Source organism: Ochotona curzoniae, unplaced genomic scaffold (assembly GCF_017591425.1).
Source record: "Ochotona curzoniae isolate NIBS_2020 unplaced genomic scaffold, NIBS_Ocur_1.0 contig_2210, whole genome shotgun sequence".
NCBI lineage: Eukaryota > Metazoa > Chordata > Mammalia > Lagomorpha > Ochotonidae > Ochotona > Ochotona curzoniae.
This window is the reverse complement of record NW_024465369.1, coordinates 9,203,774-9,347,952: the sequence shown is the minus strand read 5'-3', so window position 1 is coordinate 9,347,952 and position 144,179 is coordinate 9,203,774. Positions and strand designations below refer to the sequence as shown.

At 36.9% G+C, this 144,179-nt stretch overlaps 1 pseudogene; it reads left to right on the top strand.

Annotated features, from left to right (window-relative positions):
* Nucleotides 1-30,058: 30,058 nt before the first annotated feature.
* Nucleotides 30,059-116,295, top strand: LOC121150805 (annotated as a pseudogene).
* Nucleotides 116,296-144,179: the final 27,884 nt, after the last annotated feature.

Here is a 144,179-nt window from a genome sequence, read left to right as displayed (position 1 = left end):
TTTCCTATGCTACTTACTGTAAAGATTACTAAGTCAAAAGCAATCTTTCAGAATTAAAAAGTCAGAATCAAACTTCATGTCTTTTTTCTACATTGCTAAATTCAGTAACGAATTACTATCCATTTAAAAATCGAATTTATTCTCATTTGTCATTATCGTGCGCAATCACTGAGGTTTTGCATCATAAAACTCCAGTACTTCCATTTCAGTACTTTATTATGGTAATGACACTTCTTTTTTAAATTGTACTTCTTTTTATCTTTATTATTTTATGATTCGGTTCCATAGGCACTGGGGTTTCCCTTATCCCCTCCCCAATTCCCTTCCCCCTCACTGAGTTCGTCTATATCATTACTATAGTATAATTCTTCACACACTGTCATATGTCCATCATGTGGCCATGGACAATGGCAGAGTCCAGCATCCTATTGTCAAGATTTAGTAAGCAGTTTCATTGGGAGTTCATCTTTGTCTGAAAGTAGAGATGCATACTGCATTGTATCCTCACATCTGGATATGATAGTCTCCATATCACAGTTACTATACATCCCCTTAAATGAAAAGCTACAATAAAAAAATCAACAACAGGAAGAGAAAAGGAAGTTTATAATGCCTTGAAGTTAACTAACATGCTGCTAGATATGATAGTCTCTGTTACACAGTTACTATACATCCCCTTAAATTAAAAGTCACAAAACAAAATCAACAACAGGAAGGAAAAAAAGAAATTAATAACATCATGAAGTCAGATAACATGCTACTGAATGACTACTGTGTCATTGAAGAAATGAAAAAGCAAATCAAAAACCTTCTTGAAGAAAATGATGTTACTGTATGATCTATGAATCATTGAAGAATTTAATCAGAAGAAAATGTTTTGAAGAAATGAAACTAATAAAAAAATCAAAATCCATGAGGTATAGTTTCCAGTGATTGTTGGTGAAATGCGTCAGCTGTAAGCAACAAATAAATGAGTTTTGTCATTTAATGCAGTCTATTAATTTATAATGTTTGATTGACGAATTTAAGCCATTTACATTCAGGGTTAATACGAATGGGTGATAATTTGGTCTTTTCATTTTAACAATGGGTTGCTCATTGGTTTAGTCTTCTGTTGTTATTTACTTGGATGTTCTTTACATTTGCCTTTGGTTTCCATAGGCACTATTCCTTTTCTCTGAAAAGAGACCACCTTAATTTAAGCATCATTTGTAGGGCAGGTTTGGATAAGGCATATTCTTTTACATTTTATTTACTGGGGAAGAATTTTAATTCATTTTCAATGACAAAGGAAAGGTTTGCCGGGTACAATTTGAAAGAAGTGCTTCCTAGAGCGCTTCTTTGATGTACTCCTTCCCTATAATGGAAAGTGTGGAACAAGAGTGTGGCAGTTACACAACTTGTGGAATTTCATAAGCTATGAAAAGTGCTTTTGTATCTTACACTACATGGTGATGTTTGTCAAGATATTTAACATGTCTGAGAGTCATACATTTTGTCTTTTAAATAATTAAGTGCAAGTTATGCGTTTTCTGAGGGATTCAAAAGAAACCAGCTGAACCAAGACAAAACTCTGCCAGGTGATTCTGAAGAAGAGTTCTAATTATCAGTGATTGGAATGAAGGTCTTAGGCACTTGGTAGAAGAATAAGCCACATTACTGTGAACATGACACAGGGGATGTGAAAATTTGTTAAATATCAAAGTTTTATGAATCAAAACTTGCTTAGCATTGGACTGGGTGATTCACTGAAATTGTTCAAATATCAAGATCAAAATGTATCAATAGTTCTTTCTTAGCTTGCAGTGAAAATTCAAACTGGAGCAAAGGTAATTGCTATATCAATGTCAATTTAGTCCTTATATGTCCTTTTTTTAACTTTACTCCCATCCTACATACTGAATTGGACTTTTGTTATGCTACATGTTCTTGTGGAATTAATACTGACAACAGAACTTTGTAAATGCTAAAGAATGGTGTTCCAGGAGAAACTAACCCTGTCGCTGAAGTCAGATCACTACTTTGCATGTGATTCAATTTACACTTGTAAAAGTTAAAATGGAAAGACTATTATAAGATCATCTTTTTCACTGACTTGAGCTAGAGCTAAACATTTTCTTAAAATAATAAACATATTGCTTTTATAATTTTAATCTTCAAAGTCTCTCACATTTCCCTCTCAGCTTTATGCCACATAAAATTGCTGTGAAGTCAAGCCAAACAATATGGTCAAATCAATGGAGAATGGAAGAAAATATAAAAGAGGGTAAATAAAGACTGAATTAGCTTTTCTAAGGATTTTTTAAAAAGATTTATTTATTTGATTGGATAGGCATATCTACTGAGAGAAGAGACAGAAAGATCTTTCATCCACTTGTTCATTCCACAAGTGGCTGCAATGACTAGAGGTGAGCCAATCCTAAACCAGGAGCCAGGAGCTCCTTCTGGGTCTCCCAAGTGAGTGCAGAGTCCAAAGGCTTTGTGTCATCCTCCATTGCTTTTCCAGGACACAGCAGAGAGATGAATGGGAAGTGGACCAGTTGAGACACAAACCAGCACACAGATGGGATTCCGGATGAAAGGCAAAGATTAAGCCAATGACTGAAACATTATGCTGGGCACTAAAGGTTTTTTTTCTTTGATTATCATAGTTTTACTTTGGGAAAAAAAAAATGCCCTGAATAACTCCAAAACATCTGGTCACTTTCTTTTAGATATAAGAACAAAAACAAACTATTACAATTTGTATATTTCTAAGCAAAACAAACTAATAAGAGGATTTATATATATTTCTGAGTTAAAAGCTTTTAAAAATAAATAAATTTCACTTAACTGAAAAAAATTGCTCACTATTCTTCTTTCTCTGTCAATAATGAGACATTTTAGCTAAGTATAACTTTGGGAGTGGGGGGAAATTAAAGAATGCTTGAATTTCCCATTAATTAAAACATTAATCAGTGGCTAATTGTAATTATTTAGCCTAAAGAAAAAGCTAAAGTTGAATTAGAATCTGACTACAAGTCAAATAACCTTTATCTTTCTCATTGACTAAAGCATTTTTAAGACATATATTCAATAAGGTTTGTTTAGCAAAATTTTGGTAGAGCTTGACGAATGTGCTGCATGGTAATTGAACTCAGTTACTACATCAAATTCTGACTCTTTTTGTTTTAACTATTAAGCCTTAATATATACAACATATTATGCTTATTTTATTTAGCGTCAGTGCATACTTACAATTTAGTACTTTCAGTAGTTTGAAGGCAACTGTTGTTACTGTAGATTCAAATTTGATATTGAAGTTAGTTGACAATGGTCAAACACAATTGACAATCATGTAAATTCTTTGTGTAGTATTTGTCATCATTGTTGATGTATCATGTTCATTGCTAATTTAAGCTACAGATATGAATCATTGATTCCAACAGTTTCAACTCCATTTTGCACATCTTATAATAGGGAGCACATTCTATTTGAAAGTAGGGGAGAAAATTAAGAAAAAGAACTTTTATTTTTCAACAAAATGTCAAGAGATAAACACACACAATGGAATATTAATCAGCCATATTTTTCCAAAAGAATAAAATACTATAATTTGCAACAGAATGGATGCACCCATAGACAATATGCTTTGTGAAAAAAGTCTGTTACAGACAAAAATCATGTTTTCACTGATTTGTAGAACTTCAAAAGTACCAAAGTCTGTAATACATATGAATGAAACTGATACTTTGAGACTGGATTCTTCAGTTAGTGGCAGATTAAATTTGTAATTATAGAGTAAATTGAATGCAATCTATTATAAAAATCAAAATAAAAATAAGAAAGGGCAGAACATGGAAGGTGGAAATAAGGGAGGGAAAAAGGAAAAGACATAAAGTCTCTTTTAAACCAAGGAGAGTAAAAATAGGCTGGAAAATATAATTCTTCTTAGGCCACATAAAATTTGTCCCATTTATATAAATAAAAGATAAAAAAAGAAAACGCTATTTTAAAATACAAAAATATTAGAAGTAGAGCATGTCGAATGTCTAATTTTGGAAAAGTCCAAAGGTCCTGAGATTTCATCCTTGCCTCAGAAATGGTATACAGAACTGCATTAAAATCCTTCCTTAAGAGAAATTGCTCACCAAAGAAGCAACACCTGAACTTGGCATCCCTTAATTTCCCTTTCATCAGTGTCTAAGTTGTCCATACATTTTCTAAATCCAATACTAACAGACCTCTAGAGCCAAATGCTAAATGTTATTAACCTCCAACAAATTGGATTCCTGATGAAGCCATGTTCTCTTTTGAAACACTGTCAATATTCATCACTATGGCTGAGTGGGAATTCTCTAGCAGAGCTGGAAAGGAGCCCAGTCTATTCTATTATTATTTTTTTTATTTGAATGCCAACTTATGGTTGCTTATAATATATTCATGAACATATACAACATTTTAATTTTATCCATATATTTTTAGTAACCTGTGAAGTTGTTACTATGCCTAGATCTATGTAGGCTATGAAACAAAATAATTGAAACACAGGTGAAATCAGGGCTGTTTCATTTGTTTTGTACATCTGAATATCTGATTTTGCAGAAATGAATCATATATTTTCTACATTCCTCAATATGAGGGCAGTAACATAATTTAATATCCATTTTTATAACTTGAATTAATAATGACACAAGGAAATTTTATACGATTTATTTTATATATTTTTATATTTTTATATTTTTATTTTATATTTTATATATTGATCTTAGCTTATTTCCTGCCTTTTTATCAAAATAAACTTTTAGTTTTTCTTTAAAAGATTGCAAATAGCTTTCAAAATATAATGTTAAAATGCTGTCAGTTCCAACACATAACATTTTCTCTCAATCCACAGTGGTTTGTTTTCAACAACCTAGAAATTTTGGAAGCTAAGTGCCTAAGTTTCAGAATAGGGAATAATAATAAAATAAACCTTGGAAGTCTCTTATGAACCAATAAGGTAGCCAAAAGCAGCCCTAAATAATACGGTCATTTCTGATTTTTGTCTCGCGTAAAGTTTGTTTTTAGGTCATGGCTGTGGCACGGCAGCTAAAGTTATCTTCTGAAATGCTGAGATCCCGTGTTGGCAAGGATTCCTGTCCTTGCTGCTCCACTTCCCAGCCAGCTCCCGGCTGACAGGCCAGAATAATAGTGGAAGATGATCCAACGCTTTGTGTCTCTCCCAGTCTTTGGCACACTGGATGAAGCTCCTGCATAGGCCAAGGCCAAGGTTGTGGCCACTCGAGGAGTCAGCCAGCAGGTGAAAACTCTAACTTTCAAGTAAAAATTTTTTTTTGGTCTGCTTTTGAAAATAATGTTTCTTCTGCTTATCTTTAATCAGGTTCACAGATAAGACTTGTGGAACAAAGGATAAATTAATAAGAAATAGTATATAAATTTATTTAGTATGCTATATATGGTTCCTAACCTTTATAATATAATGAAAACCGAAAGCAACATACACTTTTACACTTAGGTTGGGTGAAGATTGAACAGATATGAAGAACTATGATTGACACATAAAGAGATAACAAAGTAGATTTTTTCACTTTTGGTCTTTGTTTCTGTTTTCTGATGTATTCAGAAATAAGAGTATACTCCTGCATTCCAAACAGGGACCACAGCTGTGGAAGGAGAGATTTACGACCTGCTTCCGGGGAAGGATGACAGGAGGCTGAGGGTGAACATTCTGCTTGCATTGTCTCAAATGCCAAGACGCCGTGGTTTCAGCATGTCTTGAACCCCATTATTCTCTCGATATTTCAGGCCTCTAATGCCTCACTATTTCAAGAGCCTTTTAGTGTTTTTAATGATGACCTTTATACAGTGTCTTGCTTTTTGCTTTCCTAAGCAGGAGGATTGTTTGGACCTGTTCCACCATTAGCAGAATTAAAGTGTACAGGCACCATCAGTGAGAGTTCCTCTCACTGTCTTTCCATGCAGATCTGCTCTCTGTGAACTTTAGGTTGGGAAAAATCACATAATGCTTAGTACTTACACTCTCACATTGTTTATTTGTCACAGCAGTATTGAAATTAATAAAAGACCATTCTTGGGCCTGGCACGATAGCCTAGCAGCTAAAGTCCTAGTCTTGCATGAGCCAGGATCCCATATGGGTGCCGGTTCTAATCCCGGCAGCTTCACTTCCCATCCAGCTCCCTGTATGTGGCTGGGAAAGCAGTAGAGGACAGCCCAAAGAATTAGGACCCTGCATCTGCTTCAGAGACCTGGAAGAATCTCCTGGCTCCTGGCTTTGGATTGGCTCAGCTTCGACTGCTGTAGCCTCTTGGAGAGTGAACTGTTGGAAGGAAGATCTTCTTCTCTGTCTCTCCTCTCTGTATATCTGACTTTCCAATAAAAATAAATAAATAAATCTTTAAAAAAAAGGTCATTCTCTTAGCACATCCTTATCAAAGCTTTCAATTTTCATATTTCATCCATTTCTTATTTCTTTTGTATTATTTTCTACTGTTTTCACCGTTGGCCCCTCACCCTGTGAAATGTCAAAGTGTATGATATTACCAGAGAATACATATTACAATTTTGTTAGCTTCAACATCATTGGTAGCTATAAAGAAAAAAAAATAAGGGTTTTAGAAGAAACTTAAGTTGGACAGGTATGTTATTTTAGAGAACAATTGTAATGTATATTCCTTTTTAAAAGACTTTCAAGATCGGTGCAACCAGGAGGTAATGAAGTAAAATAAGAATTCTGCTCCTAAGGCATTAGAATAAAGGCTATAAATTCAGGAATTGTGGCTATTGAGAAGGTAGCCTGCAACATCTGCTCTGTAAGCACTCTGCATACCAAAGTTTACACAGTGATTCATATTTAAGTGGATCATACAGAAATGTTATTTACATACAACATGTACAGAAGTATGAGAAGATTCAGAATGTTTTGCTGAAAGTGCAAATTGCCACAACCTGGGTGACTTACAACATTAGAAAATTATTCTGTTATGACTCTGGAGACTGAAAATGCCAAATCTCACAGTGTCACCATGGGTTGGTTTACTCTAAAGCCTCATGGGAGGCACCCTTTCTTTCCTCATCCTGGCTCCTGCTGTGTCTGGAAATCCCAGGGTATTCCAGGTCAGAAGCAACATCCCTTCATTCCTACCTCCACCCTAAGATACTTTCTTATTTCACTATCTCTGCATCTCTTGCCCTTTTATAAAGACACTAGTGTTTGAATGTATGATCCAGTCTAATAAGCATAACCTCATTTGAGGAGGACACTAGTCGACCTGCCATAGGCCTAACCCACATGTAAATAGTTCAATGTGACATCATGTGTGTCACACAATCGTTGTTATCATGTTTCATTGTGACTTTCTTTCCAATTTTAACCTTGGTCTTTATTTACATATTTGTTTCATTTCTGGGTTGGGTTCAATTTTAAATTCAGAAAGCATTTAGTTATGCTTTATATGCTTCATATTTTTACTAGCTATTTAAGATAAAATAATGAAAGAATATACAACATAACAAATAATGTGATGATGCAAGTTTATAAATATACACTAATAATAAAAAGTGAGATTTTAATATTAGAAGAGAGAAATTACAAGTGTAGGAAATAGCATGATAGAAAACGACAGCTTTGAGGGGCTGGTATAGCTTTTCAAACTGCTACCTGCAGCACCAGTATCCTCTATGTGCTTTGGTTCACTGGCTGCCCCATTTCAAATACACTTCCCTGGAAAGTGTACTAGAATGTACTTGGGAAAACAGTGAGACATGGCCTAATGTATGAGACATGGCCCAAAGCAGTGAGGCATGGCCCAAGCACTAACATCTACTCTTGTGGGAGATGCAGAAGAAGCTCCTGTTCCCTTACTTCAGACCAGCTCATCTCTGGCCATTGAGGCCATCAAGGGAATGAAAGACTCAGATTCCTCAGTCTCTCCCTCTCTATATATCCCTGCCTTTCAAATAAATGAGTAACTTTTGAAAAAATAGAAAATGATTACTTTAAAACAGCACTGTGAGTTGGGGGAAAAGCAAGGAATTCTATATGACAAGCACACACAGGAGAAATTTGGGAGGAAGGGAAAACTAAGCAAAAATTCCATAGCCAAATAATTATATATTCTCTACAAAAATTCCAGATGACTTGGCATTAATGACCTTGACAGAAAGATCCATTGAAGGGTTCTAAGTTGGGTGAAGAAAAAATGCTGAAATGATCTGATTGGCATTCCAAATTTCATCACTAGTTTCACAATTCTAGATATAGTCTACTTATTTTCTTTAGATTTTCACATACTAATCTAATGTGACAGTTATGCAATTTTTGCATTAGGAGTATTTCTAATCAAAATGATGTGTTTACTGACCATAATCTGTACCTTTGTCCCCACAGTTACTATTTATTTGGGTGAATTGAAGATGCGTTTGTTACATGTGGCTTTGTAAATTGACTTAATTGACAAAAAATGTGCTTTCAACTTTATGTGCTCTATGAATATTCCTAGGTGACAAGAACAACTAGAGAATTATTCTGCTGTTTTAATTCAAGGATGAAGAAGATGTAGCTGCTCCTTATCTCACTCTTACTATTGACACGGGATCACTTTTAAAGTGGAATCAAGAGTTTCTTCTCATCTCATAATATTACATGTACTGACACTAAAATATCATTCACAAACACAAATCTACTTATTTTGTGATGAATGCATTCTGTTTTGCTCTAATATGCATTTTTGAAGGAACTGGTTGGCAAGATCAGAGGAATCTTTCCTTCTGGTAGTGAAAGAGCATATGAAGGTGAAGAACCTAGGTGTTTTCTGCCTTTTGTAATTCCTGCCTTAATGGCTTGGCTGGGGGCTCTGAGAACTCCAGGCCTGATAGTCTACATGACAACCCGCAGGACACCTGGCAGGTCACGTAGTTAGACCACTCCTCAGGAAGGAGGTACCTGGTGTTTGATAAGATTCACCGCCTTATAGCTCATCGATTTGTACTTTTTAAAAGTTGCTTGCTTCAAATCCACCAATAGAGGCCTGCTAAATCATGATTGTATAAGAACCTGAAATGTATAAGAACTGGGGGACTTGGGAACTTGCTCTCTCTCTAGCTTGCGCTCTCCTTTTTGCTCTCCCGCGGATCCTGCTGCAGCTGCCCCTCCCCCGCCCGGATATGCTGGTCTGGGGAAGGTGGCTGGGAGACCTAGGCTAACCTGAATAAACTGCCTTTATGCTTTAACACCGACTCAGACTTGATGTTTATCTGGGGATTTCAAAATCCGGCACAAAAAAGGTAGCCATCCAGGGGTCATTGTCAACAGATGCCAAGCAGGATGCTTTAATAGCTGCAAGACACCAGTTTTGTGCAAGACACACAGAGTTTTGTGTATGAATACTCAGAAACAGCAACATGTACAAGGAATGTTTGGATGTGTTAGATTATATAAGCTCACAGATGGATGACATCAGATAATTGCATTTGTGAGAATATTATATAACGATATTTCCAAAATGCAGGGAAATGAAATTAACAGTATAGGTACTCTTTGCTGAAGAATTTTTAGTAAAATTCTTTTTTTTTTCACTAAAGAAAGAAAGACATGCCTGTGTAAATTAGTAGTGCTGAAAATACTGTTTTGTAAAATTTTATTTTATATCTTTGTCAAATTAATGGTTAAGAATGCTATACTGCTATGATTTAGGGCTCTGTGATTGCTTTAAAATTTATTGTATACAGATGAAATAGTCATTTTTCCATTACATCATCAATTATACCCTTGGCCTATATTTCTGCCAAGCTAGGGTCTTTTTTTGACTTGATGAACACTATTTACTAGAGCATTATGTCCTTAACTGAATTGTAATTTAAAGCTAAGTTATCTCAAGAGTGAGGTGAAGAAGCAGAAATGGCGAGAGGAAAGGAAGGAACAGAGCAAGGAGAAATAAGTAACAGTATATTCTCAGAATTCTGTCTGCAAACTGTATTGAAACTGTTGAAAACTAAAAGTTTTTAAAAGTTTCAATTTTTTTCATAATATATTTAAAACCCATATGGTGACAAAATTAGTCATGTTTTTCCAAATTTCTTTGAGTTAAAATATACCCTGACTTTTAATTTCACTTTTCCCAAATTTTAATTTCTCAAATATTTTTTTTAAATCTCCCAAATCCTGCAGAAATATTTATGAGAACAATCCCACTAGCCAGAAATGTAGACATTTGTACTGACACCTTATGACTAGTAATGTTACAAACTTCCTAAAACAGGCAGGAAGTTATAAAAGCAATACTAACTTCAATATGGAAAACACACACACACACACACACACACACACACACACACAGCAGAATGTCCGTAAATTGAAGAACATTTTATCTACAGATGACAGAAGTTTTCTAAGGAACCATAGTCTTTGGCAAACCAACTGTAAACACATGTTCCTAAGAAAGTGATTAGATTGAGGCATTGCCTGCAGGACAGTCATTTTAAAGCCTAAGTCATTTAGAGGAGTCAGAATCGTACTGAATAGAGACTTAAAACGGAGCTAGGCTTTAGAGAAAGGATAACGATGAGGTTCATCACAGTAGTCACAAAATTAGTCTTGGTACAGTAACTTTCTCATCCTCAGCCTTATCTTTTCTCTGCTACAGTAAACTTGCATCCTCTAGCGTGCAGAAGCAAAACCATTTTATGAGAATCGATGCCATAAAATGGGTGATTGGCTATCAAACTGTGAGAATCTATGATTTGGGAATCAGGCACAGGATACAATATTTTCTAAAAATCTTTGAGTTGCTGGAAACTAAAAGATGATTAAGGAAAAACTTTTCTGTGTGATAGCTTAGGCAAGTGAACTTCCAAAGTAGAAACCATTTCCCATCAACAAACAGAAACTGAGCACAGTTCACAGCAATTCTGGTGGCCTATTCATAGGGAATTCGATACCTGTGGTCAGCATCACTTGTTTTTGTTTACAACTATCTACCATTACTCTGATAAGATTCTCAAAGCATCCAATTTCATAGCATTTTATACCAGAAACAAAGTTAAGTATTAAAAAAAAATGTGGTGGTTTTGTCAACTGAATAAAAGTGCCAATTCTGAGGCATTCCCAGTGGCTGAAGTTGGAAAATTATGAGCAATAAAATAAATAATGTATCACTGAATTAAATAAATATCCATGAGACTATGCTGATATGAATAAATGATTGAATAAATAATCAAATTGGGGAAGAATAAACAAAGATTTCATACAGAAATAGACAAAATAATTTATGTAGATACTACATCTTCAAATGGTAGAATATAAGTTCCCAGTATACATGGACAAAGCATGTTAACTTTCTTCTTAAGAATATAGGTTGAAATTGAAAGGAAGAGAGCAAGTAAACCATAGTGGAGTAATTTAATAGACAGTACCTTTGTCAGCCAGTCGAAGTTAACATTAATAGTCTTAAAATGTGCTGATACTCACAGCCAATAAAATATTGTGATGTAACCAATGAACCAACAATCAATGTGAGTCAGATTGCTTATGATCTACATCAAAGAATTGTAAAACCTAATATACTTTTAAGACCCTGTGCTACTCGGTAATGGGTTGGGAGAGCAGAGAAATCTTCCATCGCCTTAGAATGTGTGACGAAGACGTGAACCTATCAAGAACAAAACACGTAACTTACAGACAACAGACTCGAATCAGCATTAGACAGCAGCAAAACTACAAAGACATTCAGGGGGAATCGAGTGATCCTGACAACCTCTTAACAGGAGGTCATATGCACAGAGCAGAGGGAGGGGGACCCCAGAGTGGTGCCTTCAGTGACGGAAAACTCTGAGGTCATCCATGACCACTTGAATCTCCCATATGGGATGGAAGAAGCCCAAATCCTTCCTCGCAGGAGTCAATGTCATCGGAACAACAGCCAGGAACCCTGAGCAGCCCACAGAAACAGAAGAACAGTAAAAGTCCTTCGGGAATCGGGAGAGGAACTTTCTCTGGTACTTACTTCCAACTTTAGATCCCCATCCTCTCTTGCAATGACCATCAGGGTCTCTCCGGAGGCTCTTCCCGCTTCCCCCTAAAAAAGTTAGATTAGATAGTCAGCTCAGTACCAGACAGGAAACAGCCTGGACTCACATGTACCCAACTAGGTAGGACACAAAGATTAGCTACTCCTCACTAAGGTATTGAAGTTTTCTCTGCAAACTCCTCCTAAAACTGTTTTGCGTCTCAACTCTTGACAAATGCCTTGTTAGAGCTATATGCCAGCCTGGATTATCCCAAAATCTACCAAGTTCTGTAAAAATTGTGCTTCAACACTACAAACTACTAAATACAAAAATGTAAATAGACACAAGACAGCTGAACAGTAATCTATAGCCATTTTAAGGTATATAAAAGCCAGTTGTGTATATGCTAAAATTGAAATGTCAATGAAGTAGTCACAGGATGTGGTTAAGAACTTGCATTTTCTAACCATATTGGTCAGTCAATACCATGTCAATTAACTCCATTAAGTTGCAAACCATTGTTAATGTTATGTTGTGGCTTTTAATGGGTCAGGATGATATTCTGCTAGCTCTGCCTTCAGGCCAGAGATGGTCTCCCCAAGAAACTGTTGAATTTATCTGGACAATAAGATGCTGGACACTATGCAAACTACATGCTTGCAATGAAAGAATTATGATTGGATTTGAACTGTAATACTACAATAGGGTGGAGGAATCCACCATGGGGTGGGGGCAGCATACAGGGAGGGGTTGGGGGAATCCCAGAGCCTATGAAACTGTGTCATAAAATCAAATGTAATAAAACACAACAATACAAAGATGTGCTGATACTATATATCACTGATATAAAGAGTTAAAATGGAATTTTACCACTGTGTGTTCATCCTTAAAATACGTAGTTCCATCTAATCCTGAGAAAAAATGTAAGATAGCTCCCAAGTGAGAGATGTCCACCAAATTCTCCACCAGTACTCTTTAAAACTCCTAACATCATCAAAACTAAGGTGGTAACTGCTTAGCCAAGAATAATTTAAGGCAATATATTTGCTAAGCGAAATATGGTATGTTTATTAAGACTCCTTTTTTATTGGAAAGTCAGATATACAGAGATGAAAGACGGAGAGGAAGATTTTCCATCCACTGATTCACTCCCCAAGTGACCTCAGTGGCTGGAGCTTAGCCAATCTGAGGCCAGCAGAAGGAACTTCTTCTGGGTCTCCCAAGTGGGTGAAGAATCCCAAGGCTTTGGGTGGTCCTTGACTGCTTTCCCAAACCACAAAAAGAGAGTTGGATAGGAAGCAGGGCTGCTAGGTTAAGAGCCGGCACCCATATGGGATCCTGGCTCATGCAAGGCAAAGACTTTAGCCACTAGGTTACTGCCCCAGTAAATCTGGTATCTTGAATGGACTCTTAGATTGAAAAAAAAAAGAGAGAGATGTTAGATATTTGTGAAATGCTATTAATGTGTTAATGCTAGTTAATAACAGTTTGTCAACATCGGTTCATTAATTACAGCACAGAATACTGTGTCAGTTTAGTAATACTTGCTATTGGGTAGAGGTTTATGGAAGTATCTGCAGTTTTTCTGTGAATCTGAAACTGTTCTAAAATAAACTTTTAGAAAATCTGCTTCTCGCTCATTGTGAGATGATGCAGCGTAGATAGCACTGGCTCAATGCCCAGGTTCAGGAGTGGGAATGTGACACCGGCCTGGCTGTTCGGGCGTTGCCTCTTAGACACACTCACACACGTCTATTTCAGGGAAAGATATGTAATCCTAAGTATTCCAAACAGAGTAAATCCTGTAGTTAGTTTTGTTGTTGTTGTTGTTGTTGTGTATGTTTGTTGTTGTTGTTGCTTTTGAGAGGAAAAGAAACAAAAATGCTTGTTCATTTCTAAAGCACTTTGAGCTTTATATGTGTGAGTCCAGACCTACTGGAGAGTATCTTGTTGCCAACAAGGCAGAACTTATTACAGACAGAATGAAATTTAGCTGAGAATTTTTGACATTAATTCTTAGTTACATTTAAATCCTGAATCTAGGTATTTTGGGATTGTCCATGACTCATTCTTTTCCATTCAAGCAAAATATCTTCCTTTTGCCTAAGTTTACTGGGGTTCTGATTCTTGAAGCAATCACTATGATTTGAATTCATTTAATGTATTTGTGATAAAGCGAAGAATTGTAAGGAAACTGCAGCATTTCTAAAATTTCTATTGTACACCTTAAGTAATGTGTATGGTGGTCGAGTGACAATGTGCTATACTAAAAAAAAATGTCCAACTACTTAATTAAAAACCAATTTCAGTATTTATTGTAGAGATTACAAATTTCCCTATGGTTGATAAATTAAGAGAAAATAACATGGTCTAAATGATCATTGATTGTTATTTCTAAAGTTTTTATTTATGCACTTTCATTTTATCTGAAAGGCTGAGAGACAAAGAGACACAAAGAGAAAGATCTTCTACTCACTTATTCATTTTGCCAGATATCCACAACAATTAGGACTATACTGGCTGAAGCCAGGAGCCCTGAACTCAACCCAGGCCTCCCACACAATAAATAGCCAGAGATTCAAGTGCTTGAACCATCACTCTTGCCACTCAAGATGCACCTTAGCAAGAAAATCAATCAGAAGTAAAGAATCAGAAACTTGATCCAGGTCCTCTAACATGGAATAGGGTTTTCAGAAATTGTGATGCAGCCTCTGGGTCAAATGTACACACTGTTATCATTAGTTTTAATGAGTGTTTCTGAAGTGACTAAAATGTGCCAGCACTGTTCTAGAATCAACACAGGAGGACTGTGAAGAGCCCTCAGTTGAGAACAAAACAGATAATATCTTCTATCTCTTGCTAAAAAGAAAGCTTAGCATGGATTGCTAATGACACAACAACACATTAGCAAAGTAAACTAAGCTGTTCTATCTTTCTAGTTATTTTTCAAAGATTCCATCTCAGTAGCTGTACTTTTCTTTCCATTTTTGATTTCAGGTACAAAACTAATGTCATTTTATTTGCTTGAAAAAGAAGAATTCCTTATTGTGTTTAATGTAGATCTCACTTTTTTCTTCTGATTTCAAAAGTCTCTTTTTGTTCCAGAGGAATATGCACAACAGGAACCAACTCTTTGATATGGTGAACAGACAGATGCAGGCCATCACACTTGGTGGGAATCAAGAAGATGAAATGACTTGTAAGAAACATGCCTCTGCTTACTTACACATTCAAATTAATGTTTCCTTCTAAGTAGTCACTATGGACAAGAGCTTTTATTTATTCGAATAACATGTTTATTTGAAAGTTTTTTTCAAACCCTCATGATTTCATTTTAGAACACAAAGCACTCATGCTAGTTATTTACATGGATCAACTTTGTACAGATATGCTACTGTTCCTTTATTGATTTATGAAAGGAAAACATAAACTTTTTGTTTGTTACTGGAAGTAACAGAAGTAACCACCTTCAGAATAATACTTATGTCTAGTCCACGTATTATTGCACACAGTCACTAACAAAATGCTAGGTATATAACTGTAAGTGTTCAAAAACTTTGCTGGATCAATGTAGCTTGTTTTTCCTGATGCAGTTATTGTCCTTTGCTAGGCTGGCAGATACAACTCACAGTGTCGAATACTCTCATACTTCAAGAATAGGCTCAAGTGACCTTACTAAGAAGGAAATATGTAATTTGGAGTGCCATAATTAATCACATTACCTTATACTTTGATGAGATTCTAATGTATTCAATCTATACTATGTATCATTTTTTTTTGTTACTTGTAAAAATATCCATAAAAAATGAATGTTGCTGCTTCTGTGTTTACAAATGATAAGACATGCACTGTCAGCTTAAAACCCTGCCTTACAGGTCATACACTGAAGTAAAAAACCTAAGCACGGAACTTCCCACAGAGTTCAGAAGTATATAAATCTGCCCAAACAGCATAAATTATTTAATGACCTATATTCATCTTTTTGCATCCAAATTAATGTGCCATATCTGCATCTTTATGATTGCAGAGTAGAGGATAAAGAATACTCATGGCAGCTGGCAAGAAGGGCAGGCCAATTCATAAAATGTTTATAAAAATCACAAAAATGTTAGCATTTTCCTGAAATTTCAAAAGTCCTCTATTTTTTGTTTTAATCTTACAATTCCATATATAATTTCTTACAGAACCTATGTTAGGTACCCAGTCATGCCTGACTGGGTTAATTATTTTAAAGATTTTCAAAAAAATATATATTTTATTGTTTTTTGAAATGGAGAAAAGCAGACAGAGAGAGGAATTTCTCACTCATTCCCAGATGCTTACAAAAGCCTTGGTAAGGTTAGGCTGAAGCTAGGAGCCAGAAATTCAGGATAGATCTCCCACATGGGTGGACAAGACCCAAGAACCTGAAGTTATCTGCTGGCCTCCAAATGTGCACATGGACACAAAGCTGAAACAGAGAGTATGGCCCGAACTGAAATCTGAGCACTCTGATTTGGGATGTGGAAATAGCAGGGCTGCACCAGACACCTGTTCCTTAGCAGTTTTCAGTTACAAAAAACAGTGAGTTACTTGACAATAGCAGAAAACGGATTATCCAAATCAGGGGCATTTATGAGCTGTATGGTGAAATGGCTGATTACAGTTGATTTACATCTGTTGTATAACAGTCATTTGCTCTTTACAGCAGGCACACCTTCATGAATCTTTCCACAGATATAATGATCTCATTGAGGAACCTTATTTCTGAGTTATGTGTGTGTGTGTCCCACACATTGACCTCTTCATTCCTGTGGAGAAATGTACAAGGGGCGAGGGGGCATTATCTTTTCAGGTTCAGCCTATCAAAGCAGAGTGGGAAAGGTAACGAAGGAAAGGGCTAGCTGTTGGTGCTCCTTTCAAGAATAATTTTCTACTTTTTTGTTATTCTCTCTATTCCAAACAAAATGACTTAAAAAAAAAAAACAGAAGTGGTATTTGGTCTTGCGTGGGTCCTACAGTGAAGTGCTGGGTTTAATTCCTGGCAACAGCTCCTAATTCCAGCTTCTTGTTAAAATGAATCCTGACGAACAGCAATGCTGGCACAGGTGACTGGACGGTGACTGGACTCTTGCCACCCATATTGGAGACCTGGAATGAGTATTTGGCTTCTGACTTCAGACTTGGCACAACCCCAATTGTTGTGAGCACTCAGGGAGTGAACCAGTGGGCAAGTTCTCAGTCATAAATATGTAAATTGAAACACAAATGAATAGAAAAAGGTCACAGAAAATGAAGGAGTAAAACAGCAGCCAAGAAGAATAAATCCAAAAGCTCTGTCTCTCTCATTCCCTCCTTCCCTGCTTTCCTTCCTTTCTCCAGGAAGTGCGTTGTCCCTGTCCTCCATTCAACATGCTACAATGTTGGAAGACCAGACAATTCATAATGCAATCTGTTTTGGTTCTTAATCATATTCTCCAGGGAGGAGTCTTCACAACTGGATTTGAAATCCCTCTAAGGTCAGGTGGCTTGTGAACTGCTTAATAATTTGTTCTCCAGGATATCTACCTAACATAGTTTTCTGTAGATTTTAACTCATCTGGTTCCCTGATTTTTATCATTATTGACTGGATCATACTATTTACCATCAAATCCTAGTTATAGTAATGTCAAAAGCATTCATCTTTGCACACATGTTTTAACTAGATTCTAAATTAAACAATTCTGTATCTTGTGCAAGCTATAAGTAGATTTTAAATTGTTTGAAAACAAATCACATTTGCTTGAATACTTAAGGAATTCATTTGCTCAATAAAGGATCCTTGCATTCTTCCATAGAGCTTAAAAAAAATAACTACAAGGAAAGACATTACAGCCAAGTCTGAATTCTATCACTTAACCACAAAAGTGCCCTGGTTTAACCAATCGTGAAGAGAATCAATAAGGCTTGCATTGATGGCCAAAAGTAAGTGGCAGTCATTTTTAAGAAGTAACTTTGGATGATTACTAAGTTCTATAAAATAGTTGATACTGCAGAAAACCACAAGTCTTTGTCCAACAATTATCACTCTCCTGTATATAAATGCAACCATTTTGAAAGTATTTCCAATAATTTCACAGATGCCTTGGCTAAAACTGATGCAGACTGCTTTTGTGAAATTATTTTGTCAGATACAAAGGTTGTTATCTGAATGGAGTAGTGATATCCTGTTGTCAAGATGATAAAATCTTGTAATTGTAGATCTTTTTATCAAAGAGGAAAAAAAAAACAAACACTATTACTACATGAGATCACATAAGAGTGCTGTAATTCATATAGAAAAATGACAGAATTACAAAATTGATTTTGTACAAACTGATGATTGAGAGGTAATCATTTAGATGTTCAATTGAGTTTAACTTCCTCCTTAGTATTCAAGAAACTTGTTTAAATATTTTTTTGTGTGTAGCAGCTAATGTATGAGACACAGAAAAGAAATAAAGATGGTTAAAATTAGTCTTTAACCTCAAACATTTCCAATATGTAGAAAGAAAAAACGAAAAAGAAACATCATGCCAATGGTTTTGCTGCAGAGAAGAAATTTCCAGAGTCATACACACATTGGGTGTTATCAGCTTCTGTTTTTGTTTTTACTATAAAGATAATTATTATGCCTGAGTTTCAAAGCTCACTATGAAATAATTTTGAACTCACAGTAATGGCTACTGCTGAGTAAATCTGTTTAGTTTGTGTGAAGAATAAAATATTGCTTAAAATGTACCAGCTTTATGGCATAAGAGGCTAAGACACCACCTCCAAATCTGGCATCCTATAAGGCTGCCTGCTGGTTTAACTCCTAGATACTCCATTTCCTATATGGCTCCCTGCTTTCCAGCGTAGGAAAGCCACACACGTGCTTGGGTCTCTGCATCTGTGTGCAAGACCCGGAAAATGCTCTGGGATCCTGACTTGGGCATGGCACAGCCTGGAGCTTTGTATCCATTTTGGGAGTAAATCAGTGGACAAAAGATCTGTGTCTTTCCCTCTATCCATGTAGCTCAGCTTTTCAAATAAACTGAAAGATAAATAGTTTTATTAATGTGTATTCACTATTCAATGGCATGGAAACTCTATATTAGGTCTTCTAAGCATAGCAAGAGGACAAAGACTTAGGAAAGCATAATTAGCTTGTTGATGATTAAATGAACATGAGACAATCATACATCGTATATGAGAAATTATAATGCATGGTACATAAATTATAATGCGTGCTCATAAATGTAGAATATGAATACATTAATTATATATCTCAAGAATGAAGATATCAGAAAAAATTAGGCAAAAGGAGCTATTAAGTATAAATGAGGGCCTACATATTGTAGATAATTAAATCATGGATAGATAGGTTAGTTACAGTTTTAAAGATATATCCAAAAGGTCAAACTTGAATTACAGTATACACGTGCTGTCAAATGAAATGGATGATATACGAAGCACTTATACTAGTCTACACAACTGAAAGTTAGTAGTTCAATCTGCTCTTACAAACTTATTTTTGTGATGTGATTCAACACATCAAAAGTTTTGGCCTAAATTCCCTGCAATCTTGAGTGTGGAAAAGTGTTTGTAGCTTCTCCCAGTGGTGACTCTGCTGAATTTATATAGCCCTGAAGTAGTTTTACATCTTTCTTGCGTTCACCTTCAGTAGGATTCCAAAGCAGAGTGCTCTCTGAAGTCAGTGGGAATCTGGCTTTAGGGTAACTTTATATGGGTGTTGCAAAAACTAGGGGTTGTTTTCCCTGGTGACTAAGGACCAAGAAAAACAGATGGTAGAGTGAGGAATGCGGAGGTTGTCGGATAACATTCTTGCCAACAAGATCAAGAGCTAACATAATATATTCAGTCAACTGAAGCATCTTGATGCCACCAAATATAGATTTTTAAAAAATGCTTCTAGTCATCCTTATAGTTTATGTGCTGGTTTGAAGAAAACTTGCTTGGGTTCAGTGATATTTGCTTATTATGGAATAGAGGTCTACAAAAAAATCAACTTTTAACAACTTAAAACTTTTCACCGACTTTCTGATCAAACCAAAACATCTATTTTAGGTGTGGATACAAAGTTAGATAGAAGGTTGTATAGCTTATGTACAAAACTAACTTGAACGTTTCATGTTACAACAGGAAAGGAATAATGACAAATTCTCCATTCACAAAGCAAATTCTGTATTTGACTGGAGAGAATGATGTAACATGCAACAATGCACCTTTATAGATAATCACCCTTACAGATAATCCCCATTGCATTCCAGTACAGAGTTGGCAATGGTGCCAATTACGTGTTTTCTTCTCATTTTATCTGCCTCCATCGTAAGATTGCCATACACGTTAGGTAACTTGTCTTCATTTCCTTTACACTTATGACATCCTAGTTAGGATCCATATTTATTCTCCCTTTCTTTATACCTCACGTTGATCTTTGTTATGTCTTACCACACATACACATTCCATCAACACGTTTTATGATTAATATCCTACCTTTATTTTCTTTTTAAATTTTCATCTTATTTGTTTGAAAGGTAGAGCTATGTATCGAGAGAGGAAGTAACACTTTTCAAATGGCTGCAATAGCCAAGGCTGAGCTAAGCTTGAGCAAATGGCAAGATCTCCCTCTCCTACATGGGTGCAGGGGCCAAGGACTTGGGCCATTCTCTGCTGCTTTCTTAGGCACATTAGCAAGAAGCAGGTTTGGAAGTGGAGCAGCCTGGCCTCAAGCTGGTTTTTGTAAGGGATGTCATGCCAGTGTGCTACTAGCATGCTCACTATGCCACACTCTTACAAACATCAGCATATCAACATATGGGACAGTAGAATTAGATATTCTCATTAATTTATTTAGAAAGTAGTCTGCTTTATACAGGGCTAAATAAGAGCCAAGATGTCATGAGGAATAGGAAGACAGGTGTATAAGAGAAAGAGAGGAAAACTACCTTTTTCATGCCTATTTTGTGCAATTATGAGAGAAGAGTTAATTTATTGAAATGGTAATAGTATAGTATTAGGGAGGGGAAAAAAGTTTGGAGCAATACAAATTTGGTTGTTGCAGTAACCTTGCCTGCAATAAAACTGATTTGTTTTTTAATATAGACTTGCCCTATGCAAATCAAAGCTGCTCTTAATCTTTTTCCTCCTTTCCAAAGTGAGGACAGGAGTATCAATTTTTGAGCTTATTGAGGAGCTATACATAATTTACAAAGCTTGCATTGAGGGACTGAAATAACTGAATTTTCCTAAGTATAGTTATTACTGTGAGCAGGTGAGATAATTGGAAGTTATGTGACATTTTGACAAAGGCCACTTAAGTGATGTTTTCCTTTGTTTTCAATATTTACTTTATATACTCTTAGTTGGATACTTTATTCATGTACAGCAAATATGGAAGAAAATGTTTGCCTAGATTCCTTAACTCTCTAGCAGGGTAAAAGCTTAAATACTCTCAATCTTGAAGATCATATGTTTAGTCCTAGATCAAACTGATGGAAAATAAAATTGATGTATCTCCTTCAAAAAAGAATACCTTTGATACATACTTTTTAAAATTTAGAATTGGGGTCAATAAATAGTGTGTTTTAGCGAGTAAAGCACCCCCACTCGTGGCTCTGGTATCCTACATGGACATTGGTTTGAGTCCTGGCTGCTCCACTTATCCAGCACCCTATTAATATGACAGAAAGAAAGGGAAAATGGTCTAGTGCTTAAGTCCCTGCACTGATGCTGGAGACCCAGAAAAAAACTCCAGGGTTTAGACTGGCCTGCTTCCAGCCATTGCAGCCATTTGGGGAACGCATCAGCAGATGGAAGATTGATCTCTTGTCTCTCCCTCCCTCCCTGCCATATCTATCTATCTATCTATCTATCTATCTATCTCTTCCTACTTCTCCGATAAATTTTTAAAAAAATAAATATTTTACAAAAACAGCTGAAAACAACTATTTATATATAGCTATATGTAATATACATAATATATAAATATTTCATATATATTATATATGATATAATTTATATATGTTACAAATATAGCTGACAACAACTATTTATATATATATAGCTGAAACAACTCTTCTTGTTTGTCAAATAAATTTTAAAAAGAATAATAAGTATCTTACAAAAATAGCTGAAAAAATATTGATAAAATATTACATGAGACTATGACTTAGTTGTCAAAACTTGATTGTGACATCAATATGATAGAAAAAATAATGTTTTGCTCATTGTCTTAGGGGGAAATAAAGCTAAACAAAAGTTTGATCTGCGTATCATATCTGAAAACCTGCTTATTTTATCAATATCTTCTCTAACAATGATGTATTACTACCTTATAGTCAGCCATTGTCTTAGCAACCCTTGTTTCTACCTCTTTTCCTTTCTTGCACTGACATTGTTACATTCTTGCTTTTCACAAAAAAATTTACTTTTCAGTGTATCAAACTACATTAGTGATTGTTTGCTAATAGCCCTAATAGAGTTTTCTAGGAGTTGACTTATAAGGAATTGCTCTGTCTTCTTTACATTTTCCATGACTTTTTAAAAAAGATTTATTATACTTTTATTGGAAAGGCATATTTACATAAAGAGGGGAGTCAGAGAGAAAGATCTGCATTTGTGGGCCCGGCGCGGTGGCGCAAGTGGTTAAGGTCCTCACCTTGCATGCCCGGGATCCCATATGGGCGCTGGTTCTATCCCGGCAGCCCCGCTTCCCTTCCAGCTCCCTGCCTGTGGCCCGGGAAAAGCAGTCGAGGATGGCCCAAAGCTTTGGGACCCTGCACCCGCGTGGGAGACCCGGAAGAGACTCCTGGCTTTGGATTGGCATAGTATCGGCCCGTTGCGCTCACTTGGGGAGTGAATCATCGGATGGAAGATCTTCCTCTCTGTCTCTCCTCTCTGTATATCCGCCTTTCCAATAAAAAAAATAATAAAAATAAATCTTTAAAAAAAAAAAAAAAGATCTGCATTTGTTCATTCCCCAAGTAGCTGCAATCGCAAACTGAGCAGATCTGAAGCCAAGAGCCAGGAGCTTATTCCAGGTCTCCTACAGGTGTAGGGTCCCAAGGCTATGGGTCATCCTCTACTGCTTTCCCAGGCCACAAGCAGGGAGCTCGATGGGAGCAGTTAGGACATGACCTGGTGCCCATATGGGATCCCAGTGCTCACAAGGTGAGGATTTGGGCACTGACTCATTGTGTTAGGCCAAAGAAGTGTGTTGTGGTGTGTGTTTAATAATTATGTTGGTTTTATTTGCAAGGCAGAATTACAGAGAGAAAGGGAGACTGAGAAAATGATTGACTTCACAAATTGTAGAAGCCAAGAGATTCTTCTGAGTTTCTCACGTGGGTACAGGTACTCAAGAACTTGGGTCATCCTCTGCTGCTTTCCCAGGCCATAAGCACGGAGGTAGAAGGGAAGTGGAGCTGCCATGACACGAACTGGCACACAGGTGGAATGCCAGTGTTACAGGTAGGGGCTTTAGCCCACCACTTCAAGGCACTGTCCCTGGCATGTGTATTTTATTGCTATTCATCAAAAAACAAAATCTCCTCTAAAAGAGAGAAACCACTATCTGCTTTCCTTGTACTGTTTTTCTCCTTGTATCTTTTTGAACACTGTAAAATACCAAATTTTGCATAGTAATTCTCTACTCTAATTCAATGTTTAATGAAGATTTTTTTTTCCCAGAAAAGCTCTAAACTATCCTGTTTGTGAAAAGCCAAGGTCTGAACATTGACTTTCATAAATATAGTTTCTGATTTTGATTCAAAAAAAGTACCATTTTTGTTTGTTTGTTTGTTTGTTTGCCTTTAGATATTGTATTAGAGACCTTTCAGGTTGTCTACCAAACTCCTCATGGGGGCCACGTGATGCTTCGATGCAACCTCGCTTTCCTGTATACAGCTATTTGCAATTGATTTAAATACCTGGACAGAGGACAAATTTCAAATTGAAATCAGTAATCTTAGTCCAATTTTGGGTTTTTTCTTTTTCTGAACTAAGGCTTGTAGACTAAAGTAGTTAGACAGACATAGTCTCCACACAAAAGGGGGACATGGAAAGATCTCAGGCATTGAGTGGCATTGAAGATAATGGAATGGATTACATATGAAGGATTTGGTGGCCCCGAAGTGTGAGGTAGCAATAAGAACAAGGAGGAGGTGAAATGAATGGGGCTCTCTCTGTCCAGAGGGACTACAGAGGAATTACTGATGACTTTTTAGTTTTAAATGCTTGATAACTGACCTCACTACCTACCCCTGAGTTCCGTGAGCTACAATTTCAGTTTTGCCCCACATTTCCTGTTTTATTAATGCCCACCTGATGGGTTACTGCTATTTTAAAACCGAAGAATCTTTTTTTTTTTTTTATGTTTTTTTTAAGATTTATTTTTATTATTTTTTCATTGGAAAGGCAGATATACAGAGAGGAGGGACAGAGAGGAAGATCTTCTGTCCGATGATTCACTCCCCAAGTGAGCGCAACGGGTCGATACTATGCCGATCCAAAGCCAGGAGCCTCTTCCGGGTCTCCCATGCGGGTGCAGGTTCCCAAAGCTTTGGGCTGTTCTTGACTGCTTTCCCAGGCCACAGGCAGGGAGCTGGAAGGGAAGCGGGGCTGCTGGGATAGAACCGGCGCCCATATGGGATCCCGGGCATGCAAGGTGAGGACCTTTAACCACTTGCGCCACCGTGCTGGGCCCTAAAACCGAAGAATCTTAATGTACATTTTCAGACAGGAATATAAGACGAAAGGAAAATAGAGCACATTTTAAAATAAAAATGAAATAATCTGATGACATTTTTTCATGCTAATGGGGTCGTAATATCTGCTTAATTGTACTTTTCCATCCAAATCACTGAATGAGTATATATAAAATTTTTTTTCTCTTGTACAAGTGGGAAGCAAACATAGAAGTAATTCAGCACTGACTACAGAAACGCTGTTGGGAGTGACACATCTGAACACCAAAGTGCTATACAAGGAGACAGTTCCTAAATTGAAAAGCAGTAGACCTCTTGAAAGTGATCTGAAAGAAAGTGACTTTATTATAGCTAATTGGAGCTATAATAGAATTTAAAAATCTGAATTCCGAGCAACGACAAACCCAGGGTCTGGAAGTTATTTTCAATTAGAGCAAAACCCTGATATAATACATCTACCATTCCAACAGGGAACCTATTTGAGGAATATGGGATATTGAACTAATCAGAAAGATAACCCAGAATGAATCATCCTAGAAAATTTCACTTATTCCCTGGTGGGATGTAATTACATCTGTTCCAGTATTGCACTACACAGAAATATCTGTAGACATCTGCCTATCTGATTCTGACTAAGACTAACCACATGATTGTCATTCTGCAGGAAGAAAATATATGCTTTTTCCCACAGAATTATTTTGTGTTTATACAGGGGTTTCCATCATTTTCATAATGCATCCAGTGCAAATAAGATCTAAGGGATCCAATTCACCGTTTCCCTTTACGCTAGTGACTTTGCAAAGCAGAAAAAAAAAAAATCACTACCCTTGCAGAGTAGCTTTTGCTACACCTTGTTTCTGACTGCTGTCTATTCATACATGCATGAACTTTCCTTGCCCTTGATTTTTTTTAAAGAAATTAAATATCAAAAGGTAAACAGATGCCTTGATAGCCTTAAAATGCATTTTGTCTGTGGGCTCAACTGACTGTTTCTTACAAAAATGCTGTACATAAACTGAAGTGCAAAGCAAGAGTCTTGCAAATGATGAACCTCTTTTGACTTTTAAAATACATTTGCTTACCCATAATCTGATGGCAACAAGTGCTCCTCTTTAGTTGTGGACACTGCTATAACACTGAAGGATATTCATACCTGTTCTCCATGCGCACACACAGGAATACCCTTGAGCCCACACCCAGACACATGACAGCCTGCTTTCCTTGTCTACTCTGAGTTGCTTGGAGCCTCTAACTGTGGTGAAAGGGCTGTTTCAAAACCTCACCTCTGATTTGGTAGTTCATATTACCCCCAATGTTGCTAAGGTAGTGATGAGTAATAGTAAAATTGCTTTTTTCCAACCCCGTAACTATCATGCATTATATGTAACAGGTTGAGAAATTCATTTATTTTATAAGCAAAAGATTTATATTTGCATATGCAATAAACATTAAAAGGTTATTTTAACAATACTTTTGGGAGGTTTTTTAAATAGAAATAGGGACCTAATGAGATGGAAACATAGACATTACTGGTTAAGAAAAGCCAGTGGGTAGAAAGGATGCCACTAATATTTGTCATTTGCATAAAACATGGAATGATATCTAACTCAAAGTTAAGGATGTAGAGTATAATTAGTACTCAGTAAATATTTGAATGGTTTTTCAGTAACTGAAGACTCGAAAAAAGGAATAAATAGATAATGTACTTTTTTGGTGGATTCTGTTAAAAGTCTCTAGGCCTTGAATTTAATCTTAGCTGAATGACAAAACTTTGCCTGGCAATTTAACACAATATGTAAATCAACACCTTTTATCTGCTAATTCATTGGTGTTTTGCTCATCTACATTTTAAAAGCACTGTTTCAATACTGTGAGATTAGGTAAATGAATAAAGTAGTCCTTTATTGGAAGGAAATTTCCATACTAAGGAGATTATATACATATGAAAAATGATATAGAAAAGTAATCAAAGAAGAGAAATCATAGGTTGTCAGAAAGTGAGAAATATATAAATATTGAAAGAGCTAAATTTGTACTATAAAGAGGCTTTTTTTCAAGGTTTAAAATTAGCTTTGAAATATGAGGTTTCCACTACAAAAGTGATGTAAATTTACTGTGGAATGATTTCAAAAAGTAGACAATGGAATGAAGAAAAAGCACACATAACTCACCCAGTGCCTAGATAATAAAATATGATGCACAACTGGAAGGACAGGACCACTGTAATGATATTTAAAATAGCATAGCACTCACAATAGCCTCCAAAATCAGTGATGCTTATGACATGTTTAATTAAATTTTATGTAACGAAACAATACAGTATACAGTAAGCATTGAGAGATATGTTAACACATATTTAATGCCCTAGAAAATGATGACCTATATACAAATACAATTATTAGACTTACAGTTTCATATATTTCTATCTTTATGTTATCATGTATCTATATCTGTATATCATTACTATACTCAACACAGCCTAAAAAATAACTACTGAAAATAACATGACATGATTTCCAACCAAAACAATTCAGAGAATGTATAAAAGAGAAAGATTATTGCTGTTGAGATTTGAACTAGCCATCTGGGAAATCAAGTAGGATATCTTAAAACACAGCCAAAATATAAAGAGATGAAAATCATGAACTGGAAGAACAGAGGCATGGAGAACAGCTTCACATACATAGCGTGTGAATAATAGGAGTTTAAGGAGGATATAAAAGAACAGATGGAGCAGAGACCACAATTAAACAAATAAAGAGAAAAATTTCCCTGGTGTGAAGAAATACTTGAGCCTGCAAATTAAAATCGTTCACTAAATTCCAGGCAGGATTGCTGAAACACAACCTAAGTATATCCTGACAAAATTTCCAAACTCCAAGGATTAAAAAGAAAAAAATTACAAGTGCTCTCATAGAAAATAGAAATTACACACCAAGGAAAAGACTGAGTGATCTTGGTGATTATAAAGGGATATAGATTCAGGAGAAATGGACTTTGATTCAACCATCTTTTAACAAGATAATACAGTTCTTATGATATAGTAGATTATATATAAACTTCCATAAGATACTTTATTTAATAATGGCTCAGTATATTTAAGCAAAATATCAAGAGTTAATAAATTGATCATACCAATGGCTGTAATGAGAAAAAGGAGAAAATACAGAGGTGAGACCTGGGTAACAAGAGGATGATCAATAATGTATAATCACCTATTAGACCAAAGCTCTTTGAGCAGGGTGTACATCAGTACAAAACTAAATTGAAACTGCAACCAGAACTGGAATCCAGATACTGCAATATGGGATGTGGGTGTCCCAGGTAGCTGCTCCTAACACTTTTCCATCTCAAATTTTTCCCAAAATATTTATTAAAATTTTTAAAAATCAAATTCATTATCTTAACAGGAGAAAAATAAAAGATTTCTGAGAAGGAATTTAAATCTGATATGATAAAAGCATAAAACCACACTGATTTAGTTTCTTCTGATAATTATAGATTTAACAAATTTGAGTGACTTCCCACAATTTATTAAAGCTGACCATTATACTGGAAGATGCCTGCATACCTGCATGCCTGTCATGAGGTGCTGGGCCATGCGGGCCACAATGCAACATCCCTGTTTGCTATCTAGCTAGTCCCAATCTGCAGGCTCATCAGAGACTGCCTGCTCCCCCAGTAAGAGGGTCTGGTCAACAAGAAATCGTTCGTCCATATGCTCTCTAGCTGCCTGCAGGATGCAAGCCTGTTCCTCAGAGGTAGGGAGAAAGTAAGAATAACATGAATGTCCTGCCAGGTTAAATCAATAGCCTGAGAAAGGTATCTAAATTCCTTAATATAGATCTCTGGGTTAGCTGAATAATAACCCAAACGTTTGCAATCTGGGAGAGGTCCCGCATAGAAAGAGGAACATGCATCCTCAGTATGTCCTCTGTCCCAGCTACTTCACAACGATGACACAGACATGCCTGCAAAGTGGCCATCTGTGGCAGGCTAGTCTGTGACCCAGTGCCAGCGCGGACTGGTGAGGAAGGAGTACGGTGGGAACAGGAGCAGGAGGGGCAGTGGGAGGAAAGATGGGAACAATGGGAGGAGGAGGGACAAGCAAGTCCACGTGTCTTTGGCGCAGGCAGCAAAGTGAAAGACAGCAGTTGAGCAGGAGGGGTGGCACTGTAGGGAGAGGGGTGGAAAGAAACAAGTTTGAAGATGGCCCCGGTGAGGAATGCAGATATGACTTCCCCCAGCCCCCAGGCGGTACTGTGGATACAAAGGAGGAGGAGTTGGGTCTGAGGATGGCAACCAAGGGTTGGAAACGGAAGCAGGAGTAAAAACTGGTGGCATTTCATTTGACATAAGGAAGGGGAGTAGAGAGTGGTGGTGACAGAGGAGGAGGAGGAAGAGCGGGAGAGAGCCCTAGAGTTCAGGTGGCTCAGAAAATGTGTGTTCAGGCACTGAGTCCGTGGAATCTGCAGAGCTGCGGGAAGGCCTGGCCTTGGTCAGGAGCACTTTAAAGAACAAGAGAAACAAAGGGAGGCACGAAGATGGAGACCCCAGAAGGCCAATACATAACTCATTTCAGACCATTTGCCTTTGTGGAGACAGAAATTTTCCAATTCCATGAGGATATTAAAATCAAACGTGCCCTCTGTTGGCCACGTTGAACTATTCCCTAGTGAATATTGAGGCCATGACACATTCAAGTAAAGAGAAGATGCTATTGGCAGAGGGCTCAGCTTAAGTCCCAAATTTTTGAAGTTGGCTAACAGATATCCCAAGGCAGTCTGGTGATCATCGGCTCGGGACTACAGATTGCCCATCCTGTCCCAAGAGAGTGCCTCGCAGTTAGTTTGGACATGAGGAAGTTGTCCCCGCCTTGAGATGCGAACTAGATGGAGAACCTGGTTCCCCACAGAGGGAGGAGGTCAGCGAATGGACAGCTGTGAGACACTGAGGGCCCTGGCTGCACCCTGGCGGAGGGTCTGACCTTCCTCATGTCTGCCGGTCCTGTGGCAGGCGGAGGTTTCTGGGGGCCAGTGGGAGGGGTAGCCTCAACCCCGCTGATGCGGGGTGGCTTAATGACCCCTCTTACCTGTCAGGGAACCAATACGTAAGGTTCCTCGACCACCAAGGAAAGGAAAACGCCTCGGCCGAGTGTTGACAAAGGCCTTTATTGGGGGGATGTCCATTCTAGGACCTTTTCTTCGTACAAGGGAGAGGCAGAGAGAGAGTCAAAAAAGGCACACACGAAGCCTGCAGAAGGCTTCTAATATCCTTCCTCCTGACACAGAACCCAGAGAGGGCGCTCCTCAGGTTCCTAGGAGGGGAAATGCTGGCGCGAGCATGTCGATGGTCCTCCAGGACTCGGTTGCCCTGGTGACGTGCGGGATCTACACCATCTCATCTGGTCCAGCCCGGGCTCGGGTGACCCGTCGGGTGCGACGCAAACTCCGCCCACCTCCGTAGCTGCAAAAGCCTTCAGAGTTCTGTCCCAATCTCCCACAAGGCTGGCAGGAGTCCTATCACCTGAGTCTTTGCCTACTTCCTGCCTATGCAGTCCCTGGGAGACATTCTGTTGCCCTAAAGACTTGGGTTTACCCCACCCACATACAAGGCATTATTATTATTTTTTTTAATGGTAGAAAAACTTGATTTTCTGAAGTCACTTTCTGTTCCAGAAATAATCACCAATAGTAACAATTATAGTTTCATTGACTCAGAACTTATTTATTTACTCATTTGTAAATCTCCAACATTGGGAAGTGTATCATAATGTACCTTTTTAGAAAATTAATTCCAGATTGCTTAGAGATTTTCAACACTGTACCAAATAATAAGGCATTATTTCAGATTTAGCCAGGTGGTAGTACCCAGTAAGTATATGTTATGTATTCCCACTCTGCAAACAGGAGTAAAATGTCGACCCCAAATCCAGTCTCTGAAGTGGTGGAAGACAGAAGAGGTTACTCACCAGTCTGACTTTTATGTTTATGCAGATAGAATAGCTGTATATCCTTCGGATGTGCTACTTAAATATCAGAGATCCTCTTGCTTTTTAATATAACGTGGCAGAAAAACGTAAAATCGAACCAAATCCTATAGTACTTAAACTTGCATATGATACTAATAGTACATGAGAGAGAAATACAAGTATTGTTAGGTTGGAGGCACTCAGACACAGTTGAGAGAGACAATGGAAGGCAAATTTTACTAGTCAGGGAAGACGCTGTTGCATTACTTCAATAACATGTGGTCCCGTGAGGAAAATGGTTACCTGCACTAGGGATTTTAAATACTGTGCACAAGTGGGTGTGGAAATGAGGCAGAGAGGAAGCTTCTTGATCTGCGGATGCTCCAGATATGCTGGCACCTATGTGTGACGAGCAGCACCGGGTTCCTGTTAAGTTAGGCAGAGGTGGGGACCAGGTGGTGCCTGCCCATCACTGTTAACGTTCCTGTTGAGATGAGGCAGGACTGAACCATCATGGGTTCAATCCACCTGCACCTCAGGCCAGGATTCTACCCTGCCCAGCCTAATATACATCATTGTTTTTTACACCCATAATCCAGAATTTTCATTTTAGTCTTGTAAGTTCTATCACAAACTTAAAATGTTCAAAGCACTCTTACCTGATGAGTACAAGAAACATACTAAATAATTTCAAAATAGCAAGTTATTAACTCTTTTACTTGCAAATTGCACTGCATATTCATACATCATGAATTGATAATGATTCATCAGTTTCCAAATGTCTCCTTTTTAGTGTAAAGTCTATTTGTCAGAAGGGTTGGAAAAAAGCAATGTGATAAAACTAGTTTAAATATTTCTGTAGAATTAAAATGAGCCCAAATTTAACCTTTATGTTTGTATGTATGCAAATCAGTGTTGTTTGAGGATTTTTACAACTTTTTTCTTCTGTTGGAAACACATACTGACTGACACATCAAGATGTATATTTTATAAAATATCTGATTATTCTGTTTGATATCCTGAGAGCTTTAAAGTTTTTGCCTTTTTTTTCTTTAACTTACATCTCTTTCAAGGAAAATCACTGTGATCTTCCTATCTCTGTAGGGAGAGTGTCAATGAAGTGCAAATTTGAACTTCTGAAAACTTTTTTTTTAACTATAGAAACATTATCACAAGTGATTCCTTCCTGGGAGTTCACAAAGGTGACAGAAACCACTGACAGGGTTGTAGATCAGTAAAATATTGCATGTGATCTGTACGTGTGCACAATCTGAAAGCACCCTCTATCAAGACAATCGGAATTACTTCATTCTGCAATAAATCAGCAATGAAGTAATGACTATTCTCTAGGAAGCAGTCTTGAGTAAATAATTTGGACTTAATAGATTTTCTGCCATAAGAGTATCCCTTGCTCCCTGCTTCATATTCCCTGAAGATATATTTTGTGTTTTTTAATAAAGATTTTTAGCATGTCTATAGAGTCAGCAATAGAATGGGTATTCAGTAGTTATTCATAAAAGATATAGTTTATTCATCACATCTGTTTATACTGTATCAAGCATATTTTATTGTACCGTAGTCCATTTTTTAAGTTTTTTTTTTTAAAGATTTATTTTTATTATTTTTTCATTGGAAAGGCAGATATACAGAGAGGAGAGACAGAGAGGAAGATCTTCCATCCGATGATTCACTCCCCAAGTGAGCGCAACGGGCCGATACTATGCCGATCCAAAGCCAGGAGCCTCTTCCAGGTCTCCCACGCGGGTGCAGGTTCCCAAAGCTTTGGGCTGTCCTCGACTGCTTTCCTGGGCCACAGGCAGGGAGCTGGAAGGGAAGCGGGGCTGCCGGGATTAGAACCGGCGCCCATATGGGATCCCGGGCGTGCAAGACGAGGACCTTTAACCACTTGCGCCACCGCGCCGGGCCCCATTTTTTAAGTTTTGTATTATCTGACCACAATTAACGTTTCTTCTGGTTTTACTCGATTCTTTCAAGGTACAAAAACATTCATACTAAAGAGCTATTATTGTATCCCTGATATGGTCCAGGCAGGCAGCTATTTCAGGATCACAGATCCTGAAGCTGTAGCTCCCCTGCCTATGTAATACCTTTTGCCTATTGGTGCATCAGAGAGTGCGTCTTCATCATTATCTGTGACTTTGGAGGTGGGGTGGGGTGGGGCTACCAAAAACCAGAAATTCTACCTGGGGTCTCTCGGGTGAGGTATCTAGCACATCCCAAGCATGTTAGCAGGGGTAAAGCATAGACAGGACACAATACCAGGGACTGTAATGTGGGATGCAAGTGTCCCAGGTGGTAATCTAAATTTTTGCATCAAAAAATTCATCCATGGGCTCGGTGCGGTTGCGTAATAGCTAAAGTCCTCGCCTTGCATAGACCAGGATCCTATATGGGCACCGATTGTAATCCTGGCAACCCTGCTTCCCCTCCAGCTCCCTGCTTGTGGCCTGGGAAAGCAGTTGAGGACGGCCCAAAGCCTTGGGACCCTGCACCCACATGGGAGACCCAGAAAGAATTCCCTGGCTCTTGGCTTTGGATTGGAGCAACACCAACCATTGCGGTCACTTGGGGAGTAAATCATCAGATGGGAGATCTTCCTCTCTGTCTCTTCTCCTCTCTGTATATCTTACTTTCCAATAAAAATAAAATAAATCTTAAAAAATAATTCATCCCTTAGTTTTTGCTTTTTTTTAAACACAGGTTGTTTTTTTTTTTTTGTTTGTTTTACAAATTGTATTAACAGAAAGCTCTAAAATACATTATAAAATGTTAACTCCACAATAAAAATTGTATTCATATCTCTAATTCTTGATGAAGACCATGTTCTTTTATCTGGCTAGACAGAGATCTTTGCAGGCTATAAAATATAACTGCTTACTCTTAGTTATTTAAAACAGTCCGAGTTCTAGTTCTAGTTCATAGGATATTACGATACTTTACGCACAGCTAATGCCCACAACCTGGTTCTTTACCGTGAGCTGAAAACACCAGGCACAAGGAGATATCTTAGGAGGTTTATTCCAGCGGGGCAGGAACAAGGTGAAGATAGTGGAGATCAGGAGAAAAAGGGCAGAAGGAAACACCTGGGGCCTTGCATGCAGGTAGGCCCGAAGGTGTGTGTGTAAGGGGGGGAGGGATTGGGAGGGTTTGCGGGCAGGCCTCAGGGGATTAGTGCCTGCAGGTGAATGCCTGGGGATGATTGGTGAGTAGGCGGGTTTGGGGAAGGGGCTGGGAGATTGGGGGTGGGATTCTCAGGTGGAATGCCAGGTTACATCTGATTGGTGGATGGCTGGACTGGTGTGAATTCCGTGAGCTGTGAGGAAGAAGAAATGGCGCAGGTGCAGGGTATCAGTCTCCATGATGACCTTCAAATCACTCCTCACACTTACTACCTAGCAATCATGTGCATAATTTGAATTAAGACTGTCGCTGTCCCACAGCAATGGACTTGGTGCACTGAGCCGATAATAACACATGTGGACCCTGACTGATGGTCAAAGCCGAAGTTTATTAGGGGCATCAGACTTTATACACTGGGAGTCCGTACTGTTTCCCTCTCTTGATTGGAATTCCTTTTGTTTTGTGTATTACACCAGGTGTTCTCATTTACATGCAGTTTATACCAAAGGTAGCCATTAGGTTGTTTTCATGCAAATACTGTCCAATGAACTGCAAACCTGTGCTTGCTGACTTTCCAGGGTCACAATGTCCTCCTATAAAGACGTTCTCAGGGAAAAACTAGGAACCCAAAGCGTATTTGTTTTTTCTCGTTCAGTGAAAGTGTTTGTTACAATTAAGGTTTGAAGTGACAATTGATAAAAGTAAAACTAAAATCTAGAGAAAAATTCCCTGGTTGCTTATTTAGCTTTGTCTCAGAGTTTGCTTTTTTCCCCATTTGAGCTCAGTAGCTCTGGGCTCTATTTCCCAGTAACAGCAAGCTACCACTTCCTAGGTTAGGTATGGTTTCTTCAACACTTTTGAACTTGAATTAGTCCAATGCAGAGTCACCAATCTTCCATTTCGGAGAATGTTAATAAGTAGTCTTATGACTCCCTTCATGAATGGTAGGTTACAGTCTTGTGTGAGAATAAAGTGATTTTCCGGAACTCAGAACTTCATAAAAGCCAGATAATCCATATTTTCTCAGAAGAAAAAAAAAAAAAAAACCACAGGGAAGGAGGCCTTGATATCTGCTTATAAAACTGGCAAATGCATGATAATGACAATTACCATCAGCAGGCTTCCCTGGATCCTACATTTCAAATTTCTTAGCCTCTATTCCCCAGCTGTCTCTGTGTCTGGCACCCTGGGCTGTGCTTAGTCTATGAAGTCTTTGAGACCTTGCCCTTACCTTTCTAATATTGGCTCCACTCCTTTTTTCATATATATATGTATTAGTACTACAACAGCAGCTCCTTTTCTTATCCCATCTTTATGAATAGACTCAGATTACAAACTTTAAGGAAATCCTCTCTTTTCACCTTACTCTCCCTAAGTTTTCTGTAATCCTCCCATTGCTGTTTTCTAAGGAGTTGTACTAAAATATAGTTTGAAAAGTAATGCAGTTATCATTTGAATTATTAAGGAACTGGTAAGATCTTGGTTTCCAAATAAAGGGCTGTGCACTTGTCATAAACCTTCACATGCATCACAATTTCATCAAGTTATTTCCTTAATTATTCAAAGAAGATAGAATATTTCCTGTGTCAATGATATTTAAAAGGGTGTATTTAGTGTCTGGTGCGGTAACCTAGAGACCAAAGTCCTCGCCTTGTACACACCAGGATCCCATATGGGTTCCTCTTTGTGTCCTGGAGGTCCCGATTCCAATCCAGCTCTCTGCTTGTGGTCTGGGAAGGCAATTGAGGATTGCCCAACAGCTTGGGACCTTGCACCTGCTTGGGAGACCTGAAGAGGCTCCTGGCTTCAGATTGGCTCAATTTTTCAGGAAAGTAATAGTGGCCTGTTTGCTTTTTGAATTTAGTTGGGAAAGTAAAATTACTTACATTGGATACCTCTACTTTTGATTTAAAAAAAATAATGATAGCTTATTTGAATGACAGAATGACACATAGAAAGGGGGAAACAAATTTAGTATCCACTGGTTTAGTCCCACAACAGCCTTGGCTGGGTCATTCCACAGTCAGAAGCTGGGCGGCAGCAATTTCATCAGGGGCTCCAGTGTGCTTATTCAGAGACCTGAATATTCCAGGCTGTCCTCTGCTTCTTTCCCAAGTGCATAAGCAGGAAAATTAATGGAAAGTGCAGTAGCCAGGACTTGAACCTGTACACTGATACAGGATGTTGGCATTGCAAATGGCAACTTAATTGATTGTGCCTGTCCCTGTTTTCAATTTTAATTCAGCTAATTTTACTAATTGATACCGCAAGAATTCCAATATCATGTGTACATGTGTTATCTAAATCTTTTATGTTTCTGTAAATAATATTAACACATTTACTTTAATTAGAAAATGAAGATTTTTTTAGCCTATTTTCTGGTTAGTTTGATAATGAAATTTGCTTTTTGCTAATTAATACATAGAATTCATATTCTATGAATGAATGAAGTTTTGCCATTGTTGCTCTGATATAAATTTACTTTTGAGAAATAATAATAATATGTTTCATACTCTTTAAATGAGAAGATTATTGGAATTCATTAGACAATTTAAACACTTTGGGATATAATTAACTAATGTGATTTTTACAGTAGAAGAAAGGAAGAGGGAAAGAGGAAGAGATGAAGAAAGAAGTTAAATGAAGATGAACAGAGTGAAGGAGGGGAACAAACAGAATTTTTATTTTCCTTCTTTTAAAGATTTATTTTTATTTGAAAGATACGATAACAGAGCAAAGAGACTGAGAGAGACTTGGTTTCCAAGTCTTAAGCAGGGAGCTGGATCAGAGGTGGAGCAGCCAGAACACCAGCACCCATATTGGATGCCAGCACTGCAGGTGGAAGCTTAGTGTACTATGACGTGGGAATAGCTCCAGGTACTTTTAACAGGAATACATTTTACATATTTGCTTGGGCTGGGGAGATCTTCCATTTGCAATTTTGGAGTGATTTACAGTCAAATAATTGCCAAGTGTGGATGTAGTCTTAAGCAGTGCATATAATTCACTTATGTACCCTTTTTAGCCCAAATCTCCTTTTCTTCAAGCTTCAACTAAAAATGTCACAAAACCTATAATTATACAATGTCATTATAAAGATCTGCTACAATAACTAGGACTATAGACATGCTTAATAACTGATATGCCTCCTGTATAAATAGATACATTTTATTGTGGAAACCAGTAAATAGTTAAAAGCAGATCTATATTAATGTAACTTAACCATCAGCTTGTATCACAGGGTTTGGTATGTATGTTAGGAATATTTCAGATTTATTAGGAGGCAACTGTATTATTATAGCACAAATGACACATTTAAGAATAATTTTAGGGAAGGAAGAAATATTATGCCAATGAAATCTATTAAGAATCAAAAATTGTCAAAACATGATCATAAATTGAGATTGTGAAAAGAATAGGCAACTTTAAAAATATGCCCAGATTTCTGAAACATAAAATTGAGACTGTTAATATGTAAATCTAAATACTTTATAAAGTTTTGATGATTTTCCTCTTTCCCACTTGGCCTCTCTTCACAGCACAAGCCACAAAGCAAATTTTTTTTTAAAGATTTATTTTTATTATTTTTTTATTGGAAAGGCGAATATACAGAGAGAAGAGACAGAGAGGAAGATCTTCCTTCTGATGATTCACTCCCCAAGTGAGCACAACGGCCGATGCTATGCCGATCCGAAGCCAGGAGCCTCTTCCGGGTCTCCCACGTGGGTGCAGGGTCCCAAAGCTTTGGGCCGACCTCGACTGCTTTCCCGGGCCACAGGCAGGGAGCTGGAAGGGAAGAGGGGCTGCCGGGATAAAACCAACGCCCATATGGGATCCCAGGCGTGCAAGGCGAGGACCTTAACCACTGCGCCACAGCGCCGGGCCCGCAAATATTTTTGTAAAAATGTATTATCCCAAATTCAACGTTAAAAAGTTACAGCCTCTGATGAGCCAGTCCTGCTCTTAAGACAAAGTCCCAAGTTTCCACATTATGTAGAATTGCATGACTGAGTTCCTGTGGTCCTGTCTTTAAGACTATTTTATGCCATACCCCTTTAAGACTTCTATCCGTGGGCCCAGTACTGTAGCCTAGTTGTTAAAACCTTGCATGCGCTATGATCCCATATGGGTATCTGTATGTATCCCCGCAAATCCACTTCCCATCCAGCTCTTTGATTGTGGCCTGTAAAAGCGGTGGTGGACAGTCCAAAGCCTTGGGATCCTGCACTGTATGGGAGATCTGGGAGAAGCTCCTGGCTTTGGATCACCTGAACCCCGGAAGCTGTAACTGCTTGGGGAGTGACTCAGCGGACTAAAGATCTTCCTCTCTGTATATCTGACTTTCCAATAAAAATAAAATAAATCTTAAAAAAAAATAGTTACATAAAAAAGAAAAAGAACAGAGCTAGGAAAAGATTTCTTAAAAGTACAGGTAGGGGCCCGGCGCTGTGGTGCAGTGGTTAAGGTCCTCGCCTTGAGCACGCCCGGGATCCCATATGGGCACTGGTTCTAATCCTGGCAGCTCCACTTTCCATCCAGCTCCCCACCTGAGGCCTGGGAAGGCAGTCGAGGACAGCCCAAAACTTTGGGACCCTGCACCTGCGTGGGAGACCCGGAAGAGGCTCCTGGCTTCAAATTGGCTCATCTCTGGCTGTTGTGGTCACTTGGGGAGTGAATCATCAGACGGAAGATCTTTCTCTCTGTTTCTCCTTCTCTCTGTATATTTGACTTTGCAATAAAAATAAATAAATCTTTTTTTTTTAAGTACAAGGTAATGATAGTATTATAGAATCTTAGATATACCGAGGAAATTATTTTTCAGAGATCTATTTATATTTATTGGAAAGGCAGATTCATTGATAGAAGTGATATGGTCTAGGCAGGCAGCTGGTTTAGGGTCACATGTTTGGAAGCTGCGCTAACCCCTGCTGTGCAGTGTTTCTTGCCCACCTGTGTGGCAGAACCTGCTCCCCCTCAACACGTGGGGACGCGAGAGGGCGGGGTTGTTTCCTGGCCACGCCCCTCTCTGACCCCGTCAGGGCGGGAGGGGCTCTCTCTCAGGTGTGCCTTATGGGTTGCACTTCAGCTCTCTTCATCTCCTGCTAAGTCCTACTTTCTTGCTTCTTGCTGTTGGACTCCAAGAGCAAAAAGAAATAAATATTTGGCCCTAACTTAGACCACAAGAGAAAGAAAGAGATTTGTCGGCCGCTTCATTCCCCTCATGGCAGCAATGGTGGGAAGCTGCGAGGACCCGGAGCTTCTTCTAGCTCTCCAATATGGGTGCAGGGGTTCAAAATTCAGAACCATCCTCCACTATTTTCCAAGGCCGTAAGCAGTGTTTGGGGAAAAAAAAATGCAAAAATAAATGTTTTTAAAAGTTGCGGGCATTTGGGGAGTAAGCCAACAGATTTCCTCCCCCTCTCTGTGTAACTTTGCCTTTCAAATACATAAATAAACCTTTAAAAACTGTCGGTGTGAACCGCAACACTTGTATTCTTGAGAAAACTTTGCTGTATTTATTTATTTACCATCCCAAGAGCAACAAAGAAAGATGGGAATACAACCGGGAGAGGTAGACATAGCGGAACGGAGGAGCAGTCACGAGTGAACAAGTTAGCCGCAGGAGAATAACCATGATGCTGCTCCTTTAACTCTGACTGGATACGCCTCCCTTCCCAGGATGCGCCCTTCCTCCGCGCCTCACCTGCTGCTACCGCGGGTCAGGATCCGGGCGTCCTGGAACCTACCCGGGTTGCATATTCTTTTGGGGTACAGACTTGTTCTTCAGAAAAAACAGACTTTCGGCCATGAAATGCATCCCGACGTGCTGCTCTATCTGCCACACGCTGGTGTGAGGCGGCCCTCTCCTGCTCTCCGCCCGGGCCTCGCCTGGCCTGCTCTGAGGTACCGCTTTCAATTTTTTCGTTCTGCCTTGCTTCCTGGTGACTCCAGGGCCTACTCGTAATGGGTATTTCTCACACTCACACGTGATATTGTCCCTTTTCCCTTACTGTTACATTTTGTTCCCGTGGGCTCATAGTCCTAGTCACTGAGGCAGAAGGGGAATTCATGCGTTCGTGGCCCACACCAGTGAGCTCATTTGAAGAAGGTTACTATGCGGATATACCCATATCCTCAGGTTTCTTGATAGTACATTATTCAGCTGAAGTTTTTCTATTACTTTGAAATATGCTCTGAGCCCCTGTCATCAGTTTTAGCTGCTTGTGGTTGTCCCTAGGATGACCTTTCCGTTGTGCTTGCTTTGGGAACACGCAATTTCCCTGGAACAGCATCTTTGAAGGCAAGATCTTAAAAGTCAGTCCTGTTCTTCCCCGTGACCTACTTTGAGAAAGCAATGTGACACCTGGGAGACATACATTGATGAATGAGGATCTTTGTTGAGCAGCAGAAAAAAAGAGCTCGAGTCTCCAGATATTAATTATTCTCAGAGAAACAGTTCATTTTCATGATCTTAAGATTGAGAGACAGTTTTAGGCTTTTAACGTGGGAGAACATAGAAACCTTTTAGGCTAGGAGTGAGGTAATGAGCTGGATGAAGAAGCTGGAAAAACAAGAGCTTCTGAGCACATTTGCAAAATCAGTTGAGGATGGCAATACTCAGAGTCCAGAGACAGTTTGGTTTTATCCACGCTGTCTTATTCAAAATCTGAAAGTAAAGACTGTTTCTGCATTCTTGGCTCAGTCTGTTCATAACACTAGGGAAATCTTTAATAAAACAGATCAAAGAAATTTAATAAGCAGATATAGCTTGACCAATGCCAATATAAGTGGTTTGGATTAATACATGTATAAAATAAAAGGCAAATGTATCTTTTCTCTTTTATCTTTGCATGACATTTGCTTATTTAATTTTTATGTGTGAAAAGTATATATAATGTATATAATAAGTCATATTAGTTGTATTGAGTATTGTTAAATATTGTCATGACATCAGGTTAAATAAGTAGGGAAGGCTTTGGAAAATATAAAGCATTATACAAATGAAAATTTTTATTACGGTTATAATCATCTTAAACAGAGTTAATGTTGTGAACATCTTAAAAGACATTTACAACTGGGGTAATCCATCAGTTGAATCTATTTTATGAGCCCACATGTAGAATTCTATGTTATGACAACTTTGGAGTGAGAAAAATGGACCATATATGACCTTATGTGCTTGGGAAGATATCATAATTTATTGCAGCAATGGTAATCATGAATGGGTATGTTGGAAATCATATATAAATGTTATTTAACAGATGTCAAGAATGTAAGTTGTGGCAAGATTAATACAGAGTACCTATATTTGATGAACAAAAATGCAACAAAATAGGTGTAATAAAATGAGCTAAGTGGGAAACTACACATTTGCACAGAGCACATGTAATATACAGGTTGTACAGATGAGCATACTTGGCATTTTGGCAGATCCTAATCAAAAGACTTAGAAAGTTTTCTTTCTCATCCAGGATTATGCCTTCCATCTCACTCTTTTCTCTCTGTTTATTTCTGACTTTCAAATGACCTTCAGTTTCTGAAATAGTTCTTGCTTTACTGTGATGGGACACTCAGTGTAATAGACATGTCATGCATTACATGTGTATTGGAAAGAACAACAGTAACAATTACCAGTGGGACAAATAGAGCCTTGCTTATGCAACTTCTGTGTATTTTTATCTAGTCTCTGCTTGAGATTGTCACAGAAATTTCACAACAGGGGTGGCCTTAAGTCATATTATGATGGTTGAACAAAGTCATTAAATGTAAGAAGGTTGAAAAAAAAATGAAGGAAAAACTACAGAAAGATAGGAGTATGTTCAAATATGTAGTTCATTTTCATAAGGTTTATATTGAAGAATGGTGAAAAATCAGGTTAGACTTTAAGAGTCATAAATAAGAAGAGTATTTTAGAGGATCCTGAGAAGAATCATCATTATTGCAATTTCCCATCTTGGTACCACGGCAACTTTTGTCCCAAGCATTGATACTTTAAGTTCTTGAAATATTTTTACAGACAGTAATAAAAGTAAGAAATCACTAAAAGGTTTTTAGAAAGCTTTTAAAATGTAAATTAAATGGAAGCTGATACAGAGGCATAATAGGCTAATCCTCCACCTGCTGGTACCAGCAGCTCAAATGAGCACCTGTTTATGCCCGAGTTGCTCTACTTCCTAATCCAATTCCTTGCTAATGACATGGGAAGGTAAGAGGACATTAAAAGTCATTGGGCCATTGCACCCATGTTGGAGACCTGGAATAAGCACCTGGTTCCCAGTTTTGAGCTGGCCCAGCTTTGGCCATTGCAGCCATTTGGGAAATGAACAAGCAGATGGAAAGATCTTTCTCTCTCTTTCCCTCCCTTTCTCTGAAACTCAGATGTTCCAAGTAAAATAAATAAGTATGTATTTTTAAAATACATAAATAAATATATAATAAATAAATATAAGTAAACTAGACTTGTTTGTTTTTGAAATACTGAAAAATTTAAAAAGTAGATGAAAATGATCAGTAATTACTTGCACTTTAATGCTATTCTCTTCAGTGGTATATACCATGAAAATATTTTTGTTTGATAAGGTTACATATGCACTGTTAAAATTTTTTGAACTTTGTTTCTTAAAACACCTAATTTGTAAAACTTTAAATCCGATGTTTAACAGTCTGTTACCTCTAGACTGCCAAAATATAAAGGGAATTTTCCCTTTTCCTTCATCCAATGTTTTGGATGTTTGCAAAATTTTACCACTTAAAAAAAACACTGCTTATAAATGAGGCACTAAATGACTCTTTAGATGTGCTTTTCAGTAAAATGGCAAAAACTAACTCATCAAGTCTATAAATTCCCTAGTTATTTGTTATTTTATTTGAGAGTGGCAGAGAAGGAGGGCAAGAGCAAACGAGAGAGCTTCAGTTCCCTACATGCTCTTTAGCCAGGCTAAAGGCAGAAGCCATGAACTCAATCTGGATGGTTTGTGCCAGTGGCTTGTACCATCTTTCACAGTCTCGCAGGAGATGTGTTAACAAGAAACTGAGTCAGAAGTGAAGGAGGCAGGACTTGAACCTGAGTCAGAACTTGATATGGGATACATGTATCCCAAATAATGACCTAACCACCGTTAGATGCTCATCCTCTTCAACTTTTTCAAGGCTTTTGTTAACTATTCATTTTAAGAACTTACTGATGTGAGGGCCTGGCGCACTAGTGCAGTGGTTAAAGTCCTCGTCTTGCACACCTGGGATCCCATATTAGCGCCAGTTCTAATCCTGAAATATCAAAAAATTATTTCTATTTGACATGGAGAATGGAAGCTTAAGGTCAGAGTGCCAGCATGGTTGGGTCTTGGTGAGGGGAATTCCAGCATCCAGACACTTCCTTTCTCTCTGTGTGCTCACGTCGTGTTCCCTCGCGGAGGGCATGAGGAGATAAAGAATTCCATGCCCTCTTATTTATTTGTTTTTTTAATGAAGTCACCAATCCCATCAAAATAGACATTTCACTTATGACCTCTTTTAACCTTAATTAACTCCTAGGAGCTATTTCTACAAATAGTTTAACACAGAATTGCAAAAATATTTCCACTTACATGTAAGGTAAAAGATTATTTAACTCTGAATTAGTTGTGTAACATTCCAGCCTGGATATAGATAGACCACCAGGAAGTGTTGACTTCACCAGTACTGGGAGAAACTGCAACCAATTCCAACAATTATGTCTTTAAAATGTTGTGGAATTTACATCAATACACTTTTACATATTTACACTGAAGGCTTTTACTTGGGTTCTGAGTAAGTTCATTTGCATTTTCAATTGGAACTGTGAAAGCCAAATTGCCAATTATCACTGACCATGTCTAATTTGTAGGACACAGAATAGTGTGAAAGCCAAATCCGTCTTCTAAGTTGATTTCTGAACGATAAAGATCCTGCCAGGTACATGTGGCTGTGCTGGGAGCAGGCAGGGCTTCCCGCCTGCGCTGCCCTTCTCCAAGGCTCAAGCCCTGACAAATAGCCTCACTCTTTGCTCTTTGCCAGGGGAAAGCAGGTACTGCCGGCCAAGCATTTTCTGTCCTTTTCCTCCCCCAAATTCAACTACCAGTTAAATTGCTTTATTTTTATTGAAGAAAGAGAACACGGTAGCAGACAGGAAATTGTGTGTGCTGAGAATTTTTGGCAAGGAAATGTGTAAAGACTTGCTATTTAAAAAAAAAATTTCCTTAGACTTTAAAGATCTCATAATGATTTATTTATTTGAAAAGCAGAGAGGGACGGACACACACACACACACACACACACACACACACACACACACACAGAGCCAGGGAGCAGGAGTCTTCCCAAGTGGCAAGAACATAGCTGGGGCAAAGCCAGGAGTCCAGCTCTCCATCCTGGTCTCCCACAAGAGTGGCAGGGGCCCGAGTACCTGGTCCATCATCTGCCATCTTCTGAGGTACATTAGCAGGAAGTTGGATCAGACACGCAGCAGACAGAACTCATGTTGGCACTTCGATATGGCACATTGGTATTGAAAATGGTGGCTTAACTGGCTGTGGCACCATGTCAGTCCCTGATGTCACAACATTAGTTTTACACTTAGTATTTCGCAGTATTTACAGCTTTTAGTAGTTAATTCAGTTTTGAACATGCGAATGGAATCTGTAGACGACTGAGCTATCGTCTATGGCCATACCACCCTGAACACGCCTGATTTTGGAAGCTAAGCAGGATTGGGCATGGTTAATACTTGGATGGGAGAAGACTGAGCTATCTTCCCAAAAGTTACCAAGGTTGGAATAGAAAGAAATTGTTCCTAAACTCTGCTGCTTTATTTATTGTATCTTCAGTTCTAGAATCATAATAAAATTTGCGAAAAATTTGGGCCTGGCGCGATAGCCTTGCATTTGCTGTGATTCCATATGGGTGCTGGTTCATGTCCCAGTTGCTCCATTTCCCATCCAGCTCCCTGCTTGTGGCCTGGGAAAGCAGTCAAGGACGGCCCAAAGCCTGGGAACTGCACCCATGTGGGAGACCCAGAAGAAGCTTCTGGATCCTGGCTTCGGATTGACTCATCTGCAGCCATTTGAACCACTTGGGGAGTAGACAAACAGAGGGAAGATTTTTCTATCTCTTTATCTCTGTCTATCTTCCTTTACAGTAAATAACAATAAAATAAATCTTTAAATACAAAACAAAAAAATTCCAGAAAATATCACCTTGAAATAAATGGTAGTGCTAATTTAATTTTGAGATTTTAACATGTTATCTCATGTGTTAAAAAACAAGCCTTGAGGGCTGATGTTGTTTACAGTAGGTAAAGCCACTGCCAGCCACCCTGACATCTTACAATGTCAGCTTCTCTGTGTCTGTTGCAGCTCCCTGCTAATGACTTGGGAAAGCAGCAGAAGGTGGCCCAAATGCTTAGGCCCTAGCACTCACGTGGGAGACCCAGAGGAATCCCCTGGCCCCGAGTTTTGGTCTGGCTCATCCCTGGCCGTTGCCTCTGGGGGGAATGAACCATCAAATGGAAGTGACAGAGATCTCTGAGTTTTAAATAAAGTAATTAGTTTTAAAAAGAGAAAGCCATTCATATTTCATATAATTAAAATCTTTTTTATTTTATTTATTTATTTTTTATTCCTATAGCATAATTACACTCATGGATGACTATCATGGCTGTCTCAAAAGTAGATGGAATTCTTGTAGAGCAAGGTAAAGTCTTTTGTAATAAATTTAACATAAAGTTGACACTATAAATAAAGTTTAAAGGAACTCTTGGTTTTCTCACCTTACCTATTGGTAGTATAGAAGACTATTAGAAAATTAATTGATGAACATTGAAATTATGTCCAAAATTATTCCCCTTTTTTAAAAGATTAATTGATTTTTATTTGGAAGGCAGACGTACAGAGTGAAGGAGAAACAGACACAGAGATGTTCTCTTCCTGGTTTATTGCCTGAATAGCCACAATGCTCAGAGTTGAGCCTCAATGAAGCCAGAAGCCAGGAACTTCTTGATCTCCCACATGGGTGAAGAGGCCCAAAGACTTGAGGCCCCCTCTTCTGCTCTCTCAGGCCACAACCAGGGAGCTGGATTAAGTTGGAGCACCTATGACATGAACCTGTGTCCGTATGGGAGATAAACCCTAATTACTCTCTCTTTAGAAGTCTAATTATACCACAGAAGCTATGTTTTATACTTCTTTCTAGTTAGTATTGATTGTTTTTGATTTGTTAGACTATTTTGCTTCTTATGTTACACAAATACATGAGTTTAATAGCAGTATCATTTTATGTATGATAAAGTATATTCATGAATTAAAGCAGGCCATGTATTAGTTGTGTACTATGGTGGAAACCTCCCTGTAAATTTAACTTCAGCAATTTTTTTTAGTCTACTGAAATTTTTGCTTGATTAGGAATTATAGAATTATTCCCACTAACATCTTTTCACAATTGGGCCATGCATCACTAGGACAGAAGCTCTCAAAATCAGGGCTTAGATTTTCACCTCTTGTTACATCAGGAAATCCTTTTTGGCACTTATTTCTTTTTCTTACATACTATAATTGATGCATACTTTAATGATGAAAATTTCTAATACATTTGTTGATAAGTAGTAGATCAAGTTCACTTTCCATCAGATTACTATATTCTATCTTTTCTTCATTAAATTGTCAAAACTGCTATCCTCAATTACAAGGATATCCTGTATGTTCATGTACAACAATGATTGGTGATCGAAGAGTACACTGGAAAGCACTTCAATGTTTGAACTTCCTGGTTTGGTGTTTCAGTTAATCATTACAATTGATGTGCATTTAAGGATGCAGAGGTGGCACTCACGTCCATCTTCCAAATGGCTCATTTACTGCCTGATACGAGACGAGGAATTCAGGATGGTATTGTATCTCCTTCAGTCCAAAGGAACATTACTGGGTGCGTTATGATACAGTTGTTATTATATTCAAGGTTTAGTTCTTTAGGTCATTCATGGCAAATAACATTTGATGCCGCAGTTCTAAAGTCCTCTAAACATCTGTTTGTTTATTTATTTGAAAACCATAGTGCCAGTGTGTGTGTGTGTGTGTGTGTGTGTGTGTGTGTGTGTGTGTGTGTGTGTGTGAAGGGGGGCAGAAATGCACAGACACTTATTCATCTATTCATCCTCCTGTGGATGCCTCAGATGGTCACAATGGTTGTGGCTGGGTTAAGCTAAAGCCAGCACCCGTGTCTTCAACATGGGGGTTATGGCCCAAGTATTTGGACCATCTTCCACTTCTTTCCCAGGTACGTTAGACAGGGAACTGGTTTGAAGTAGAGCTGCCTAAACTCCAACTGGCATTCCTACCTCTTAGGATGTCAGCATCCCAAGCATGGGTTTAACCTGTTGAAACACCTTGCTGAATGCATGGCACTAAATTCCTACTGATTTTTCTGTCTTTGTGTGCCATTGATTAGACTTGTGATATCATAGATATAGAAAGAGAGCTTGTGTTAAGCTAGTCCCATTTCTGAGGACTTCAAGAGGTTAAAGGTTTAGTGATGTAGCTTCTTTGGAGATAAGAGATGTGGGAGGACCTACCATTCTCCTTACTGTGCGATATTAGGCATGGTCTGCAATGATCTGAATTTTATATTTTTCAGATTTTCTCTTCTGGTAAAAACAACTGTAGTGTTTTCTGAAGGAAAGTTGTAGATACAAAGTAATCATTTAATTTATTTTTCCTCAGAGAAACTCACAAAAAGTTCTTAGAATTATTCCTGTTTTGTTATACAATATTTTCTTTATAATCACAGATTAACAATTTTATTTTAAAATTACAATTTTAATCAGATTTAATGTATCATTTCACTTAAAAATATATTTATTTTACTTGAAAACCAGAGTTACAGAGACATCTTCTATCTGCAGGTTCTCTCCCCAAATGGTCTCAACGACCAGAGCGAGGTAGATTTGAAGTGGGCCCCACTGGATATCCCATATGGCTGCTGAGGCCCAAGGACTTGGGCTATCCTCTATTGCTTTCCCATGCCATTAGCAGGTAGTTGGATAAGAAATGGAGCACTCAGAACTAGAACCAAACCAGCATTCATTTGGGATGCTGGTCCTGTAGACAGAGGATTAGCTTGCTGTGCCAGCACAAGACTGGCCCTGAAGACTTAATGGTCCCTAAAACATTGCATGTCCATGTTCCATGAGTAAAAGAAGTGGCAGAAAAGCCTTGAGAAAATCTGAGTTTCAGCCTCACCACATTGAAAGTGAACTGGTGCTTGGGGTGGACATGGTGGCACAGCAAGTTAAGCCACCCTTAGTGAATGTGAAGTGCTAATTTATGAAGTCGTGACTACACTGCTTCTGATCCATCAGTCTGTTAATGGTGCCTGTGAGAGCAGCAGAAAGTGGACCAACACTCAGGCTCTTTGCCTCCTGTGTGGAAAATCCAAAGTGAATTTCTAATTCATATCCAGCTGTTGCAGCCATGTGGAGAATAGAACAGCAGATAGAAGATCTGCATCTCAGTCTGTCTCTGCTTCCCTTCCTTTCAAACAAATAAGTAAACAACAACAACAACAAAAAAAAAAAAACCAGGAAAAACTGGAGCAAGAAGAATTATCTTAGCTTTTGTATTTTCTTGAAGTGTGGTATCTGTAGTTGTTTTTCTTCTTCTTTCCATGTATTTCCATGAATAAGAGTGAATGTGTGTACAGGTTCATCTTCACTGCTCCCTTTGCCTCTGCTCTGTTTAGTCTAGCAAGCACAGACACATGGGAACCTATTACTCTAGTTATTTTTTTCCTACTGAGAATAATATTCATACTATATATGATATTTATGAATTATTTCAGATACCAAAATTCAATAGCTTCAGATGGCTGTTAAATTCCAGGGAGTAGAATGTATTTGAAATTATTAGAAATAGAACATTAAATCTCCAACTGTTCTAAAAATTAAAATACTGTATATTTCAAATGATCATCATTTTGCTTGTTGAAGCACAGGGGAGAAAGTTAAGAGGTAAATTTGAATGTTTTTATAAGCATCAGGCAACAATGACCTGTGGAGTTGTAAAGACAAATAGAAGCGGTTTTAGTGTAAGCATCATTAGCAAGAGTGTGGCACAAGCTAAAATACCAGCATAACTTTCCAAAATAAAAGCAAAGGGGTACTTACTACTTTTAAATAATGTTAAAAGCTTCCAAAAATAATTAGTGTTTTGTAATAATCCTTGTTTCTGGCTCTGAAATCCAAAAATCTCCTTTTTTCTGCTCCAAATTTAAATCCCATATTCTGCCTCCACATCTTTACAAAATATACTTTAATGTCTTCTTCTACTTAATATTTCCAAATTGAATTGTTTGTATCAACATAGAAAAAAAATAAGATTTTCTTTTCTTTTTTTTTTTTTTAAATTTGAGGCTCAGATTTACAGAGTGAGAAGAAGACACAGAGAGAGGCCTTGCATCTCCTGGTTCACTCCCCAAAGTGCTACAGTGGCCAGAGCTGGGCTGCTCCAAAGCCAGGAGCCAGTAGCATCTTCTGGACATGGGTGCAGGATCCCCAGGACATGTGCCATTCTCTGCTGCTTTGCCAGGCACATCAGCAGGGAGATGGATTGGAAATGCATCAGCAGTGGGCATTTAAATATGCATCCTATGGGATGCTGCCCCACAGGAGGAGGCTTAATTCACTAGGTCATAGTGCCTGCCGCTACTCCTCCGAACAATTTTATACATTCATTAAGTGCTTTCTTATATGACATATATGACACATTTAAGATATTCTCACTGAAAACAATTTTCTCTAAAGTTACAGAGTATGTTCTGGTTTATACAAAATGAAAACACTGTCATAGTAAGCATTAAAATTACACGTATCTGTTTCCTTAACAGTAAAAACTTGTCCTTATTAGTCTTTGAGTCCTCACATTATCCCACATATTTCTGAGCACTAATACATTTTCAATGAAGCTGTTGTCGAATACAAACTAAAATGTATTTAGCTTTTGGAATGTGTTCGTCTGAGGTTATTATGCTTAGAAAATGATCAATTTAGAAAAAGTAGAGCAAGATCACCTGGGAAATGAGGCAGAAAATGTACTGAAATGGATATTATGAAGAGGCAAAATATCCTAATTGCAAATTTCTGAGAGATACATTTGCTGGCCAACTGCAGCAGTCATCTCTATTGTATCTATGAGAGTGGTTGATACTACCTAATTTAAAATAATTTATGATATCATTGGTCTTCCAAGTCCAAAAAATGACTATAAATAATTGAACAATGACAACTCCAGTGTTTCCAACGCTTAAAATCTGTTCAAATTGAATCTTACCTTCTGTACAACTCTTACTGGTACAGCATTTTGAAATAATTTTTAATTTTGTAAGCATGTGATTGATCACCACTAATTGCCAAACTCAGATACATTAACGATGGCAAAATCTTCCAGGAATAAATAGATATACACTTGGGTCCGGTGCTAAAGTCCTCGCCTTGAATGCACAGGGATCCCATATGGGGGCCGGTTCTAATTCCAGCAGCCCCACATCCCACTCAGCTCCCTGCTTGTGGCCTGAGAAAGCAATCAATGACAGCCCAAAGGATCCTGTACCCATGTGGGAGACCCAGAAGTAGTTCTGTCTCCTGGCTTCAGATGGGCTCTGCTCCACCTGTTGCTGTCACTTGGGGAGTGAATCATCGGATGAAAGATCTTTGTCTCTCCTCCTCTCTGTATATCTGCCTTTCTAATAAAAATAAAATAAATCTTTAAAAAATAGATATACACTAAATTTGTCTTTCCGTTTGTTTCTATCATCAGTGTGGATAATTTTCAGTATCCTAAACAACTGAATTTTTAGACTGTACTATGTAATTTGGGGTCGTTTCTTTTCTGATTTTGCCCTTTTAAAGATACTTTCATTGAAAGAATTTTAACTTTACATTTAAAAAAATATTCATTTTTACTGGAAAGTCAGATGTACAGAGAGCAAGAAAGACAGGAAGACGTTCCATCTGCTGATTCAATCAGCAAATGGCCACAGTTGGCAGGCTGAGCTGATCCAAAGACAAGCCAGGAGCTGCTTCAGGGTCTCCCTCATGGTTGCAAGGTTCCAAGGCTTCCAGCCAACTTCTACTGCTTTCCCAGGCCACAAGCAGGGAACTGGATGGGAAGTCAAGCAGCTGGGACATGAACCAGTGCCTATATGGGGTCCCAGCATGTGCAAGAGAATGTTGACCATTAGGCTACCAAGCTGGGCCCAACTTTAGAATTAAAAAAATAATAATAATAAGTATTACATGTTCCAGTAAAGAATAATTATCTTAGTGTCTTCTAAAAGGCTTAACAAAACAACAAATGTGAACACTTGAAGAGAAAATGAAGGGAGATTCATTACATCCTAGCAAGCTAAAGGTTGTATCTACATGACTACTATTTTACTACTAAATTGTTTCATCACATAATAGATGTGTTATCAAACATAAGATTTAACTTCTGACTATATATATAAGGTCATTATCTTAAAAAGTAGATCAGAATGTTTTTCTTAAAACCACTGAGTTTATCTTCACTATTTGTGAATATTGTATGCAGTTTCATTCACAGTAGTAAAGCCGCATATATTTTATCGCCAGAGTTATTTTCATCCTCCCTGTGCTCTCATTGATAAATGCAATTATATAATTTTATTTAATTTTTAAAACATTTTAATTATTTTTGTTGTAAATTTATCATTCATCCTATTTTGTAAAGTTACAATGTTTCTTCTGTAAGTGGAATTTGGTGTTACAATATTGTTTTAGTGCATGTTTGATTAATCTCATCTTTATTATGTTTCCTCTCTTTTTGCTGTTTAAGTCAGTTAGCTTACTTTTTTCTCACTTGTTTTGACTGATCCTGAATAATTATTCCTTTATGAAATCTGTCGACTCTAACTTTAGATTCTGCAATGATGAATTCTAATCTATTGAAGTCAAATAGTATTTCAAATTGCATAGTTCTGAAAGACTCTTAGAAATGTGACTGTAAGTACAAAATTAACAAGCAAAAATGTTTTACCTGTCAGTGAGTGAGTGACACAGCAGTGAGGTTGCCACATGGGACAACTCTACCCCATTTCACAGTGTCTGATTCAGGCCCCTGCTTCTCTCCTCTAATTTCATTTATCTGCTAATGTGGATTCTGGGAAGCAGCTGGAAATGGCTCAAGTATTTGGGTCTGTGCACCTATGTAGGACACTTAGACTGAGGTACAGGCTCCTGGCTTCAGCTTGGCCCATTCTGAGCTATTGTAGACACTTGGGGAGTGAACATGGATGGGAGAACTCTGTCAACCAGGTCGTTCTCTGGGTTTCCCTTTCAAAAAAATGAAAGTAAGTACAAAAAATTTAAATCATTTTACCTGACCCTCGTTGTAATATGAAACTTACAACTGGACCTAATTTTTCTTTACAAATGCCTCTAGTGTTTCCATGTATAATGCATATTCTCTTCTCAAAAACTTTCCTTTACTTCTTTTCATTGTGTTTGAAACACTGAGAGATGAATGGAGACAGTTCCTCCATCAGGACGTATTCACTCCACAAATTTCCGCAAGAGGCCATATGTTTTCTTCTGATTGTTTCACAGTGTTAATGCAAATTGAATAAAGTAATCCCATCCTTGAAGATATAGTTAAGATACACTTTTGGTATTTTCAATATTTGAAAATGCTATTTTCTTGTGATTATATACATATAGTAGATGGTGAATTGGTTAAATAAGGAATCTTTTAAAAGGATGTCACATTAACTTAGCTTCTATGGACCATCTTTGGGTCTCACGGGCAAAATTCATATATAACTTCTAAATATAAGTAATTTTTACTCAGTCTTTATGCAAGGAGTAGTGTTTAAAATGCACATCTCTTTCATGTTTGTTGTTCAGTGTCACTATTCCACTAGATGCAGAGAGTGTAGAAGCAAGTTTATGGACATCAAATAAATAAAACTTTAGGTAGCCTATCTGTTTTAGTGCAAGAGACCAGTTTCTTTGCGGACCTGTTCTCAAAACCACGTTCCTTCTGTTGAAGGACTCCAGAGGTTAGCTTTCACAAGCAACTCACGGAGCTCTCTGACATCTGCTGCTTCCTCAGTGTAACATTTCTGCAGGAACTGAAATCATGAGTCACAAAATGTTATTGAAGCAAATAAGGAGTTTTGAACCTGATGAATCCTGCCCACAAAGGATGAGAGTGTATTTAACTGCACTAGAGAACAATTACAGCTGTTCCGTCCCGGCAGGCAGCCACTGCGGCTGGTATCTTTAGGCTCCTACCACTGTGGTTTCTTTTACATCATGTATTTTTAAAATACTAATCACTCCGTTTCAGGCACTTATTTTTTATCGCATTGAATCATTCTTTTAGATCATATCCTCGCCTTCTAGGTAGGATAATTTAATACATTTTAGAGAAAATGGGTTAAAGTAGCTTAGATTGGTTCACTTGTTAATATTACTTATTAATATAAATAATAAACTGTACATGGGAAATTTAAGCATATGTTCACTGTTTTTAAGCATAAGTTATCCTCTTTGAAAATTTGAAAATTCACAATAGAGACTGTTATGTTGCTGTACAGTCCTCTCAAATATAAAGAAAGTTGTTCCTAAATTTCAGCATTTTCCCCCTACATTTGTTCTAATGCAATAGCTAGAAAAATCAGACTTTTAATTATCTGGGCAGTTAATCAAAGATGTCAGAATATAGTTTTGGAGGAATGTGGATCATAGGAGAGATTGAGATGAATGAATAACATTTCTTTTAATAATATAGATAAAGACAATCATTTAGAGGTAAAAAATAAATATATGTCTGAATATTGTGTTCTCATTGTTTTAATTCGTGGCATGTCATTTATAATCTGACATCCGGATGATATCATGAAACAAGTATATTACATGTACTATTAGGTCAACAGAGAAAGCAGGTGAATGGAGCAATTGTCTGGATATCAAATTTGATTAATGCTAAGAGTCAAAGAAAAAAACCTTCTGTGAAGCAGTGCTCCCGTAGCTAAATAGAATGCTGTTCCTCTTTTGTTATATGGATTTGGACAGCATCTAAACCTTTTTAATCAACTGATTGATCAATTCATTTATTGCTTTTGTTATGACCAGGACAGTGGTTCTCAGTAGATGACACATAGCTCATCTGGGGAGTGTCTACACGACTCCATCCCAGATTCTGATTCAGTTATTAACAACAACAACAAAAAGGACAACTCTTGAACAAGTTAATACGGGGCTGTAATGTAGAAACAGAACTCATTAGTGTTGGCCATACAACAAATAATACTTACTTCTAGAGGTAAAACAAAACCCTGCTTTATCTTGAATAAATTCCCTTATGGTTTTTAATCTAGTGAGGAAGATGAAATTTATACACATAATTTAAGACTTTTGTGGGCCAATCAACAAAAAGCAATTGTTCTGTCGTTTCTAACTACCATAATTTTCAAATGGCATATATTCCTAATGACTTTTGTCTTAATATTATTTTTCCTGACTATTCTCAAAATGAGTATAAATTACAGGTAGTTTAAAATCTATCCCTATTAGTAGGATAAAATATCAAGTCTTTTAAAAGTAGTTTAGTTATAAAGAACATTTTTCACAGTTAACAAAATGCCTATTAACTAGTTTGTAGATTTGTGAGGTAGGTATTTATTTTTTTGTGTGTTGTAAAATGATTCTGTCTATTGTGATATTTACTATGAGACCCAGAAATATGTGGTTGACTCAGTCTCAGTTTACTGATTATTTTAATTCCGAGACTAAATCTTCAAAATGCTGTGAAATATTAACCTGCATTTTATAATGATATATATTTAAGTCTGATATTTGGACTCGAGCTGTATGTATTTGTCATGCAAATGAAGCCAAATAGTGTTTACCAAACTAAAAGCTGCTGGAGTATTTTTGAAGTTTGATTGGTATCTTTTGTCAGTAACAAAATGAATGCAAATATCAATGAAAATATCTGAAGGATTTGGTATGGGAAGGTAAACATATGAATAGTAAATCATGGGAGAAATAAACAGGATTAACAGCTACAGTCATTAAATCTTACTGTGTTAATTATAACAAGCTTTGGATGTATGTCATTAAACTTCAGTCACAAATTTAATTTCAAGATGTTAATTTAAAGAGGCTTTGTGTTGAATTTGGTCATAATGTTTAAAATGAGGGCCACTGGTTTGCATCAAAGAGTGGTGGTAAACAATGGCATGTTCTCTTAGTGCCATAGTGATGAATGGCAGACTGGTCTCATTTTAAACCTCATTAATTATCTGAGAGATGGAGTACATAGTGTCCTAATGAAATTGTGACATGAGCTCAGATTGGCAGGTAGTGAGAACGCCACTAAAAATGAGTTCACTGCTTGAAACTATGCTCAGTGGGTAAAATTTTGGCAAGAGAATAGAAACACATTTAACTTTTGAAATGAGATATAGCTGGAAAAATGACTGGAAACTACAATGTCTGCTCAGTCTTTGAAAATGCAATTTAATGATAGGTAAGAATATATCTATTTGATTAGACAATACATATATTCTTAGAACATGTTTACTAAATCACAGCAAACTAGCCCCACGGATATTGTAGCCTTGCATTCAAGAGATTAAAGAATTCAAATTAGATATACAAAATCTACATATGCATTTGAATATCTCCTTGCACATTTCAAATTTAATATTCTAGATATATCTACATCCTCAGACACTGACCTTTCAATTTTCTTGTCAGTATTAAGTTTAGATCAAGTTGTAATGAAGTAGAAGGAAAATAAGAATTACCAAATAACAGCATTGGTGTAACACTTTTAGAAAAAAAAAATGCCTTGCTGGAATCATGTAGAAGAAATGGAAGAAAGTAAAGCAAACAGCAAGACCTGAAATTTAGAATAAATGTCACTTAGAAGGTGGCAGAATAATGGACATAGGAGCATTTACAAAAGAAATTAGTCTGAAAATAAGCTTTACTGCAAAGATTACCATTATAGAACAGAGAAAACACTCGTTTCTAAGTTATGTTATATTACTGTTTTATTACTGTCCTAAAATTATTTCTGCCCTATGGATTTAGGCAGAAATTTAGAGAATTAGGATAATTCCAAAATGCTGCACAATCATTAGTGGAAATAAAATCTACTGAGAACTTCTCTATTAGTCTGTGACCTCTTGTTGCTTTAGGCAGTTTTTACATTTTTAATATTATTTATTTATTTTTATCTACTTTTATTAATTTTTATCTAGCATGGAAATATAGGAGACCAAAAGAGAAGATGAGAAAGAGAGGGAGAGAAGAGAATCTGCTACCCTTTGGTTCATTCCCTAAGTGATCCCAACAGTCAGGGCAGACCCAGGCTGCAGTCAGCATCCAGAACTCCATACTTGTCCATGTTCTCCACAGGGTACTGGCAGCTCAAGTACTTCCAGGAAGTATCAGTAGGAAGCAACAATTGAAGTGGAAATACTGACTTGAGCTAGGCACTTTGATATGGGAACAAGGCACCTCAAGTGGTAACTTAATGCATTCTAGCTCAACATCTACCATCTTTTCTAAGTTTCACTTGGTTTTCTGGAACTTTAAGGGGATTGTGTGTTAAAAGTACATTTATTTGGGATTTGGAACAGCGGTTTATTTTTGGTAGGTAGCAGAAATACAGGCAAGATATCTGAATAGCTTGTCTGGTTGCTGAATTCTATTGTTCACTAGACAGGATTAACATGAACTCTGGTTTAATTATGAGAATGAAGGGATAGAATTAGATTATCCTTTGACTGGAATTCCCTGAGTAAGAGAGGAGTATTTTGTTCATTTTTTTCCTGTAAGACCTAGCAAATATTGCTGGTATTCTAAAATGATATTAAAAAAAAAACATAGTGTAAAGAATCAGAATGGATTTTTCTATGCAAATGTAAGGAAAATGAAATAATTACCAGACATCTAAATACTCTATCATGGCAATGTAATTAAGATATTAAAAACTATTTAGAATTGTGAATTAATGAAGCTTATATCTTCAATGGTATGAAGATTCTCAATAAAATGAAGTACATATGAAGAGTAGTGCATATGTAAGCAGAAATGAAGAGGTGAGATTTTGTTAAAGGTTTTAAAAATTATTATTAAAACTTAACTTTAACATTTTGGACTTAAATTTTTCATATGGAATTTTGACAAATGCCACTTGGAGGCACTCTTATACTGTTGTACTAAACAACTTATGCTCCCAAGTTGTCATAGAATGAAACTTCTAGTTTTTATTTTCCTGTTTTAATTGTAAGCATCACTTGTGGATAGATAATGAACACTAGTTGTGGTACTTGAACTTTGACACTCCTCACACTTATCACCTTGTCGTTTTTATCTGAATAAATGATTCCTTGTTAATCTAATAAAATATTCCATTCCTGCTGATAAGGAATACGAGTTTTAGTAAAAAACCTAGAATTAATTTGAGAAAAAAATGTCTTTGACAAAGTAATATGAATTTTTAAAAAGTCACTTGTGAAAATATTTGCAGTTACTGAGAGCAAAATAATCTGTACAAACTCAGGTATGTTTTTGAAGCGAACCAATCTAACCAGCCAATGTTTAATTTTCAAGAAAAATATAGGAGACTGCCAGGACTATATTAAAATACTTCATGGAATACAGAATAATGGGCAATGGTATAAATTTAAATGATTAGTATAGTGAAAATTAAAGCTTATAGAAATCAGATCCTGATAAGAATTTTTTTTAAATATAGTCATTTTATTTAAGTTTTTTTTTAAAATCTGTAATTGTAATCTATAAGAGAATTCATGAGAAGTGATCATTTCTCTACTTTTGCGGGGGGTAATTGGAGTTTTAATAATGAGTGATATTATTATCACAACTTACAACAACACACAAGTGTCAGTTTCATCCACATTTTGATCAAGTATTCCTTGGTGGATAAGATAATATATTTCCATTATACATGAAATGAACATAGTGACAATTAGGTACAGCTACTGTGAATATTAACAAGCTACATGTTTGGAAAGGTTAATGAGTTTTAGATCTTTAAACTTTTGAACATTCTAAGGCATATTGAAAAGGAAGTGTCACTTGGTTGCTTCAGTGGAAAGGAATTTTTCTTTTTTTTGGCTTGTGGGATTTGTTAGTTGGTTGTGTTCCCGCCTGTGTCTCTGAGCAGTTGTGAACTATCATTCCATCTTGAGATGGTGCTATGTCTCCAGGCTCTTAGCAGCTAAGGCATACATTCTTTCCAACCCTGCCCTATTTCTATACATAATGAAACACTTTCTTTAATTTAGGAATCTGGTTGATATTTAGGCAGGACTTGCGCGCGCACACACACACACACACACACACACACACACACACACACACACACACACACACACACACACAGGCTGAGTATCATATATCCACAATTTTGGATCAAAAGTGATTTGCATTTTCCTTAGATTTTTGAATATTTACATATGCATTATAAGATATTTAGGGGATTGTGTCCAAACCTAGCATGAAGTCCATTTGTGTTTCACATATGACTATTACATACAAGCAGAAAAAATTTTGCACAATACCTTTAGTGTACTTGGGTTTGGATTAAAACACTTCACAAAACATCAGACAGAATGCTATGCTTGTGGTGTGTTGTTGGATTTTGAAAATTTTCAGATTAGAGATGTTCAGTCTCTGCAGGTTTGTGAATGTGTTGAGTGCGCTTGTCTGTTCTTTCATTGGTGACTTTCTTACGTCACAGACAATAAACGAATAACAAAGGGGAGGGCTATATATCCAAACTCGCGTGATTAATAATTTTATTTAATCACCAAAAATGTATTTTCTTTAGTGGATAAATGGAATTTTTTGCTTAGAAATGACAAAGATAAAAAAAAAAAAAAACTGTTCTTTTGAATCCTCTTTTCAAGTCAGTGGAAAGCATAATAGGGCCCAGCACAGGAGCCTAGTGGAGTATCTGAATGTACCAGTTACATATTCCCATGTGACACAATGATTTACTCAAAAGCAATTATGCCTTTTCCCCACCAGTTTGTAGACTGAAAGGAGGCAACTGTAGTAATTCTTAATTCAAGATATCTTGCAGGAATCTGTTCATAGAGGCTGATGCTGTGACTTTATGGATGCATATGGTATTTGACTGCTAAGACATCACTGATTCCATTTTAACATCTCCATGTTGCAGCCAAGTGTAGTTGAACTACAGACATAATGAACTAGTATTTCCAGGTCACTGTTACTCAAATAGAATATTCCTGGCCTTTTGCAAGTTTACTATGGAGGTCATAAACATTGCTTTGACCATGTTGTTTTTGTCAAGGCTGTTACAAAAGCCCACTCAATTTCATAAGAAGATACAATCTTTATCTTTTTATTAAAGAATGCTGAATAACTAACTCCTTTCTTAATACAGTTATTTTATTAAGTTTTTCCATCTAAAGTGTATTCCAGCTGCATTCAAATAAAAAATGGCAACACAGAATATGATGTCATATTGTAATTACTTGACTGCACAGAATTCGGTGATTTGAATGCTCTCTGCTTCCCAATGCAAATGTAATTGCCATTCTTCACGTAAATAATATTTTTTCTATATAAGCTGAGGATATAAAATATGTCTTTTTCATATCAGTGAGGGCGACTTTTCCTAAATCTCCGATTTATTTTCTGTTACTAGAAATCTTACAATGGAGTTATTAGGGGATAACTTGTCTAAACCTCTGTCTAAAATATGAACTGATTTAACAAGATCCATGCCAACGGAATGTCCAGATTATGCCCAGACCCATATGCCTGTTACTAAATAATAAAAGCCCATTCAATTTTTACCCTAATATGTAATCAGAAATTGGCTGCTGTACTTTAAACTGTATTCTACCCGCCTGTCTACCTCATCATCATAACACATCATCTTCAGCACAAAAATCCACTGAAAACATTTCTCTTTCAGTCCTATCTCTAGCTCCAAATATCACTAACAAGTTTTATTGGCTGGAAAAATCCTGCTGCTTGGTTGTAACAACAAACCGAATGCACTGACATCAAACTTGACACCAGTCGTCTGGTAAGTGAACAGAAACGAACTTGGCCTACTCCTCTGGCCCACAAGATGATCCAAGACAGAGAGAGCTGAATGAGAGCCAAGGCAATGTACTCCAAGATCGAAGACTTTGGATGTGCTTTCCGTCCTGACATCCTCAAATTGCAACTTGTATTAGAACATTGAAATCTGTTCATGTTGTTATATTTTAAGAGACAGAGACGGAATAATTGCTCTTTACTCTGACCCCATGTTATCTCCATCTGCCCTTCTTTCTTGACTGTAATTTAAAAGAGAACAGTGAATATGCTCTCAGCTATACGCAATGACTATGGTAGTTGGCATTTTAAGATTTCATAAATATTTATTCAGTAAATATATATTTGCTGATTAAATAAGTCAATAAATATTTAAGGCCCTTTTCTTGTTATAAGTTTCTCTGATGCTCAGAGAAGAAACAACTCTAAAAGAAAACTCCAAAAGAGCCTTTTCAGGACTGCAAAGGAACTGGAATATCACAGAAGAAAGCAAGATGCCCCTTCTCGCCTTCTGATACAAGAACATGTTTTATTTGATAGTATTTTGATATGCATATAAAAGTGATAACTGTTTTTGAATATTCTGTGATCTTTCCAAAATGTATTTACTTGGCCTGAGGGCAACTGTGTCCTCTGATTGTTCCTAAAGAAGAAATATTCTAATGAAATCTAATGAAATATCCTAAAGAAATATTCTAATGTTTGTTATACAGGAAATGTTTAATCAGTAACTCTTAAACACTACAACCTTTTTAGTAAAACAAATCAACTACCCAGTTTTAAATGTATGTCATGTCAATGAGAGAGGGAGTGTGTAGAGAGAGGGCGTGAGGCTCTGTAATATGTTCTGTTTATATTCTAAGGTTTTAAGTAAGTCTGTGAATAACTATTGTGGCACTGAAGTGCATTGCAAGAAGTTATGTAGATGTGGGTTTAATTCCAACTTTGTGACTGATGTTGCAAAGTATTTACACCTTTCTGAGCTAGAGAGGTTGTAAATAGAGTTGTTATGAATGTTACTTGTAGAATACTTCAATAAATGGGCAGAAAATTGGAAATATGATAAATTTAGCTGGTGTAAAAATCCTTTTTAAATAAGATTTATTGATTTTTATTAGAAAGACAGATTTACTGAAAGAAGGAGAGACAGAAATATCTTCTATCCACTAATTCATCCCCCAGATGGCCATAATGGCAGGAGCTGAGCAGATCCAAAGCCAGAAGGCAAGAGCCTCTTCCAAGTCTCCCACATGGGGGCAGGGTTCCAGGGGCTTGGGTCTTCCACTACTGCTTTCCCAGGGCACAAGCAGGGAGCCAGACAGGAAGTAGAGAAGCTGAGTCACAAACCAATGCTATATCATATCTTAGAACTTATGGTGAAGAATTAGCTAGTTGAGCTTCATGCTGGGGCCCAGAGTACCACTTCAAATTCCAGCTGATCTACTTATAATCCAATTACTTGTCAGTGTGCCTGGGAATACTGTAGAACATGGCCTGGGTGCTTCAGCCATAGCATTTATTGGGTATAGTAGGATAGAGTTCCAGCTGTGGCTCTTGGCTTTGGCCTACCTCACCTGTTGGAGCCATGTAGGGAGTGAACCAATAGGTCTCTCTCTCTCACTTTCTCATCCCCTCTGTCACTCTTTCAAAAACAATAAGTAAATACTTTATTAAAGAAAAAGTAGTAACACTGGAGGAAATTAATAAGCATATGAACAAAAATCTTAGTTTAAAAATCTTAGTTCAAAAATCTTAGTTTGTATCTTGCACATCCATTAGCATATCCACTGAATTAACAAGCAGTAGTCTCAGAAAAGTCTAAATTTATGCATATGACTTACGTAGCTTTCATTTATATAAAAGGCAACTAGCAACTGACCAGCAACACTCTAGTTAGGCCTTAGGGCAAGGTTAAAATTTCAAGTAGCCCTTCCTATTTTATTTTATTATTTTAAAAAATTTATTTATTTTCTAAAAATAATCTTACTTAGTTGATTAGGGTACAAAGGGTCAAGGGCTACAGGAAAGTGGGTAATACCATTGTCTCTACACTAATATCATTTTTTCCCCTGTTTCTGGGGGTTCAGGGGAGAAACAAAGGGAGAAGCCCCACCCAGCCTCCCACCCATCCCAGGTCCCTGATGTGAGGCACACTCCAAGGGTGCTGCTCAACAGCACCCTTGGAGTTTTGATCAACAGTTTTGATCAACAGTTCTCAATTGCTGCCAATCTCGCCGTTCCAATTGCAATGAAACCTATTCAGAATTCACTGGCTGACATAGTCTCTTCATGATTGGGGTTTTGAGATCAGCAGTTCAGTTAGAGGGATCTCCAAAGAGATTTCATATGAGATGATCCCAGACCTGATTCTTGTGTGATTTTGCCAGTACAGGGTCCAACACCATAGTGCCAATCCGCTTTTGCACATGCTGGTCGTTGCTATTGCTGGGTCAGTTCTGTTTCCAGCCCTGTCTTCCAGTTGAACCAATGGGTGTTGTAGTCCAGCTTGATCCTACCCACTTCATACTCGGTCCTCATGCAAACCAGTGGGAGCTGCAGCTTAGTTGAGGCGACTCCCCATCACCCCCACCAGGCCTGCTCCCTACCCTGGCTCCCATGCTTGTCAGTATGTACCCCAGTCTTGTTCAGTCTGTCCCACATCCCATTTAGCTCTCGTACTTGTCAATGGACATTGAAGCCTAGTTCAACCAACCAACCTACTATCCAGCCCACACACCTACTGGCAGGTGCCTTTCTGTCTAGCCACCCCTGCTATTGTCCTGGTTTTCATGCTGTCCAGTGGGAGTGGTAACCCTGAGAGAGGTGCCCACTATCTAGCTTCTAGTACATTCCCACGCTCAGATTATGCACTCTCCAGGTGGTTCTGGCTTTTGACTTGACAGAATTAGTCCCCAGTGTGAGTCTCTGACATCTGATGATGTGACAAAGCCCAACCAACCCTCACCTACACTAATTTTTGCTTGCACCAGTCAGAACAGTCAGCCCACCCTGGCCCTTCCCCAATCTAGCTCACATGAGGTCTACAGGTATTGCAGCCCTGCATGATCTGATATACCCCCATCCAGACTCATGCTCTTCAGTGGGAGTTGTTGCCCAGCAGGGGAGCCCACATTCCCCTGTCAGCTTTGCCTCCCCCCCCCCCCCCCCCGGTTCTCATGTATGCTGTTTGGGTGCTGCAACCCTCATCTCACCTTGGCATTCCTTAATGTGTACTGGTATATGTTGAAACTGGCCTGACCCACACTCTATGCTGATGCTCATATTTGCCAGTGGTTGATGTGAACAGGTTCAGCCTGGTCTACCCTCCACCTATGCCATATGTATGATGGTGGGAATCTTCCTCTTGCCTGGTCTGCGTTGCTCCATTTTGTGGTTCTTGCATTCACCTGTAGGGGCTGTGTTCCCACAGAGGAGTATCCCAAGTCCCTCCTTCAGAACCTCTGCCTTTGCCAGGTCTTGCAAGTACTGATAGTTCCATAGGCCAGCCCTCATTGCTGGCCTTCAATGCGTTCCAGTTCTTGGTGTTGGCTGTTTCACTCCAGCCAAGGCTTGTCCTTACCCAGACACTGCTTACACTTGGCTCATTAGGGGCAGAGACCCAGCCTACTCTGTCCTACATCTACCCAGGTTCTCCAGAGTGCCAGATGGTGCTGGCATCTAGCCCAGCTTGGTGCACCCAGCCCTAGTCCATATTTGTGCCTACGGAGATTGTAGCCATATCCAGACCAGAGGGCAGCCCCCACTCCAGCCCCCGCACCGTCCTGTGGGAATCCTAACCCAGCAAGGGTATGAGGGCTGGAGTGGGGGTTGTATTCTGGTCTTGATATGGCTTTGGTGTGGACTGGTGTGTCACAGTTAGTCATGCTCTATGCTAGCAGCCCATCTCAGGATTCCTAATTTGGCTGGTGAATCAGTCTGGCCCAAATAGATCTTATGGACACTCCCCTCTAAACCATCAGGTCTCATTCCCCACGCTTGCCCCAAAGTTTCATGACCCTGTTACTGGGAATCACCCAGAATCTCTCACCTACACTAAAACTGGCCTTATTCATGGATGTCCCTAAGCAACAGTTTCATATCCTAAAAACCCCAGAACTCGCCACTGGGCGGCCAGCAGGCAGAGCCTAGCACTACTTGCCACACTGGCCGCCTAAAGTCAAGGACTCAGTCACTGCCTTTCGGCAGTGGCTTTGGCCTGAGTCCCCAGCATTGGATCCGGCAGGGCAGGGGCACCCTCCACAGCTGCCACACTGCAGGGAGCTGCAAGCCACCCCAACCCCAAGGCCCAGACCCCACCCAGACCTATTTTATATTATCTAAAATTCTACCATAGGATAAAACTGTGGAGAACTAGTTGTGAAATGTCTAATCGAAATTTTTTTTTTAATTTGTAAAATGGACTTTGAAATAAACTACATTTAAATTAAATCAGTAGATTATGACTATTTGAAATTTTCTAAAGAGCAAATGGCTTCATAATTATATTTTGAATTTAAAATTCTTTTCTAGAAGCGTTTGATTGCAAATATTTTTGGCTGATCTTTGGAGTGGTATGCGTGTTATACCCGTGAGGTTCTGGTATTTGTACACTATTAACTAATAAACTATGAATCTGTGAGTTAGAATCACAGTCTCAATTGGTGTAAATCTGGTGTAAATTTTACCTCAGAACATTTTTAGAACTAAAATAACAAATCTTACATTGCTTTGATTTTTCTCTTGTTTGTTTAAATTATTTGGATGCCTACTATGAAAATGAACTTATATCACCTGATCATGTTAGTGGTTAGGAATTAGAATCAACAAGAGCTATCTTGTTCTCTAAGACCTTAATTCATGGTCTTTCATGCATAAGGTTTCAGTAACTTATGGATCTGTAGGTGGACTCATGGTTGATGTTTACATCTTATGCAGATGCTGATGTTAATTTAACCAGCTGAGTAGCAGAACACATAAATATTTTCTTTTAAAAATGAATCAACAGGGCCCGGCGCAGTGGCACAGTGGTTAAAGTCCTCACCTTGAACGCCCCAGGATCCTATATGGGTGCCGGTTCTGATCCCGATAGCCCTGCTTCCCATCCAGCTCCCTGCCTGTGTCCTGGGAAAGCAGTCGAGGATAGCCCAAAGCTTTGGGACCCTGCACCCATGTGGGATACCTGCAAGAAGTTCCTGGCTCCTGGCTGCGGATCGGCATAGCATCAGCTGTTGCGCTTACTTGGGGAGTGAATCATTGGATGGAAGATCTTCCTCTCTGTCTCTCCTCTCTGTATATCTGCCTTTCCAATAAAAATAAAAATAAATCTCAAAAAAAAAAAATGAATCAACAGTGGCAGAATTGTGTACTATAGTGCCATAAAGAAACTGTGTCTTCCAAAAAGATATTTTGTATGTTCTAGTTTTTCATTGAAAGTTTAAATGGATTTTAAATCTTACCAATTGCTTAATATTACAGCAATTCATAATTGATCAGCAATGTTTGCAAAATAAAAAGTATATATACATATGTATATCCATATATAGATACATATATATATATTATTTCTAGACATTCCAACAGTTTTCCAAGCTAAAAATCTAATCCAACAGTGTTTACCATCTTAAATTTTAAAATAATTCTACAGATTGAAAAGTTTGATGTTAATTCCTGATATCACATTTGAAAAAGAAGTTTCTATCTTTTCTAAAAATTCACCTTTCAATCTCATCAGTGCATAACTGGTAGAAATTATGGTCTCTATGAATAGTGTGATTCAACATTTCCTTTTGAGTTCAAGATTCTGGAGCTAAGATGAAAGTAGTTAAGAATTACACATGGCTTCTTAATAAGGAATATATAAATTGGAATATTTTCAACTTAATATTGCACTATACCCTACTCACAATTAAAAGTAAGGACGTATAATCTCACATAACTGAAGTGCTTGGTAGGTAGTTTTAACAATGTCACGATGGAATCTGCAAATACTCAATTCTTTGATTCTCTGTACAGGCATTCTCATGCCACTGGTTAATGTCTTCAAATCTGATGCTTTTACATGTAAATGACTGAATGGCTCTCAGTATTGACACAGAGCCACCCAAAAGCCAAAAGTGATAGAGAGAGCCAACCCTTTATGAAGGGTGCATCTTTTTCAGGAGCTGCTGGATAATAATATAATTGAGAGAACCACATCACAAAAAGTTGCCTAGACCAATCATGGTAGAAAGGATTATTATTTCAGTGATATTCAGTAATCAAGATTCATCTTAGAGTTAAGTATATGGAAATGTAGGTACATAGGTGGGTATAATAGCAAAGAAAAAGTAAGATAGTGTGGCTATGCAGTAAGCAACCAGAACTGCCAACCTAGAACCTGGTACCATAATCTCAAAGATACTATAAATACCAAGAGGAATGTAATGTGAAGAAGACTGCAGTGAGGACAAAAACCTTGTTCTGAATGCCAGGGGAAAAAATCTGGTACCGTTTCCGACGTGCAGAAATGTCATTTTTGTTCCTCGGTAGTTATTCCAACACTTAGTAATGTTGGAAAATGAATAGTACATTATGAATAAGACTGAAACTTACCAGAAAGGAAACATTTTTATCACGAAAAACTAGAGAATATTTATAAAGAAGTAAAATAATACTTGTTAGCATTTATTAAAAGAAGATTTATGTATTTTTATTGGAAAGACAGAAAGATCTTCTATCCTCTGGTTCACTCCCAAAATGGCCAAAATAATATGAACTGAACAAATCCAGATCCAGGAGCCAGGAGCTTCTTCCTGATCTTCCACATGGTTGCAGGATCCCAAAGCTTCGGGCCATTCTCTTGTGCTTTTCCAGGCCATAAGCAGGGAGCTACATGAGAATGGAGCAGTGCTCCTAGGGGATTCCAGCACTTGAAGACAGAGGATTATCCATGGTACCAGTCCATCTGTCCGTCTTTCCTTCTTTTCTTTCTTTCTTTTCTTTCTTTTCTTTTCCTTTTTTCTTTCCTTGTTTCTTTCTTTCATTTTTTCTTTCTTTCTTTCTTTCTTTCTTTCTTTCTTTCTTTCTTTCTTTCTTTCTTTCTTTCTTTCTTTCTTTCTTTCTTTCTTTCTTTCCTCCTCTCTCTCTCCCTCTTTTCTTTTCTTTTCTTCGTCTTTTTTTTTGGATTTCCTGGGTTCAAGAGATATACATTGAAATTCCTTTAACTCAGGATGTTGCCAGCTGTGAGAGAGCCCATGCCAGACAAGTCTGAGATGTATTAAGCAGTCTTTATTAGCCAGGCTTGGTGATGGCAGCACCCATTACTCTAAGAACTGTTCAGAGTGCCACCTTCCTAATTACTAGCTGCAGGTACTAGGCAACCATTAATCTGTTTGATAACAGAAAGTAGCAAATGAAAAGTCCCAGTTGCAATCCAGTCTGAATCAAAACCCTAAGAGGAATAAATGGTCATTTCTGTGAAATCAGTCAGTTAAACTGAAGACCTAGGTTCCAGTTTCCCCAGCAATATAAATTATCCTGAGATGTGCAGCCAACAACCTGTGCAAATTTATAAAACAGCAAACATTTACCTTTTTCTGGCTTCTCTGTCCACATTTCACTGTTGCTAGGCCTCCCCTCTCCTGGATTTCTTAAAAATATACAAATTAGAAATCCAAAATACTTTTGCATTTGCAACTTCGCTGACTTGTTCAAGCACTGAAAAGGTGTGAAATGCAGACATCCATGGGCCATGCTCAGGGACTACCTGTCCTTGGAGTCTGACCATGTGAAGCTAGAGAGCAGGAGAGTGCTAGTGAGACAGATTTGGAGTTGAGAGTGATAGAAGCATGTGACAAGAAGATGGAGCCCCTCCACATCACGGGCCTTTATGGGGGCTTGAGAGAGGCATGGTCACACAACAGCTACACTCCCTTTCAGGTTGGTGAGCATCATTTGACTCACAAGTGGGCAGGAAGGATTATGTAGATAGGGAAGGTGTGGATTCCAAAGTCCTAACCCTGACCTAGCTGCTTGAGACCATAACAAGGAAGAGATAACAAGATGACATTAAAATGAGGTGATAGTTTCTGTGACATCCTTACAAGGAAACTTCAAGCTTGAGCCACACTAGAATGCTATCCTTGAAATATTTTCAGAGTATTTTAAACTTACCAACACAGAATTAATTTTACCACTACGAAGAGGCTGAAAACTAGTATATTATCACTTCTATTATTGAGAAATCTTAACTTTGAATCTTAAAAAACAACTCTAAGGTCCAGAAGCTTTTATCCATAGAATAATGAGTCGCCTTAAAATATAGTATTATTATATTATACTCAAGATGTTTTGTTTAATAATTTTAGCAGTAATGCTACAGGATTTAAACATAAGCAGGGAATTTAGCAACAGAAAAGTGCTGTCTCCTGGAAGTCAGTTGGATACTGACACAACCAATATTAATGTGACAGGAGCTTATCTTAACTCACCTCCTTGTAGCCTCCTGACATCACCCAGAGGGCACTCCTCAGGCCAGGAGACATAGCTCTCGGGATAGAACTGAGGTGCCTTTGTTTGAAAACAAATGAGTGAACTTGGCTCTTCCCTTTGGAAACTTCCTACTACTGCCAAATGTAGTGAATCTTCATCAACTTTATTTTCTGTTTCTTCAATCTTAATACCTATGTTCTTATGCCAGAAGATTTAAGGTACAACTTTCTATTCAAAGTTTGTTGCACACATTGCATTTTAGGTCTGGGTGAGTCACTAACTAGGTGTTACTGCTGTACGACAGAGAATGTGAAGGTGGTAATGAAGCTGTCTTAGCATCTGGTGAATCTTCTTTTCATCCCCTGGTGTGCTAAGCACAATTTCTCATCCTCAAATAGATTCTGACATTCCTCCTCTTTCTAGAAGATGTAGTAATAAAAGGAAAACCAAAAATAAAGCTGTGACCTTACTTGAACATTGAACTCGGCTTGTTTGTCACTGGTCATTAACTTAGAAAAAAAAAGAATAGAAATTTTTTTTCTAATACTACGCATTCTGGCATTCTTATTTTTTTCCGATTTCCCATTTTTACAGAATGATAATGAATATGATTGTACATGTTAGATATTTGGGGACCATTCAGATAGCACATATTTTACTTCATTGGTACCATAAATATACATACTTAGAGGTCAGATCATATGTCATTTATTTATAACCAAGCATTTCTCCTAAAAGGCTTTTTAATGGAAAGTCCTAAAAAAAGACATTTTGTATAAAATTATAGTCCCCTTTTGTTCATACTTGAATTTAGGAAGTCTTGAGTATTATGTGTTTTTTGGTATCTTTTCAAATACAAAAATGGGGGCAGGTGATTTTTTTCATATAAAGTGAAATGTCAATAAATAGAATACATAAAGAAATACTAATTGAACATATTACAGAAGCATTACCTTTGTTGGCATTCAGGCATGACTTGTTTTTGTCAAAACCCTGGTGACATTACTTTCTTAAGAGGATACTCCTTTTATTTAAAGATTTATTTATTATTGGAAAGTCAAATATACAGAGAGGAGGAGAGAAAGAGAGGGAGATCTTCCATCTGATAATTCACTCTCCAAGTGGCCGTAGCTGCTAGGGCTGCAGTGATCCGAAGCCAGGAGCCCAAAGCCTTTTCCAGATCTCCCAAGTGGATGCAGGGTCTCAAGGCTTTGGGCGATTCTCAACTGCTTTCCCAGGCCACAAACAGGGAGATGGATGGGAAGTAGGGCTGCTGGGGTTAGAACCGGTGCCCACATGGGATCCTGGTGTATGCAAGGCAGGGATTTTAGCTGCTGAGCCAAAGAATCCAGGTAAAGAATCCAGCTTGGAAGTAAAATTGTTGTAAAACTCTGGAACAAAGAAACTATACATTAGGATCTCTGTAGTAGCACATTGCATGAGATGAGGTGGTCTTTGTTTCTCTGTTGTCAGAGGTCACTGTATACCCTAGAAACCAAGAGAGGCTAGATCATTATTGATGGGGCCTAGTATACTATTCAGGATGCTCCAGAAAGACATAATTGTGCTCACTGTCTCTCTAGTTTTCGCTATGTAAGATTTATAATAAGAACTTAATTCATGTGATTAAGAAGTCCAAAATTTGCAGTGTGGGCCATATGACATCAGACCTAGGAGAGCTAATGAAATGGTGTGGTGTCAAAGCTGTCTGCTGATAATGTCCTTTCACTCAGGAAGACTGCGAGTTTTTATTGGTGCTTCAACAAATTGCATGAGATTATTTGCATTGGTGGAGGGCAGTAAGCTTTAATTTAAGTTTACTAACTTAAATATTGAACTCACCGAGGCACAGCTTCTAGCTATGGGTGTTGTCTCAGGTATTTCGTTCTTTGCCACCATGATTGAATTCTGAGCCAGTGGCTTCAGCCAGGCACTGATCTGGCTATTGTGGACATTTGCTGAATAAGGCAGTGGATAGGAGCTCTCTCCCTCTCCTCCCCTAGCTTTCCAATAACGTGAAAATTATAATTATATTGTTAAAAAGGATAGAAATTCTCTACAATTTTGGATGTTTTCATTATAAAGAAGGATTAGATGTTCAAAATTATAAAAACAATTACCCTGTTTGGGTATTACACAAAATAAACATAATTAAAAATCAAATGATAGGGCCTGGCACGGTGGCGCAGTGGTTAAGGTCCTAGCCTTGTAAGCCCGGGATCCCATATGGGCGCTGGTTCTAATCTTGGTGGCCCTGCTTCCCATCCAGCTCCCTGCTTGTGGCCTGGGAAAGCAGTCGAGGACAGCCCAAAGCTTTGGGACCCTGCACCCATATGGGAGACCAGAAAGAGACCCTGATTCCTAGTTTCAGATCGGCATAGCATCAGCCGTTGCACTCACTTGGGGAGTGAATCATCGGACGGAAGATCTTCCTCTCTGTCTCTCCTCTCTGTATATCTGCCTTTCCAATAAAAATAAAATAAATCTTTAAAAAAAATCAAATGATATGCAATAAATATGTGCAATTTTTATATGTATATTAAAAAAACAGTGAATGATATACCTTGCAAGTTGACATATAATTTATTAGCATGCCTAGCTAATGAAATGTGTTTGGAAGAAACTGTGTTTAAGAACATTTTTTATATCCCCTGGGGAATCCCAGAAACTAGGAAACTATGACAAATGAGAAAGGGACTCTTAGATTGTTAGACGGTTAGATAAGCAGTGGTGATGTCTGCCAGCTGAATTCCAGTCATTGCAGTTATTTAGCTTCATACAATCCTGCAAAATAAGCTATTAAGGTAAATATAAACTCTATATGCTGCTGTTTCTCCATTTGTGCATCGAGTATCTTGAATTACGAACTTTTTGAGGGTTAGGCAACATCTGAATACCTTGGAAAGTATCATATTTTCAATGAAAGTTTATAATCCTTATAAGGAGAATGTAATGTGTTGCGGTATTAAATGGCATGAAGTGGTGGGTTCACTTCAGTTCAAACCCTGGATCTGGTCATTCACAGTGTGACCATCTGTAAATTACTTAATGTTTCAGTGCTTCCCTTTTCTTATGCAAAATTAGTAATACTTATATAACTTTTATCACATGATAGTTGATAAAGCAGGTGAGACAATTTATGTTGAGCAATTGACTATTTTTTAACATAATCGATACATGCTAACTATTATGTCATTGTTTTAACAGTTAGTTTAGCAGTATGGGCAAGATATCCAAGAGTTCAATTAATTGTGAATCCATCCATGTGTGTGCATTTATTGTTGATTGATTGTTTATTACAATCAAAGAGTGACTAAAAGGTAAAGTTTAACATAAGTAAAGTGACTAATTCCATTACCATAACAAAGGTGCAATAGCACGTGAAGGAAATGGTTAATAATATCTTTGATCTCTATTTAGTAGAATATAATAAAGATAAGTTCAGTTTTCTGCATATGTTTTGTAATCTCTCAACTATGGGTTGTCTTTGGTAAACACCAGGAATCATGGAAACTTCCTTTCTTCTTTATATGTGAATAGATTTCCATCCTCAGATTATCCATTACCTGTTTATTATGCATTATGCATTACCTGTTTATTCATAAGAAAACATTTTTTGAAAAAAAAAGGAACACTTTTTGAATGACTCATGTTTAAGTCAGCCATATATTAAAATTTTGAAATGAGAAACAATACAATTTTCTTGCCCAAGCTGAACGGAAATATGCTCTTACAGCAAGAAACTAAGAATCTAAAGAAAATGTCACAGCCCACAAGGTGAGATCAGCTCAGGCTACAAAGTTAATGAGAAGGCTGTTTCAAGGGGGAAAAAAAAATGATAGTCATCAAACAGGTGAGAAAGATAAACACCAGGAATGAGAACTTAAAAGGCAGGCACACAAAAATGCCCAAAAGGAGCAATTATTTTACCATTCCAGAAATAGATTTTAAGTAACACAAGACAAATAGGATTGTGAGTCTCATTTTTATTTGTCTAACAAGATATATGGTGACTCCTGGCCTAAAAGACTTAGAGATTCAATGACAAAAAAAGAACTGTTAGATGGTTAGTCAGGTCAACCTTTGTGATGACATTTAGGTGTTTAACCATTTGCCACAGCAAGCATGGATTGATGGAGAAGAAAGGCAAATTCCATTCTTCTAGAAATGAAAAACATGATGAGTACTCAGGTATTAAAAAGGCACATCTGGAGGACTGAACATTCTAGAATAGCAATTTGGTATTGTGGAGAGGATGATAAGCATCAAAATTCAAGGCAGAGGCCAATAAATAAATTTGGAAAATTAGGATTTGCGCTAACCGATAAGGAGAGTAAGGCACCTGGTTTTAAAGACAATTGCTCTTCCATGCTAAGAGCAGTTTCAGTAAGTCATGGGAGAAGTAATTGTCATAAAGGACAAATTAATATATATTCACACTTTCCCATTTTTTTTTTTACAAATTTACATTTATTTTTATTGGGAAGTCAGATTTACAGAGTGAAGGAGATACAGAGAGAAAGATCTTTCATTTGCTGGTTCACTTCCCAAGTGGCCACAATGGCCAGGGCTGAACCGATCCAAAGCCAGGGATTTCTTCTGTGTCTCCCACATGGGTGTAGGGTCTTAAGGCTTTGTGCCATCCTCTACTGCTTACCCAGGCCATAAGCAGGGAACTGGAAGGGAAGTGGAACAGCCGGGATACAAATTGGCACTCTTATGGGATCTTGGTACATTCAAGGCAAGGACTTGAACCACTAGACTACCGGGCCCACGTCTAAATATTGTTTTAATATTTATGTATATTTATTTGAAAGGCAGGTCTACAGAGAGAGATGGAGAGAGAGAGAGGGAGGTCTGTCATCCTCTGCTGTTTCCCCAAATGTCCACAAAGACCAGAGTTGAGTTGATACAAGGATGGAATGTCTCCCACGTAGATAATGGGTCCCCATGACTTTGGTCTTCCTCCACTGCTTTGCCAGGTCTGAGGCAAAGAGCTGGATTGGAAATGCAGTAGCCAGGACATGAACTGGCTCCAAGGTGGGATGCCAGTACCACAGGATGGAGGATTAGCTTGCGGTGCTACCATGCTGACCCACAGGTCTAAATATTTTTGATGATATTTTCAGGTTGTTAACTCTTGCCTTTAAATATTTTCTGTCATTAAACTTACACATTTAAGATAATAATCATTTGGTGATTATCATATATAGAAGCTTTAGTAAACAGCTGCAGAAGTGTTGGCATTTTCTTCCTGTGCTGTGGAGTCTAAGAGCTCTCTCTCATGAAACTGGGTTGATTTGGGAGTGGGTCTGAGCATCAGTATGGTTCAGGAATGACTAATGAACACTGACTTGGGTATGCTGTAAGTTAGGGATGGATTTGTAAGCAATGATGATAGTCAAATGGAATCTGGAAATTTTAGGTGGGAGAAGTAATTTAAAAATGAAATGAAAAGCAAATATAAGATTTAAAATTCAGTGTAAGAATCTAAACTGTTTAGTTTTGAGACTGTCATGAGTGGAGGCTTGAGTGGTACTAGAGGAGACTTTTGAGAGCAAAGTGAAAAAGGTTTTATTGCAAACTGGAACAAAACAGATTTCTTGTTGAAAGTGGTGGGTCATTAAGCACCAGTGGCGCATGTTCAAACATGAAAAATTGACATTGTGCTTAATGAATTGATGGATCTGGCTAAGATTTCCAGGTAACATGTTGAAAGTATTGATCAATTTCTTATAGCTGTGTCTCATGGGTGAGAATAGAGACAGACAAGCTTAATAAGAACTTTAGAGTTTCCAGGCAGAATAGAGAGAACAGACTTAAATATCACAATTTCCTAGCTTTAAAAGGCAACAATTCATTCCTAACGCATTAATCTGAGTCCTCTCAAAAGTAGGTGTCAGGATAGAATTAGAGTATAATAGATTTATGGGAGAAATGTGTATAAGATAAGAATAGAAAGGGGTCCTTGTATAAAGACATTGCTGCAAAGCCTGATGCATGTTTGGATTGATAAAAGGAAAGAGGTGTCGGGGATTTTTTGCAGTTCAGCAAGCTTACACTGGGAAATAAGTTAGCTGTAGTAAGTGGGGAGCCAAGTGTGAGGTTTCTTCTTGTTTTATCAATGTGAGACACACTTTCTGTACAGGGTTACCATTGGCAACCCTATCAGATGCATAGGAATTCCAAAACTCTGAGTGGACAACTGTCCGAGAGGGGTGGTCATAAATGTATTATTAAAACAGGATGACCATTATGAAAAGATAATAGGCAATGTATTGTGGAACATATTGACAAATGTATAATCCCTATGCTGTATTAGTGGGAATGAAAATTATATATGCATGAATAGCATGGAGCTATCTAAAAACTACATCTGTACCTACCCTGAATCATAATTCTACTTTTAGGTATATGTCCTGTGGATATAACATCAAATATTAAAAATAATTGCACTCTCCTGTTCATGGCGACATTATTTGAAAACAACTAATATGTCATCAACCTAGATGTCCATTAATTGATGATTAGATAAGTAACGTGTATTCACACATGATGTTTGTCCTTTTGAGATTAATTTATTTTACTGAGGAAAATGGTCTCCAGTTCAGACCATTTTGTCATGGATGGTAGGATTTCATTCTTTTTACTGACTGAATAGTATTGCATAGAATAGGTGTACCACAGCTATTTAATTTTTTTTTTTTTATTTTGGTTAATTTGTACCGCAGTTTCTTTATCCACATTTTTGACCAGCATCTGGGTTGTTTATATATCTTTGCTGTTGTAGATTGTGCTGCTGTAAATATAGGATTTCTGATATGCAAATTTCATTTCCTTTGCATATATTCCCAATGGGATAGCTGGGTAATAGGGCAGGTCAATTTTCAGTACTCTCTATACTGACTTCCATAGTGGTTGAATTAGCCTATACTCCCACCAGTGAAGGAGTGTGCATTTCTCCCAACATCCATGGCATCAGGATGCTAGTAGAGTTCCAAATGTAGGCCATTCTCACTAGAGTTAGGTGGATCCTCAATGTGGTTTTTGTTTGTACTTCTCTGACAGCTTGGGAGCCTGAGCATTTTTCACATGTCTATTAGCCATTTGAATTTGGTCTGTTGAAAAAAAATGTCTGCTAAATTCCTTTGCTCATTTTGTCACAGCGTTGTTTGTTTTGCTGTCATTGACTTTCTGAAGCTCTTTGTAAATACTGAATATTAGTCTCCTATCAGTTGTGTAGTGTGTAAAGATTTTCTCCCATTTCATTGGTTTCTTCTTCACTTTGTTGATTGTTTCCTTTGCTGTACAGAAGCTACTTAATTTGATGTAATCCCATTTGTCTATTTTGACTTTCCCTTTCTATCTTTTTGGTGTCTTTTCTAAGAAGTATTTCCCCATGTTTGTGTATTACAGAGTGCCTCTTAAGTTTTCCTCTAAATATTTGATGCTTTGGGATGCAGATTTAGGTCCTTAATCCATTTAGAGCTGATTTTTCCATAAGGTGGCAGGAGGGAGTCTTGCTTCTTACCTCTGCAGGCTGCTCTCCAATTTCCCAGCATCACTTGCTGAAGAGACCAGGCTTTGTCCCTGGATAATTTTTAGTTCTCTTGTTGAAGATAGATGTTGTGTGTGAGTGGACTCCAGTCTTGGATTTTCATTCTGTTTCATTGATCTTCTCTGTTTCTGAACCAGTGTCAGACTGTTTGGATGAACACTGCCCTGTAGTGCATCTGTAAGAATGGAACTGTGATTCCTTCAACTTGGTTCCTATTCCTTGAGATAGCTTTGTCTATCTGTGGTCTCTTGTGTTTCCAGATTAACCTTTGTATCACCTTTTCTATTTCTGAGAAGAAAGTTGTGGGGATTTTATTTTGAGGGGGCCTGGGGATTGCATTGAATCCATATATTACATTCAGTTATAAAGTAAAATATCTAAAAATAGTCAACCTTTCAGGGTGTATGTAAATGGATAATAGCTAACTAGAACTTTGCAAATAGCTAATGAATTGCTCATTGTTGAGTGAATGTAGGAACTAACAGAAGAAGCGCTTTGTGAAAATGTTTTCTGTCTTAGATTTTATATCTTTTTAGCTGCATCATTTCTTTAATATCATTCACATGTTTTTTATAAGCCATCTAGGAAAGGAAGGAGTATTTTCTTTGTTCCTGAAGTCATAGAAATTAACTAAAGCTTTTCTGAATCTGTCACATTTTGGTAGTTGATATGAGTATTTTTTGGTAGTGATATGAGTATTTTTGGTGGATTTTCCTAAGGAACAAAGGGCCTAAGCAAAATGTGTTTCCTTCAAAAGAGCAATGGGTGTGTAGAAATATAAAATATTTATTTTACTCACAAATGAAGTACTTCATTTCAATGATATTAAGTTAGAAATGTGAAAGTAAACTGATGTTTAGTGTTGTTGAAGTTCCATTGCTGCTAAATTAGTTATCTTCTGAAATAAGTATATCTCATTGAATCTTACACAGTAATTGCCAAGATACTCAGAAACAGTTATTTTCTATAATACAAAAGAAAAATAGTGTTGCTAAATAAACTGGCACAATAATACAAAAAGTAAATATCCAGATGTAGCACTCAAAGTACTGCCGGTTTCTTTCATGGATACACATGAATATGTTAGAAATCAAAATTTCTGTCCCCTTTTGGGTATCCCAAAATTGTATTGAACTAACTTTTATGTGAATCTGAGAATTTTTCTTTTCCTTTTTCAAAGTGATCTTACAAGGTTCACCTATGACTGTTTAACAAAGTTGGAGCAGGGACCCCACGGCCAATATACTGGATTTGCCGGATTCTTACTCGTGCAGTTTATCCATGTTCTTTCTTTCTGTTATTCCTGGGGTCTGGGTGTTCCATTTCCAATTCAGGATCATCTGCTGAAGAGTCTGTCTAAATCTATGATTTTGGGAATAATTCAAGTACTGATAGAAAGTTCCAGGTGTACTTTTACTACATCCTCCAAGGTCAAGCATTACATCTTCATCATAATATATGTATTAGTAGCTGTTTCTCAAAAGGAGCAAAGCTCTTTGCTGGGATGGGATAGGCTTTTTCAGAACTCCAGGGTTCATATTTTTATTCTCTCACTGAAAGTTGCATGAGCTTTATCTTGTGATTTTGGCCACACTCACAAATAGGGTTTATGAAGTTTTATGACCCTCTTAGAGTGATTCACCTTGTTGATTTGTATATGATATTCCTGGTTTTAGCATTAGAAGTTCATCATCCCAGGAAATTCTTTGTCTGTGGAAAATTTATCAAAGTGATCAAATTGATCCCACTGTGTCAAGGAAAATTGTAATCCCCACTGGACACTCTAATCTCCATGTGAATCTATATGTAGTGGGAAAATACTTACAAATACAGACTATGCACTACACAAAGATCCAAATAACATATGTTGTGTGCCCAAGATATATGTGTTTCAAGATACATGATATAATTGTACTTTGGAACCCTTCACCTGGCATGCCACCGAAGTCTTAACCCTTAGGAATTAAATGCCAGGTCTTTGAACTTCTGTACCATTTATATCTTAACTTATGAATCTCCTGAATTTTCACCTAAACCTGCACCATACATCCACCTCTTTCTTATTCTGCTCATTAACATGCTGTAATCAATGTAATGATCTGTATAATGTTCTTTGAGATATCCATGTGACACAGCTCTCTTTAGACCATTTTATAGCTGAGAATGAGAACATTAGCTTACCTGTGAGGCAAAACTGTAAATGAGTGTTGTTTTCTATCTTACATGAAAGCAAACCGTGTGATCCATTTTCTAATCCAAAAATGAAAAGAATGTGCTTGCCAAATCAATGGCCACATGTAGTGTACCTGAATCCTTAATATTTTTTTTTTTTCTGCAGATACTGTATGTGGCCTGAAAATTGTAATCTTAAAGAATAGTTTGTTAATGTTTCTGTAGCCTATAGTCATATCTCAAGTCTTTGCAGACACAAGTAGGTCAATTAAATGGAAGTGTAATTATGAACTGCATTTTTCAGTTCATTAATGGTGCTCTAAACTCCTCTGTTCACCTTTAATAATATGGTGCATTTTTTTTTTTATTTATTAGCATGGTAGAAGGGAAGGGGATAGTTTCAAAGTTTTTATTTAGGAATTGTTACTATGATAGTTCTTTCTTCCAACATTATTTGTCTTAATGAACTACTCAAATAAACAGACAGTAAGAGAGGATTAAAGATCCGATAGATTTACCAGAGTAAAATCTGTGAGGAAAATAGCAAAGAAAATATAGAAATAGAAAACTGATGATGAAGATGAAGCTCTGATACGCTGTGAAAGATGGAGAAAAAGTAAGCATCGCAGCGTGGCTCAGATTTGTTCCCTCTTCCAAGACATTGAGACTAGGTTGCTGGAGAGCTCTTGAGCCAACATCTAACTTTAGAGGAGTTCCTCGCCTCGTAGGAAGACACTAACAGAATCTTCTCACCACTTGGCCTCAGACCACAATGGGTTCTGCACAGAGCACAGCAACTCAGTTTCTTCACTCTTTCCATGTCATTCTGCCTTTCCAAAAAGAATCTTCCCATGAGAAACTGAGGCATTGAAGTATAGAGGGTCTAGCCCCTTGTGGCCCATCCCTAACTCCTGGTATAAGAATCCTTTGTGTAATAAAGAGGTGTTGTTTTCAAATCCAAGCTTTTTGGTGGTAAATTTCACAGCTGTCCTAACTGGATTGTCTTTCATTATTCTGTCTGGAAAAGCTGAAAAGGACATAACTTCAAAATAGCACAAGGGCTTCTAAACTTTTATGTAAATTATGACTCAGTTGCCTTTCTTTTTTATTCCAAAGTATTTTACACAACAGCAGCTATTATGATTTTTGAGTTCCTAAGCACATTCTAACATAATCTTGTCAGTGGAATCTAAAGAAAAACTGAAATTATATTTCTTGAAAGCTATGATTCCCAAAGAGTAGTTTTTGAATGCAACATCATAGTTTGAAAATATTCTTGGGTAATTTAAATAATTATTGACAAGATACTTAAAAAAGAGAAAACACTTGCATTGCTGGATACATTTAAAATTTTAGAAATTCCTTGAGTACTTTAGAAGTTTAATAAACCTAACTGAAAATGAAATGTAAGTATGTAAACATAGGGAGGTACAAGTTTGTGATACACAGAAAGAGGTTGGGAAAGAAGGAAAGAAGGGAGGGGGGAGAAGGAGAGAGGAAAGGGAAAAGGCATGAAGCACAGAAACACGTTTTCATGTTTCATTGGGCTGTATTTTCCTAAAATTATAGCATATGAATCTACAGAGCCACACAATTACTCATTCATCAATTAAAATCTAGTCAATTTCACTTGTCTCTTTTTTTCTTCCTTTGAGTAGCAGTATTGCTAGGGCTTAAGTGCTGTTTACACCGTCAGAAGGATGTTTGAACAGCCTTTGGTGATAGAACAGACCTTCATTCAGAGGAATCTTGCTGACAGCACAGAGCAGAACACTGAATGTTGTATCCTTAAGATAATATAATTGCTTGGATGCAATTACTTTTTCATCTTATGGTGGGAATCAATCAGTGATTGACAAGTTTAATTAGATACTTTGGTAAGTGCAACATGATATCACTTTCTAAACAGCATGATAGATGAAACCATCTTTTTAGCCATCCTATAAGAAAAACATAATAGTTTTATAGATAATTCATAGCTTCATTATTGTATGCTTATCTGGAAATGTTTTATTGGAGTAGAAACAATACCCCCTTTTGAAAGTACAAATATACTGTTCTGATGGCTTTGTTGGTTCCTCCCAAGGCCTGACAATTTATGCACTTAAATGATAATTTTTTAAATTGGCAACAATGCATTATTGCATGTGTGTATTTTTATTGTATTCAGAACATAAATGATTGTGATCCATGTCTTCATTTTTCCTTTCTTCCCAGCAAATGTGATTCATAATAAGATTTAATAATCAGATGAGAGAGGGACTGTATTAAAAAATATGGTCTGCTTACAAAGTCAACATTCAATATCATATTTTGTTATAGACATTGAAAATATCTAGAAAAATCAGTGTTCATTTCTTTGTAAAATATGACATGTGTTAAGTCTCTGAACAGATTTTCTGCATAGAAATATCTTCAAAAATGTTAAACTTTAAATTGGATAATTACACTGTATATTTGTCTTTTAGCATTTCAATTAGGATCTATTAATCTTGAACTTGTGCAATTTACTTTGTATGCAGAAGAAGAAAGTGAAATTACAGGAAATATTAAACTGTTCTTTTTGTTCTTGGTAAAATGATGAAATAATGTAAAAGTGCTTTTCTCCATTTTTCTGATATCTCTTTTGGAAATGAAGCTTTCCATCATATGGAAAATGATAAATTGCTCAGAAGGCATACTCTCTTTTCTTGTAAAATGTGAATTTCATTGGAGATCTAGATTGTCCTCAAATGCTAATAGACAATATAAAAATAGTTTCATTTTTTGCTTTGCATTTCCCAATGCAGTAGTTTAATTAAGTATCTCCTTGTAAGTCTCTAAATTAGTACGGGAGTATTTTTAAATTAACTTTAAAGCTGGAAAGATCAGCACAATTTCAGAGGAAGCACCAACCATGATCTTTAGAAGTGTTTTCCTGAGAAGGTGAAAGGGGCATTCAGATGAATTACCAGTTTAAAATGTAGAAGATTCAAAACACAGAAGAGTAGATATAACTCAAATTCTTTTGAGGACTATATATAATGTTCATCCTCTTATGTATATCGGACACTACAAGTGTTGGCACTGATACTGTCACTCTAGATATCATTTTGAAATGTCTAGAACCCATTTGAAATACTTTGCTTCTGATGGCGTTGTGTTACCCCTATATGCTGCCCTATGTGCCCTTACGTACCCCTATGTATGCACCCATATGTACAGATTTTCAAATTGAAAATCTGACTCGAAGATATGTGTTCATGCAACCTAAAAAGCAGGTTTCAAAGAAGCAGGAGGAAGATGTCTATTTTATTGAAGAAAAACATTTAGAGAATATATGTGGATATTATTCTCTCAGAACTGGCATGCCAGTCACAATTTATAAGTCCTATCACTTTGTAAGATCACTGCAATACACTTCTGAAGAAAAATGTTAGAATCGGGACTTGCTTTACTTTCTCCATCTTTACATTCTGTGGGCTGTATCCTTTTATTTAATGTCGTGCTATTTTTCTTTTACACATCTGTCAGGATCCAAATGTGTAATTTACTTACACAAATCTTTGTTTATCTACATTACTGTTCAGGGACCCTGTATATGCTACATTTATACATAACATAGGGCTTCTCATCAAAACTCTGTTTTCGGCTATTAACTGATGTGTATGACATAATGAGGCCATGGAGAAACAACATCATTTGCAGATCATTTAATTTGAGTCCTGGTGGCTGTAGCCAAAAGCAGTTGCCAGTGGGAGATATCCATGGGGAAACACTTGTGAATGATGGGGGACAATATTGCAGGCAGCATTTGTTCTAAAGAGCATTTCCCTGCCTACGCCAGTGAGGTTTATCACATGCCTCCCCCTGGTGAGGCAGACAGCATTTACAGGCCAAGGAATTTGTGCAGCACGCTATTATTTGAAAAGATCCATCATTTTCCTCTCTTGAGATTTTGTAAGAGATTAGTGTTGTAGTAGCTAAGGGTAAGACAGGCAATAGTCCTACCAATTTGGGCTTCCAGTGAGATACTCACATGCTATTTGGAATGCCTAAGTTCAGTCCAAGCTTTGTTTCCAATGCTAACTTTGGGAAAACGCACATCCTAGAAAGCAGTAAAAGATAGTTCAATTAAGTGGCTGAATCAAAGTTTTGAGATTCAGTGGGGCTAATCTTCAGCTGTGGGCATTTGCTTGAGTGAACCAGTTGGTGCAAGATCTCTCTTTTTTTTTCTATCTTTCCCTCCATTTCTCTGCTTCTCAAATAAATAAGAGAAATTTATAACAAAGAATAGAAGCCATGGGGAACACCAAAAATGAGTATATTTTTCAAGTATTGACTTATGTCTGTGGTTAGAATCTAACATATCATTAGTTTAGCAACTAATGTAAAAAATGTCCAGAAGTAATTCATTTCTGCTTGAGTATCAGACATTGGGTAGAATGACAAGGAGTTACGAACTTTTGGACTAATACACCGAAACCTAACTTATTCCTTGTTTTTTGAAATATTGTTCAAGATAGGAAACTGTTAACTTATGATCCAAGGTATCAATGCCATAGCTCATTTAGAATTTGCTGTGGAACATATTTTTTTCAAAAATATTATGTTTCTGTCTTCATGCCTTTTAGGAATATGTTACTTAGGATTCTAAGGTATTGAATTTGAGGGAAACGGCAAAGCTTTTGATCTTTTGGTGAGTTCCTAGTGTTACAGTCATTTTGTCTCTACTGCTCTGATACTTTAGTTATTACATGAAGTTTTGCTGTATTCTACATCATCATTATTGTCATGGAGTCAGACTGTACTGACCTCCAAGAATGACTTTCTAGCACATGCACATTTCTTGAATAAGACAGTGACTATTTTAGAGGCATTCTTGAATGCTACATTCATCTGCTCTTTTTCAACTACTTCGTAATAATTTCTTTTGTGTCCTTTATTCAACTTGCTTCCTCCACATTAATATTTATACTGTGAAAGCTTATTTGAAATTTTTAATCTTCTATTTTAGTTGAACCTTGAAACAAAATGAAGCAAATATATTTGAAAACCCATTGACCATAAAGGAAATGCTATGACTTAATGCATGCAGCTGGTTATAATAGTGAGAAGACTAGAAACAGTTTCTCCATTTGTACTTGTTTCCTGGATTATCCTGTCATTGGTGTTATTTTGAGGTTATTCTGAGGAAACAAGAGGAAAGTTTTGGGATGCTATTACCTCCACTGTCTATTTTTAACTTGTCTTAACTTTAGCTACTTTACATTTTCATTTCACATCCTGTCTTTTATACCTGAGCTACAAGTAAACCTATAAAAAGCTAAACATAGGAATCAAATTTGACATGGATTTATCACCTAAATTGCTGTTCAAAAGTTGTAAAAGAAGACAGTAAAATCTGCCATTTTGGCATGTATAAAACATGTTTAACCAAATAATAGTATCATATAGGAGGTGTTCTAAGGGATTTTTGACACATACTTATGACGCTTTTAATAGGGAACAGTCTCATTGGCATAAGAAAATATGAATTATATATTTGAGAGCAGTATAATCCATATATGTTTATACTACAAGGTGCTCCTATCAGTTTGACATATTTTAAAGTTGCTAACATATTATAATTCCTTGGTTTTTTTTCCCCTAGTGGGATTTCATCTTTTTTCAAAAATCCCAAAGATAGTGCATAACATTTAAAAATCCTGGATCCTGGCCCCGGCGAGATAGCGTAGTGGTTAAAGTCCTTACCTTGCAAGCCCGGGATCCCATATGTTCGCCGGTTCTAATCCTGGCAGCTCCATTTCCCATCCAGCTCCCTGCTTGTGCCCTTGGAAAGCAGTCAAGGATGACCTAAAGCCTTAAAACCCTGCACCCATGTGGGAGACCTGGAAGAAGTTCCTGGCACCTGGCTTCAGATTGGCTCAGCTCCAGCTGTTGCTGCTGCTTGGGGAGTGAATCATTGGACTGAAGATCTTCCTCTCTGCTTCTCTTCCTCTATGTATATCTGCCATTGCAATTAAAAATCAATCAATCTTTAAAAATAAAAATAAAATAAAACAAATTAAAAATCCTGGATCCTATTGAGAAAATAAGTCCCCCTCCTTTTTTTTTTTTTTCTGAAATCATTGGTGGAATTTCCCTGCATTTGAGCAGAAACTGTAAAATATCTAATGCAAAACATGCAGATTTCAATTACTTAGGTATACTGCAAGTCTCATCAGGAACATTTTCTTTAAAAATAATTAGTTGGAAAATTACAAAAATTGTCAACAAAAATGTTCCAAAGAGGGGCTGGAATATTGTCTCAATTGGCTAATCTTCTACTTGCAAGCACTGTCATGCTTTATGGACAATGATTTGTGTCCCTGCTGCTCTACGTCCCATCCAGCTCACCACCTGTGGCCAGCTCAACACCTGTGGCCTGGAAAAACAGTTGAGGATAGCCCAAAGCCTTGAGCACCTGCACCCACAAGGGACACCTGGAAGAATCTCCTGGCTCCTGGCATTGGAACATCTCAGCTCCGACCGATGTGACCATTTGGGGAGTGAACTAGTGGATGAAATATCTTTCTCTCTGTCTCTCCTTCTCTCTGTATATTTGCCTTTCTGACAAAAATAGATAAATTTTAAGGTCAAAAAATATCCCAAAGAGCACATTCAGCCTAAAAAGTAATCACTTTTATTCTTAAAATTCTCTGAACATTAAGAGATGTTATATATTTTAAGGAGAAACTGCAAAAAATATCACAGATTTCACCCTTAACCTATCTAGTATTAATAACTAGTTTCCCACTTGTGTTACATCTATTTATATATTATCGTGCTAGTACAGCAATGTTCTGACACTGCTACACCAGTTCAGTTTTGTAATCTGTGCTGGAGAGTGAAATACTAGTACCTGTCTCCTGTGAGTATGAGCAGTGAGTGCAATAATATCGGAGGACTGAGATCGATGTCAAGCATATCACAATTAGCATAATTTGTGTTTGCTAAGATGGTGATTAAAATAAAAGTGAGGCTAGAAGGAAAGGCAAAACAACAAAGGAAAGATTTAATTTGCAAAAGATAAAGTCATTCATGTACAAATTAAAAAATAGAACTACTTGGAGAAGTCAACACTTCCCTTACTTTCTGTCCTGAGAAACTGACATGACATAAGAGTTTTATTTTATTTTCCACTAAATATTTTTATGATTTGTTTATTAATATCTTCTCATGGACTTTTAATGGCCATTGCAGTTTTGTTTCTTGTTCAACACTTTTGGCTATGGGAATGTGAAAGTAATAATATGTATGCAAGTAACAATAATATATTCAAAATGGAAACTTGATAACATAAGTAATAAACTATAAGAGGATTTTATCATATTTTTATTTAACATGATAGAAATAAACTAATTTTTTGTTCACCACACTACTTATTTATAATCTGTGGATATAAATTAGAAATGTTGCCTGTAACAAAAACTCTAATAACATTAAACATTTTTATTACCTTGGCCAATCATATATTTAATATGCATAAGCATCTTATATATAATTTATATATGTAAAAATAATGTATAAGAAATATATATTTTAGTTGAAAAGCCAAATTTACAGAGAGAAGGAGATAGAGAGATCTTCCATCTGCTGATTCACTCACCAAGTGACCGCAATAGCCAGAGCTGAGTCAGTCTGTTGCCAGGTGCCAGGAGCTTCCTTGGGGTCTCCCGAGTCTGTGCTGTCCTCAACTACTTACCTAGGCCACAAGCAGGGAGCTGGTTGAGAAGCGGAGCAACTGGGACATGAACTGGTATGCATATGGGATCCCTGCAGGTATAATACAAGGACTTTAGCCAGTAGGCTACTGTGCTGGGCCCTATATGTAAAATATTTTACAGTAAGTTTTATGATAGCCCGGAAGAAAAAAATGAGTTAAAAACAACATACTTCAGAAAGAGAAGGAAATTAATGAGTGAAATATCTTCTGTTTTCCCTCAACTCATGTTGACTGCCCAATAATTTCATACTAAAATTCAGTCCAAAGTTGGACTTACATACCAGCTTTTTCACTTTTATGGCTATCTATAAACCTGGGTTTAGCATGTAACTCTTTCCCAAAAGTGATAATATTGTCTTACTGTAATTAAATTTAAGTTCTTATCTATTAGAAAAAGTGGTTTAAAAAAAGTCTTTTAACACCTTTGATGCCGTATCTTCACATGGATGAGGACAAGGGTGGCAAGGGTATGCTCTGAGGGTTCACATTTTTATTTCATCCAGGAGAAATGCTCACAGGATAACAACTATTCCACTTTATCTTACTTAAGGAATCTGTCAACTCTCAATATATTTATACAACAATCAAAAGCCCAATTTATTTGAAATTAAATTTCTGGAAATGGGTGGCATGCTGACATTTCAATTTGAGCTTCATTGTTCTGTGCTTCCAACCTGGTGCGGTATCATTGTTTGGTAATTAATCAATAAATTCTTACTTAATCAAACAGGCCAAAGAAGTAATGGCAATAAAAAGTAATTATAAAATACAGAATTTGAGTATAAACAAATAATACAGACTCAGGTGATCTACATTTATGTTTCTTTTATTCTGGGATTTTTGAGAAAAGAGTTTTTATATTTTATTAGTAATGTAAAGAGTAAAAATTCAAGGCAATCTAACTGAAAATAAAATAGAAATAACATACATTTGAAGAAAGAAATAAATGTGTTTTCAAAATGAAAACTCAGGGAATGAGCTCCAAGTTCATGTGGCATAAAATAAATTCTTTTCAAAAGACAAAAGATATAAAAGATAAAAAGCTGAGTTTCTTACGTTAAAATATGTAGATATATGGGCTGACAAATTATCTGGTATTGAAATTTTAGATCCACAATGTAAATCTTCTGAATATTAGGTTTTAAAGATTTATCTTTATTGTAAAGACAAACTTCCTGAGAGATCTTCTATCCACTGGTTCACTGCCCAAGCGGTCCCAATGCAAAGAGCTAAGATGACCCAAAGACAGGAGCCAGGAGCTTCTTTTGGGTCTACTATTTGGGTGCAGGGTCCCAATGCCTCAGGCCACCCTCAAAAGCTTTCCAAGGCCACAGGCAGGGAGCTGGATGGGAAGTAGAGCAGCAGCAGGGACGCAACCCTGCACGCATATAGGATCCTTATGGCACTTAGAAGGCAAGGACTGCAGAGCCTCTGGATAATCCATCTTTTCAATTCTCCAACTGTGGTGAGCAAATCCTGTCTAGTGACAAGGGAAGGCAAGAATGAGACACTCTAGGGAAGCCTAGTCTCATGAGTAATGATTGTCTAGAATATAAACAACAACAACAACAACATGATAGAAATTGATGCATAAAACTTATGACATAGAAGGGCAAAAGGACATAAACAAATGGCAAAGATGTACAGACATTTTCATTTCCAAGGGGTCTTCAGTTTTCTATAGGAAGAAGACAGTCTGTGGTTGCTCTTAGAGACATTTTCTTGGGTTCGATTGTCCCTTTCATTCAGTTCTGGATGTCTGATTTTTACTTTAATTTTCTTGGAACAAACATTAAGAATAACATCATAGGTCTGTCCTATTCAGACAGTCTTAATGATTTATATATAAACTCAGGAATTGAGCAAACTTTAGAACTAAGAAAAAGCAGATTGACATAAATAGCCAATAAATATTATCATTCCCTGTAATGGAAAAGAAAATACAACCAGAAACCCATAAATTCAGGTTGACACAGATTGTTTCATTTATCTGGGATTCAAAAGCATGAAATTTTAAATTAGTTGTTCTCTTTCATTTCTTATATGTTAATATCTTTTTAGTAAAGTGCAAAATTTTTAACACTAAAAATTTATTCTTGACACTTTGTTTATTAATTTGACCATTGCCATTATAAGTTAATTATCTGTTAAATAAAGTGTTTTTATTTTGGACCTTTCTTCATGACATAGTGGTTTAAGCTACTTTTTACAATGCCAGCATCCAGATCAGAGTGCTAGGTTGAGTCCTGGCTTCTCACTTTCAATCCAGCTTCCTGCCAGGGTATTTGGGAGGAAAAATGTGATGCCCCACACATAGCTAGTTAGAAGTCTGGACGCCTGTTTTGGCCTTGTCAAGCCCTGACTCTAATGAGCATCTGTGGAGTGAATGAGCAGATGGAGGATCTTTGCTTCTTGCTCTCACACTCTAAGTTGCTCTGCCTTTCACACTAATGAAAATATTTTCTTCTACTTTTTTTTTACTTTGCAGAACAACAATAGCTGGTTCTTTGGTGAGGTTTGAGGTCCATGTGATCAAAGATCATCATTTCCCTAAACATAGTAACATTTTATGTGAAAGAGTTAGAAATGTTTCCTTTAATAAACGGAAAGTTCAAGAACTTACAAACTTCCTCCTAATTGCAACTTGAATTTTAAAATAATGTGTAATTAAATAAAGTATGATAAATATAATATGTAGTTAAAATGAAGCTTTTTACTTTAGAGAATTGATTAAAAAACATTTATTTCTTCAATTGGAAGTGTATATTTTACTGAAAATGCAGTGGGTTTAAGGGTTTACATTCTTGGGCTCAGCACGATAGCCTTGTGACTAAACCTTCACCATGCATGTGCAGGAACCCCCTATGGGCATCAGTTCATGTTCCTACTGCCTCACTTCCCATCTGGTTCCCTATCTGTGTTCGAGAAAGTAGAAGAGGATGGCCTCAAATCCTGGAACCCTGAACACTTGTGGGAAACCTGGAAGCAGCTTCTGCTCCTGGCATCGGATTGGCTCAGCTCCAGCCATTGCAGCCATGTGGGGAGTAAACCAGCATGTGGAAGATGTTTCTCTCTGTATCTCTCACTCTGTGAAACTGACTTTTGTATAGAAATAAATGAATTTTTTTAAAAGAATCTATATTCTCTAAAAATATCTCATTAATAATTAAATGTTATTTTAGATTAGGTTATATGGCTTAATTAAAGATAGAACTTGAGGAGAGATATGAGTTAATTAAAATATGTGGAAGCTATAGCTTCAAAATTGCTTTAAAAAGTAGCAGTGTGCTTTCCTTATTAATTATACGAGTTAATTATTCTGGCTTTTTCAACTTTGGGTTAAATGTACTACTGCCTATTTGCAAAAAAAAAATGACACATGAGAACAAATGTCTTAATTAAAATATATATTTTCCTCAAAACTATTATAGAAGAATAAAATTCTTGAGAGTTTTGCATTTTTTAATTTTATTTGAAATTTATTTTTTATTTGAAAGACAGAGTTGTAGAGAGAGAAGGGGAAATAGAGAGACAAAGATCTTCCCTTTGCTATTTTACTCCCCAATTGGCTGCAACAGCAAGAACTGGGCAAGTTCAAAGTCAGGAGCCTAGAGCCTAGAGCTTTTTCCAGGTCTCCCACGTGAGTACAGGGGGTGCAAGGACATGGAGCATTTTCTGCTACTGTCTCTGGCATATTACTAGGCAGGTGGATCAAAAGTGAGGCAGTTGGGGGCTTGAATTAATTACCATGTCGGATGGTGGCACAGCAGATGGAAGCATAGCCTTCAATGCCAAGATGCTGGCCCCATTCTGATTTTTTTTTCTAAGTTGTTCAAGTGAGAGTGATATGCAATTACAGTTGAAAATTCCTGGGTAAGTTGTTTGGCAGAAGTCTTACTGTGTGAAAATCCTGGGTACTATGCAGGATTCTCTTACATGCAGAATAACAATTCATCTTGGTCACTCTACCAATTCCCTTTGTTGTTTTTAGATCACAATATAATGGATTTCATAGATGCATTTTGTCAAGTAATCAACAGTGGACAATTAATGGTAAACTGATGTTCTAATATGAGTAGATTAGCTTGTTTTCTGTGTTTGCACTGTGCAATGATGATATATTTTGGGCTCCAGAAATACTGGAAAGAGCTTTTTGGGGTCAGTATTACCAGCCAATGTAATGATATAGTAGCTGTGTCAGGAAACAACTTCACCTGACTTCTCTGTGAGTTGGGAGAGAATGTAAAAATGACCTTCTCTCTCTAACATGATCTTAGACCAATTATTGTAGTGCATTCTCTCAAAAGGCCAAGATATCTTAAACCAAAGCCCATCGATAAAAGCTTTTCCCATAAACTCAATATATTAATTAAATCAAATGTAGCTTTTAAATTGATGAGACAGCAAAGATAAGTTGTTCCTTAAGCCTGGTATATTTATCAATAAAATTGATGTAAAACAACACAATGAGCAAGAGTACTGAAACCCTTAAGGAAATAATTTTACTATGCACTTTCAGTTGTCACTATGTGTTTCATTAAATAAAAGTACAAGAAAATTAAGACAAACAAACCCTTAATACTTGGATGTCTTCTCAAATATAAAACATGGTATGTGTCAAAATTAGAGAAATGAGCTTAAAGAAACAGAAGTGTTAATAAGTAATTATTGACAGCATTCTCCACTGTTGTGGGAAATAGAGATTTAGATATTCATTAATTTAAAAACTCTTACTTATTTTGTGCATCTTCTTAGAAGAAGCAATGAAACATTGATGAGTTGAAAGTATATTTCTGTTGCTTCAGAATCAAGCATATATCAAAAGATTAGTTTCAGAAATTGAAAGAAGTCAAATGTAACAATTATCTATTTTGATATTACAAAGCCCTTCAATCTAATGTGTATTAGACACCGAATTCCTGATATTTATATTAAATCTCTTAGGGTTCCCAGAAAAATTCTGTTGCTTCTAAAAACTGAAGGGTTTTTGAAGTATTATGCATAAAAAATTTGCCCTAAACTGCGAAAAGAACCTAAAGTAAGTGGAGTTAATATTGGCCTTGAATGAAGTATTTCATTTTAGGCCTTAATTTCAGCTCTCTTGAAGACCAATACAAAGCAATTCTGAATTTACGTAGGCAAATGTGTATCTTTCTTATTCCTAGGATATATTATACTTATTGAATGTAAGCAAGTGGTGAGACATAATGCAGCATGAATCAAGGTAAAAATTCCCTGAATTGGCAACCTTAGATCTCAAAGAGATTTTACGATCCAAAATATTTGTATTTCTATCAGACAAGTTAGGTTCAGTAGAAATGTTATTTTTTTCTAAATAATTTTACTTCTCAAAACTGAACAATGTGATCTATTAATGACTAGAAATTGTTAGTTTTATCAACCAGTCATAGTCTTATGACCAATCACATCCTCATGTCTTTGCACTCTTATAATGTATTACAATTCAGCCAAATATTGTGCTCAATTGCTGAAAACTCAGGTGGAGAGGCAGAGTGGATCTTTAAACACAGATGTGGAATTATCTTTTGGTTTTACTTCTGACAAGGTAGGCGGCCTTGGCAAAGCTGACAATAAAACATAGATGTCAATGAATTCAGTCATGTCCTCTCAATGTCTGCTTGTTCAGTAGATACAGCTTTTCTCAGGATAAATAGACCCACATTTCACAGATAGTGTTTAACCTATATATCCATAGATTTTGTGGAGGATAGTAACTGATTTATGATATGTAATATGGATAGTGAGTAACATACTATAATACTAGATCCATGTTGTATAACATGGATAGTGAAACTTAGGAGTTCAGAAGATTTCAGAATATGATTATCAATGATAATAAAGAAGACATAAAAAGTATATATTCTAAGCTGTAAGGTCTCTGAGGGCAGAGATAATGCAGATGAAGTGTCTCACTGAAAACAAAAGGTAAAAAAAAAAATTCACTTATTTTGCATTATAATCATCACTTTAAATAGGTTACCATTAGTCTATTACTCATCTTAATTTATCACTCTTGGTTATGAATTTGTCTAACTTAACTGTTCTTCAAATTGACACTAGATTATGAGTCCTAAAACTGGATTTTGTTTAAATCTCTTTTATATGCTTTGACAGATTCCTAACTCTCACAGGATCTTCTGGTTTAACCAGGCTGGTTTCTTGTACCTTGTTGTTGTAACAAAGATGCTTTACTGTAATTGTTTTGTTCATTTTACCATGAATATAGAAATTTCTCCGAGACTCTTTTCTTGCACATTTCTACTTTTTAGAAATGTTTTGCATGCTATTTGTTTATTCAAACTGGAATAATTCTCCAGAGTTCAGTTAAGTCAGATTTGTTAAAATTTTTCTCCCTAAAAGTTTCAGTCTTATTTTCATCATTCTTCTCAAACTTTAGGTTCAATTTACTTTCTTTATGGTACTTTTTTGCATATGTGGTATAATTACTTCTTACTCATTTATATATTTACCAAATACTTAGGAGTTCAGTTTTGTGTTACATTTTATAAAATATTAAAGGATGATGCATATGAACTTCAATTTTTTTTAACCCATCACAGAACTGTAACCTGAGATACATTTATCTGAAAATATGAAAAAATATCGTATTTCCATTAAGTACAAAACCAACTGGTTGAAGATAGACCATTAATTCAAATCAGATTTGCACTATGCCAAACACAGGCACATCTTGTTTTGTTGTTTTATTGTGTTTCACTTTACTGTGAATTGCGGATACTACATTTTTACAAATTGAAGGTCTGTGGAAAGGGTGTGTCATTTCCTTCCAACAGTGTATGCTCACTTTGTTTCTCCATTTTATACCTTCAAAATTCTCAGAATTTTTTACATTCTTTTTTATTATTGTTACATCAGTAATGTTGAACTGCTGTTATACATTGCTTTCTGGCTGTTTACTGACCCACTATTCCCAAATCTCTCTCCCTGTCTTTGGAATTCTCCATTCCTGAGACACAGCACTATTGAAATTTGGTCAATCAATTACTCCACAATAGCAAGGGAACTTTATATTGGAAGGTGATGAGGAGTTTCATATTACTAAATTAGTTGGCGACATAAATTAAAACCAGTGATTACTCAACATTTTGAAAATCTTAAGGACCCTGAGAATTATATTAAATCTGTCCTTTCTGTGCTTTCTAAATGAATAAGTCTAGATAACAGCATATTCATTTGCAACATGTTCTAATGCATAGAAAGAGTCTTCAAAAAACAGTAATCAAAAATCCCACCTTTGAAACCCAGTGGGGATACACTCTGAGGTTAATGATGTTTCTGCGCCCACAAACAAAACATATTCCCTTCAGCCCATGCTATAGGAGTGCTCTGGACCATCAAATCTTACTATTCAAGAACTATGTTTCTAAAGTTAGTTACCACAAATAGTGAGGCCTGTGATGAATCTGGGCAAAGTAAACTGAAAGAGTTCTGTGAAGGATTCATTGTTCGAGTTGCCTTGGATGCATTCAAAATTCATAGGAGGCTGTTGGCATATCAAACTAAAAGCAATTTCAAAGAAATGATTTGCATCTTTCATGGGTAACTGGAGATTAATAGAAATGTACACCTTAGCAATTATATCTATACTGATAATCAGATGTTATCTGCAAAACAATTAGCATTGTTAAAGATGCTGTGTGCAATGTACCAACTTTAGAAAATGGAAAAATGCTTACAATTTTAGGGAGAAATTATTTCTCTTAACACTTCAGACTTTTAACATAAGAACTTAAATAATCCAAATGGGGTTGACATGCAGGTCTAAGTATAGGGCATTATATTTGTCAAAATATATTATAAAACAGGATGAATTGGGAATTCCATTGTCCTTTTACCGGTTGTATTTCAAACACAAATTACCAGAAATAGAAGAAATAAAAGCAAAAGTAGATAGCAATGAATCATTTTTTAGAATATTTTAACTTTATTTTCTACTTTCTACTCATTACAAATTACATATAATTATTCAAAATGATCAAATCACTGAAATTATAATCATATCTAATCATATCTACAATTTTGTCCTTTTTTTCTGGAAAGCCAACATTCAAATTATGAAAGGCATGTGTTTTCTTTTATTGAAGGCCTGTAATATTAGCTCTATCTAAGACCAAAAATATTAACTGGAAATTTTTCTGTTTTCTCACATCTTTTCAGCAAAAGTTTTGTGCTTGGTCAAAGCATTTTCTGTACACTGAAAAATCGCAATAGAGCAGTAAGTCCCTGTGAATTTCTTTTTAGAAACATTTTTTAGTTACCATCTTAATATGGAGTATCTTAGACATTGTGACTTCAGAAAATGAGTGGAAACCACAAAAAAAGACAATTTAAGTTCAGAAGTCATTCCCTCTAGCCATCATGGTTGCCTTTCCTTACACATTTGTGCCAATCATGTAAATCTTAGAATGCAACATTTTCTTTCTAAAATTGTTATTAAAAAGTATTATCATTACACAAGCAAGCAACCAAGGTAGTCATTTTTAAAATGTTGTGGAAGGTTCCTAGTGATCTATGACACTTGAAATATTTCTCTCAGTTTGTCAGAGTTTACAAATTCTAACCCCTTTCTTGCCTATAGTGTGTGGTATGCAGGTCATGGCTCTTATTAAAAGGATAGAATACCAAACTGTCATTATTTTGTGGAGTATTATATGTCCATCAGTGTAATCAGTAGCCTCTGATTATATATAAAAAGCTTATGTTTATAATAGATTTTATCTTTGAAAACAGAATAGGTTTGGATTACATAAAACAGATAAAAATGATCCATAGTATCCTTGTTTTTGTCACTTGAAAGTCAAAAAGACTAAATATTATGCTTTATCTGAAGAAATGAAACTTAAGGACACCCCCCCCCCGCAAATAGGCATCTCAAGTTTTCCTGCTAAATCTACATTTTGCTGCTTCTGTCAAGGGATTTTTGATTCTGAAATAATGAATCAAGCATAAATGCCCTTTGAATACTTCAGATGTTCTTCCTACTGTATTGACATGAACTCCCAAATGCTGATAACTGCTAAAATAAAAAAAAAAGTCCTAATCAGAAAAAATTCTATTTATACATTTTCAGCAGTCACATTCAGATTTACAGTGCATATTCTGCTGCCTTAAAATTGCACAATTTTCTTTTCCTGCAATAAATTTTAATCAGATACTTTGTACCCAGTTATACTCTTGTCTGAAGCTTTCCAAGTGCTGTTGTTGCCAAGGAAACCACTCCCTTGTTATCTGTGCATTCAGCACTGTGTCACCGTCTGGCTCATTTTTCTCCTTCTCTCTTTCACTCTATCCATGATTCAACCAGAAGCTTTCTGTCATTGCCTTAGTTAAAATAAAGCACGCTGCTCTTTCCCGAGTGCAATGCTCATTTAAAAGATGCAGAACACAACTTTCTACAGTGGCTTCCTACCCACATGATATTTTTGTGTGCCAAAAAGGAATTAAAAAATAACCAAAAAAGAGAGGAGCATAATTTTTGTTTCTTACCAAATTAGACGAAGTTAAATGTGTCTGTTTTTTCCTTCGGATATTCTAGCTGTAATGGACTTGGCCAGTCAATGAGATGTTTTAGCCACGCTTCATATGTAGCATGTAAAGGCAAGGGGGAGACAGCAGCACCAACATGAAAGAAAGTTTTAAAGTAGTAAAATGTTTTGGAAATACATCCTCCTTGCTTGCCCTCTCAAACTCGTTGCTGCTACTCATACTTTTATAGACAGATTATCTTCAGCTCTTTTCCAAACAGTATTTATTTCAATTTTAATTAAGAAAAAGATTCTCAGTAACAGTTTGTTGACAGGATTTTTTTTTTCCTTACAGTAAACTGTACAGGCAGGCTGCACATATTAAATAGCATCACAGATTTTTAAAAAGTTTTTTATAAGTTTTTTAAAAACTTATAAGAAAGGTTGGGGCAGGGGAGAGAAAGAGAATGAGAGAGATAAATCTCAGCTGGTGGCCCATTGCGCCAAATGGCTGGAAGCAGGCGATGGCAGGTCCCAGGAGCAAGGGTTTTCTTCCAGCTCTCTCACATGGATGCAGTGGCCAGGCACCTGGGGCGCCCTCAGGTGTTTTCCCAGGCACATTACCAGGGAACTGGGCTGGACGGGGAGTGGCTAGGACACTAACCATCGCCTACGTGGAAGTTGGTGCTGCTGACAGTGCAGTGCCAAACAGAGGCTGCCCAAAATGTGAATGATGTTCGTAAAGATATAGGCACAATTAGCATTTGACCAGTGCTGGGAAACTAGGTAAGATCCAGGAAAGTCTAACTGTCACAGACTACTGAATATGCATGATATGTGCTTTGTATTCATCTAGTTATTTTATCCATATATTGCAATTAGACATATTTTTTAAGGGAGAACACTTTTCTTTTTAGAAAGGTCACACAAGCTGAATTTGCTTTTCTTCAAATATGTACACACAAAATTGCAAAAAAAAACTAACTGAAATATATAGCTGTTATTCATTCTAAATAGTCAGTTGGATTAGATTGGTATTCCTTTTTTGAAAGTTCTAGTTTGAGACTTATACAAGTGAATAGTTGGTAGATGGAACTGTTGCAACAATGATGCTACAAATCAATTTATATATGCCATTTCAACTGAAGAAAATAGAAATACTGGACAGAAGACTGTGGTTTTTATTCATTATTTTGTTTGTTTTGTGTTTTTAAATATGTTTTGATCCTTGGGGGAATATGAGGATGAAGATTAAAGCTATGAGTCTTCCAATTAGTGGATGTTCCCTATGAATACCCCGAGACAGCATCTCAGACTTGTAATTTTCTGGGTTCTTACAAGAGTGAATCAGAGTTCACAAAACAAAACCCATGTTTAAATCAGCTCACCCTATCATCCAGAAACAAAAGTAAATTATCTGTAGAGGAAGAGTAAAGAATATAGACTCAAATAATTTGTGCTAAAAAAATGTACAGATCTTGCATCTAATTGAATAACAAAAAATAACACTGCAAGAAGAAAGAAGTGAATGAAAACTTATAAGAGAATTAAAGTGAGATGCAGGCATTGATTTCAGACCAGTTTATAATGATTATGAGTCTATGAAACGAATTTGTATATGAAATTAATTAAAAGATAAAGCATTCTTATAGGAAAATGAGATTTAATATGAAGTGGAATCAAATGAAAAATTTAGAATACAGTAATTCTATAAAACATAGAATTAATAGTCAAGGAAGATGGACTTTTAAAATGGATTAAATCCAACAGAAAGCAAAATTAGTAAAAGGGAAAGTAAATCAGAAGAAACTTTTTAGACAGAGGTGAAAGGATAAAACAGAATATAAATGAAGAACATAGTAAAAGAGATATCAGAATATAATACAATTTCCATAATTGGAGACCTCAGAAGAAATTAGAGAATAAAAATAAATATATAAAGTAGACAAATTTTATAAACATCCCAGAAACAATGGAGACATAAAAATCAAAGATTGAGAAATTAATATAAATACTAAGAAAAATAAAATTATCATAGCTAAGGTCAAAATAAAATTGCAAAAAGACAAAAGAAATTAAAATACCTTAAGACAACAAGAATAGGTAATCAAACACAGGTGTGCACGTATAATTGAAACAGTGATATAAATTAGTAGTCAAATTTTCACCAAAACCACAGAGTCAAGGAAAGTTGAATTATGTGTTTTTTTTACTTTTGAAAAAGTAATTGCTAATAAGAGTTTTAAATCTAAGAAAATTCACCTTCAAAATTACTGCAAAATAGACAATAAAAACCCAAGCACACAATAGAGTAAGTAATAAAATTACGTGATAAGAGTACAGAAGTTATGGGTACTTTTAATGAAAGTAGAGTGTTGCTGAAGATAAAGAAACCTTATTGCAAATTACAACATTAACCCTGAAAATTGTAAATGTACTCATTTGTAATAGATATTAGAGTTCTTCAAAAGGTTAATGGAAGATTTGTATTGTGAATAAACTGCATGAATTTCCTTTTTTCCCAGCAAAGCAAACATCTTAAATTTTATTTTTCCGCAGACTTTTGACTCATTGTTTTAATTTCTACATTAATGGCCATAAGGAATATATAATAAAGTTAATGAAAAAATTTAAAGTAACAAAAATGTGGTGTAGTTAGAGAAAATACAAAGTGATAAAACGGTCACAAAAGAGGATAACAACACACAGTGAATTTTTTTTTATTTAAACCCGAATAGCTCAGTGAATCCCTTAAATATAATGATTTCTGGGATAGACACAAAAAACAAGGCTACGATTCGTGAAGATAGAGCTTGTTTTAAGTTGCATTTGTTTGAAAGTCAGAATTGTTAGAGAGAGGGAGAGATCTTTCACCTGCTGATTTACTCGTCAAAGAGTTACAACTAGGAGCTTGGCCAGAGTGGAGCCATGAGCAAAGAGCCAGGAGCCAAGCACTTGAGCCATCTTGTGTTGCTTTTCTGGGTATATTGGCAGGTGCTTCACTCACACTGCCACCCATATGGGATGCAGACCAGGCCTTACCCACCAAGCCATGATGATGGGCCAGAGGGTATAGATTTTATGTGAATCAGATTTATATATTTTTCTATTATTATTTTAAGGTTTGGTAACATTTAAGCATCTATTGTTTTCTATGCAGTATTTTAAGCCTATAATACTAGATCTAATAAGCCAGTGATCCATAAAGTAGACATCTACATTAACGTCATTGAGCTAATAAGGTAGGGGAGGAAGATGGTTAGGTTAAACAATTATATCTGTAAGATTTCTGATTCTAAGTGCTATGTGGAAGATAAAACCAAGTGAGATAATGTGTCTACAACATTGACATACTTGAAATATGATATGTAAGCAAACATTTTCTGAGATCAGATATGTTTTCTGTTGGTAAAGATTTAGACAAATTTAAACATAACATACAAGATGTACATGATTAGATACTGGAAGTTTGAACATGTTTTTCTGGTGTAGTTAACATATATTTGAAAAGCTTCGTGGACATAGCTGTTCCACCATCCTAGCTAAAACTCCAATTCTACCAGTTTTCCACAAACCTAGAGCCGTTACTGATGTGTTGTTTTTGATGTTGGTTTCTAATTATGTTTGCTGAGACAGAAGATCTGGACGTATAAACCCTCTCATTCCCTTTTCCTTCCTTCCTTCCTTCCTTCTTTCCTTCCTTCCTTCCTTCCTTCCTTCCTTCCTTCCTTCCTTCCTTCCTTCCTTCCTTCCTTCCTTCTTTCCTTCCTTCCTTCCTTCCTTCTTTCCCTCCTTCCTTAAGTGGTCACAATGGCAACTCTAGAGAGAACTTGTAGCATGACCATGTTTCTTCTTTGTCAATATATTTTGATTAAATGTAGTTTACTCTTGATTAAGTGAACAAACATTCATTGCCTCTTATTATAGCACTTTCTGGATTATGTAGAGGTTTTGGAGGCTAGGTTATAGAAGTTCCTACTCCATGAGTCCCCTTCTTTCTGAAATTATGTAAAAGGAAGTTTCAATTTGAAGTCAATGTTTACAGAATTCCAGAGCTTATCAAGGAGCCAATTATGTTGTTATAAAGAAATGGCACAAAAGATGAAAATGACCCATTTTGTCACAATGAAATAATTTCTAATCGTACAAATCATTGAGTAAAGCAACATTTACTTCTGTCTGATACATTTTGCTGTATCAACAAGGAGGGTTTCCAGGAGAGGAAAGATTTGAAAATTGCTAGAAGTGGAGTTTGTCAAGCAAAATTTTTTTAGAATTAAAAAACAAAACTAAAAAAAAAAACAAATGAAAACCAGAAACTGTCATTTAGAGGGTGGAAACAAAACCAATCAAAGGACCAGGATTATAATTCTATCTAACTTGGTTAAAACAAAAAGCCATCACACGGGTGTGATCAGTAACTTCTTTCCATTCTTGTGATAAGCTATGAGATTAAAAACTTAGATTCACTGCCTCCTTGCTATTTTCATGATAAAACTCCATATTTAGTAGTGAGAATGCTATTTCCACATTCTAAAGGAAACCTTACCTGATTACCCAGTCATTGATCTATTTTCTCACAGTAGTATTTTTTTTTTTAAAGTTACTTGTTTTTGTTGGAAAGGCAGATTTGATTTATGGAGAGAAGCAGAGACAAAGATCCTCCATCCATTTGTTCCCTCCCCGAACAGCCACAATGTCTGGAGTTAAGCCTATCTGTAGCCAGGAACCAGGAGATTCTTTAAGATAATCTGTGCCAGTGCAGGGTCTCAAGGTTTTGGGCCTTCCCAGGACATAAGCAGGGAGCTGGATGGGGAGAACAGCCAGGACATGAACCAGTGTCTGTATGGAATCCTGGAGTTTGCACGGTGAGGATTTAGGTATTGCGCCATCGCACCATGCCACTCCTCACATTAATTTTAACAGCAATTGTTGTAGTGCAGTGTTCCCAGTTTTTATTATGTTTTTGCTTTTCATTGGTATTTTCTTTATGTATATAAAAATAATTACAAATGAAAAAATTCAAAGTTAGAAATTGAGCAGTTGTTTTAATCCTGTTCCATTGTTCTATATAATGGACATTTATGTAACTTAAGTTGAGCAATGAATATGATATTTATGGCAACTCTATGACACATTTTGTGTAATTGTGAGATCTTTACAATTGAAAACATGGGACATAATGGGTTAAATTATTAAAAGACAGAAGGCAGGGGCTAATGTTGTGAAGTGGCTGGTAAAGCTACTGCTTGTCATGCTGACACCTTACAACACCAGTCCCTGTCTTAACTGCTCTGCTTCCAATCCAGCAACATGCCAACTGGTTGAGAAGAGCAGCAAAACTCGCTTTGGCCTGGCTCAGCCCTGGCCATTGCTCCCATCTAGGGAGTAAATCAGCAAGGGCAGGATCTCTCTTTCTCTCTGTCTCTCTCTGTCGTTGTGGGATGTGTGTGTGTGTGTGTGTGTGTGTGTGTGTGTGTGTGTGTGTGTGTGTGTGTCTCCCTTACCTTCAATAACTATAGCCTTTACATACATATTAATAATAAATTAATTTAGTTTTAAAAATGAAAACAATATCCAAGTAATAATAAAAAAGACAAAAACACCAGAAAGATACTATTAATGGCTCCCGTGGTCTCATGGGTTCAATCCCAATTAAGTCAGTTTCACTACCTTCCCAAGGAACTCAAGGTGAACACAGGCTCTGGTGTATTGGAAATGAAGGTGAGTTATTATTCTGCCCCAGTTCATTCCTTCTGCGTTCTGTTTGTGCTCAACTGAGAAATCTTATTTGAGAAGCCTGGGCTTTTTAAAACTCTAGCAGGAATTTACACTGATTCTTCTGTACAAAGGCTGCCCATCAAGTCTAATCAGCACTTCTGTGCTCTTTCTTTTTACTGTGCATATTAGGACATCACGTGTTATCTGCAGAGATCCTGTTTTGTTCTTTCAACCTATTCCAGGTTCTGAACTGCAGCTGAACCCTAATGATTCAAGTGTCTTGTCTCTAAAAAAGGCTCAACATTCATGTCCCATAAAAATTGATCAGCTTAAAAATTAGTCTACTACAAATGTATTGAATTTCAGGTCCTGCCTGTAACTGCCTTGGGAGTTCTGTTTACACATTTCTGGTTAATCTTCATACTGTCTTCTATAATGGTTGCACTAGTTTACATCTGTACCAACCACGGAATACTGTACCTTTTATTACATATCCTTGGCAATGTTTATTGTTTACTGATATCCTATGATAGCCTTTCTAACTGGGTCACCTCTGGCAAATAGTTTACTATTATTATTACTATTATTTTTATTAACCATAGAAGGTATCATTTGTGTTGTTGCTTTGCCTGGGGTTCGTGGTAAGTTCAGAAATGCAACCTGTTAGTTTTTTCTTCAGTAGTAGTCAGCATCTGCAGTGCATAAAAGAGCCATAGTTGTTTGATACACAACTCTTTTTAGAGGTAATAATGTGACTCCGAAGTGCTTCAAAAAGATGTATGCTTTTAGTCCTCAGAGAATTAGACATTAATAACACTAGGACTTTTGATGGCTGTAGACACATTTCTGCTGTTGAGGGTTATGGATGGAATTATCCCGTTGTCTCAACAAGAGTGAGTGATATTGTGAGTCAAATCAGATGTGGAGAAGGCATTTGCTGGTTCCTGCTCTATGGGTATGAATAATGCTGTGGTTAGAGCACTAATAGTCCAACTCCAGGCTCTGAGAGACATTTAGGGGACCTTATTCTAGTCCCATAGTGGAGAATATAGATTTTGCTGATTGTCACTTCTGGGTCTATGTTCTGCTAACTGAAGGATATAGTAGTACTAGTCAGAGCTAGAGTTCATGACATGATGGAGTCCTTACTCAGGTCACAAAAGGTAAATACTGTTTATTCCAGGGGTTGTGGATTGACATTCACTACCCTGAAGTAGAGGAGCAGGCAAGGCATTCTTGATCCTGCAGGTTGGTGCAAGTTAGTGCACAGCATATAGCAATAGCTACAGTCATGCCAGAGTTTTAGAGTAGAGAATGGATCACCCCAGAGAAGTCCCAGCATACACATGGACACAGATGAATGCTTAGAAAAATCCCCAACACTAAGAGTGAAAAGATGTGAAGAGGAGGGAAAGGAGAAGGGAGAAATTATGGTTAGGAGTTAAAATAACACGAACAAAGCTCAAATAAAAATGAACTCATCTATAATCACACTACTTTTAAAGTAAGACTTAGAATGGTATTTGTGAATAATAGTTTAAACATGGTATAATGCAAAGTACACTATTTTTTCTGTTTATTCTTTAGAAGTTTCAGTTTAATCTCATAAAAACATATAGAAAAATGTTCCCTTTGTCATTATTGGTGACTTTTCTAACCAGTATTGACTAAAAAAAAAAAAAATTTCATCCCTAGAACATAAAGGAATCACTTTACAAGTTTATAAATTCTGACTCTTTTTGTAGGTATTTATATTCTCCTCACAGATATTTTCCTATTAAAGTGTGGACCTGCCTGAGAAAATATGAAAACAGCAAAAATACATACCCTGAAGTGACAGCAACCAAGTATTAGTCATCTCTCCACTTTGACAAACTGAACATTTTTTGTCCTTACAATTTTGACTTCTACTAATACACTTACTTTATCCCATTGACTTTCTCTAGCTGGAGCTTTTCTGTTGTGTAGAGCCACTGAAATCCACTTTAGAAAAGTTTTAAAGATCATTTTAGCCTATGAAATCAAGGCACTTCTTTCAGAGTCGGGCACTGAAAACTGAGGAGCCGGCAATCCATGAAGAGAGGCATAATTATGAGAAAAGAAATTATATAGCTTAATTATGCACCTTGTTTTTACCCTATGCAAAAGGGGGAACCTATTCTCAGACTTCAGTTTCAGCACTGGAAGAAAGCTCACAGAGAGGCAGACACACATTTGTGGAGCTGGAGTAATTATTATTTGGAATCAGCTCATTTGTTTGAGACACTGCCACCACAGATTTTTCCTAAAATATGAGTGATTTACAGTTTTACACCATGCTTTACCCTGAATTTGACATTTATTCTTTGCTAAACTTTGGTAGAATTCATGTTGCCATGCTATAGGATCCTTTCAAACCGATGCTTTATTTTTTCAGTGCCTCAGAATATATACTATCCAAACCTGCTTAAAAAAATGTTATACTTTATTTCTGGTGCAAAAAAATTTGAACTCATAAATAGGCTTTCCGTAATACACTTCTCTTAATCTTTTTCAGGATACCTCAAATACTTCATATTTTCTAAATCAATTCACCTGTTGATGGCCATTAGAATTCTTTCCACAGTGTGCATTTTATAAATAATGCTACAATTAAAAAGCTAGGGATAATATTTGATCATGATTTGGGTAGCTTAATATCCAAAAGTGGGTTTGCTGCTTAATATGGTGGCTTTTAAAAATAGTTTGGAGAACTTCCACATTGTTTTCTGATAGTGGTTGCATCATTTTCGTTTCTTCCAAATCATCAGCATACTTAGAAATTTTCAGCAATCATTTCTCTGAATAAATCCTTTGGTCCTTTTTCTCTCTGCTTCTCAGATGTTAATTATGTAGCCATGAGTCTGCTTGATAGATAGTGAAAGTTCTTGAACTTCCTCCATTCTTCCTTTTTCATTCCTTTGATTGAATAAGTTCTAGTGACCTAGCGTCAATTTGCTTTGTAAAATCTGTCATTAAACCTTTGTGGTGAGCTTTTAATTCAGTTAGTTGTTTATTATAAGTTACACAATTTGCATTTTATTGTTTTTCTGTTTTTTTTTTTTTTTGTATGTGGAAATCCGTATTCATTGTGCTCTTGAAGGTTGTGAACATATTTGTTGTAAGTAATTTTTAATTATGTATCAGGTTAGGTATGTAGCTATTTTACTGGAAATACTTTTTGAGATTCACCTTGTTGTGTTTCTTGGAATATGTTTGCCATATTCACTTGAGGTTTTGTGCTTGTGTCTGTTCATTTGACAAAGCCAACACTTCTCTTAGTCTTCAAAGGATCATGTATTGGATAGTGCTTGATCACCAATGAAAACCCAAGCCAAGTCTTTGCTTCTTCCAGGAACAAGAAGGAACCTGTGGATTTTGACTGCTTAATGTGTTCTGAGCTCATAGTTAGATTGTGGGAGTAAAGATATTGTATCTAATGTAGTGAGGTAGGCAGCCAGTTCAGGGTCATGAGCTTGGAAGCCACTCTCCCCAATCACCTAGGTGTTCCCTTCTGCCCACTGGTGATACCCACCTGTCATCACTGGGAACGTTGGAAGGGGTGGTATTGTACTGTTGTGAAACCAATACCTCACAAGCCCGTATAAAGGCCCTTGTTAGGGAGGAACTCACTCTCTTGGTTGTTGTGCTTCCCTCGCTTTGGCACTCTTGACTCTTGGTTAGGACAGATTCTGTAGTCCCTGAACATGGCCCCTGTATGTGTGTATTCCTCGCGATCTGTTCACTGCTGGTGCAGAACAGTGAAGATGTTAAGAAAATGTTAATGTTAAGATGCTTTGTATTTCTAATGTGTGTACTTTTGAGAGTTCCAGGAGAGGTGACACCTAGCAGTAATGGAGTATGGGCTGAGAAGTCAGGAAAAGGTGAATGTCTGCAGCTTTGTATGTGTGCCCAGGTTGCTCACTGTATGTCTCTTAGGATAACTTATGATTCTGGGGAAGTTGGAACATAGGTTTCCGGTTTAAGGGATGGACTTGAGGGTCATGATGATTTGTTCCTCTTGGGGTTTTGATTGATAGGATTGCTATATGGACTTGTGATTTGTCATTTCTAGTGGGCCCTCTTATCACCCAGCTTGGTTAATAAAGACTCATTAATAAACTCTAGATTGCCTGGCATGATCCAACTCGCACCCTGCAACTCTGCTAGCCCAACCTGCCATTTTGACTTTCCTGTAGGTGGTTAGATCATACTGAGTCCAACTTTTTTCACTGCTGTAGTAAACAAAATTTTAAAGTTCATGTTTTACAAAGGGTTTATTATAGAATGTGACATAGACAACAAACAGAAGTCAGGGCAGATATCTGAAAGTTTTCTGTTTTTTTTTTTTTATGCATCTTATCAAAACCCATCAAAATTTTCTTTTTTTTTTTTCAAAATAAGGACATTTTATGAGCTAAAGATAAAAAAGAGACATATTTTGGAAATCTGGCCTGAAGAGGCAAGATTGGCTGTGCATTGCCACTGTTAACAACATAATTAAGGACAGTTTTTCCCTAAACAGGCGTGGGTGAGCTGGTGGTCTGACACAGGACCTTGGCTGGTACAGAGTCTTCATGAAATCTGTGCTTACAGCATTCTGTTTACTGTAGTGATTCATCCTACTCTATATTCATTTACTCAGAGCCAAGGAAGAGTCAAGTGCTCAAACATTTAATGTCTCAAGATTCACTCCATGATCTTTGTTGGCTTTTGCCTTCATTTAATTTGACCTTCATCAGGTAGGAGAAGGCAAATCTTAGCATGAGGCTGGGTGGAACCTTGGTTTACTTAACATCTCTTTCCAGAAATGTCTAAAAAGATTCTAGCTAAGTTCCAGATGAGTTGGGCTGGCCAAACCTCTTGGTGTAACTTGTGGTCAGTTCTGTAGCCCCTACCTTAGCATGATATTAAAGCTGTGGAAGCTATGGGCTTGTGACAAGTTGCATCCTTTGTCTCTCAACAGCTATCCAACTTTACCTCTGTTTCTACCAGTCCAGTTCTCTGATTAGCTGTTTCAATGGCAAATGAAATAAAAATCCATGGTATTAACCTGTCATATTAAGAAACCCATTTCATTCTGGTGCATACATTTGGTGCAGCTGTGCATTTTGCATTTAAATATCCCTCCACCAGTGGGCTGCTAGAAACTATTGCTTTTCTATGGTAAATTAAACAGAGAGCTGCTTAATGCTCCTTGTTAGTTTTTTAATAAAAGTGAAAGTGAGAAGCCAGCAGTACCACGAGCAAATGTCTGCAATACCCCACAGCTGTGCTAAAAGCAAGAAGAAGGAACCAAAATGCATATTGCTTGAAACTGCCCTTGCACCGGTGGATTTGCAGTACCCACAGCACTGTGGGCCTATGAAATTGCCTCTCAAATGTTGTTTAGAGGTTAAGTTAAATTAGGAGAATCTTCTCATGGGATCATTAGGCAGCTCTCAATTTCATTTTGTAATAAAATATCGAAACTTACCATTTAGGGACAGAGCTAGTGTTATTGAATTCTCTTAGTTCTGAGAATTATGGAATTAAGCAGAGGAAAAAATGGAAATGAAGAGGATGAAAAGAAGAAATATGAATAGACACTTATAGACTCTGATACAAAAAGAGAGAAAAAGGAAAACACAAAGGGATTGCAAAGACTGGAACAGAGAATGAAATGCAGAAAGAAATTGCAGAGGAGAAATCAAAACAGTAAGATTTGACAAAGAACAGGGAACCCCAAACTCTGACTGCTAATATCTGGCAGGCTTCAAATGAAGCGATTTATGTAGGCTTGAACCTTGATTTTTCCACACCTATTTCTGGGGCTAACTCTCAAAATTTAGGAAGAGTTATTCCAAATAGAACTATTGAAGGCATTCTAAACTTCATCTGCAGAACATGACTTTTGGGCTGTTGCAGAGATTAATAATTGTAAATGTGGAATTAGTCATTGGCAACCTTTCCCAAGACCATTACAGTTTTTATTTATTTTTCTTTTCTTACCTTTGTCCTTTCTAGACTAACTTGCGCACAAATGCACCCTGATACATCAATACCTAAAGATCTACTTCTTAGAAAGGAAGATTAAATTCTGATTAGTTTGAACAGGTTCTTTTGTGCTTTTAGTGCTGGGACTAGCACTGTGGCACACATTACCCTCTATAATGCTGACATTGTGTTTGGGTACTGGTCCCTGTCCCAACAGCCTCACTTCTGATTCTGCTCTTTTCTGATGTGGCTGATTTGGCCAGGAAGTCAGTTGGAAGTGGCTGCTGACAGCTATATATGGCTTTGGCCTCGCTGGCCTGGTAGGCTGCAGGATTTCTCTGACTTTGTCTCTCCTGTCTCTGTAACTTTGATTTTCATAAAAATAAATCTTAAAAAAAAGATTTCTAATGCTGGCTTCATTTAGTAACTGTTCACAATATATTTAAAAGACTGCATTTTGCATTATTGAAGAGAAACCTTTGTCTACCTCCCTGAAAGTTCACATCTGTTATCTCTCAAACTGGAAATGAATGATCATCTGGATAGTCTAAATGTTATCTCAGTTTCTAACAATTTTACTACTTTTGAATACTTCTTTGATAATTTTTTCTTCTATCTCATTTACCCTTCAAGTTTTTGACCTGTGTTTTTAATTTTTCATACCTTGAAATGCAGCATTAAAATAAGATTTTTAATTTTGCAAAATAATAGGCATGTGATGTGGTTAATTAGAGTGCAAATAATTACAGTATTCACAGTTTGAGGTTAAAATTAGAGATAATGTTGAAGTTACTGTGACTTTCTGTGTTTGTAGACTTTCTCTTGATGGGTGTTTATAGTATAGCAACAAAGGTAACTATATCTATGTCCTCAAACATTTACATATTTTGTGTGCTAAAACCATTTCAAACCATATTTTCTTTATAAGTAGAGAAATATACAATACATTAACATTGTCTACATGGTGGAGCCTTGGAACTGTTCTAACTGTAAGTGTAACTAATCCCTTAAACAACCTATCCTCACTCCCTCCACTGCCTCCATCTTGGAAGAATCTCTGGTAATAACTATTGTATTTTAATTCTACAGTTTCTCTTTTTTAAGGCTGCGCATGTGGGTGAGATAATGTGGTTCTTGTCTTTGTGTATGTGACTTATTTCACATAAGATAGTGACCTCTAATCCTGTGTTGTTGCACATGACAAGATTTTGCGCTTTTTATGGATAAGCTGTATTCCATTCTGTATATGTGCCACACTAGTTTTTAACTCATTGATTTGTACTTATTTTTAACTAATTTCTTGTCTGATGCAATAAATATGGGTGTGCACATATTTTCCGACTTCATTTCCCTTGGAGAGCTATCTGTCTGCATATATATGTGAATACATGTATGTGTGTGTACTTTTTAAGGAAACTCCATGCTGTTTTTAATGATGGTGGTATCAAATTACATTCACACTAACAGTATGCTTGTGTTGTTTTTTCTACACTTTTACCAGGATTTGTTATATCTATGTGATAATAAACAACCTAATGGGAATAAGATGATGTCTCTGTGAGATTTTGATTTGTATTTTTCTGATGCTTAGTGATGATGAGCATTTTATTATATGCCTGTTGAGCATTTGTATGCTCTCTTTTGGGAAATGTTTAACTATCCAGCTTTTATTTTGTTTTAACAAAAATTGTTTTGAAAGAGTGAGAGAGGAAAAAAGGCAGAGGAATTTAGGTGAGCAAGTGCCAGAAGGGTCTTAGCCTCTTAGCCTATTCAAGGGGCAGCAGGATTGTGGTCTCGATGTGCATCTACAGACTTGAGACCCCCTTGTTTTTAGCCTGAGCCTTGAGACCCTTTTCTCTCTACAGCTTGTAGAATACGCTGTGGACCCATGCAGTTGACAGGAAGCCCAGAGCCCTCTGGATATTTCCCTCCCCCTCAACCTCTTCTGGTAATTTGAATACTTTCTAGTAACTTGGTTACCTCTTCCCCCTGCCTACCCCTGCCCATACCCATCTTGTGGTAATCTCCTGATAGTCTTACAATAAATAACTCCAGGATGCATGGGAATTACATAAGTTGTATTTGGCTACACAGTGCTACATGGAAATGTACATGACAGTTATATTAATTGGTTAGGCTTATCATATGTAATAGATACTTATATCCAATACAAATATTGTCATTACCCCTAGGCTTATTCTTCCCGGCCCTGCCTTATATATGCTTGTGTATTAAGGCTAATAGACAGAGTTCACCATAACCGTTTCCAGTGCCTGTTTGTTGATAACGCTGTTGCCATACCACATTGCCCGAGTGGGTGGTCTACAGCCAAGACCCCAACAGAGAAGGTGAGAGAGACAGAAACATAAACACCTACAACAATTAGGACTGGGACATGCTGAAGCTAGGATCAGGGAACGCGGTCCGTGCCTTCTACTGGGGTAAGAGGCACCTGTTTATGGAAGCCATCACCTGCTGCCTCTTAGGATGCAAGATATCAGGAAATATAAAATAGGAGTGGAGCCAGAACTCCAATCCAGATACTCTGATATATTATGTGGACATCTCCCTGACGTTTTAACAGCTAGGCCTAATCCCCAAACTTGGATTTCAGATTTAATTGGATTGTTAACTCTTGTCAAGTGGTACAAAGATAATGCCAGGCTCAAGAATAAGCTTGAAGAATTTCATAATATTGTTTTTTCTTAAGTTAAAAATAATTTGTATTATATATTTAAGTATTTGATAGAACTCAATACTGTAGTCATCTGGTATTGTGCCATTCTTTTTGAATTTGCTTGAAAGGCAGAATACTATACATACACTTACACAGAGAAAGAGAGACATATCAATCTTCTCTCTGCTGGTTTGCTCCTCATATGCTCACAATAATGGATGTGCAAGGCCAAAGCTAGGAGCCTGGAACTCCATCCAGATCTCCAATTGGTCGGCAGCAACCCGAGTAATTGAGTCATCACGTTCTGCCTTCCAGAGTGTGCAGGGACTCAGACTTAGGTTTTCCAATATGGGTTGCAAACGTTGCAACATCTTAACCACTGTTCCACATACCCATTCCTGTGCTTTTATTTAGTGAGATATTTTAAATTACTGACTCAGTCTTACTATTCATTGTTAGACTGTTTAGGTATTCTGTTTCTTTATTATTTAAAGTCCAGATGATGTATGTATCTAGCATTAGGCAAGTTCTTCTAGATTATCACATTTCTTGTATAATTATTCATGGTAATCTTTAACAATCTTGCATTTTGTGATGCCAATTCTAGTGTCTCTCCTCTGTAGATATTTATTTTTTAAAATCACATTTACATTTTTTTGTATTTTTGCTCTTATTTTTTGTTTTATCATCTTGCAGTAATAGGTCTTCTTCCCTTTGCGCCCCTGTCCTCTTCTCTCCTGGATAGTGTCCCCTGTGTTTTTGTAGGGAAATAGTCTATCAGGAGTAGTCTTGACTCCAACTTCTGCTCTTTATGTCTTTTACAGATATTTTTTGTGAGAAATATTTTACACTGCTAGCAGATATTGAAGAAGAGATTACCCTTTATAAGACAAGCCTATAGCTCATCCTCTTCTAAGGTTATAGCTTTTCTAATTTTATTTCCTTTAGGAGCGACATACTGAGCTACTTTAGTTGCTATAGAGTCATATTGAGTAGGTACATGAGGGGTTTTCTTATTATAAAACGTGTAAAGTTGTTCCAAAATATCAAACCATTCATGTTACAACTACAGTTTGAAAGTTAGAACAACCCAACACTCCTATAATGGTGTAAATATGAATATTTGGATGAAAGACACCATGAGATGATGGCATTTTCTGAATTATTTTTTTCCATTCAAAAGTGAAGCCTAGACCATGTCTTCTTTACACTTGCCTCTGTAGAAACTAATATATACATATTATATTACCATGAAATCTGTGTTACATTTATATATTATACTTACACATAAACATATTCTAAATTTGATGATATTTTCTAGCTTTAACTTGAGAAAAAATAATAGTTGAATTTTAAGACTCTAAGGTTCCATGAGGGGGAGGAAGAAAAGGAAAGATGATGAAGGAGAAGGGAGAATAAAGACAGATAAATGTATCTACAAACTGTGAAGAAAATTACTGCACATCACAGCGCTTTCTCTTTCACCCCTCTGACTTTGTTAATGGTTTACCTCATAAGACATAATACAGAGCAGGTTTCCCACTGATTTTTACAGTGTTTAAATTTGACATTTTAAGAAATGAGATGATTCAGTCATTAGCTTAAAAATGGGACAAGAAACTTCACATTCAATTTTGCTGTCTATCTTATCCCAGGCTATGGACAAAAAAAGCAAAATCTAAGAATATATCAGTTGTAATGCATAAGGAGTGAAGTAGCAAGCTTGAGGAAATAATCATCACAATGCCTGGGTTATTGTCCTTTTGCTCTCTCATAAAAATGCACTTTAGAGATGTAAGCATGGAAGAGAATGGTGGAGAATAGGTATTGAAAAGAGATCAAGAACATATGATTAAAGATGGTGGCTTTAAATGATGATAGATGCAGATTCTATTTTTTTTCACTAAATATAACTAAAAATCCATCTGATTAGGAAATTGGAAACAAAACAATGAGGTGTGATTCATGCAGTTCCCTATCAAAGAGCTAAGGAAAGGGACAACATTGTGTTGCAGTCAGGTAAGTCACCATTTGTAATGCTGGTATCTCATATTAGGGTGCAGACTCAAGCCTTTGCTCTGTATAACTCAGCTCACTGCTAGTGCAATGGTATCCGTAGCACATGGACCACTGTTACTGATGCAAGAGTCCTGGGTAAAATTTCTGGCTCCTAGCTTCAACCTGGCCCTGTCCTGGCTGTTAAAGCTATTTGTCAAGTGAATCAGTGTTGAAAACCGGCATGCTTTCTGTCTTCCTCCTCTCCTCTCACTCTGCCTTTCAAATAAATGCCTAATTAAATATGTAAAAGAACCCAAAATAATTAAAAGTTTTAGAGGATGAAAATAGTTTTCAGATTTCTTCAATATACTTTCAAGATTACATCTGACTTTGTTTCCAAAACATACATGATAGATATACATATCTGACTTCAGGCTTCCTATGTCTAAGGTTTTTCTACAGATCTTATACCAAAATGCGAAATTCATTCAAGGAAGAAAATTTCTAATTTCCTTTTCTGTATTTGTCTTCTTCCTCGTCTTTAACCTACCCACAGGCTGGCACACTGATACATCCTTTATTGGATCTCCCTACTTTCCTAATTTAGAATATTTTAAGATTTGCCAGGTTGTAATGTACTATTCAAGTTTTATAACTATATTCAGAGGAAGTTATGCACTAAGAGAATTTTTCAAGTGAAATCACTTAAAGACAAGCTGATGACACATCACAATTTTCTTTTCCTCCTTGCAAGTAGTACAATGGTATCAGGTGGAAATTTTCGGTGTCTAAGGAAGACACAGATGCTCAAAACTCCTACAGCACAGTGGAATGTTACAGTTGGGTAAAAAAGAATAAAACTGCCCAAAGACTATTAAGGGAGTTGAGAAAATGATGAAGCCTTGGCAACATACTCATGAATGACAAACCTTTGAATTTTCACCATTTCCTTCAACATTGAATAAGCTGTAGAAATTATTTCTCTCCATTCCTTTATTTCTGTGATTATTGTTGTTGATGAATTATTCCAGCAGAAGACCAATTTATTTAAAGGTATTTCCTAGGATTCATTAATTACCCAATTTCAAGTCAGTCAGCTTTTTTACTCTTAAGTTATCACAGGATAGTAGTTGATGCCTGGTGGCGAACCTCCTGGCAGCAGATGCAGTTTCATTTGATGATTAATTATTCATGGAGCACCTTCAGTGCCCAGGGAAAGCTTTGCTCTCTTGCTGGGAATTTGCAGCTTCCTTTGTAAACACCATCAAAATAAGTTACTCAGGAATGTGACAAATTCATCCTTCTACATTCCAGATTCTAAAATACAGCAGTGAAATATCAGGATGAAATTAGTGTCCTACATCATTTCAGAAGTTTTGGAAAATCAGGTGAAAATAATTCATGTGTTAGTGTGATAGCTAGTCATCAGGGACAGTTGTATCAGACTTTGGTTGAGTTAAACTCTGAACTTAACTATCTGTGATATGAAACAATTTCAAATCTTAATGTATGTATACCTATGTATCTTTCTTTCACCTATACATATTAGACCTCTTGATTAAAAATCAGAATCACAGATTAAACATTTTCATCCTTTGATTATGATGAGCAAGAAAACACTGGCTTACTTTTGTGTGACTTTGAATACAATTTCAAAGATAATTATGATCGCTGTGAAAATTTTCAGTGGTAAGATAGAGGTATCCAGAAGCCTGTCAGCTGAGAAGTCATGCTGCTGCGGGACAGGATTAATGAATTTTTATGTCAATTTGGCACTTCATTTATTAGATGAGTTTTCAAACTCCTTGTGGACTTCTGAGGAAGAAAATAAGAATTCTCTTCATTCCTATAGATTCCTTCAATAAGCTACCTAATTGTGTTGGCTTCGACATAGTATTAGAAATTAATAGACACCATGAAAGTTACAGAGCATTTGGCATCCTTCCTACCCTGAAGATTAGTTTACCAACACAGTATTCAGACATGGGTCAGAAACAAGCTGTTGCTTTTCAATTTAGGAAAACAAGTGTACAATGAGAATCATGAGATTCGCATGTCCTTGACATTGATTTTCTAGCTGGGATGACTTTTGTAGTTTCCTATTCTTTCTGTCTCAATTTTGTCTGAAAGTGTTAAATTCCTTTTTTTTAAAAATTCAAAATCATATGTATTCAGTTTCTCAACTATCAATAAAATGTAAGAGATATGCTTATATTTAGAAAACGAAAGAATTTTTACTTATTTTACTTGTTCCTGGAGTTTTTTGGTAACAAAGCTTATGAATACAGAAAGACAGTGGTTGAAATGAAGTCTGCAGTCAAACCAAATAAGGCTCAGACCAAATACCACTCAATAATAACGGTTAAAAAATCCAGGAGATGAAGTGGATCTGATACATGAGTCTTTGTACCTTCAGTGCGTGATGAAATGGCATACATTGAAACGAGTGCATTAACCTATGAGGCTGGAAAGAGATGACCAACTTGCTCTTATTTTCAGGAAATTTTTTACCTTTCATGTCTAATATGCTTCAGTCTGAAAAATGTTAAGTCAGAGGCAAATATGTTGGACTTGCATCTCACTATATCCATTTTTTTTCCCTGAGAGTTATCGAACTATTATCTTATATTTCTAAAATATTTTCTGGTGGTTTCATTTTTCTAATAAAATTGACAGACAAAATATGAAATCTCTATCAACTATACCTTAAGGAAAATCATGAAGAATTTCTTGTACTAAATTTTAGACATACTGACATTACAAAATAAGCTTTTTATCTAACATTCTAGTTTGTCAGTATACAGTTTTATTGCTTAAATGTAGCAAACCTAAATATTGTTATGTTAGGCAAAAACTACATAGACTTGTAAAGTGGGCTTTTTCTAGCTAAATCTATCATTGTCTTTTTAGTGCTTCTGAATATTTAAAATAAAAAGGCATGTATATATAATTGATGAAAGCAGCATTTGTATTTCTTTCTGGCCTTAACATCCTAAATTTACTGAGCATTTTCACTCTGTTGAATGAGATCTTTTTGGTAGAGCTTTTTGATGAGGGGGCCACTCTTCTTTGACTGCAAAGTACAGAGCCAGGAGGAGTTGATTTGACCTCTTCGCTCACCATTGCTATCAAGGCATTTCCACTTCATTAATTCTCATTCCCTGAAGTCACAGAACAAATAGAAACACTTCAGTGAAATAATTATGTGACAGTAGGTGCAGAGGAAGAACCCAAAATGACATGCATTGGAGCATTAAAATATTGTAATCAATGAGACTTCTTACTCAATAATGTGACTCATTTGTTTTTAAATATCTTGAGGCCACATGTAGTCCTACACTGGAGGGAGAATCGTGTCATTTGCTTCTGAGGAGACTTCATAGACTCTTGTGATCTTTTTCTCATGCAAAAATTGTTTTTAAAAACACTGGTTTCTACCTATTATATTTTGTATTATATTTTGTGATGACAAAATTCCTTATACTTATAACCCTTCCCCCCTCCACCTGAAATTTAAAAAAAAAAAAAAGGTAGAGAGGTTCATGTTTTTCTCCTACTGGTTAAGATCCTTGCATCCAGGAGGAGCCTGGCTGTCCTGGCACTGGGCACAGCTCACTCCTGGCCTGTGTACTTCCCCATGACAGCGTCTTGCCTTGTGCAGACATGGCTGCAGGCGCCACCACTGCCACTGTGAGTTGGTGATACATGCCTGGATGAGCCATAAATTTTAGAAGAAGTGAAAAATATGTGTATACTCCATTTGGCAAGCCATTGCATTTTTCGATTTTGGGGAAGATAAAACATGCTGATTGAGTCCTCCTTACAAGGCACAGGAGGCACACACCATCATGCCTTCCAAAGTGAACTACCAGGCGAACTTCTAGGCCTTGAAGGAGAAAGACTGTATGTACGTCATAGTGATCACAGCTTGCGGATTCCTGAGGGAAGAGAATCAGCCCCGTGATATTGTCATCATCAACCAGTTCATCCACAGCACAACCACAAGACCTCAGTGCTTCTATGAAGGAAGCCATTCCTGTGCCCAAGAAATGTGCCATATTTCAATAGCCCAGCAAGAGAAGTTCTCATAGAGACTGCAAAGAAGCTAGGACTACAGTGCCACTCAAAGGAGACCAGGGTCAGGATTGAGGGACCTCGTTTAGGATCCCGAGCAAAAATCTTCATGTTCTGCACTGGGGAAACAAATGTTTTCAATAAGATGATTGTTCCTGAGGTGGTTCTTGCCAAGGAGGATGGAATTTTCTGTGAAACTATTGCCCTGGCAACAGATGATGACTGGTGGAAGGAGCCCAAAGAAGCAGTTTCAACGGACCAGGTCTTAAAGAACCTCAAAGAAAATGCCAGTAGAGCTAAAAGTTTATTCCTCACCACCATTCCTCAGATAGGCTCCACTGAATGGTTCGAAACCCTCCATAACCTAAAGGCTATGGCCCAATTTTTTGTTTTATTACAAAGACATTAAAATATGACTGCCTAGGATAAAAGGTGATTTTTCATTGGCAGTTTATAACCACTTTTCTTGGAGGAAAAAAAAAATGTCCTAGGAAAGATGTGTGTTTTCCACATGCTTGTCTCCAGGGGTGGGGGCATATAGGAAAGGGAGTTGCAAGTGTCCTAGGAATGTGCTAGAGGAAGCAGAATATTTAAAAAAAAATGTGAGAAGAAGCAAGTGCCCAGTGCATATGTGGGTAAAACTCTATGTTCTACAATAAAATAAGATATTCCCCTCCACTTTTTACATTTGCAATAATAAAGATTGGTGAGTAATAATAACTGGTTTGCTGTGTTGCCAAGAACTATGAAAAAAAAATAAGACTCCCTTGCTGTTCACTGATGTGACTATAAACAGGTGCAATCTTTGAAGGACGATTCGGTAAAATGTATCCAAAGGCTCAAAAATACTTTGTGTCCTGTATCCTCCTAGGGATTTCTCCTTTAAAAATTATCATGTATATATATATATATATATAAATACTTATATATATAAATACTTAGTTGGGTGGTTAGAAGAGTGAATATTCTAAGCAATATGAATATCCAAGAACTGGAGATAGATGCTTTTTAATTGTGAAGCAGTCAACTGAAAATCGTGTTTTCATATAATATTTGATATCTAAAAAAAGATTATAATGTAAGTGAAAAGCTTTGTGAATTTTAGAAGTACTTGTTTTTAAGTGCCATGTTAATGTGCTGAAAAACTTAAATGCATGGTCTTGTATTTGGGGGAGGAGATACTAGGTAAGGTAATTTTTGTTTTCTCTGAATCTTTGTGTATATTCACTGTTTTCTACTATAAATATAAGCAAATAATAAAGTTGTCACAGCGTCATGGTGCCTAGGTTCCCTTTCTGACTGTGCTCCTGATTCCAGCCTCTCGCTAATCCTTATGTCAGGAGGATGGCTCAAGTAGTTGAATGTCTGTTGTTCACAAGTAGTCTCCTGGCTATGGCCTCGTCCCGTCCAGATGTTGAGGTTTGTGAATTGCTTGGCAAATTGAAGATTTATGTCTCTCTGCCTTTTAAATGTAACAAATATATAAATAGAAGTTTTACTTTAATAAATCCTTTCCTAACAGTTTAGAAATCTTTGTCTAAGTAGGTCCATTTCCTTGATACGATCGGCTCAGGTGTGTTTCCTTAACGCTTCTATCCATGATGTTCTTTTCCTAACAGAATGATGTTAAGCTCCAAATTTTTCACTTATAAAATGGTGCTAGTCATATCTTTTAGGTGTGATGTGGATTAAATGTGATGAATGTCACAGTTCCTAGTTTTGCTATAGCAGCTTAATAGATTGGTTGGCATTGGTTGATGAGATGATTTCTGTTCTGATATAATTTTGAGACTTAACATGGACATGCTTTGGGAAAACATTCTCTCTACACACAATACTTCTGACTGCAAATGTGTAGGTTCTTTTTTTTTTTCTTTCTGCACCAAACAAATCTTCAACTCTCCAAATGCCAGCTGGGTACTCAGCCAGTTGAGTTCAGTTATGACGCCATCTGCCTGAAAATAGCATTAGATTGCACAGATTAAAGGCTCACTCCCACGAGATCAAGATATCCTCACTTCAAATGTCCATCACAAATCTAGTCCTCCTATATTCTAACCAGCTACAAGTCAGGGACTTCTATGGTCCCTCCCCTCACCCTCTCCTCTGCCTCTACCCCCACCCCCATTGACTTTGGTTCATTTATGGCTCATAGAATTAAGAAAAAAATAACACTTTGCTTGCATTCACTCTTAATTATAATGTACAAAATTCAGAAACAACCACATGAAAAGATTCATAAATATAGGTTTATGGTGTGTGTATGTATGTGTATGTGACAGGTGTCCCACTTTCTCTCCCCCTGCTCTAGGACTTTGATGTGCTCACTAAACTAGCAGCTCATCAATTTAAAAGTTTTTGTCAAGCTTAATTTCACTGCCCTCTTCTGTAGGGGTGGGGCTGTAATTTCCAACTTTCTTTTCTCCTGGTTTTTCTGATCATCTTCTCCTTCCTAGGCTATACAGGACACTCTGTCTCATAGTTAGCATACACTCAGGTGTGAGCAAAAAGAGCTTGAGAAAAGCAAATAATATTCCTGTCATGATGGACAATTCAATGATTTTAGACACCTGTGACAAAAAAGGAGGCTAGAGATCATATTTGTTAATAATCAAATATTCTTGGATTCTATACTCATTCAGCTAATCATACATTGAAACATTTGAGAAAATTTGCAACTGAACTTAACAGATGCAATTTTAAAAAAATTTTTCTAAGATTCATTTATTTATGTGAAAATCAGAGTGAGAGAGAGAGAGAGAGAGAGATTGATTCACTCCCCTTGTGACAACAATGGCCAAAATTGGTCCAGACCGAAGCCAGAAGCTAGACGCTTCATGAATGGCGCTCCAAAGTGGGTGCAGGTATCCACACCCTGGAGCCATAGTCCACTGCCCTCCCAGGCATTTTAACAGATGCCCAGGTCAAATGTGGAGCAGCTGCAGGATGAACCAGCACCCCCACGTGGTATGATAGTGTTGTGGGTTGTTTTTACCCACGAAGCTACAATGTGAGCCACAATTTATTTTAAATGTATAATGTAATAGCTATTTGTCTAATATTTCCATTATATAAGATTTTATAATTAATATCAAGGTGATATAAACCATAAAAGAGTATTGTGTAGGTTATACACAAATTCTACCGCATTTTATCTGAATGTTCTAAGCATCCTTGGTTGTTGGTAACTGAGAGAGAAGGGCAGTAGATCTTGGATCCAATTTCTTATGGAGGTTGAGGGACACATGTACATTTACTGTACCATCCATGCCTTGTATATTATGTTAAATGTGCCACTGCCCTTCATTCTACCACTACATAAAAGGTAGGATGCTGCCATTTTCTTGCTGTAAGAGAAAGGATGATGTTGAAATTGCAGTTTTACTATACACCTGTCCTAGAGGAATTGATGAATTCTGGTTTCCTTGTTTATTTGTTGTTACATTATTAGGTTGCACGTTTATAAAAATTCTATTACCAAATTTAGTCAAAGTTGTTTAATAGCAGAAACTGTAAAGGGAAAGCAATTTGAATCTTGCCTATTTTTTTTGTTGTTGTTCATAACAAATACTTTTCAAAGGAAGTTTCCAAACATGATTTTAAAAAATCATGTATCTCGATTGAAAACGTCACTTGAGAAAACAATTTGTGAGAGTGACAACTCGATTTACTCAAAAAGTAAATCAAATAGTATAAAACATTGTCCACACCTAATCCTAGCCTGTTTAAAATACCGACAACCTTAAAAACAGGGTTACTTCAGAATTAAAAGGATAGGTTGATTATAACAGGCAGGATTTTCAGTAGTGTAAGATTGTTATAGGCACTACATCTGGGGAAATTGGATGCAATACTGGGTTTTTGTTACATAATTTGTGATATAGCCTTTCTGCTGTGATACAGAATAAAAAAATCAACCCTTCATTATCCTTGAGATTAGTTTGCATCCAAAGTAATTAAAAGCAGGTTTTAGTTTTGAAATTTGCTGTGTATCACAGAAGCTGTGCTTTATGACTTCTTGCAATTATCTAAAACATACCTAGCAATCACGTAGAAACATTACAATTTTACACTGCAGCATATTTTTAAAGTTAGGAATATAAATACAGCATCTAAAAATATTAGATATCTCTGAGAATCTTACGTGTCAGAAAAAAATGTAAGTGTAATTATTCATTGTAAAAGTACTAAGAACTACCAAATGAATTTTCAGTTAAGATCTTTCCTTTTGGATTAATTGTATTAGGTGTTAAGTTCTGTGATCATATTGCCTCTAAAATTCAGGTATGCGGACAATCTATTAAATCTGACCAAACACAGGTAACAAGTAATTATTTCATACTTGGATAACTCATTAACAAAAATGTTCATCTTCTAATGATAATGCATGTTTTCTTTCTACAGAGTCAATATTAAAACCTGATTAAAAAATCAGTGTGCATCATAAATATAGTGAAAGCATGAGGAGACCATGCTATTGTGAATAAGATTTTTTTCTAAAAGGTTTATTTAAAAGGTTTTCTCTCTCTCTCTGTCTCTCTCTCTCTCTCTGTCTGTCTCTCTCTCTCTCTCTCTCTCACACACACACACACACACACACACACGAATGTTGCATACACAGGTTCACCCCCTAATGGCTGCAGTAGCCAGTGCTGTGCTGTATGATAACCAGCAGGCAGGATCTTCATCAGAGTCTCTCATGTGAGTGACAGGCGACCAACAGCTTTAACATCTCCACTGCTTTCCCAAGTCTATCTGGGAGTAGCTGGCACAGCAGCTGAGCACTCACCTGTGTTTATGTGTAAGTCTCACTCTTTCAGTTACTCTACTTGTCAAACACATCTTAAAAATGTATTATTTAAAAACAGGAATCAAGTAGTTTGGGAGGATGTAAGAGGCAGCATTATAAAAGAAATGTTACTACATTGTGGAACAAAACATTTAAAATAAACTTCAAACATGAACACCTCCTAATTTAAAAATATAACTCATTTTCAAGTTGGCAGTTGCCGAAAGATCTAGAAGTCACAGGATCTTCATCTCTTGTAATGGTCATGGTGCCTCTCAGATGATTCTACACCATAAAATATTTTTTTTTAAAGATTTATTTTTATTATTTTTTCATTGGAAAGGCGGATATACAGAGAGGAGAGACAGAGAGGAAGATCTTCCGTCCAATGATTCACTCCCCAAGTGAGCCCAACGGGCCGATACTATGCCCATCCGAAGCCAGGAGCCTCTTCTGGGTCTCCCACGTGGGTGCAGGGTCTCAAAGCTTTGGGCTGTCCTCGACTGCTTTTCCCAGGCCACAGGCAGGGAGCTGGAAGGGAAGCAGGGCTGCTGGGATTAGAACCGGCGCCCATATGGAATCCCGGGCGTGCAAGGCGAGGACCTTTAACCACTTGCTCCACCGCGCCGGGCCCTACACCATAAAATATTAACATGCAAGCCTAATCCCAACGTTCATCAACCATTATGGATTGTGACCTCTTCTATTTCATGGTGTGCTGGATGCATGACTAGACACTGTACTGAACAGAGTGCTTGCTACTGCGGTTTTGCATACACAAAATCGGCCATTTAGTAGTGGGCAATGATACTCATTTAAATTACAAAATCAACATGGCAAACTTTAATAATGAAACCCAATGAAGTTAATATGTATTCTTCATGAAAGAAACCCAAATAGGTCTTTAGAACAATAAAATAAAAATCACCATAATTCCAACATATAGATGCATACACTGGTTTCCTAAGTTAATTTTTTAAATAAATAAATGAACGCATAGAGACATAGTACACTAGAGAAATAGAAATAGACACAGAGCCAGACCTCCGTTTGCTGATTCACTCCCCAGATGCCTGCAACTGGTGGAGCTAGGGCAGGCTAAATCTGGAAATCAGGAACTCAGTGTGGTTATTCCTTGGAAAGGGAAAGGTTTCCCATAGTAGGCTCATCATGTACTGTTTGTTATTGTGCACATTAGTGGGGAGCTAAGACTGATCGTTGAGCCAGAGCTGGAAAGCAGGCACTTCAGTGTGGGATGTGCGCACTTTAAGTGGTATTCCGACTATTACAGCAAATGAATGTCCTTGTGACCACTCTTACACTTAATTTTCCTTTAAGTTAGGCTTTAAATGTCATTTAAATGTCACACATAGTCATTCGCACATTTTTGTGTGTGTGTGCTGAAAACACAGCTCTTATGAATAAGTGCCTTGCTTTATAGATATGGATGACTTTCAATGTAAATAGCTATGTCAACATTAGCGTGTTAAATGCTGCATGTTAACTGCTATTATAAAATTCCATACTAACTAATTGCTCGTGATGGATGGTGGTTAATAAGATCTAAGGTTGTATTCTGTTCATAGCAATGACCCCTTGATGAAAATGGACTTAGTTTTGTTGTCTTCTCCAAAACTTGTGATTCTAGTTGGGAAGAAATAAAACATACAAATTCTAATAGAAGGATGTTCAAACACATACAAGTATTCCAACCTACCAAACTCAAAGTAGGGAGCTTCTGACAGACACATGCTTCTCAGGCAGATTTTGTGGGGACATGACAACTAAGTACAACTTCGTATCTTGAAAAAAATGTTCAAACACAAAAAGGACATTAGGCAAAAGCTAAGGAAATCTGGATAAAGTAAGACTTTTATTTAGCAACAATGTATAAGCACTGGCCTACACATTAAAGCAAATGTCCAAAATCAAGGTAAGATGTTAGTAATAGAGGAAACTGGGCATTGTAGAGGAAAGTCATACTTTAGTAATATTTCCAGAACATCTAATGCTATTGCTCTTTTATAGTAACATGTTGTAATAGATAAACATGGTATCTTGAGAACATGTTTCCTAGTACCCAAAAGAATCTATATGAGTTCCACACCTGGCAGAGTCAACTTGTTTTTATGGAATAGATTTAGATTTCAACTTGTTTTTATGGATTAATTATGGCATCAGAGGAATTTTTGAACATACTAACTTGTTCCATAGTGGGAAATTAATTTTATTTTTGCCTTTATCTTTTTTGTAAAACTGTATCTTTCTATACCCTGGCAATGTATTCAGGATGAGACAAAAGTTTGCAGAATGGAGTAAGTGAGCATGCATACAGTATTTTTTATTTGTCATGTTGTGTCTACTTGTTGGAAGGGCACTAGCAGCTGCCTTCCAGCTATGATTCCACCACAAAAGATGAAGGTAGATTGCATTACCGACTGATGACTGCTATATATCTGTGTGCGATTTAAACAGGAAGACTGAAGTATCTTCTATATATCTGTATTTTTGTTTTTCAATGAATAATTTGTTGCATGAGCAATTTAAACATGCTAAACCAAATAAACATGGTCAGTATGATAGCAAAACTCAAAATTTACCCCAAAGTAAGACGATTATAAAGAAATAATTTTCATAATTACCTAATACAAAGATGCCAAATATCTATCATTTTTATTATAATTCAACTATTATGTAAATTAGTTCGTATTTCCATTATCTCTAGACTTTGCAATTCTTTTTCTGGAAATATATTAATGTGAAGGAGAAAATTCTACAATTGTAATAGCCATAATCAAAATGAATACTCTCTTTAAAATTAAAAGTCTAGAATAACAAGATTCTTTATAGAAGCTAATTAGAGTGCTTTTACTGTGAGATTATATCCAAGCAAGACTAGAACTTGTTGTATGTTCTTGGGAATTACATCAAAGATTGGTGGTTGGTGCTGTGTCTCAACAGGCTATTCCTGCACATCTATGAGGCAGGGAATTTAGCTTCTAGGCCACCACACTGGGCCCAAAATATACATCTTAAGAAAATACTAATTATTTACATTTACTGGAAAGATTTTGTAAAGAAAGATTTATAGAAAGAAAGATCTTCTTTCCGCTGGCTCTCTCCCCAAGTTACCACAACGATGCAGGTGAGCCTGTCCAAAGCTAGGAGGCAGGAGCTTAGTCTGAATTTTCCATGTGGTTCTAGGATCCTAAGACTTTGAACCACCCTCTACTGCTTTCCCAGGCCACAAGCAGGGAGCCGGATGGGAACTGAAGCTGCCAGGGACATGAACCTGTGCTATATGTGTTCCCAGCAGATATAAGTCAAACACTTTAGCCACTAGGCCTCGGTGCTGGGCACGAATTATAGATCTTAAATAGGAAAAGATTGATAGCTGATCAAAAATTTGTAATTTTCCTTTTCTGAAACAAGTTCTAGCAGTCCATTGCAGAGTATGATGAGTATAGAAAATTGGTATATTGGCACTGTATTGTATATATTTGCAAACAGGTAAAAGAAAATATTTGAATATATTGATTGCAAAATGATCAACTCTTACCCTGATTTGAACCGTTACCCAATATACATAAATTGAAATGGAATCCTATAAATAAACAAAACTTTTGTGTGCCACCTTAAAAAGAAAGTCAGCATCTGGGCTGGAATTATTTTTCTATTGTTCTGCTTCTGATTTTGTGCTTCATTGCTAAGGAAAAAATGTAGTTTTGTCAACCAGAATTTTTAATCAGATATGTTTGTGCTGGCCGATCTCCAGAATGGAATATCTGTGTCCAGTATTGCCCTGTACATTCTTTATAAAACTCCAACATTAAAAAACCCTGATTAAGAAACCCTGCTTTTTCTCCTCTTAAGATATAAGTATATTTTAAACGTCTTTATTTTAAAGAGAAAAGGAGAGTCAGAGAAAATGATCTGTACGCTAGTTCACTTCCCAAGTAGCTGTAACGGTCACGCTGAGGCAGTCTGAAGCCAGGAGCTTCCTCCGGCTCTCCCACATTGGTGGAAGGTCCCAAGGCTTTGGGCCGTCCTCTACTGTTCCCAGGTCACAAGCAGGGAGCTGGAGAGGAAGTGGAGCAGCTGGGACGTGAACCAGCATCCATATGGAATCCCAGCATGTGCAAGTTAGGGATTTAGCCACTGAGCTAATGAACAGGGCCCAAACATATGCTAATATTTACTGATCATATCTCATATACCATTCAATGGACAGTTTTGGTCTTCAAGTAACTTTAAGAAGTAAATATTACTATTATTATGTATGTTTTTACAAATAAAACTAATACATAGAGCGATCAGGTATCCATTGTAAAATAGCTCAAAGATACAAAAATGGAGTTTTTGGAAACATACGGACCCTTCTATATGTCATATTCTGAATCTCCCATGTGCTCCTTCAGAGGTCCTGCACAATATTAACATTAGTACACAGATGCGTTAGTACATTAATGCACAGTTAAGACTTGGAAACACCAGAGGACACAGCAAATACAAAGCAACACAGAGATACAAGTCAGTCTAATGCTGTATGTAGTCAGCCAGGCCTCCTCTTTAGGTGTCAGAAAATGTTTCTTGAGTGACAGATATGTTTCTGGGCTGGGTTATAACATTCAAGTTAATATTTGAATAGACATGATGTTACACTATGGTGCTCATTATATAGTTGGAGACACACGTGAATAATTATAAGTTGCCATAATTATGAGAAAGAAGAAACAACTGTGCATTATGAGAGATGATAATAGGAGCTATTTTTAGGCTACATAATTGGAAAGAGAGAATGAATCAGAGATAACTTGTTTAAAGTGATATTATTTCATAATGGAGCTGATGTAACAACATGAATAGAAATGACACAGTGACGTTTTGAGATTTAAACCGGGTAATATAGATTATGTAAGAGGGAGCGGTAAAGAATAGAGTAGATTTATTTTGAAAAATAACCAGGGCTACATCTTGAATGCATTTAATCTCAAACATAGCACCCCTCTCTGTGAGGTCCTTTACAGTAAATATACCAAAATGTCTATTTACCTCAGTATGAGGAAAAAAATGCATGTTGAGCAAGACTGAAAGTGGATAGATGAAACAGACTTATCGTAAACATCCAGGCAAGATAAGCCTTCAGCCAGGGTGGTCATGTGACAGATGGGTGACATTCTTAAAAGATATAAACATTAAAACACAGAAAGCGAATTATTATCAAAAGAAAAGATGAATAAAAATTGAAAATCCTGATTTTTTTTCTTTAAATTTGATTAAACACATGTATAGTAGGAGAATAATAGGAACATTAGAAAGGTCATGATCTTTGATGAATAATACGGAATTTAATTTTAGTTGTGCTGAGAGTAGTTATTTAAAATGTTCTAATGTGACTATCATTAGGAAGTGATAAAAGTCTGTAAATCTGATGGAGTTCTGGGATAAAAAAATGTAAAATTCAAATCAAATGATAGATGGGGTGTGCTTGTGAAGGGCGAAAACCTATTGTGAAGAAATGAAAAATTATATTAAATCTCAGAGATGTATAATATGTAAAATTAAGAAGATGAAGGACTAGCAGAGATTAGCATGAGCAAACCAGAAAGTCAGAATGTCGGTGTATCTATTAGGAGAATATATGGCTTCTAAAACTAAAGGGACAAATGTGTTTCTGGAAAAAGAGAATTGTTACTTCTAATATCCAATGCTACTTAGAATCCAAGTAAGACAAGAACCTAAAAATGTTGAAAGCAATAACTTAGAGAAAGTGGTAATGTGGGAAAGAATGTGAGCTAGAATGTTGACAAATTCTTGCTTGTGAAATGCATTCTCTTATATATTTTAAATTATGTGTATAACCTTAACATTACTTATGTCTTAAGCATCACAAAAAAAAGTGCTCATTTTCAAATTAGCTATAAAATGGCTCATGGACAAAGCACTTAAATATGATTTTCTCAGTTTGCAAAAATTAACTACATGCACTTCAAATCGTGCTTATAAAGGAAATAATGCTGTTGAGATGGATGATTAGTGATTGCATGGCAATCATTCCTACTGTATTCTACCATGCTGTTTGTGGCCTAATGTGTGGTGAGGATTGGTTATATAAATATGAGGAAATCTAAACCCAAAAGAGAAGCTGATCCAAGCAAATGCACATACTAGATCAACTTTAGCAGCTGAAGCAATTCCTATGGAGGGAGGCAGTGCTGCTTTCACTGTTGCTTTTACACATCACTAGTGGTTCCTCCAATTGTATTCTAATTTAAGCTATGGGTTATTTCCTTTCATGCCTCTATTCTCTTTTATCCTGATCCATGTCAGTAATAATTATACCTATGTGTGGGTTGTTATGATTTGTTTATTGGACTTTGGCAGGATATTTAATAAATGCATTATGTTGAATTCAATCCTGCAGAACTCTACAAGATATCCTAATGGAAATTGAGATATCCTTACACACAGAATTAATATAGGCATTGAGATTAGGATTCTCGGCCCAGGCTTTGTTTTCTCATCACTATCTACCAAACTAACATTGTGACTGTTAAAATATAGGAGAACCTACTGATGAAGGAGGGTGTGGTTGTGTGTAAGGCATTGTTTCCTTGCTAAATTTCAAATAGGATAATCCTCTGCCAATTTCCTGAAGCTTTCTGTCACTTTGCAAGGGAGATATCACATGAATCCTTGACTGGCTATTAAATACTTGTCATGTTTTACTTCAAAGCTGACTCGCTGATTTCTGAAACAGGAAGTTCTTGCTACTTTCTTATAAGGTTAAAAGGAAATCCAATATGTGTAAATGGATTATCTCCTTTGATAAGCACACTTTCCATCAGTTAGAACATCTAGAAATGTCTTATTTCAAACAGCATTTCACATGTGGCTAAAAGAGTTTATCCACAGTATTTTAACTTCAAGCCAAATGTTGATATCCATTATCATTAAATAGGAAACTCTAGGTTGGGGTGCCTCTTTGGAAAGGTAGCAACAAAAATGTAAAGTCATGTTTTCAACCCAGACTTTTCTGCTTCCTGTTCTCTTCATCTTTTCCCTTCTATATTTATGTATTTCTAAAAGAAGCACTCAAAAATTCATGGATGGCAAAAGCTATCTTGACTTTCTATAATTACCAGCATCTTAAGTGATTTCATGTTGTTTTGATGGATATTGTTTATTGAGTCATTTCTTTCTGTCTGTTTCAAATACACAAAATCAAATGTGCAGAAAAGCCCAATGAAATAGACCAAATAGTATAATTCAGTCCTGTATGTATATGCATTCTGAAATGCCTAAAAGAAGGAAGCATAGCACTTGAAAAAGTAATCAAGTCGGTAAAGCACTTATGTTTATCAGATTTAAAATCATTTCTCAGAGGAAAAAATATCTACTGTAAAAATTTCTACTTCAAAAACATAGCTAGCCATTCTGTACTAACTAGCTTCAGCAAGGTAAAAACAGAAAACATTTTAAATGGACATATTTATCTGTAAGAACGTGAAGGCAATTGATACACTTTTTTTTTTAAAGATTTATTTTTATTATTTTTTCATTGGAAAGGCGGATATACAGAGAGGAGAGACAGAGAGGAAGATCTTCCGTCCGATGATTCACTCCCCAAGTGAGCCCAACGGGCCGATACTATGCCCATCCGAAGCCAGGAGCCTCTTCCGGGTCTCCCACGCGGGTGCAGGGTCCCAAAGCTTTGGGCTGTCCTCGACTGCTTTTCCCAGGCCACAGGCAGGGAGCTGGAAGGGAAGCGGGGCTGCTGGGATTAGAACCGGCGCCCATATGGAATCCCGGGCGTGCAAGGCGAGGACTTTTAACCACTTGCGCCACCACGCCAGGCCCGATACACTTTTTTTTTAAAAAGATTTATTTATTATTATTATTTTTTTTATTGGAAAGGTGGATATACAGAGAGGAGAGACAGAGAGGAAGATCTTCCATCCGATGATTCACTCCCCAAGTGAGCGCAACCGCCCATGCTATGCCGGTCTGAAGCCAGGAGCCTCTTCTGGGTCTCCCACGCGGGTGCAGGGTCCCAAAGTTTTGGGCTATCCTCGACTGCCTTCCAGGGCCACAGGCAGGGAGCTGGATGGGAAGCGGGGCTGCTGGGATAGAACCGGCGCCCATATGGGATCCTGGGCGTGCAAGGCGAGGACCTTAACCACTGCGCCACCGCACCAGGCCCCAATTGATACACTTTTAAGAAGCAGATTCTAAAGTAGAAATAGAAGATGATTATCACTTTTCGTAAAAGAGAAAGAAACATAAATGAAGAGAACACATTGCTTCTTTACAAAAATGTATTAAAACCAGTTTGTTGATTGAGTAGGTTAATTTTAAGTACTATTTAATAATTATTTTCATCTACCTTGTTTAGCAATGACATAAAATATTATGTATTTAGTTATTGGAATAGAAACAGCAAATACACTAAAGAAAAGTCCACACTGCTACCTAAGTAACTTCATGGAACCAGGTATCTATACCATCGAGCCCTGTGCTTACTCTGCTTCCCCTAGAAGTAGTCAGTTGATGGGAATTACTATAAATTTTTAAATAACCAAATCTTGCCTGTTAGTAGGACTCCAGCTTGATATTAATGTCTAGCCTCTTTACTACAATAGAACCTTTGGATGACTTTCCCTTGTTCACCTTGGTCATTTGTTGAGTTCCTCCCCTTTGCTTGAAATGCAAGCTTATGCCTCCTTTTTCCGTTCCCCATCCTGCCCTTGTCCTTTCCATCCTTTTGCTTCAACTTTACCTCCACATTCTCCTCAACTGTCCCTTCACTTCTCCCTCATTCTCATCCTCTGGTTTTACTACCCCTTGTTATCTTTCATATTCCAATTCACAAATACAAATAGCCTGACCTTTTCTAAAACCAGTTAGAAACTGTTAATTCTTCTTCAGAAACAGAAACTTTGCTTTTAAAATAAATAAGAACTCAACATCAACCTTCTCTACCTAAAATTATAATTAGATAGAGTATCTTTTGATCCTTCCATAATTGTTTTATAATCTATTACCTATTTTGATCTGTCTGCTTCTATGTTCTAATTGCACATGTCCAAGGGAAAATCAGGATATCTGTGCTGTTTCTTGATGTAGCCATTTGAAAATACTTTTTTCTTGTTCCTTTTATCAAGCATATTATATTTACTTGGTCTCTAGAAAAATTAGGTGTGAGCTGAAAGTGAGCCCATATATTGTTCAGTTCAAAATATGAAATACCAAGGCTCAAAGACCACCTTGTCAACATCCAACTATTTGCTGCAGAGAACTAGGCATGATCCAGTGCTTATACTACAAAATTGACCGAAAAAAAAATCTTACCAAAATTGTTATTAGTATCTGTTCTTTATATCCTGATCTGAATATAATTCTTACCTTTATTTTTTTCATAGCACTGAACATCTCTTTTAGTATATTTTGCATTTTAAATATGTTTATGCTTTTCTTTCTAGACCAGAATTATCATAAGGGCTGAAATTACATCTTTGCTAACTGAAATTCCTCAGAGTGCCATTTAGTAATTGGTATATTGTAAGAATGAATTAAAATGGATAAATAATATATCTTCCCTCCTGTATTAAATGAATTTCTAAGGAATGATCACCGTGAGACAAGTTTCAAATGTGTATTGGGAGCAAAGAGTTATGTCTTGGGCAGTTATGAAACTATGCAATTATGTACTGGCCCTTGCAGCTCAACTTAGGTGAAAATAATTTGACCTATCATATCTAGTGAGGAGAACGCCAAAGTGCTACTCCTGGGATCTTCTGTGAATGGCAGATGGGAAAGAAGTTGAGACACTATCACACTTTTCTAAGCAAGTCTGGTGTTAGGGATGGTGTTGTGTGAAAGCTTGTAATTTTTAATTCTCAAAGGAAAGGAAGGCATCAGGAAGCTCTGTTGTAATCCCATCACTTGTCATGTTGGAGATTGTGCAATCAGTTGTAGAGGTGCAGAAGTCATTTTCAGCATGTTGGTGAAGTAACTTTATTTACAATTTAGGAAGACTCCAAAGTTAAACTTTTGAGTCTTTAAGAGGCCTTTGATCATCTGCGGTTTGATGTGTGTTATGTGGTGTCATGCATAGGACATGCTGATGTGCACCTGCTTGTCCCCTGCTTGGAAGGATTCTGGTTCCTTTGAACAGAGGTTCTGCAGACTTGAGAAAAAGGTACATTTTTTGTTTTCTGGACATATATCTAGTAGAGACTAAAATAACAACCAAAAAAGACATGACAAAAGGGAGATTTAAAAGAAATAAAAACTAAGGTACCTGGATATTCATAAGCCCCAGCCAGTTTTCCATAGAACAGTTTCTATTGTTTAGAAATAGCTATTGCAGAGGAGGCTATAGAATAAAGCAAGTGGCCCACAATGCTGCCCCTAATCCAGTGAAGATGCAATATAACTTAGGTGAGTACGTAGGAACAACATATGGGTCTGTGGTGTCCCAGTTTAACTGTCAGTAAGAAATCTGTTTGATTTAAGTGTCACTAAGAGGTCTGTTTGATTTGATAGTATCCATATGCAAAAATGAGATTTAATTTTTTTCTCTGTATAAGGTGTATGTGTACCTACTGAGATATGCATATATTTTATAGTTACATATTTAAATTATATGTAATCACAATCTTACATTATACATTACTATTCTTTTAGTTTTATACTTAGATAACTTTTGATTGAATGTTTATCTTCTTCATGGCTCTAGATACTATAACTTTTGTTTTCTTATTTGACGTGTGTGTGTGTTTAAGATTTATTTATACATGTCTTTATTTAGTTGAAAAAACAGACAGACAGCAAGGGGTAGAGGAGAAATCTTCCATCTGCTGGTTCGATAGACAAATGGCCTTAAAACCCTCAGTTGGGCCAGGGGAAAACCTGGAATCAGGGTCTACCTCTGGGTGATAACATATTTGCAGGAATCTCAGCCCTTGAGTCATTATTTACTGTTTTCCCAGACACATTTTCAAGAAGCTGGAATGAAAGTTGAACAAATTGCTCTGGCTTCAGTACTCTATTATGGGATGCAAAAATCACAAGCAGTAGTTTGATTTGCTGTGCTACAACTCTCAACCCTCCCATTGGCATCTCATGTTGTTCCTAAGTTAATATACCTCAAAAAGTCTGTTGGAAAAGCTAAAGGGGATCTCTTCAAATTTTATTGGGCAAAATAAGACTTATAAGACTTACTCAATTGCTATTGAATAAAACTCAGAGAGAGCCTGCTGGAGTCCAACTCCAGCTGAGTTTGGAGCTCGAGAAGAGTTACATGAAATAGGTGTAGAGAGAATTGATAGACCGTTACAATTCCAGGGTCATTGTGGACAATGCGAGAAAGCTGTCCGCTTTATTTATATAGAAGCAGCACAAGGTTTTCTTTAGGGGCAGTTTGACATAGCTTCAATGGGGGCAAGATTTACAACTTCTTGAGAGATAAATGAGGGAGGATTACACATTCCTTGTTTATTTTGGCTTGCTAGTCCCCACCTGCTGGCCTCAAGTCTGGGTTCTATCCTTGGCACCACTCATGACAACCAGGCACCTATCTTGAATTATGTATGGGCTAAATAGTCTGGGGCCTTGGTTTATGGGGATTGGGTCATTGACATTAGTTGACCATTAGGTCTGCAAGCTCAGCCTTTAGGATCACAGTAACAGGATAGCCTTTATGGTCACAGTAGCTATATTTTTGTCATAGCAGTTTCAGTCCATACTCGCATCACTTCTGTTAGTTTGTAAAATTCTTATCAAGCCATTTCCCAGAAGGCATGCTATATGTCTGGGCCAGAGTTGACGGCAATGTGTAGGCACACAATAAGGTGTCTGGAAACAGCATGGGTTTAATTGTACTCCTGTGTGCAGTTAAAGGCCCACTCACCAAGAGGTTATTAGTAACATTAACTTTCAAACTCAAATTGGTTGTAAAAGCCATCTCACAGGGGCAAACAATGCCTCAATAGATTACAAAATTCTTAGTGGGGTGGTTGAATGTCCATGCAAAAAAGGGGGTGAAACTGTGTCAAGGTGGTCAGAGAGAAATCCGCCAGGCCTTGCCAAACAGCTGGAAGCTCCCCGCCCAACCTGCCCTGCCAAGCAGGGGAGCTATTCTCTTCACACCTTCCTGTTATTCACACCTACTCCATGGACCCCAGCAAGAGCCCATTTAGCTTTTAGAGAGAGAGAGAGATGATCTTCCATGAGTTGTTCATTCCCCAGTTGCCTGCAATAACCAGGGGTTAGACTCACTGAAACCAGATTCCTCAGGAATCCTGAATGAACTGCAACTACCCAATGACTTGAACATTTTCTGCTGGCTCTTAGTTTGCACAGTAATGGGAAACTGGTATGAAAGTGGAGAATCCAGGGTTAAAATCAGGTACTCTAGTATGGGTTTTGAGCATCTGAAGCAGTGACTTAACCACAATGCCATGCACCTAACCCAGAGATCAGTTTACACAGAAAAACTGGATAGACTGTATAGATAAACTTATATTCTCTTAAAGGTGTTTTTTCCATTAACAGAACAAATAAACATTGAAGTGATTATTCTGGATTTCTTTGACTTTTCATACTGTCTCTCCAAAATCATAATTGTTCCAAACATAACAGTATTAAAATATTCCTGCTTTAATTTCTGTAATCTTTACAGCATAATAAATGTGATTTGAATACCTCTGTGGTTGTAACAACACTTTCCTTTGATTAAGAAATGTGTTCATGAATGTTATTGGTGATTCTATAATTTCCAGTCATTTGTTCTCTCTTCCCTTTTGCATTAGAGATTTGTATATCAAGGATAATTATTGTGTGACTATTTGCCTCTCTGTGGGTGAAAAATGTCTCCTCTCTCCCATATTAAGCTTGTCCATGTGACACATTTTCGATTTTTAAAATTTAAGATGAATTTGAAAGGCAGTGAGTGAGAGAGAGAGATACCATCTATCTACTGATTACTCCCCAAATGGCTATCACATCCAGTTCTGGGTCATATCTGTGTCAGGAGCAAGTATTCCACCTTGAATGACAGAGACTCAAGTACTTGGTCATCTTCCTCTGCATTGCAGGCCTGTTCACAGGGTCAGCAGTGAAGTAGCCAAGATTCAAACTGGCACTCAGAAGATGCTTAAGTTGCTGTGCTATAACTCTGGTATCCCATGTGACTTAAGTTAGCTAAATGAATTCACAAGTGGTGACAATTCTTTGCTGGAGAGTGCTATTGTCTGTTTGCGCCATCTGCCTTGCTCTTTTCCTTTTAGTATAAAAATAGAATGTCTCCATTGAGTCTTCCTTCTGCTTGTGTTCTGGGAGAAGACAATATGGAGAGAATGGCATATCCACAATACTCACAGATATATAACATAATAAGGAGCTACACAAATGCTGCTGTAGCTGTTAACATGTTAAGATTGTTGATCAACATTGTACTACGATCTTGGGAGTATACAGTACACAAGTGCAGAAGTGACATATACAAATCTAGAAAAAAAGTTGTAAAGTTCTACTCTTGATTTGTTAGATACTGTTAGAGTATCTTGATATGGACCAGTTGTTGTGGCACAGCAGGATAAGTCATCAGCTTGCATGCCAGCAATTCCATATAAGAATTCTTGTTACAGTCCTGGCTACACTGCTACCTAATCAGCATCTTGCCAATGTGCCTGGGAATACAGCAAATAGATGTTATTGCCAATGTGCTTGGGAAACAGCCAATGAATGTTCTTGCCAATATGTCTGGAAAACAGGTGTATAACACGGTTGCTCAGTATCCTATTACAGATGTAGGAGACCTGGGTGATGTTTTAGCCTAATGGCTTCTATCTGTCCCAGGGCTGGATTGTTTTGGCCATTTGCAAAGTGAACCAATGATAGTTTCTCTCTCTCTCTCTCTCTCCTCTCTCTCCTTTCTCCATCTGTCTAGAACACTTTCAGATAAATAAATGAGTAAATCTAAGAAGCATTCTCTATACGAAAGAACAAAGCAAAATAAATCATGGCCCAAGCGGTTCCTTGGGACATGTTTCTTCCTCTTCTGGAGGGGGTTTCTCACTGTTACCTCACATGTTGGGTCTAGTATCCATAGTTCATTGCATAAATGTCTTGAGGTGAGGGAAAGGGAAATGCCTAGAATTATCCCTTCCCTGTGTGTGTGTTTTTCTTTTAAGTTGAATTCTTTCTTTCTCCAGATTTTCTTATTAATAAGGGGAAATGGTATAAGTGGGGTTCCAAGTGGGACCATCATTCCTTCACAATTAGTGGAACTAAATCAGAGTTGCCCAATAAGGAATAAACGTGTGATTTCTGTTTATTTTTTCGCATCACATTGCCTGAACATACCCCTTAATATCTAGGAAACTATACTTTTATGTTATTAATTAAAAATGAGGGAGGTGTAGTTACTTTGGTTTGTTTTTGGAATAACATCAAATGAAATTGCTTTAGAGATTCTTTGTATTCATCAGCAGGCTACATTTTATTAAAATTCAGAACAACAGCACTTACCAAAAAGAAATAGAATATTAAAAAAAATTTTATGGACTTATGGGCACTAGGTTTAGTTCTTTGACTTATTATGACTATACACATACACATATATACATACCTTCTCTTTTGTATCCCCACGCTGGTTCACCTTCAATATATCATTCATGGAATTCAAGTAGCCAATTTTATTTTAAAATCAGATTAAACACAGCAAAGGTGGAGAAAGAGTTGTAGGACTGGGTGATTTTATAGGCATTAAAAATAGCAGCCATATGGTCTTTTAAAGGAAAATGTTTAGAGAGACTGCTCAGAGAGAAGGTGACATCAGATCTTCTTTATAATCTCCCTGGAGCCCCTAAAATCTACCATGTTACACTGTTTTTAATCAGGATTAATTATTTTATAAGCTAATCACCCTTAGGTGAAATTCATTAAGGAAATGTTTTGTGGAAAAGCTCATGATATAGCAGGGTGTAGTGAACTCAGTGTTAAATGCTTCAGTGTTGAATAGAAAATGGCTCCCCAAGCTGTCTATACCATACCCAAATTTCCATAACATATATAATTTTATATTATTTTCCATCGCAAAAGTGACTTAATGTGGTTAAGGAAAATATTAGAGATGGTACAACATTTCTGTCTTTAAATAATTTATACTTTGATAGGGAGGGATGGAGGGAAGGAGAGAGAAGGAGAGAAAAAGAGAAAGAGAGAGCATGTGAGCATATCTGCTCATCTCTTTATTCATTTCCTAAAAGTTTACAATGGCTGGAGTTGGCCAGGATGAAACTGGGAGTTGGGAACCCAATCAAACATTCCACTATGGTTGACAGTGTATGTGTTATCACCACTGCTTCACATGGTCTGTTTTAGCAGAAAACTGGGGTCACGTATCAGACTAAGGTACTTAAATGTGGATCATAGATCCCTTAACTAGCTATCTCAATGCCAGACCACAAATTGCAGCCTTTAAATTTACATGAAAGAGATTATGGCTTGAAGAACATGAGCTCTAGTAACTGGAAAAGGCAAATAAATAGGTTTATCCCTAGAACTTTGACAAAGTACAGCACTGTTCTTTAGTGACTCATTCCAAGCTTGTGCACTCCAAAACTTTGAAACAATAAACTTGCTTTTTTTGAAATCAGTGAATATCTGGTTATTTGTTGCAGCAGCCTTTTTGTTGTTGTTGTTGTTGTTGTTGTTGTTGTTAAGGTTCGTACCAAAACATTAATTTTTTTCCTAATCCATGCACAGCTCATGCACATAGCTTAATTTTCTTGGAATAATGTCAATTTAGTGCTATTTTCATTTATGTTTGAATTGTATACACTTTTTTCTTCTTTTTCAGATAGTATTAGTATTAGTATTAGTATTAGTATTAGTATTAGTATTAGTATTAGTATTAGTATTAGTATTGGAAAGGCAGATACAGGGAAAAGAAGAGACAGAGAGAAAGATTTTCCATCTGCTGGTTCACTCCCTAAGTGGCTGCAATAGCTGGAGCTGAGATAATCTGAAGCCAGGAGCTTCTTGAGGGTCTCCCTCATGGGTCCAGGGTCCCAAAGCTTTGGGGCATCTTCTACTGCTTTTCCAGACCACAAGCAGGGAGCTGGATGGGAAGTGGAGCAGCCATGATAACAAACAGTGCCCATATAGTATCCCGGCAGCAGATGCAAAGCAAGGATTTAACTACTAGGCTATTGGTTAGCGTCCATCTTCGTTTCTTCCTAATAATTATTTAAGTTATTATTTTAGAATGCAATTGTATAGATTCTGGTTTGTTCATTGTTTGACTCGTTTTTCCTTGATTTTTTTAATAGGGGCATTCTCCATGTTTGCCTTTGGTTTAGGTAGGTGCTAGTGTCATTTGGATGGCGGTTTTGGAAGAGGTGAATTTTTTGAGCTTTTCTTTAAAGTGGAGGAATTTTATTTTACTTCAAAGACAAAGGAAAGCTTTTCCCTTTTAGAATCTGGAATGAATATGTTACTCTATTTTCTTTTGGACCATGCTGAACCCTGTTGATTTTTTTAATGTGCGTATTTAAGAATCATCTCTCTCTGTTCAACTGAAGAGAACTTGATTATCATGTGTCAAGACAAAGAAAGCTTTTGGTCAACCCTATTTGGAGTTTTGTGCCCCTCCTGTATTTTGTTTTCCAATTCTTTTGCCCAATTAGGGAAGTTTTTCTTTATCATTTCATTGAATACATTTTCAAACCCAGCTTCTCTTTCTGTGCCTTCTGGAATTCCCATAACTCTTACGTTTAGCCTTTCCATAGTGTCCTTTAATTCTTGAACACTTTTCTTACCTTTACTCAGTTTCGTTCTGGTTTTTTATTGTTTCTCTATTGTTGAGGAAAATATCTTCCTATTCTGAATCTTTCTTCTGTCTTGCTCATTCTACTACTGAGACTTTCCACTGAATTTTTGATTTGTTCCATTGTCTATTATTTCTAATAACTCAACTTGGTTTTGTCTCAGTGTTGCTATTTCCTGTGTGAAATATGCTTTAAAATCCTTTATCTCCTACGTGTGCTTCTCCTGGTTGTTAAGAAGCTTTATAACAAGTTTTAAAATTCTTCCCTCTCCCATTTTCTCGATGTCTTTCTCAGTTAACACTGAAGTTGGCAAAGGCCTTTGCTCCTTTGTGGAGGAGGCCGCAGTAATGTCCATTGTGCATCTCTTTCTTCTTTTCCTCTTGGTCATTGCTATTCTGGCAAGCAGATCCCTCTCCTTAGTTTCTTAGCTTTGTTGCCCATTGGTCTACATTGTGTTTCCCATTGACCCATTTTACTGATTGCGCTTGGCACACTGTTCTTTGTTTGCAGTCACTTGTGCCATTCCCTCTACTGAGTTTCAGTCTTGGGCTGTTGTGCTAGACTTTCACCATGGTCTCTATAGCCCCTGCTCCTGGCTCACCACTTTCCACCCCTGTGATCTTTTGCTGTGGCCACACTGTTACCCTTATATCCTTTTCCCCACTGATTCAACCCATGCCCAGGATTAGGAAGATGCCAGAATCAGCTCTCCCAAATCGCTCGATTGTTAGTGGTGCTGGTGTTGCCAGAACATGCTGCCCATTAGATCTAAAGGCCACTCAGACCTATTTTGGTTGGAACCCATAGGGTGCTAATTCAGTACTATTTTCCCTGTTAGATCAGTGCAATGCTTTTAGCCAAAAGTGAATTCTCTGCTGGCTCAACGCTTGAGAAATTCATTGTTCCTTCAACCCTACAGCCTTTTGCTCAGTACACAAAATGGGAGCTGATGTGGCACAGGAATCCACCCTGATCCTGCAGCTGCCTGCTTGGGTCCTCCCACTCTACTTCTGCTCATGGTAGAATCTAGCAAATCAGCAGGATGGGCAGTTCTATGCTTGGGTTTACCTCCTGAGATCCTGGCGAAATCCCTTCCCATTTTGCTGCCAGTATAGCTCTTATCGTCAACCACCACTGGGATATTTTGTCGCTGCCACAGTGCTCTGCTGTCACTTCTGCTTCCCCATGTTCACAGGCCTCTAAGTGTTCCTCTGCCATCAGCCTGTCCTGTCCTATATTCTGGGATTGCTGCCTCTCTGCTTCACCCTGGCTAGTGATTTTCTGTCTCTTTACATATGTCCTTACCCTATTCTGCCATCTTGTTTCAGAAATACACACACTTAAAAGGGTTCTGCATTAGATTCAATATTGTTTTACCACAGTCATGAAATTATTAATATTGTTTGAACAAGTTGTAACTTGTATTTTGTACTTTGTGTTAGGTTCTCAGATTGTATAATTTTCCCATTGAAATTTTAGAGTACTGAGATTTTCCCAGTGGCATTGAGATAATATGTGTTAATATAAATGATGGATCCTAACATAAAACAATAAAATTATATGTAACAACAACAAAAAAAACTTCCCAGTTTTCTCTACCTTTTGACAACAGGAAGTAGAGGACCTAGTGAGAATGCAGAGATCTCAGGTTATACCAGACACACTAGACTCAGAAAAAAAACCAATAATGGATCGTGTGCATGTCACAGTGGGGCACAGTCATCTGTCATATGTTATGGTCTGGAAATAATTTTCATTATATTAAGACCCTGATATTGTTGAGTTGTTTATATTATGATTAATTATCCTCTATAAATAAAATACAGCAGCTTTACTTTACCTCAGTTATTATTTGAGCATTAAATATTACTTTGACATATAATAATGAAACAAGTACAAACAATAACTTGCTTATTCAGTTGTTGTAGTTGATAAATAACATTTCTGAAACTGTTAAAACTACCTTGACCTTTTCACTTGTAACACTTCCTTCTCTATCCAGTAAAGTCTGTGTATCAATAGATGAAACAATAAACAGCTTTTAATTTTTTTACATCATGGACGATGAGAATTTCCCTGATTTAAATTTGATATGAAAAGAGTTAAGGTTTTACAGTGGTTTTATAAGTCTAAGGTGAAATTTAGGGGAAGATATTTAACATAGCATATTAATATATGAACCCTGTTGATTTTTTACAATGCCCAAATCCCAAATCATAGTACTTGGGTTTGGTTCCCAGTGTCAGCTCTTGTCCCCAGTTCCCTGTCAGTGTAGGCCCTAGGAGGTGTTATGGATATCTCAAACAGTTGTCCCATGCACCTGCATGAAATATAGGAATTGATTTCTGATTCTTGATTTTAAACTGGCTTAGTACATACTGGTGTGCAAATTTGGCATCCAGTGAATGTGACCTGTCTTTTTTTTCTCTCTTTTTGCATAGATCTGAGAAAACCTTTCTAGGGTCTATTGGCTGACCAAGTCCCGTGGGCATCCACAGACCCGTGTATGTTGCAAAGTTTGGCCAGGAGGGTGGTCCAACCTGTTCTGTTTCTATTCTCTGACTAGGTCTTAGCCTGAATCAGACATGCCCTCTGGTGTCCCCCTCTACGCCACCCCATTTACACTCCCTTACCTACCTGTGTGTGAAGTAGCTCAGTCCATGGATCCCCCAGGAGTCATCCCTGCCATATCCAACATGCCCTCAACCAAACCCACTCCAATACTTCCCTAGGTCCCATTCTTGGGCAATCTGCAGCCCCCGCTCCCGAATTTGTCCAGAATGGTGTTATCTGCCCTCCCCACATATATTTAAGAAGGCAAAGTAGAATACACAACTATGCTGGCACACTGTTAGAGTTAACAGAAATTTGGCATCAACCAGGCCCAGAATGTCTACCAACCTTGGCTGCTTTCTACCAGCAGAAAACACTTACCTAGCTACAAGACAACCTAGGCAGTTGCTTATGGTGGAAATCTTTTTCTTGATAGATGCAGACCGATAGGAAAAAGCTACGTTGTCAGTGTTTAGTTATTCAAAATCAAGCTGCCTAAGACAACATTTCCTGCTCCCCTCTCCTTTCATTACCAATAGAACTTTAATAGCAGTTGTTAAACTGATAAAAAAAATAATAATGTAAGCCTTCACAGAAAAGTGGAAAATCCAAAGTGGATATTTCTCCTGTTTCTGTGCATTTTCCTTGGTCATTACCTTCATTATTGTCTTTGTTGCAGTCTTCCAATCAGGTCCCAGAGTTACGCAAGGTGATCTCATTAAGAAACAATATGTTGGGTCAGAGTGAAGTGTTTTAGCTGTTAAGAGGTTGAAGGACTCAAAATACATTTTGCTCTTATAGGTATGGTTAAGATGACTTGGATTTTTTGATTCGGAAGAAAATATGTGCAACTTTGTTAGTAACTCCAAACAGAAGTTCTGCTTTGTTTTTCTGTTCTGCTGGGATTAGTGACTTTACAGTCAGTGAAACTTAGAACAAGGTTGGAAAGCAGGTTGATGTTGAAATGGGAAGGATGATATTAAATTAAATGATGCACATCATTGTTCATTGAAATTCTAGTTACCGTTATCTTTAATAAACATGCATTAGTACTCACTCATGTGTGTTTTACCTTGACACAATAATATGGAATATGGGAAAGAATATCTCTACAGATAGATGAAAATATAGCTAATGAAAATTTAAAAATGCTTCTTAGGAGTTAAAATAGCTTAATATTTGCTTAATTTTCTTTTTAGTTATATTTTAATTGAAATAAATTTAATGATTATAGGGTACAGCATAAGGTTTCATACATGTGCACTTTGTGTCATGATCAAGTCAGGAACATTTGAAAATCCATAACCTCCAACATTCATCTTTTTTTACTGTTATGATGAGAACACTCAAAATCTTCCAAATATTTTGAAATGTATAATGCATTGTTTAGTGTAGTCAACCACCTATGCAATAGAATGTATTTATTTTTAATAACAAAATCCTATTAACTCAAATCACATGAAATCTTAGCTATAAGGTGAATGAAAGCTATGATTCAACTTCTTTTTAATAATATTAATATAATTATTTAATTTTCAAGTATAGTTCTTGGGGTAAGAATAATATTTATTGATTTATAAATTACAGCAAAATTGACAGCAGTTGTATTTTTATGTGGAGAATATTTTAATAGAGAGTTTGAAAGCTGCAGTTTTGACAGATAGCAATATTTCCTCCTTCTTGTGGCACATCATTAAGATCATAGTAAGCCATAATTACTACAAACTACAATAGTGTAGAAAACCAAATGGCGGCCATGAAAACATGATAAATGCTAACAAATTTCAGAAAACCCAGAGCCGCATAAAGAGTGTTGACTAACATAATTTTGATTAGAAGGAAAACAGTTTAGAACTCATGTGGTCACTGAAGTTTGCTAGTCTGTTCAAAAGGCTGGAGTGACAGGATCATCAACCTATGGTAACATGATAATCGGGATGATCACAATGAGACCCCTGTGCTTTAGGTGAGACAACAGGCTATGGATGGATCAGAAACAGCTGACATTCGAGCTCCTAGTCCTGTTATTGCAAATAAGGGATTCCCAGCAACATGATCAGGTGTCTGACCATCATCTACAGAAGTATGCATCAGGTAACAAAATTCACACCTATTTTCCAATCTGCATGTCAGCCTGACTTTGACTTAATAGGAAGTATAGATCTTTAACAGTTTGCAATCCACATAAAGCTGTGTGAGAGAGAAAACTAAGACAAAGAAAACTTCTAGGAAATAGAAATCAGGAAGTAAAATGAGTCAATAAATCTTAACAAAAGGCCAAAATGCTAATTATCCTATTTAGAGTAAGAGTTTTTAAAAGTACTACATCCATCAAAAAAAGATACAGTGAAAGAAATAATAGCAAAAATAATTAGAGTTTCCTGGAAGTTGAAGCCAAAACTCAAAGGTTAAAACATAAAGTTGAAAAATCTCTAAAAATAGATGTAAATCATTGGAAAAAAAGTAGGAGGGAAAATAAAAGAGTAGTGAATTATTAGAAGTTCCAAGAAAGTTAACAATGGCAATAAAAACAGTGATAACAGCCACACAAGAAAAAATTTTGACTTAAATTTCTTCTTGTTAATAGGTCTGAATTATAAACACAGTAAACTAAATATTTCTTTGACAGATGCAATGAAGTAAAGTTAGAATTAAGCAAGAATGAAAAAGAAATAAAAATGTTCAAAAAAACACATCAGAATGTCAAACTTACAATAGAATAAGAAGCAGCTCAACATCATACTTTTTTAAGATTTGCTATCAACATGGAATTAAGTGAATAATATTTGTCAAGCAAGCATGTATTACAATAAGCTTTCTGCAATAATTTTGTTTTGTTTTTAATTGATGGAATTATGACTATGCTATTATTGCAAGAAAGAATACAGTTTCCTTGTACACATCGATCAGTTTTTTCCAGTAGCAGAAATTTGTGGAACATTTTATGGTATATCACAGACAGATATCTGTAAGTTTGCCCGTCTGATTCAGCTTTCCTCATTTGCTTTATTTGTTCTCATGTGCATCAACATTAAGTGCTATACAATTCTATTAGATGTGTTGGATCCTGTATCTACTGCCATACTCAAGATACTAAATAGTTCCCACACCATAGCTGTTTCTTTTTTTCCCCATTTTTATTTCTTTGTTTTCAATAGTTTTAAATTCTTGAGGGATGCAGCATCACTCGGATTTTGTGTCCAATAGCCTTCGCAGGCAGGTTGCTTCAGAACTTGGCACACACCATGCCACTGTTTCGTGTGCACGAGTTACCTCCCCCCAGATGACTCTGGTTCTGTTAGGTTTGCTACCAGGAGTCACCGTGTTGTTCTTTGCTCTGTACACGTAGGCACACCTCTTGCCCAAGTAGAATTCAATTTCATCCCGGCACAAACACCTCCGATGTTCAGCAGGACCGTGTGCTCCTCACTTGTAGCCAGCAAAAATGGCTTTGCACTACAGCCTTCCAGACATTGTTGTCTTCAAGAAGTCGTGTTCCCAGCAGTCCTCCACAGGCTCCAAGATGGTGGAAAGAGCCATATCTGTTTCTTATATTTCCTTTTTTATAAGTAAACCCAATACTGTCCTATTTCATCTTTTTTTTTAAAGACTTAATTGTTTTTATTGCAAAGTCAGATATACAGAGAGGAGGAGAGACAGAGAGGAAGATCTTCTATTCGTTGATTCACTCCCTAAGTGACCCCAACAGCCAGAGCTGCACTGATCTGAAGCCAGGAGCCAGGAACTTCCTCCAGGTCTCCCACGCGGGTGCAGGATCCAAAGGCTTTGGGTTGTCCTCGACTGCTTTCACAGGCCACAAGCAGGGAGCTAGATGGAAACTGGAGTTGCTGGGATTAGAACGGTCATACATATGGGATCCCGGCATGTACAAGGTGGGGACTTTAGCCACTAGGCCATTGCACCGGGCCCTGTCCTATTTCATCTTATACTCATCTCTTTCCCTTGCAACAATTACTGATCTCGTTGCTGAAATGTCCTTTTAAAGGGAGGATATGTAAATTAACTTGTTTAGTATGAAACCTTTATGATTGAGCTCCTTACTCAGGATGTTTCCCTGGAGATTATTCCAAATGATTGCAGATCATTAGTTTT